This window comes from Hemitrygon akajei, chromosome 4, assembly GCF_048418815.1.
Source record: "Hemitrygon akajei chromosome 4, sHemAka1.3, whole genome shotgun sequence".
Lineage (NCBI taxonomy): Eukaryota > Metazoa > Chordata > Chondrichthyes > Myliobatiformes > Dasyatidae > Hemitrygon > Hemitrygon akajei.
This window is the reverse complement of record NC_133127.1, coordinates 103,513,656-103,631,797: the sequence shown is the minus strand read 5'-3', so window position 1 is coordinate 103,631,797 and position 118,142 is coordinate 103,513,656. Positions and strand designations below refer to the sequence as shown.

The following is a 118,142-nucleotide window of genomic DNA, read 5'->3' as shown; positions in this document are numbered from 1 at the left end:
TCTATCCAAGTCTCTCTGCAGACTCTGTTTCCTCAGCACTACCGGCCCCTCCACCTATCTTTGTATCATCAACAAACTTAGCCACAAAGCCATCTATTCCAAAATCCAAATCATTGATATACGACGTAAAAAGAAGCGGCCCCAACACGGACCCCTGCAGAACACCATTGGTAACCAGCAGCCAACCAGAATGGGATCCCTTTATTCCCACTCTCTGTTTCCTGCCGATCAACCAATGCTCTACCACGTATGTAACTTTCCTGTAATTCCATGGGCTCTTATCTTGTTTAGCAGCCTCATGTGCGGCACCTTGTCCAAGGCCTTCTGAAAATCCAAATACACAACATCCACTGCATCTCCCTTGTCTACCCTACTTGTAATTCCCTCAAACAAATTGCACTAGGTTTGTCAGGCAGGATTTTCCTTTAAGAAAACTATGCTGAGTTCTGCCTATCTTGTCATATGCCTCCAGGTACTCCGTAACCTCATCCTTGACAATCGACTCCAACAACTTCCCAACCATTGATGTCAAGCTAACAGGTCTATAATTTCCTATTTGCTTCCTTGCCCCCTTCTTAAATAGCGGAGTGACATTTGCAATCTTCCAGTCCTCCGGAACCAGGCCAAAATCTATTGACTTTTGAAAGATCATTGCTAATGCCTCCACAATCTCCACAGCTACTTCCTTCAGAACATGAGGGTGCATTCCATCTGGTCCAGGAGATTTATCTACCCTTAGACTATTCAGCTTCCTGAGTACTTTCTCTGTCATAATTGTGACTGCACATATTTCTCTTCCCTGACACCCTTGAATGTCTGGTATATTGCTGTAGTCTTCCTCAGTGAAGACTGATGCAAAATACTTGTTCAGTACCTCCCCCATCTCCTTATCTCCCATTACAATTTCTTCAGCATCATTTTCTATCGGTCGTATATCTACTCTCACCTGTCTTTTACTCTTTATATACTTGAAAAAGCTTTTAGTATCTTTGATATTATTTGCTAGCTTCCTTTCATAGTTCATCTTTTCCCTCTTAATGACCTTCTTAGTTTCCTTTTGTAAGCTTTTAAAAACTTCCCAATCCTCTGTCTTCCCACTAAGTTTTCCTTCCTTGTATGCCCTCTGCTTTGCTTTTACTTTGGCTTTGTCTTCTCTTGTCAGCCACAGTTGCATCCTTTTTCCATTTGAAAATTTCTTCTTCTTTGGAATATATCTGTCTTGCCCCTTCCTCACTTCTCACATAAACTCCAGCCACTGCTGCTTTGCTGTCCTTCCCGCTAGTGTCCCTTTCCAGTCAACCTTGGCCAGTTCCTCTCTCCTGCCTCTGTAATTTCCTTTACTCCACTGAAATACTGACACATCGGATTTTGGCTTCTCTTTCTCAAATTTCACAGTGAACTCAATCATGTTGTGATCACTGCCTCCTAAAGTTTTGTTCACTTCCATCTCTCTAATCACCTCTGGTTCATTACACAATACCCAATCCAATACAGCCGATCCCCTAGTGGGCTCAACAACAAGCTGTTCTAAAAAGCCATCTTGTAGACATTCTACGAATTCTCTCTCTTGAGATCCAATGCTGACCAGATTTTTCCAATCCACTCGCATGCCTTTGACAAGGTTCCACACGGAAGGTTAGTTAGGAAGGTTCAATCGTTAGGTATTAATATTGAAGTAGTAAAATGGATTCAACAGTGGCTAGATGGGAGATGCCAGAGAGTAGTGGTGGATCACTGTTTGTCAGTTTGGAGGCTGGTGACTAGTGGTGTGCCTCAGGGACCTGTACTGGGTTCAATGTTGTTTGTCATATACATTAATGATCTGGATGATGGGGTGGTAAATTGGATTAGTAAGTATGCAGATGATACTAAGGTAGGTGGCGTTGTGGATAATGAGGTAGGTTTTCAAAGCTTGCAGAGAGATTTAGGCCAGTAGAAGAGTGGGCTGAATGATGGCAGATGGAGTTTAATGCTGATAAGTGTGAGGTGCTACATTTTGGTAGGAATAATCCAAATAGGACATACATGGTAAATGGTAGGGCATTGAAGAATGCAGTAGAACAGAATGATCTAGGAATAATGGTGCATAGTTCCCTGAAGGTGGAATCTCATGTGGATAGGGTGGTGAAGAAAGCATTTAGTATGCTAGCCTTTATAAATCAGAGCATTGAGTATAGGAGTTGGGATGTAATGTTAAAATTGTACAAGGCATTGGTAAGGCCAAATTTGGAGTATTGTGTACAGTTCTGGTCACGGAATTATAGGAAAGATATCAACAAAATAGAGAGAGTGCAGAGAAGATTTACTAGAATGTCACCTGGGTTTCAGCACCTAAGTTACAGGGAAAGGTTGAACAAGTTAGGTCTTTATTCTTTGGAGCGTAGAAGGTTGAGGGGGGACTTGATAGAGGTAACTAAAATAATGAGGGGGATAGATCGAGTTGACGTGGATAGGCTTTTTCCATTGAGATTCAAACAAGAGGACATGATTTGAAAGTTAGGGGGCAAAAGTTTAAGGGTAACACAAGGGGGAACTTCTTTACTCAGAGAGTGGTAGCTGTGTGTAATGAGCTTCCAGTAGAAGTGGTAGAGGCAGGTTCAGTATTATCATTTAAAGTAAAATTGGATAGGTATATGGATAGGAAAGGAATGGAGGGTTATGGGCTGAGTGCAGGCCAGTGGGACTAGGTGAGAGTAAGTGGACTAGAAGGGCCGGGATGGCCTGTTTCCATGCTGTAATTGTTATATGGTTATATGTTAAAATCCCCTACAATTATCATAACACTGCCCTTCTGGCAAGCCTTTTCTATTTCCTGTTGTAATTTGTAGTCCACATCACTGCAGCTATTTGGAGACCTGTAGATAACTGCCATCAGGGTCCTTTTACCCCTGCAATTTCTTAGCTCAACCCATAAAGATTCTGTACCTTCCGATCCTATGTCAACTCTTTCTAATGATTTAATATCATTTCTTATCATTAAAGCCATGCCACCCCCTCTACCTGACTGCTTATCCTTCCGATACATCATGTATCCTTGGACGTTCAGCTCCCAGACACATGCATTCTTTAGCCACGTCTCAGTGATGGCCACAATATCATACCTGCCAATCTGTAACTGGACAAGATCTTCCACCTTATTCCTTATTTAAGCATTTAAGTATAACACCTTAAGTCCAGTATTTGGTACGTTTTGCATTGGTAGCACTACAACTTTATTGCACTGCAACTCATCCCAATGGCCGCAAATTTGCTTCATCACTTGCCTGTCCTTCCTGACATCCTTACTGCTCACTACCTTAGATCTATTTCTGTTTTCCCTCTCCTCCACTCCATCATTCCGGTTCCCATCCCCCTGCCAAATTAGTTTATTTGGGCTCTCCTTTCTTAGCAAGTCAGATTAAAGACATCAACAGCAAGAAGATAAATAAGGAGAGAGTAGGACCAGTCAAGGATAAATGAGGGGTCATGTGCTTGGAGGCAGAGAATGTGGGTAGATTCTAAATTTGTGTCAATATTTACAAAGGGGAAGGATAGTGAGACCAGTGTGGAGTGTGCTAATTTGCTATCGCATTTCAAGATAAAGAACAGGATAGTGTGGAGCCTCTTAACAAAAAATAAAGTAGATATGTTCCAGGGTCAAATGGGATATATCAGACCAGTGACTCTCACGTCAGTGGTAGGGAGGTGATTGCTGAGGGTTCTTAGGGATAATATTCGTGAGCTATTGGGAAATGGGAAATTGCTAATTATGGACAGCATCGTTTTGTGCAGTACAAATCTCGTTTTACGAATTTGATTCAGTTTTGTTGAACAGGTGACAAAGATGTATTATGAAGGTAAAGCTGACAATGTTATCTTCAGGGATTTTAACAAGGTCTCTTGTGGGCAGTTCATCAAGAAGATTGAGATATATGAAATCTGCAGTAGATTGACTGGTTTCAGAAACAGCTTGTCTGATGAGATAGTGGTCAATGGGACTAAATCTGGCTGGAGGCTATAACTAGTCATCCTCTGCAAAGATCCATACTGAGTGCGGTAGAAAAATAGTAAGACATTGTGACGAATGTTAAGGGGTTAATGATCTTCTTCTAGTATGTGAATTCAAAGTTTCTAATCACTTATCTGCCACTAATGTACACTGTGTGACTGAAATGTGCTTTGTAGATGGGATGGGAAAATAACTATGTCTGTACTTCCTTGTTCTAAGAATCGTGTCTGCCCTTGGGAAAGCCTGATATACTGTCCTGAGAAATAACACTTAAAAAAATGTGTAACCACTCAAGGACATATAGTGCAACTTCGCTATTCTAATGAGTTGTAGTTGAAGTTCCCTCCTTTTTCAGCTTTAAGTGCTTCTTGTCACGTACACCTGGGGTATAAATAAGAGTGTAACCCATTGTTGAGCAGAGTCTCAGAACTCCACTTTCGGTGTCTGGGCTCTCCATGATATCACGTAATAAAACCCTTTAGTCTGAAACAGTTCTCTGAGTCGGCCTGATCTATTCTGTCTGCTGCTCCTGAGATTTTTTTCCCACAACAGTTTGGCAACGAGGATGGGATCCTCAATCTGGTCTCCCAGCTGAAAGGGGGAGGCTAGAAGAGCAGGATAAAAAAAGAGCCCTGGACTGAAAAGGAGAAGCAAGACAGAAATGTGCCTTCCAAGTTTGGAAGGAGAATCAGTCTCCTAACTGAAGGGGGGAGACAGGTGTCCTTTGACCTCGCTGAAAGGGGGACAGCAGGGGGTGCTCGTGGGAGTACCAAGATAGCTACCGATTTATTCTGTGACTGAACTCAGAGACTCGTGGAGAGAGAGAGGAAACACACCAGTGAGCGCTCATTGTGTACATAGTGCGAATAAAGAAACTGTGCTGTCTTAACTGAAATTGAAATCCTAAACAGGAAAAACGGGAAGTGCGAGCAGTCAGTCGGCTAGTGCTGATCCTGCTAATAAACCGACGGGTTCCGGAGGTAAGACGAAGGCTTTGAACACTCTACTACAAGTAGGGAAAAAAAGACCGCAAAAAAAGATTAAAGGGATAAAACGGCACAACCAACAAATAGGAGACCTCTTAGTCCCGCCTAGATCCCCGGCGGGTTTGGTAATCAGAGGGACCGGAGATGATCGTTATGTGGTAACATTCAGTAATGATTTGCATGCGTGGTCACATGGAGATTGGCCGTGTGGGGGAAGTTTTAATTTGAGACTAATCCAGTACTGGGAGGACGCCACCTGAAATGGGGACGGCGACCCAAACTGGGATGCTGATTACATGTAAAGGCGTTTTAAACGATGTAGGAGGTGGCTAAAAGACACCAACCTCCAAAGAAAAAGGAGATTAAGCAGCCTGAAACAGAGAAGGCTGGGGTTGAAACAAAAGCTTCCACGGGTCTTTATCCACAACTCCCCGTACCGGCTGGTGCCCCATTGGCACCCAATAGTGAAATAGATGATTTAATAATGACGACGACTGCCTTGGGACGACCCGTATCACTCCTTACAAACACCCATGCCAGAAGTTCAGGCACCTGACACCCCCAGGGGAGCAGACATCACTGTGACAAGAGAAGGGTCTCAGGAAAGAGGAATTGAAGCTGACGGAGCTGAAGGAAGTGTTAGCAGTACTAGAGATGATTAAGAAAAAATACGCCCGAAAAGGCAGAAAAAAGAGGTGGGAAAAGAGAAAAACAGAATGGAGGATAAGCTTTTAACAGACTCCTTCATTATATCTAAAGCAGCCCCACTTCCCCTGCTGGGTCCGCAGACCCTTTGTAAATTAGGGGCAACACTGCACTGTGCAGCTGAAAGTATATACATGGAGTTTCCTCAAATTAGGGTCCTTCAAATGCTGAAATTAATGAATGGGCGAGAAAAGGACAGTTCAGAACCCATACTAAACTGTTGGCAGCTGGATAGCAATCTCTGTGCTTGGCAGGTTCAGAGACTGTATGACACATGGACAGGACGGGCCAACCTCTACATGCAAAATCTGCAAGACTTGATGAATAGCAGCCGAGAAAAGAAGCAGCTCCACTGCCCGGTCTACTACACTTTACAAACTGACCCGCACCATGATCAGGCTGCCCACCCTTATTTACATGGTATCACTGAAGGCAACACCGTATGTTTATTTTGGTCCTGAGGGATGAGGGCTCCTGGTGGACTTAGCGGAAGATCAAAAAAAAGATTTTGACCTCAATGCCTCATTTGACAGTGGCCATAAAACCACCAGCGAAGCCTAAAGATATTGGGACGATGATAAAACGATTGGCGAAAGAAACCAAGCCTGGCTATACTACAACTCTGCCGGTACTGGGACAAGAAGCCCGAATAGAATTCTTTAATGAAAAGGAGGGTAGAAATATGTTAAGTCCGAGATCTGGGAAACAGCCTTTGAAAAGCAACAACCACCAGCAGAAGACCCTCTACTTCCCCCTAGAGCCTTAGAGAGGGTATAGGGAACCTATGGGCCCAACATCAAAATCATGTGGGAAAGGCCCAATTAGCTCCGGAGCATAAAGTTACTCTTAAAAAAAAAGTGCCACTGCCCTGTATAAAACAGTACCATATTCCTACGGAAGCTGAAGAGGGTATTGCTCCAGTAATTGACTCATTGCAGCAAGGGGTGCTCCTGAAGACACAAAGCCTGTGTAACACCCTATACTACCTATCCCAAAAACGGGCCGGGGAAATGAGTGGCATTTTGTGCAGGACCTTAAAGCCATTAATAAGATAGTCACCCCTATTGCTCCGCTGGTGCTGGACACCAACATTATGCTTACCTCTATACCTGTGGGAGCTAGCATCTTTACTGTAGTCGATCGGTGCTCAGCATTTTTCTCCATACCTTTGCACGAGGATAGCCAGTATTTATTTGCCTTTACTTATAAGAATGAGCAATATACGTGGACATGTCTGCCCTGGGGATATACTGAAAGCCCCACAGTTTATGCTGCAGCAGTTTAAAATGATTTGGCCGAATGCCAGCTGCCTGAATATTCCACCCTGATTCAGTAAGCAGACGACATCCCGATAGCTTCTGCTACAGGGCCACAATGTCTGACAGATTCTTTAACACTCCTTGAACTTTTGCTGAGAAGAGGGCACAGGGTGCCTGTGGAGAAAATGCAGTTTTGCCAAGAGACTGTCCAGTAGCTTGGATTCCAGCTCAATAAAGGTTGGTGACGTTTGGGAAGGGATCAAATAAAAGCAATAAGGAAGATCCCAGTCCCCAAAACAGAAAAATTACATTCTTTCTTTCCTGGACTTGGTAGGGCACTGTCGACAGTGGATTCCGGAATATCGGGAGAGGGATGCAGTAATGAGTTCTGCTACATTGAAAACGGAGCCCCTCATCGTGGAATAGACACCCGAAAGGGAGAAAGCCTTCCATGACCTAAATGTAATGATAGAAAAATCTATTCCTATGGTATTGGATCACCCGTGTACTGTGATAGTATCCCATGCCGTAATGCTACTGTTGAATTCATCTGCTACTCAGCATTTTACCAGGGCTAGAAGGACAGGTTATGAGGTGATTCTTCCCTCTTGATCCAACTGTACATACAAAAGATCTCCGGCTATTAATCCAGCTACTTTTGTTCCCTTACCTTCTGCACAGCAGGATGGGGATGACCACGACTCTCTGTTCACAGTGGAAGCCACTACTACTCCCCGACCAGATCTGAGAAGCGAACCGATTGATAACTCTGATTTAATTCTTTTCATAGATGGCTCTTTGCACCGCCCAAGAGATGATCTGTTGCTGGCAGAGTTTGCTATAGTAACTCCCCACGAGGTAGTAGGAGCTTACGCCTTGACAGTAGGAACATCAGCGCAGGCGGCAGAACTCTATGCTGTTACCCGAGTTTGCTTGCATTTTGGCCTAAGGAAAAGCTGCCAATGTTTATTCCGACTGACGTTAAGCGTTTGGGAAGCACGTGACTTTGGGCAATTGTGGAAAAACGGAGGATTTATCACCTCCTCGGGGAAAGCGATTAAACACACCTCCTTCGTACTGAAACTTTTAGAAGCTATACAGTTGCCACAGACTTTAGTAATATTTAAGTGCGAGGCACAAACCTCAGCCGAGAATGAGGTCTCCAAGAGAAATCGGTTTGCAGATAAGGTAGCAAACAGGTGGCCCTTCAGTGACAACCTGGTGCCATAGAATCCTCGGGTTGAATCGGGAAGGAAGGAGCCCCCTGTGTGTATTGACGTCCAGCAGATGCAGGAAGCCCAAAATCTTGCCTCACAGCAAGATAAATGTGCCTGGAGCAAATCTACATGTTACCAGAGTACCGGGCTATGGCATCACCCAGACAGCTGAGTATGGTGCCTGCATCGTTTATTTTTGCCCCTGGCTCGGCTGGCACATGGCCAGGCTCACATGGGCAAAGGAGGGATGCAGCATGCCATCACTCAGCAATGGTACACCCCTGCAAATTGACTTTGTACATATGCCTGCTGAAAGGATGTTTGAGTATATATCGGTAATAGGAGACATGTTTTTCAGATGGGCGGAGGCCTATCCAACTAGGAGGAATGATGTAAGAAATGTGGTGAACATATTCATGAAAGGAATTATACCCAGGTTTGAAATTCCTCTATGGATAAGTAGCGACAGGGGAACCCACTTTACAAATAAATTAGTGCAGGAACTGAAGGAAGCCTTGGGGTTCCAGTAGAAATTGCAAATCCCCTGCCAGCCTCAGTCCTCAGGTATGGTGGAAAGAGCAAACGGGGAAATAAAAGCAGCGCTGACAAAAGTTTGTCAGCAAGACGGTCTCAGATGGCCAGAGGCCGTGCCCTTAGTAATGTACACTCTGCAAAATCAGAAGAATAGAAATACAGGACTTACCCCTCATGAAATTTTGATGGGGCGGCCTATGACAACAGCAACTAAGCCTCCCATGACCCCAGAAAAGGTAGCGCTAATATGGAATGATGAGAAGACCCTGAAACATGCACAAGCATTGTGTCAGGAGGCAGGGAAATTGTACGAGAGGGTTCGGCAAGCCCAGCCACCTTTAACTGAAGGTACGTGCATCAGTTTAGGCTGGGAAATGGAATATATGTGAGATCAATGATCAATTCTTTCCCAGGCCTGTACAGCCGTTAAGGTGAAGGAGAAACCTGATTGGATCAATGCCAGCAGGTGCAAGTTGCACTACGATGAGGACGAAATAAAACACTGAACAAGTGACATCTTCCCTGGGAGAGAGAGAGAGGAACGGTGCTGAGAACCAAGAACCAAGTGTTATTGAGAGATTGGAACATAAATCTATTTAACCTGCACCTCATGTTATATACATAGAGACTGATTATTAACAAAATATATACTCAATAGAGGATTAACATGAAGGAAGTAGTGGTAATAATCATATTGGGGGTGGAACTGATTGATTACCTAACAGCATTGGAGGGCAAATACAAAGAAACAGGAAAGTGGAGAAGTATGAGCCTGAGAAGGATGGGTCTGTACGTTAGTAGGGAAAGAATGTTGCACCTACATACCTGATGCTTCAGAAAATATGACCCATGTATTAGAACATATGACCCAGGTGCGAGATGGAATGCACAGACTGAAGTCTCAAGCCCCTCCAGAAGGCTGGGATTTCTTTAAGTGGGTTAAATTAGTGTTAGGAGAGGGTATATTTTCCTGGCTACATCCCCTCTTTTACAGCCTCATTGCCCTGGTCTGCTTAGCGGTGGTAGTTCATTGTGTCAGGGGAGATGGTAGCATTACTCTATGTGCAATCACACATCACGGGAGATGGGAAAAAAGAGGATAGTTACGATGAAGAGGAATGTTGTATTTATATTCCCGATGCCACAGAAAACATAACTGACTTAGGCCAGCACATTATGGAGAAGGTTAAGGAGATTAGGAAGGTTGGAGAACAGCTCGAAAACTTTAACAGTGGAGGATCTTCGTGGGGAGGAATATGGGGATGGTTTCCTGGCTGGGGAAGCTGGATAACGCATGGAATAATTGTAGTGGTAACGATGTGTGTTTTAGTGTGCTGTGCATGTGGAGCACTGAGTTTGTGCTGTTATCAGCTGATAGAGGACTTTGTCCGGTCCCGAGGGTGGCCTGATGATATCCCAGATGGTAAAAGATAAAGCTAGCAAGGAGCACTGGTGGGGTGAAGAGATGTACCCGGGGAAGGAAAGACCCTTCCCCTATGGATATGAGCCCCCTTATGAGGAAGAAGAGGAAATACCACAGTAAGAAATGTTAATCTAGAAGATTAACAAGAAGGGAGCTGTGGAAGAAAAATAGTAAGACATTGTGATGAACGTTAAGGGGTTAATGATCTTCTTCTAGTATGTGAATTCAAAGTTTCTAATCACTTATCTGCCACTAATGTACACTGTGTGACTGAAATGTGCTTTGTAGATGGGATGGGAAAATAACTATGTCTGTACTTCCTTGTTCTAAGAATCACGTCTGCCCTTGGGAAAGCCTGATATACTGTCCTGAGAAATAACACTTAAAAAAATGTGTAACCACTCAAGGACATATAGTGCAACTTCGCTATTCTAATGAGTTGTAGTTGAAGTTCCCTCCTTTTTCAGCTTTAAGTGCTTCTTGTCACGTACACCTGGGGTATAAATAAGAGTGTAACCCATTGTTGAGCAGAGTCTCAGAACTCCACTTTCGGTGTCTGGGCTCTCCATGATATCACGTAATAAAACCCTTTAGTCTGAAACAGTTCTCTGAGTCGGCCTGATCTATTCTGTCTGCTGCTCCTGACATTTTTTCCCACAACACTGAGACCTATACTGTTTGTGATTTTTAAAAATTAATTAGATGAGAATAGATGGGTATGTTAGTAAGTTTGCAGATGATACAACGATTATCATCAACGATGTTGTGGATAGCGAAGAAGACTGGCAAAGTCTAGAGCAGGATATTTTGCAGATATATGCAGAAAGAATTTAACCCAACCAAACTGAAACCTTGCATGTTGAGATATCAAATGTTAGGATCTTGGAGTCTGAGTTCCTGTCTCAGTGGGTTTCAATCATTGCAAGCACTCACTTGTGGGAGAGGCACTGTAAAAAGAGCTCAGGACCTTTCAGGGTTTTTTTGCTGGGCTTCAGTCATCGCAAGCACTCAGGAACAATTGATTGTGGGAGAGCAACACGTACAACATGCTGGAGGAACTCAGCGGTTCGGGCAGCATCTGTGAAAAGGAACAGACAACGTTTTGGTCCGAGATCCTTCGTCAGGACTGAAGAGGAAGGGGGCAGGGGCCCTATAAAGAAGGTGGGGGGAGGGGGAAGGAGAAGGCTGGTAGGTGCCTGGTGAAAAACCAATAAGGGGAAAGATCAAGGGGTGGGGGAGGGGAAACAGGGAGGGGGTAGGCAGGATAGGTGAAGAAGGAATGTAAGGGGAAAGCACTGTGTTGTAGAAGAAGGCAGAATCATGAGATAGGCAGCTGGAAGAGGAGGCAGAGTGAAACTGGGATGGGGGAAGGTAGATGGAGGGAATTACCGGAAGTTGGAGAATTCGATGTTCATGCCAAGGGGCTGGAGGCTACCCAGACGGTATATGAGGTGTTGCTCCTCCAACCTGAGTTTGGCCTCATCATGGCAGTAGAGGAGGCCATGTATGGACATATCCGAATGGGAATGTGAAGCAGAGTTGAAGTGGGTGGCAACCGGGAGATCCTGTCTATTGTGGAGGTGCTCGACGAAGCGGTCCCCCAATCTGCATCCGGTCTTGCCGATGTAGAGGAGGCCGCACCAGGAGCATCGGCTGTAACAGATTACCCCAACAGACTCACAAGTGAAGTGTTGCCTCACCTGGAAGGACTGTTTGGGGCCCTGAATGGTGGTAAGAGATGAGGTGTAGGGACAGGTGTAGCACTTACTCTTGCAGGGATAAGTACCAGGTGGGAGATCTGTGGGGAGGGACGTGTGGACCAGGCAGTCACGGAGGGAATGATCCCTGTGAAAAGCAGAGAGGGGTAGAGAGGGAAAGATGTGCTTAGTGGTTGGGTCCTGTTGAAGGTGGCGGAAGTTGCGGAGGATAATATGCTGGATCCGGAGGCTGGTGGGGTGGTAGGTGAGGACAAGGGGAACTCAGTCCCTGTTGTGGTGACGGGAGGATGGGGTGAGGGCCAAAGTGGGGGAAATGGAGGAGATGCGGGTGAGGGCATCATTGATGACGGTAGAAGGGAAACAACAATCCTTAAAGAAAGAGGACATTTGAGATGTCCTGGAATGGAAAGCCCCATCCTGGGAGCAGATGCGGCGGAGATGGAGGAACTGAGAACAGGGAATAGCATTTTTGCATTTGGCAGAGTGGGAAGAGGTCAACCTCATGCTGCTTGTGGGAGAGGCAACATGAGGTTTGAAAAGAGGTCAGGAACTTTCAGGGCTTTCCAGAGGGCATCAGACAAAACAACTTATCAGGCATTTGCCAAAGATCAAAAAAAGAGAAGCAAGATGTAAGTGGAATCGCCATTGTGAGACTGGGGCACTGTAAGAGTGGTCAGGCTTTGGCGAGAAGAGGTGTAGGAAAGTTGATTGCAGAACACTTTAGGTTTCATAAGATGAATTCAAAAGAGGGGGAGTCCATTTCAGTGTACACAAACAAATTGAAGAGATTCTGTAATGTGCTTAAACATATTCTAAGCAATTATTCAGTTTGTGGAACAGCCTAAGTGCTTGACTCTGTCGCCCATGGAGACGGTGCATTCCAGATCCCAATTCCTCCGCTGTTCAGTACGAAACTCATTACCCTATACACTAAACCCTATATAATAGACCTCTGTTAAATACTACATGCACTATCCTATACACTAAACCTCTGTTCAATGCTAAACTTGTTACCTGATACACTAAACTTCTATTCAGTTCTAAACTCACGTTACCCTATGTACTAAACCTCTGTTCAATACTAAACTCATTACCCTATACACTAAATCTATGTTCAATACGAAACTCGTTACCCTATACATTAAACCCTATATAATAGACCTCTGTTCAATACTACATGCACTATCCTATACACTAAACCTCTGTTCAACGCTAAACTTGTTACCTGATACACTAAACTTCTATTCAGTTCTAAACTCACGTTACCCTATGTACTAAACTCATTACCCTATACATTAAATCTATGTTCAATACGAAACTCGTTACCCTATACACAAAATCTACGTTCAATACGAAACTCGTTACCCTATACACTAAATCTGTGTTCAATACGAAACTCGTTACCTATACACTAAATCTATGTTCAATACGAAACTCGTTACCCTATACACTAAATCTATGTTCAATACGAAACTCATTACCCTATACACTAAATCTATGTTCAATACGAAACTTGTTACCCTATACACTAAACCCTATATAATAGACCTCTGTTCAGTACTAAACTCGATACCCTATACACTAAATCTCTGTTTAGTACTAAACTTGTTACCTGATATGCTAAGCAACTGTTCAGTACAAAACTCATTATTAGAAACATAGAAAACCTACAGCACAGTACAGGCCCTTCAGCCCACAAAGTTGTGCCGAACATGTCCCTACCTTAGAAATTACTAGGCTTACCTATAGCCCTCTATTCTACTAAGCTCCATGTCTATATACTACTAAAACTCTCATGCTCTGTCAGTCTGTTTGTGACCTCCAATTAGCGCAAACGGTGCATTACAGCAGCACTTTTTTTTGGCTAATTCAACTAAAAATGCTCGAACTTACAGAATGCAGACAAAGTTCAGGGTTATATATTCATATAAAATTGCTTATTCACCAAAATCAACAGGCTCCCTTTCACCCGAGAGCCAATCCACCAGTATGGCCAGCCTCAGCAGCAACACCAACCGGAGCAAAAGGGCAGGGCAGCTGTGGTAAACTATGTGTACCTGTCTGGACACGCCCCTCTGCTGACTGCTCCTGTGGCTCCTCCCACAGACCCCTGGATAAAGGCAATTGGAGGCACTGCTCTCCCCTCAGTCTCCGAGATGCGTGCTCCATTTTGCTGCTAATAAAAGCCTATTGTTCGCCTCCCATCTCCGAGAGTTATTGATGGTGCATCAGCAGCTCTATTTCGAGCGGTCACATATCACCATCGGCATGTGCAGGATTGGGACAGATCTAACTGCCACCCATCAATAAGAGATCATTAAATCTTATTGTAATGACGTACTTCTCATCAATATTTTTATTAGTTTCTGCATAAAGGAATATAGAGTACAAGAAGATATATAAGTAAAAAAAAAAGTACCAAATGCATTGTAGTAAAAATACAGTTACAATCACAAAACAACACACACAAAATGCTGGTGTGTGGCCAGCAGGCCAGGCAGCATCTATAGGAAGAAGCACTGTCGACGTTTCGGGCCAAGACCTATAGATGCTGCCTGGCCTGCTGTGTTCTACCAGCATTTTGTGTGTGTTGCTTGAACTTTCAGCATCTGCAGATTTCCTCGTGTTTATAATTACAAAACCCTGTATACATAAAAATCAAATTAAATCGTAATATTGAAATATAAAAAACTTGGTATACAGAAGAAAAATCTAAACCCACTACCAAAGTCAGAGCTGTTACGAAAAGCAAGAAAAAAGGGGGAAAAACCCTTATCATATAATAAAATATGTTATTATCCACCATCTGTACTTCTACAACAAATCAAAGGTTTTGAAAATAACTCAAAAATGGTCCATATAATGTATAAAAGTCTTGACTAGATTCAAAAACTGAACATCGGATCTTCTCTAAATTTAAGCATGACATAACATCCTGTAACCTGTAATGACGTACTTCGAGACACCAATAAAACCCTTTGCTGCAGACAAAGAACAGTGGTGACTATATCACGTCCATTTAGGAGAGCGGCAATCACATCATCAAGAATTATCAGCTTCTTTGGTATTACTGCTTTGTATCTTCTATCCAGCATTAGGGTAAAAAAAAATGGTCAGCCTAATTATGCCGCATGGAAAGAGAAGGGGGACGCCAAACGTCGTTGGAAAGCAGCAAGGAGAGGGAGAGAACAAGAATCAGATGAGGCCAGGTGTGGCCAACTCCAAGATCAAAGAGTCAGGACAAAAAAGATGAAAGAAGAAGAGACAGGGGAGGAGAGGCATGCACATCTCCCGAATGACAACAACAGGAGGAGTGAGGAAGAAGCAAAGGAGCCGAGAAATGCACGTCTTCAAGATCAGAGACAAAGAACAAACAGTAGAAGAGATGAAGAGACCACATGAAAGGACTGCATGTCTCCAAAATGACAACGAGAGGCACAAGGGTGGCAGATCAACCAGAAATGTTGCCATCAGAAGTGTCCTTCGTTAAACGAGGAGGAGCTATATTTGCCTTGCTACGCATCTTCTTTAATAAACTGGGTTTTATTCTTCAATTTCCAAAGCAAAGCAATACCAATAACATTCAGGAAAATTTAATGTTCATTCTGGTCACATCAGACTGCACTACCTTTCTCTCAAAGGGTGACCCAATAGTCACCCTGTTGTCTATTACCTATCTAAAAGTCTCTTAAAAGACCCTAGCATATCTGCCTCCACCACCGTTGCCGGCAGCCCATTCCACGCACTCACCACTCTCTAAGTAAAAAAACTTACCCTGACATCTCCTCTATGCCTACTCCCCAGCACCTTAAACCTGGTCCTCTTGTGGCAACCATTTCAGCCCTGGAAAAAAGCCTCTGACTATCCACAATATCAATGCCTCTCATCATCTTATACACCTCTATCAGGTCACCTCTCATCCTCCTTCGCTCCAAGGAGAAAAGGTCAAGTTCCCTCAACCTATTCTCATAAGGCATGCTCCCCAATCCAGGCAACATCCTTGTAAATTTCCTTTGCACCCTTTCTATGGCTTCCACATCCTTCCTATAGTGAGGTAACAAGAACTGAGACAGTACTCCAAGTGAGGTCTGACCAGGGTCCTATATAGCTGCAACATTACCTCTTGGCTCCTAAATTCAATTCCATGATTGATGAAGGCCAATACACTGTACACCTTTTTAACCACAGAGTCAACCTTTGAGAGTCCTATGGACTCAGACCCCAAGATCCCTCTGATCCTGCACACAGCCAAGAGTCTTACCATTAATACTATATTCTGCCATCATATTTGACCAAATAAAATGAAAAACTTCGCACTGATCTGGGTTGAACTCCATCTGCACTTCTCAGCCCAGTTTTACATCCGATCAATGTCCCATTGTAACCTCTGACAGCCCTCCACACTATCCACAACACCTCCAACCTTTCTGTCATCAGCAAACTTACTAACCCAACCCTCTACTTCCTCATCCAGGTCATTGATAAAAATCACAAAGAGGAAGGGTCCCAGAACAGATCCCTGAGGCACTCCACTGGTGACCGACCTCCATGCAGAATATGACCCATCTACAACCACTCTTTTGCCTTCTGTGGGTAAGCCAGTTCTGGATCCACAAAGCAACTTTCCCTTGGATCCCATGTCTCCTTACTTTCTCAATAAGCCTTGCATGGGGTACCTTATCAAATGCCTTGCTGAATTCCATATACACTAGATCTACAGCTCTTCTTTCATCAATGTGTTTAGTCACACCCTCAAAAAATTCAATCAGGCTCGTGAGGCACAACCTGCCCTTGACAAAGCCATGTTGACTACTCCTAATCATATTATACCTGTCCAAATGTTCATAAATCCTGCCTCTCAGGATTTTCTCCATCAAATTAGCAACCACTGAGATAAGACTCACTGGTCTATAATTTCCTGGGCTATCTCTACTCCCTTTCTTGAATAAAGGAACAACAGGCTCTAAAAGTAATCTGGGAAATTATAGGCTGGTAAGTTTGACATCAGTAATAGGTAAAGTATTGGAAAGAGTACTAAGAGAAATGATCTACAAGTATTTGGATAGACAGGGACTTATTAGGGAGAGTCATCATGGCTTTGTGTGTGGTAGATCATGTTTAACAAATGTATTTGAGTTTTTCAAGGAGGTTACCAGGAAAGTGGATGAAGGGAAGGCAGTGGATGTTGTCTACATGGACTTCAGTAAAACCTTTGACAAGGTCCCACATGGGAGGTTAGTTAGGAAGATTCAGTCACTAGGTATACATGGTGAGGTAGTACATTGGATTAGACATTGGCTCAATGGAAGAAGCCAGAGAGTGGTAGTGGAGGATTGCTTCTCTGAGTGGAGGCCTGTGACTAGTGGTGTGCCACAGGGATCAGTGCTAGGTCCATTGTTATTTGTCATCTATATCAATGATCTGGATGATAAATTGGATCAGCAAATTTGCTGATGATACAAAGATTGGAGGTGTAGTGGACAGTGAGGAAAGTTTTCAAAGCTTGCAGAGGGATTTGGACCTGCTGGAAAAATGGGCTGAAAAATAGCAGGTGGAGTTTAATGTGTGAGGTGTTGCACTTTGGAAGGAAAAACCAAGGTAGAACATACAAGGTAAATGGTAGGGCACTGAGGAGTGCAGTAGAGCAAGTGATCTGGGAATACAGATACAAAATTCCCTAAAAGTAGACAGGGTTGTAAAGAGAGCTTTTGGTACATTGGCCTTTATTAAATCAAAGTATTGAGTATAAGAGTTGGAATGTTATGGTGAGGTTGTATAAAGCATTGGTGAGGCTGAATTTGGAGTATTGTGTGCAGTTTTGGTCACCGAATTACAGGAAGGATATTAATAAGGTTGAAAGAGTGCCGAGAAGATTTAAAAGGATGTTGCTGGTTTTGAGAAACTGAGTTACAGAGAAAGGTTGAATAGGTTAGGACTTTATTCCCTGGAGTGTAGAAGAAAGAGGGGAGATTTGATAGAGGTATATAAAATTATGACGGGTATAGGTAGAGTGAATGCAAGCAGGCCTTTTCCACTGAGGCTAGGGGAGAAAAAAAACAGGACGGGAGTGTGGTGAACTAGATATACCTGTCTGACTGCTCCTGTGGCTCCTCCCACAGACCCCTGTATAAAGGCGACTGTGGGCTGCTGCTCTCCCTCATTTTCCCCAGGATGTAGTGCTGTTTATTCTTCCAGTCAATAAAAGCCGATATCTCACTTCCTAAGTCTCAGCGTGAGTTATTGATGGTGCATCAGGGAGTTAAGGGTGAAAAGGGAAAAGTTTAAAGGGAACAATGGGGGGGGGGGCTTCTTCACACAGAGAGTGGTGGGAATGTGGAATGGGCTGCCAGATGAAGTGGTGAATGCGGGCTCACTTTTAATATCTAAGAAAAACTTGGACAGGTACATGGATGAGAGGTCTATTGAGGGATATGATCCAGGTACAGGCCAGTGGGACTAGACAGGAAAATGGTTTGGCGTAGCCAAGAAGGGCCAAATGGCCTGTTTCTGTGCTGTAATGTTCTATGGTTCTATCCACCACCCTCCAATCCTCCGGAACCTAAGGAAGAATGAGGCAGTCATAGATGAGAGCTACAGGGAGGTAGTCACACCTAGGCTGCTGGAAGCAGGTCATTGGGTGACAGTCCGAAGGGGGAAAGCGAAGGAAAATAGACAGGTAGTGCAGAGCACCCCTGTAGCCATTCCCCTGAATAACAAGTTTACCGTCCTGGATGCTGTTGGCGAGGACGACCGACCAGGTGTGAGCCACGGTGGCAGGGCCTCTGGTACTGAGTCTGACCCTGTGGTGCAGAAGGATGGGATGGAGAAGAGGAGAGCTGTCGTCTTTGAAGATTCTATAGTCAGGGGAGCAGACAGGAGATTTTGTGGACGTGAGAAAGAAACCCACATGGTTTGTTGCCTCCCAGGTGCCAGGGTCCGGGATGTCTCTGACCGGGTGCATGACATCCTGGTATGAGAGGGAAAGCAACCAGAAGTCATGATACGTGTTGGGACCAACGATATAGGCAGGAAGAGGGATGAGGTCCTGAAGTGTGAGTTTCGGGAACTAGGCAGAAGGCTGAAGAACAGGACCTCAAGGGTGGCGTTCTCAGGATTGCTGCCAGTACTACGTGATAGTGATGGTAAGAATTGGAGGAGATGGCAGTTGAATGCGTGGCTGAGGAGTTGGTGCAGGGGGCAGGATTTTAGATTTTTGGACCATTGGGATCTCTTCTGGGGAAGGTGGAACCTGTACAGATTGGATGGGTTGCACCTGAACTCGATGGGGAGCAATATCCTTGCTGGTAGGTTTGCTAGCATGGTTCGGGAGGGTTTAAACTAATTTGCAAAGGGGATGGGACCTGGAGCGATAGAGCAGTGAAAGAAGTGCATGGAGTAAAGCCAGATCTAACATATAGAGAGGCTTTGAGGGAAGAGAAGCAGAATAAAGGGTGTAAAGGTAGTAAGGTAGAAGGGCTAAAGTGTGTGTACTTCAATGCAAGAAGCATCAGGAACAAAGGTGATGAACTGAGAGCTTGGATACATACATGGAATTATGATGGAATTTGGGCCTTTACAGAGACTTGGCTAGCACCAGGGCAGGAATGGATTCTCAATATTCCTGGATTTCAGTGCTTTAAAAGGGGTAGAGAGGAGGGAAAAGGGGAGGAGGGGTGGCATTACTGGTCAGGGATACTATTACAGCTGCAGAAAGGGTGGGTAATGTAGCAGGATCTTCTTTTGAGTCAGTATGGGTGGAAGTCAGGAACAGGAAGGGAGCAATTACTCTACTGGGGGTATTCAATAGGCCCCTTGGTAGTAGCAGAGATACCGAGGAGCAGATTGGGAGGCAGATTTTGGAAAGGTGCAAAAATAACTTCCCTAATATTGATTGGCACTTGATTAGTTCCAAAGGTTTAGATGGGGCAGAGTTTGTTAAGTGTGTTCAGGATGGATTCCTGTCACAGTATGTTGACAGGCCGACTAGGGGGAATGCCATACTAGATCTAGTGTTAGGTAACGAACCAGGTCAGGTCACAGATCTGTCAGTGGGTGAGCATCTGGGGGACAGTGATCACCGCTCCCTGACCTTTAGCATTATCATGGAAAAGGATAGAATCAGAGAGGACAGGAAAATTTTTAATTGGGGAAGGGCAAATTATGAGGCTATAAGGCTAGAACTTGCGTGTGTGAATTGGGATGATGTTTTTGCAGGGAAATGTAATATGGACATGTGGTCAATGTTTAAGGATCTCTTGCAGGATAAATGTTAGGGATAAATTTGTCCTGGTGAGGAAGATAAAGAATGGTAGGGTGAGGGAACCATGGCTGACAAGTGAAGTGGAAAATCTAGTCAGGTGGAAGAAGGCAGCATACATGAGGTTTAGGAAGCAAGGATCAGATGAATCTATTGAGGAATATAGGGTAGCAAGAAAGGAGCTTAAGAAGGGGCTGAGAAGAGCAAGAAGGGGGCATGAGAAGGCCTTGGCGAGTAGGGTAAAGGAAAACCCCAAGGCATTCTTCAATTATGTGAAGTACAAAAGGATGACAGGAGTGAAGGTAGGACCGATTAGAGATAAAAGTGGGAAGTTGTGCCTGGAGGCTGAGGAAGTGAGCGAGGTCCTCAATGAATACTTCTCTTCGGTATTCACCACTGAGAGGGAACTTGATGATGGTGAGGACAATATGAATGAGGTTGATATTCTGGAGCATGTTGATATTAAGGGAGAGGAGGTGTTGGAGTTGTTAAAATACATTAGGACGGATAAGTCCCCGGGACCTGACGGAATATTCCCCAGGCTGCTCCACAAGGCAAGGGAAGAGATTGCTGAACCTCTGGCTAGAATCTTTATGTCCTCATTGTCCACAGGAATGGTACCGGAGGATTGGAGGGAGGCGAATGTTTTCCCCTTGTTCAAAAAGGGTAGTAGGGAGAGTCCAGCTAATTATAGACCAGTGAGCCTTACATCTGTGGTGGGAAAGCTGTTGGAAAAGATTTTTAGGGATAGGATATATGGGCATTTAGAGAATCATGGTCTGATCAGGGACAGTCAGCATGGCTTTGTGAAGGGCAGATTGTGCCTAAAAAGCCTGATAGAGTTCTTTGAGGAGGTGACCAGGCATATAGATGAGGGTAGTGCAGTGGATTTGATCTACATGGATTTTAGTAAGGCATTTGACAAGGTTCCACACGGTAGGCTTATTTAGAAAGTCAGAAGGCATGGGATCCAGGGAAGTTTGGCCAGGTGGATTCAGAATTGGCTTGCCTGCAGAAGGCAGGGGTCGTGGTGGAGGGAGTACATTCAGATTGGAGGGTTGTGACTAGTGGTGTCCCACAAGGATCTGTTCTGGGACCTCTACTTTTTGTGATTTTTATTAACGACCTGGATGTGGGAGTAGAAGGGTGGGTTGGCAAGTTTGCAGACAACACAAAGGTTGATGGTGTTGTAGATAGTATAGAGGATTGTCGAAGGTTGCAGAGAGACATTGATAGGATGCAGAAGTGGGCTGAGAAGTGGCAGATGGAGTTCAACCCGGTGAAGTGTGAGGTGGTACACTTTGGAAGGACAAACTCCAAGGCAGAGTACAAAGTAAATGGCAGGATACTTGGTAGTGTGGAGGAGCAGAGGGATCTGGGGGTACATGTCCACAGATCCCTGAAAGTTGCCTCACAGGTAGATAGGGTAGTTAAGAAAGCTTATGGGGTGTTAGCTATCATAAGTTGAGGGACAGAGTTTAAGAGTCGCGATGTAATGATGCAGCTCTATAAAACTCTGGTTAGGCCACACTTGGAGTACTGTGTCCAGTTCTGGTCACCTCACTATAGGAAGGATGTGGAAGCATTGGAAAGGGTACAGAGGAGATTTACCAGGATGCTGCCTGGTTTAGAGAGTATGGATTATGATCAGAAATTAAGGGAGCTAGGGCTTTACTCTTTGGAGAGAAGGAGGATGAGAGGAGACATGATAGAGGTGTACAAGATATTAAGAGGAATAGACAGAGTGGACAGCCAGTGCCTCTTCCCCGGGGCACCACTGCTCAGTTCAAGAGAACATGGCTTTAAGGTAAGGGGAGGGAAGTTCAAGGGGGATATTAGAGGAAGGTTTTTCACTCAGAGAGTGGTTGGTGTGTGGAATGCACTGCCTGAGTCAGTGGTGTTTACCACCAGTCATGGAATGTTAATTTTCGCACAATGTGGGAAATTTAAAAACAGTTCAGGTCAGTCGATTCCACCAAATGATGAAAAATTGGACGGCCAAAGGACAGTGATCAGGATGAGGCAATCGAAAAGGTTTGCACATTCCTGGAGGAAAATGATGGAGAACAGCTAACGTTATTGGACCTTGTCACTAAAATGGGAGAATACTTGTGTGATAGCAAATTAGCAGCGTATGGAAATCAGTACCTTAAGGAAAAGCTTCTAAAATGATATGGAGACTCTATATTCGTGGCTGAAGGCAAGGGTGTCAAAAACGTTGTGACCTTTAGGGAAAAAACCTGTCAGATTCTTCATGATTACTACAATTCACCTCAGGAAGACGATGAGGAAGCACAGAAATGATTAGTTCTACAAACCGCAGCAAAACTTATCAAAAGTGACATAAAAACAACAGTTGTGCCACTGGGGGATACATATCTAACTCCAGCAGAACTACAACTTGTGGCTGCATTGGATTATGTCCCAGCAGGTTTGCGATTCTTGCTGCAGCATCTGTTTATTGGGAAGGATACGTCCAGAAAGGTTGCTGGTATTGGGTAAGCAGTTTTTCAAGCAGTGTGTCCAAGGGCTGTAATTGTGCCATTACAGCTTGGTCTGGCAGTGCAAATGCAAATATAGGTCATGGCTCTTGATTGATAGTCTTTGATCCATGGGGTTTTCTTCATCTTACCCAGAAGTGCAAAGGTTCGAAATGAATGCAACTTTTTCACTTGCTCCAGATGTGTTGGATAGTGACATGGACATTCTTGATATATCCCTGTTATTTGCTAGAGACAATGTGGACCATAACATTATAACCTTGGATGAAAGGGTACCTTTCATAGGATGGGCATGATAGCCACCATCACTCCAGGGAAGCAAGTTAGTCGTACCAGAGCATGTGGGCATTGCCAAGATGGCAATTGTGACAATATGACAAATGAGCCACTGATAGAAGAGGATGATGAACAAGACTGCATCTGAGAAGCCATAAGGTAGCATTTTATGTGTCATGACGTCAGTACCAGAGTCGTCCCTTGATTACGTCATTCATGACGTCAGTACAAATGCAACTTTAATTCCAGGAACTACTGTTATTTGAAAAAACATTGGTGAAAAGAGCATTCATTAAAACATCAGGTTTAAAAAACTTGCAATTTAATGGTTATCAGTCAGATTTTTGACATTTTTCTGCTGGTGGCCATCTTGTTTTTTGGTGTAATTTTTGGAGATGTGTCAAATGTGTAATGGTCAAAATTGTCCAACTTTTGATACGTTGTTCTCCACATCAAATAGTAAAATAAATGATCATAAACTTTTTTTTGCAGTTTTTTTGGGGTTAGGTGGTATATTGACCCGCCTATGGGCTGAGAAATGGCAGATGGAGTTTAACCCTGATAAATGTGAGGTTGTGCACTTTGATAGGGCAAGTGCAAGGAGACAGTACACTGTTAAGGGCAAGGTTTTGGGATCCAAGTTCAGAGCTCCTTGAAAGTGGCTACGCAGGTCAATAGGGTGGGTAAGAAAGTTTTCGGAATGCTTGCTTTTATTAGCAGAAGCATTGAGTTCAAAAATCAGAGGTTATGTTATAACTATAAAACTCTGGTTAAGCCATTTCTGGGCAGTATGGTAATATAGTGGTTAGCACAATGCCTTACAATACAAATAACCTGGGTTCAATTTTCACTTCTGCCTTTAAGGAATTTGTATGTTCACCCTATAACCATGTGGGTTTTCTACAAGTACTCCAGCTTCCTCTCACAGTCCAAAGACATACCGGTTGGTAGGTTAATTGGTCATTAGGTAGGTAAATTGTTCTGTGACTAGGCTAGGATTAAATCAGAGCTTTGCTGGGGGGATGGCTTGAAGTGCCAGAACAGCCTATTTTGCACTGTATCTCGATAAATAAATAAATAGGCCACATCTGGAGTATTGCGTACAGTTCTGGTCACCCCACTACAGGAAGCAAGTTGAGGCTTTGGAGAGGGTACAGAAGAGGTTTACCAGGATGCTGCCTGGTTTAGAGAGCATGTCCTATCATGAGAGGCTGGATAAATTTGGGTTGTTTTCTCTGGAGCGGTGGCGGCGGAGGAGAGATCCAATAGAGGTTTATAAAATTATGAGATGAATCGATAGAGTAGACAGAGCATATCTGTTTCCCAGGGTTGAAATGTCTAATACCAGAGGGCATGCATTGAAGGTGAGAGGGGGCAGGTTGAAGGGTGATGTAAGTGGTATGTTTTTAATTCAGAAATGCCTGGATTGCGCTGCCTGCTATGGTGGGAGAGGAAAATCCATTACGGGCTTTAAGAGACACTTAGACAGGCACGTGGGTGTGAGGGAGATGGGATACGGATATGGTGTAGTTAGGAGAGACTAGTGTTTGGGTGTTTTTAATTTGCTTTTTAGTACAACATTATTGGGTGAATAGCCTATTCCTGTGCTGTACTCTTCTATGCTCGAAGATTACTAATAAATAACATCATCACACTCTTATGAAACCTGTTCTATGTTTATTTGCACACTCATTCCACATAGAATCATGAAGTTACACAGCATGGAAACAAGAATCTTCATCGATGAAGCAAAGATCTAATCTAGACCTATTTATATGTTTGGTCCACATACCTCTAAACTCTTCCTTCCTATTCTCAGCCTTTAAATACATTACCTTTACCGTTTCCTTTGGTAGTAGTGAGTAGCACGGTAGCTTAACGATAGCGTAATCACCATAAGACCCAAACATATAGGAGTAGAATTAGGCCGTTTGTCCCATCCGAGAATTCTCAGAGGCTTTGTTCTCCACACAGAATTCCATCAACAATTACCTTTATACAGGGGTCTGTGGGAGGAGCCACAGGAGCAGTCAGCAGGGGGCGTGTCTAGACAGGTATATGTAGTTCACCACACACACACACACACACACACACACACACACACACACACACACACACACACACACACACACACACACACACACACACACACACACACACACTCACTCACTCTAATTACAAGACACATAAAAGACAAACAATTACCAACATTTCATTTGAAGTTGCACTGATGATATTGCCTAGCTGGGTAACGAAATGTCTGCAAGCTAACAAGCCAGCTCGGCGAACTACTCAACAACTAAAAACTTTTGGTATCTTTTTCAATGTTATAACTAGTTTACTTTGGTATTCCATCTTTATCTTCGTGAAGACTTTTTTTAGTTGCCTTCTGTAGGTTTCCCAACCCTTTAACTTCCCATTCATTTTTCTCTATTACACTCTCTCTCGTTTTGGTTTTTACATTGGCTTTGACTTCTCAGCACTAGCGACACACCTCAATTCTGTTGTAGCCTGTAAGGATATTATACCTTCTTAGTGCAAAGGTTTCCTCTGGGTTCTCTACTTTCCTCCCACATTCCAAAGATGTACAGGTTAGTTGGTTATTTGGTCACATGAATGTAATTCAGTCCTACTGGTTAATTGCACCAGTAGTGCCTGTAACTGTTCTGTTAAAATAAAATAAGTAAGCTCATTCTATATAGCCATTGCATCCTGTGTGAAAAAACCTGCCTTTCAGACTTCACAGAACATAGACGTAGAAATCTACAGCACATTACAGACCCTTCAGCCCACAATGTTGTGTCGACCATGTAACCAACTCTAGAAACTGCCTATAATTTCCCTACCACATTGTCCTCTATTTTTCTAAGCTCAACATCAGGTGCAGCAGGGATCTTCACAGCTGTAGTTGTGTTCTCCCTTTCAAAGTGGGCATAGAAGGTGTAGTGAAGTATCGCTGCCATTCATGCTATTGGGCTTTGCTTTGCAATGTCTTGCAAACCTGGCAGAGTTGCTGTGCATCCGATGTCACTTCCGACCTCATTAGAAATTGTCTCTTTGCCCATGAAATAGCCCTCTGCAAATCATACCTGGTTTTCTGGTACAGGCCTGGGTCACCAGACTAGAGTGCCACAGACCTAGCCTTCAGCAGACAATGTCTTAGGTTTATGTCCCTATCTAAGAGTCTCTAAAAAGACTCCGTTGTATCTGCCTCTAAATCTTTCTCTCTCACTTAAACCTTTGTCCTCTCATTTTCTCTTTTTATAAATCTTTATAGATTTTTATACCTCCCCGTATCATTCTGAATTTCCTCATGATTATAATACCATGCATGATTTTCTTGGGAAATTGAATTTTCCAAAATTATCATCAGAAGAACTTTTAATATTAGAAACTCCTATTACAGATACAGAAATTAAAGGTGTTATTTCCTCTGTGAATTCTGGGAAAGTACCAGGTCCAGATGGGTATACAGTGGAATTTTTAAAGTGTTTTTCCTCTACTCTTTCTCCTTGGTTATGCAAGGTTTTTGAAGAAGCAATTAGACTAGGTAAATTGCCACAATCTTTTTATAGAGCTTCCATTTCTTTAATATTGAAAAAAGATAAAGACCCTACTGACTGTGCATCCTATAGACCAATATTCTTATTGAATGTAGATTCCAAGATCTTTTCCAAGTTACTGGCGACCAGGCTAGAGAAGGTATTACCTCAAATTATCTCGAAGGATCAAACTGGTTTTATTAAAAATCGCTATTCTTTTTTCAATACTAGGAGATTATTGAATATTGTTTATACTCCTTCACGCAGCACCTCAGAATGTGTCATTTCATTAGATGCGGAGAAAGCATTTGATAGAGTTGAATGGCCATATTTATTTACTGTGCTTGAGAAGTTTAATTTTAGTCCGACATTTATATCCTGGATTAAATTGATATATCATACTCCAGAAGCCTCGGTTTTTACTAACAATCAAAGATCTCCCTTTTTTCGTTTATTTCGGGGTACCAGGCAAGGCTGTCCTCTTAGCCCATTATTATTTGATATTGCTTTAGAACCTTTGGCAATTGCTATTAGAGAATCACCTAACATTTTTGGCATTACTCGCGGGATGGATATACATAAGTTATCATTATACGCAGATGACTTGTTATTATATATTTCTGATCCTGAGAAATCCATTCCTGCAGTTATATCATTTTTGGCTCAGTTTAGTAATTTTTCCGGGTATAAATTGAATCTTAATAAGAGTGAATTGCTCCCCTTAAATAGACAGGTTCCAATTTATGGAAATTTACCTTTTAAATTAGTTAATGACTTTTTTATATACTTAGGGATTAAAATTACAAAAAATCATAATCAAGGTTAATTTTTTACTCTTAATCGATCAGATTAAATGTTTGTTCACTAAATGGTCATCATTGTCTTTATCTCTGATAGGTTGGATTAATGCTATTAAGTTGATTATTTTACCCAAGTTCTTATATATATTTCAAGCGGTACCAATTTTTATTCCAAAATCCTTTTTGACAATGTTGATTCAAAAATTTCCTCATATATATGGCAGAACAAAATTCCTAGATTAGGTAAAAGATATTTACAGAAGGCAAGGAAGGAAGGTGGATTGGCATTGCCTAATTTTAGATTTTATTATTGGGCAATTAATATTCAATATTTGAAATGTTGGTTAAGGGATTGGGATTTATCTCCTAGCCCTCATTGGGTAAATCTGGAAACTAAATCTGTACAAGGATTTTCATTGGGTTCTATTTTAGGGACTTCTCTTCCCTTTGCTCTTTCTAAATTGCATAAACGAATTGACAATCCGATAGTCAAACACACTTTACATATATGGTTTCAATTTCGGAAATTTTTTGGGTTGAATCAATTTGTTTTAACTATTCCTATTGTATCCAATTTCTTTTTTCATCCTTCTATTATGGACCAAGCTTATTCAGCTTGGAAGACTAAAGGAATACTATGATTTTCTGATTTATTTTTGGATAATTGTTTTATGTCCTTTGAACAATTATCTAATAAATATAATTTGCCCAGATCTCATTTTTTTAGATATTTACAGATTAGGAATTTCTTAAACACTGTACTTCCTACCTTTCCAAATCTTGATTCTTCGGGTATTTTGGAGAAATTGTTAGAACTAAATCCTTTTCAGAAAGGTGTAATATCAAATGTTTACAATATAATTATGAGAATATGTTCAGAGGCCTTTTATAAGATTAAAAATGATTGGGAAAGAGAACTTAACTTTACTATCCCTATTGAGAATTGGGATAAAATTCTTCAATTAGTTAATTTATCCTCTATATGTGCTAAACATTCATTGATACAGTTTAAAGTTGTGCACAGGGCTCATATGTCCAAGGATAAATTGGCTCATTTTTATTCCTATATAAATCCTATATGTGACAGATGTCATTCTGAGATAGCTTCTTTAACTCATATGTTTTGGTCATGTCCGCTTTTGAAAAAATATTGGAAAGACGTTTTTGATATTATTTCCACAGTATTGAACATTGATTTACAACCACATCCTATTACTGCAATCTTTGGTTTACCAATGATGGAGTCAATCCATTATCTTCTTCTGCTTGTCGGATGATTGCATTTCTTACATTAATGGCTAGAAGATCTATTTTGTTGAATTGGAAAGAAATTAATCGCCCTACCATATTTCATTGGTTTTCTCAAACTATGTTATGTCTAAATTTGGAGAAAATTAGAAATGTCGTATATGACCCTTCTATTAAATTTGAAAAGATTTGGAGGCCATTGATTCAATATTTTCACATGATGTAATTTGACCCTGTTCCAATCCTATTTGTTTTTCCGGTTTTGATTATATGTATGTTGAGAAGATCGGAGTTGGGGACACTGATGATTTTGTAATTTTTTTTATAGATACTATAAAAAGCCCATTTTTTTCTTCTTTCTTTTTTTTCTTTAATAGTTAGTGGTTAGTTTGTTAGTTTAGTTTTTCTTAGGGTATTAAATTTTTTTTTTCTTTTTCTCTTTTCTGGTTTTTTTCCCCAACATGATTTACCTAGTTTTTTTTTGGTTCATTTATATGACATTTGTATCTTTCATGATTTGGGAAGACTTAACTATATTGTACTTATTGCTTGTGTATCCTTTTATGTTCATTTTAATTTTGTAAGTTTGTAATCCCATTATCTATGTACTAATCTTATCATGTTGATATTAATAAAAAGATAGAAAAAGAAATCTTTATAAGATTTCTCCCCAGCCCCTTTTGATCCAAGGAAGACATTCCCACTGTAATTTGCCTATCACCACAATAGGTCTACACTGGACACAATCTCAATGGCTCTCCACACAGCCTTGCATCATCTGGACAATACAAATACTGATGTCAGGATGCAGTTTATTGACCATAGCTTGGTGTTTAACACCATCATTCCTACAGTCCTGATCATAAAGTTACAGAACCTGGATCTCTGTATCTCCCTCTGGACCCCATCTCAGCCTGGTTTGCTCATCACACATGCCAAATCTCTTCAAACTCCTAATGAAGTACAGCCGCTGTCTTGCTTACATTAATGTGTTGGGACCAGGTTAGATCCTCAGAGATCTTGACACCCAGGAACTTGAAACTGCTCACTCTCTCCACTTCTGACCACTCTATGAAGATTGGTATCTGTTCCTTCATCTTACCCTTCTTGAAGTCCACAATCAGCTCTTTTGTCTTACTGTTGTTGAGTGCCAGGTTATTGCTGCGGCACCACACCACTAGTTGGCATACCTCACTCCTGTACGCCCTCTCGTCACTACCTGAGATCCTACCAACAATATTTGAGCTATGCTTAGCCACACAGTCATAGGTATATAGAGAGTAGAGCAATGGGCTAAGCACACACCCCTGAGGTGCACCAGTGTGATCGTTATCACCAATCTGCACAAATTGTGGTCTTTCGGTTAGGAAGTCAAGGATCCAATTGCTGAGGGAGGTACAGAGGCCTAAGTTCTGCAACTTCTCAATAGGATTGTGGGAATGCTGAGCTATAGTCGATGAACAGCATCCTGACATGTGTTTGTATTGTCTAGGTGATCTAAAGCCATGTGAAGAGCCATTGAGATTGTGTCTGCCTTTGACCTATTGTGGGGATAGGCGATTTGCAATGGGTCCAGGTCCTTGCTGAGGCAGGAGTTCAGTCTAGTCATGACCAACCTCTCAAAGCATTTCATCACTGTAGATGTAGGTGCTACCAGGCGATGGTCATTAAGGCAGCTCACATTCTTCTTCTTAGGTACTTGTATAATTTTTGCCTTTTTGAAGCAAGTGGGAACTTCTGCCTGTAGCAGTGAGAGGTTGAAAATGTTCTTTAATACTCCCGGTAGCTGGTTGGCACAGGTTTTCAGAGCCTTACCGGGTACTCCATCAGGACCTTCTGCATTGCAAGGGTTCACTCTCTTTAAAGACAGCCTACATTGGCCTCTGAAACAGAGATCACAGGGTCATCAGGTGCAGCAGGGATCTTCACAGCTGTAGTTGTGTTCTCCCTTTCAAAGCGGGCATAGAAGGTGTAGTGAAGTATCGCTGCCATTCATGCTATTGGGCTTTGCTTTGTAGGAAGTAATGTCTTGCAAACCTGGCAGAGTTGCTGTGCATCCGATGTCACTTCCGACCTCATTAGAAATTGTCTCTTTGCCCTTGAAATAGCCCTCTGCAAATTATACCTGGCTTTCTGGTACAGGCCTGGGTTGCCAGACTAGAGTGCCACAGATCTAGCCTTCAGCAGACAACGTATCTCCTGGTTCATCCACGGTTGAGTACAGTTGCTATTACAAGGGAGAAGGTGCTTAAAAAGCTGAAAGACCTAAGGGTATATAAATTACCTAGACAGATGAACTGCACCCTAGGGTTCTGAAAGTGGTAGCAGTAGAGATTGTGGAGGCATTAGTATTGATTTTACAAGAATCATTGGACTCTGGCATGTTTCTGGAGGACTAGAAAATTGCAAATGTTACTCTACTCTTTAAGAAAGGAAGGAGGCAGCAGAAAGGAAATTGTGGACCTGTTAGCCCAACTTCAGTGGTTGGGAAGGTGTTGGAGTCAATTGTTAAGGATGAGGTTATGGAGTACTTGGTGACTCAGGATAAGATAGGACAAAGTCAGCATGGTTTCCTTCAGGGAAAATCCTGCCTGATGAACTGGTTGGAATTGTTTGAGAAGATTACAAGTAGGAAAGATAAAGGGGATGCAGTGGATGTTGTATATTTGGATTTTCAGAAGGCCTTTGACAAGGTGCCACACATGAGGCTGCTAACCATGTTAGGAGCCCATGATATTACAGGAAAGTTTAAAGTATTTTAAAGTATTGGCTGATTGGTAGGAGGCAGTGAGTGGGAATAAAAAGATCCTTTTCTGGTTGGCTGCCAGCGACTAGTGGTGTTCCGCAGGTGTCGGCGTTGGGACCACTTCTTTTTATGCTGTATATAAATGATTTAGATGATGCAATAGATGACCTTGTTGCCAAGTTTGCAGATGATATGAAGATTGGTGGAGAGGTAGGTGGTGTTGAGGAAACAGGTAGGTTGCAGAACGACTTTGACAGATTAGAGAATGGGCAAGAAAGTAGGAAATGAAATACAAATGTAACACTTACCCAACAGGCTGGTATATGGAAAAGGAGATGCAGCCACACACCAACCCCACCTCCCGTACACGCAGGTGCTGTGAGAATCAAGTTTATGCCACGTGCACACACACCATATCAAACTCACACCAGATACCATTACGGAATACACTTTAAAGATTTTACTAAAACTAAAAGAGTACTATGCAATACAATATATATGAAAGAAAAGAAAATAAAGTAAAAGGCGCCAACTTCAGTCAGTTTAGTGCACATCGTTGGAGCTCAACCATCGAACCATTCGACCCCTCGTTACTTTCCTCCGACCTCCACGTCCTCGCACCTGGGACCACCCCGGTGGTCGACCGAGCAGTGCAGCGCACGTCCACCTTCTTCAGCTTCTCCTTCCTGACTCCCCTGAAAAGACCGCGAAAACCCCAAGCTCCCAGCCTCACAAGACAAAATAACATTCCCCATTGGTCAACAAATGAAGACAATCCCCATATCAGCAAGTCTAAAGCTAAACAACTGCGAGAGAAAACACTTATCATACTACTCTTCTACTCTTTCCTACTCTTAATAGAACAAAGAAGCCATTTTGATTAACATACACAGGACATTGTACATTCTCTCCCCACCAGCAAATGTCATGCCCTCATGGCATTACCAGAGTTCCCCAACGCTTCTTGCAACACACAAAACCCAACCCAGGTGCAGAAAGCAGTGACATAACTACCCAGAGCAGTAGAAATCACACTCGGTTCTCCTGGCACCACATATGTCAACTGCTCCGGGGGGGCGCCTACTCCTCTGAGATCTCCATACCCCTTCTGCCGACCCTTCCGCCTCACTGGGTTCCCTCTTCACCTGCGAACTCTCTGCCTCGGACACCCCAGGTCTACCTGTCAGATCCTCACTCCCTCCCTCACGGGGTTCCCCCCTCACCTGAGAACCCTCTGGCTCATGTTCGGGTTCCACCCTCTCTCCCCCCAACGCTGGCTGTCTCTCCATCTGACCATCAACACCTTTTTCCCTCCTCTCGCCCAACTCAGTAGGGGAAGGGCCAGGAGCCTCCTCTTCTGGTACTGAAACGCCAGCGAATGGGAGCAGGGGCCACTCATCTGAGTCGTCATCTTCCGAATCGGTATCCATTCCCGGGTTAAGGACCCGTCTCCGCTCTTCAGCAGCGGGATCTTCCCTCGCTCCGTGCCCTCACAGAGTCCTTGTACTAGGCACAGCCTTCCACTCTGGCTCCTTGTCCACCCACACCGCTTGACCCAGGGGCAGCAGGTGATTCCGATGGAGTACCTTGACAGGCCCATCCCCATCCTCAGGTTTCACCCGGTAAACTGGTAGATTCGGCATCTGGCTTTCTATTACATAGGGGGCGGCCGCCCATCGATCTGCCAACTTGTGCTTACCAGGGAGTCCCAATTTCCGTAAAAGGACCCGGTCGCCCGGCAATAATTGAGCAAACCACCTTTTGATCATATCTCCTCTTATTCCTCTGATTTTGTTTGGTAGCTGCCGCCTCGGTCAACTCATACGCCCTCTGCAACTCCCTCCTCATATCAGACACATACTTTAGATAGGGCTTCCCGGGTAATTCACCCACTTCAGCCCCAAAACACAAGTCAATGGACAACCTCGCTTCCCGCCCGAACATCAGATAATGTACCCTGTAGCATCATTTCGAGTACAATTGTAACAATGAACCAATTGTCCAATATGACGACTCCACTTATTTTTCTGCCCAATCTCCAGCGTCCCGAGCAGATCCAACAGGGTCCTGTTGAACCTCTCAGGCTGAGGATCATCTCCCTGTGGGTGATAAGGGGTAGCCCTGGATTTCTCAACCCCAAACATAGTCAGTAATTCATGGATAAGCTGGCTCTCAAAGTCCCGCCCCGATCACTATGGATCTGTCTGGGAAGGCCATAATGAACAAAATACTTCTCCCATAACACCTTCGCCACTGTCGTCGCCTTCTGATCCTTAGTGGGAAATGCCTGAGCATAGCAAGTGTAGTGATCGGTGATGACTAAGACATTCGCGGTGTTGCTGGTGTCAGGTTCAATCGACAGGAAATTCATACATACCAAGTCCAGAGGTCCCGCACTCTGCAAGTGTGACAGAGGAGCCGCCGACACAGGCAGGGTCTTCCTCCTGATGCAACAACTGCACTTCTTACAATATTCTTCAACCTCCCCCCTCATCCGGGGGCAGTAGAACCGGTCTTTGAGTAATCCATAGGTCTTTTCCACCCCCAAGTGCCCGGAATTATCATGCAAGGCCTGGAGTACAGTCTGCCGATACTTCTCCGGCAGGACCAGTTGCCAACGGCGGGGTTGGTCCGGAGGCGCCGTTACCCGGTACAAGATTTGGTTCTTTAACTTTAACCGAGACCACTCCTTCAATAACAGAGGCACGGACCGGTGTTTCGCCTTCTCAGCCAACACCACATCCCCCTTCTCTACCGCTCTCCACACAGTGCCAAGACCCGGGTCATTTTGCTGAGCAGCTGCCATTTCCCCCGGACTCAGTTCCGGCAACTGTTTAGTCCGCAGTGCGGTCAGGTCAGGTCACAGTAAGCTAGGGGTATGGCGTCGTCAAAAACCCCCAAATGGTCCACGGCTCGCTCCAGCCTTCCTCTTCCCTCGGCCTTCATGGTGATAGCAAACTGACACATAGCCTTCACTCCAGGGGCAGGGACACTCTCCCACTCCTCGTCCTTCTCCTGTTCCCCCGGCTCCCGACGTGACAAAGCATCCGCATCGATATTCCTGCTTCCTGGGCGGTACCTCAGGCTGAAATCATATACCGACAAGGCCGCCAGCCACCGATGTCCTGTGGCATCCAGTTTAGCTGAAGTTAGAATATAAGTGAGAGGGTTGTTATCTGTTCTCACCTCAAACTTGGCTCCATACAGGTAATCGCTCAACTTTTCCACCACCGCCCACTTCAGCGCCAGGAACTCCAACTTGTGAGTGGGATAGTTTCTCTCAGATGGCGACAAGCTTCGGCTGACAAACGCCACTGGTCTCAATGTGTTGCCCCGTTCCTGGTACAGAACAGCCCCTAGACCCTCTCGGCTGGCATCCATGTGCAGCACATACGGCTTCTGGGGATCGGCAAAAGCCAACACCGGGGCCTGGGTCAGTGCCCTCTTCAGGGATTGGAACGCCTCTTCACATCGATCATCCCATCTCGAGCCAAAAGGTTCCGCCGGGTTCCAGTATCCTCCAGCGTCCTGCCTCTGGTTCCCCGTCCGTTTCTTTCCCACTGGGGGATAGCCACACAACAGCTGAGTCAACGGGTCACACATTCTGGCGTATCCTTTCACGAATCGGTGGTAATACCCACAGAACCCCAAAAATGAGCGCAGAGCGTTCACGTTCTGGGGTCTCGACCAGGTGGTCACGGCCTCTATTTTGGTTGGATCAGTAGCCACTCCCTCTCGCAAAATGATATGGACAACGTAGCTGACCGACGACTTGCAGAACTGGCATTTGTCCAGGGAAAGCTTCAGCCCTTCCTCCTTAAGCCCTTCCTTCCTTCCTCCTTCCTCCTTCTTACCTTTAACAGCCTCTCTTCATGTTCCTCCAAAGTCGATCCAAACACTATCAAATCGTCCAGGTACACCAGCACCTCCAACAGATTCATATCCCCCACAGTTCTCTCCATGAGCCTCTGGAAGGTGGCTGGGGCCCCCGATATGCCTTGGGGCATTCGTTCAAACTGAAAGAACCCCAGCGGGCAGATAAAGGCCGTCTTCTCTTTATCGCCCTCACTCATCGGGATCTGGTAATACCCACTTCTTAAGTCCAGCACACTGAACCACTTCGCTCCACTCAGGCAGGCCAACACGTCCTCGACCCTCGGGACGGTATATTGATCAGGGACAGTTCGCCGATTCAATGTCCTGTAGTCAACGCACATGTGCACCCCCCCCCCCCTTCTTCTTCCGTGCCACTACTATTGGGGACACATAGGGGCTTCGGGACTCAGTTATGATCCCAGCTCCCTTCAACTTGCACAAGTGCTGCTGCACCTCTTCAACATCTGCAGGGGCCAGTCGCCGTGACCTCTCTCGGAACGGGGTGTCCTCCGTCACCCGGATGGTGTGGCGAGTGCTTTTGGAGCAGCCAACATCAAACTCGCCCCGAGAAAAAACAGCTTCCATCTTCAGCATCTTCTCCACTAGCCTGCGTTTCCACTCCGGCGACACAGGAGAATCCCCGAAGTTAAAGACTTCAGCGGTCAGCTCCCTTCGATGCTCCAACCCCTCCCCTTTAGCGGGCCTCACTGGTGCGCTAGACATTACCGTCACCGGGAACAGATGCGCCAGCGGCATTCCCCTCTTAAAGGTGATTTCTCTTGCCGTGGTGTTCCTGACACTCACGGCTCATGTACCACCCCTGGTCTCTGCACTTCAGGCCTCACCAGTGCCCCCGCCGGAAATCGTGTCTCCCCCTCAAGATCGTCCGGGGCGTCTACTAACAGGGCTTCACCCGTCGGCACTCCTGGGAATCTGGGGGTCCCCGTCACGAGTGCTACCTCCCCGGGTCGGATCACCTTGGGCCTCGCCTGCGTACACCACACCATCCCTCATTTATACTCCGGGTCCAGCCCTTGGGGGGCAACCCCTCCTTCGAATACCGCTCGAAACACTGGATGCACGGAGAGAGTCTCCAGAAAGTGTTCCCCCCTTTCTTCTTACAAGCTCCCAGGAGCCATCGCACAACGGGAGAGTTAGTCCCCACCAGGAGGGCAGCACCACCGGTTTCCACCGGGTCCGGACACACCAACACCAACGTCTCAGTGGCTTCGGACACTCCCACATCGCCCTCCGAGAACTCCAATCTCACCGATAGGTACCCATCGTACGGGTAATCACCCTCACTCACACCCCAAATCTGCAGGGCGTCAAATGGGCTTACGGGCAAATGCTTTAGATATTGGTTGTAGAACGACCGGTACAATAAGGTCACCTGCGATCCCGTATCAAGAACGGCTTTTGCGTAAACTCCCTCTACCCGTAGGCACACACTGGCACGGGGTCCTACCAGCCCATCCGGAATAAAGGTGTGGGCACCCGGTGGTCCCCTGGCTGATCTCTGGGAACGTGTTCCTCCAGAGGCTTCAGTCCGTTCCCTCACTGAGCCTCTCCTAAGTTTCCCGACACCTCCCCCTTCTTAGTCGCAGGGGGGCTTCCCTCCGCGGGACTCCTTGTCTCTCACAATCCCACCGAAAGTGTCCCTCCTCTCCACAGCTATAGCACACCCTTGGCCACCCACAGTCCCGCCTGAAATGCCCCTCTTTACCACAGTTAAAGCACACGCTGCCTGCCGCCCCTCCTCTCCCAGGACGGCTCCCGCTCCCAACCCACTGCACGGGCCGCCCCCGGGAGTGGGTACCTCCCCTGTCCCTCCCCTCCAGAGGGGGGTCCCTACTCCCCTGGGGGTTTTCAGTCCTCCACCCAGCCACCACTTCCTGTATCGCTGAGGATCGCTCCCGGTGGCCCGCGCCCCTTTTCCGCCCAAACGCTCTCTCTTCCTCCCGCACCTCTCTAATCAGTTGCCCGAACGATGGAGGGGGGCCTTTCCTATAAGCCTGCCTAATAGTCCACGCCACCTTGTCCTCCTCCAGAGAGCCACTGAATAACTGACTCATCCTCACGCTAGCCACGTCTGGTGCCTTCACTACCCCCCGGCACCGCAGCCCCGAGAGCATCCCCTCCATCCTAAATATGTACTTGGAGAGCTTTTCCCCTCTCCGTTGTTCCAGGCGTTGGAACTCTGCTAAAAGCAGCCAGGGTTCCCCTGACAACCCAAACGCTCCCTCCAAAACTTCTATACATTCCTCCACTGAGGCCCCAGACTTTTCAGCTTTCAACTCCCGAACTGTTTTGGCTGCTAAATCCCTCAAACTTCACACCAATTGCTGCCTCTTCTCCTCCTCCGAGCCTGGCCACTCCTTTAACATCAGAAACGTATGCTCGATCCAGGTCTCATAGTCCACCTCCCCGTCCGGAGTAGGCTTGGCTCCGGAGAACACCCCCAGCTTCAGCCGTGGCCTCTCGGCCACTCCCTCCAGGGAGTTAAGTGCAGCTGCCAGCTCAGAGGCCTCCACCCTACCTGGGGAGCGGAGCCTAGTCATGACTCCCTCCTCCCTCCTCCCTTTACTAGTGCTGGGCACCTCTCTGGGGTCCACCTCTAGCTCTAGCTCCTCCTCCGGTGTCTCCTCATCCTCACCCTCGGAGAGAGTGTGGATGTGTGGATGTGTGGAGCCCCCACGGCCCCGCCTCCGGCAGTTCGCCGTCGCCGGCAGTTCCAACGTCCTGACGTCAGCACTCGTACGAACCAACACCCAACTAGACTTCACCTCTTTACCACACCGTCTAGCTACCAATTCTACCTGCCCAATAACTTTTACCAAACTTAAGCCCCGCACTAACGCGTCTCCCGAAACTCGAAAATCCACTCCGCTCACTACACAGGCATTACTGCACCGGTACATCTTCCAACTTGCACCAGTTAACAATCTTATCTCTGTCCATCTCCGCTCTGCTGCCTGCGTGATTCCACAACCCCTGACAATCCAATCCGGGACGAGCACCCCACAAATGTAACACTTACCCAACAGGCTGGTATATGTCTAGGGGAAAAGGAGATCCAGCCACTCACCACCCCACCTCCCGTACACGCAGGTGCTGTGAGAATCAAGTCTATGCCACGCGCACACACACCATATCAAACTCACACCAGATACTGTTATGGAAAACACTTTAAAGATCTTACTAAAACTAAAAGAGTATTATGCAATACAATATATATCTGAAGGAAAAGAAAATAAAGTAAAAGGCGCCAACTTATCAAAGTTCAGTCAGTTTAGTGCACATTGTTGGAGCTCAACCATCGAACCATTCGACCCCTCGTCACTTTCCTCCGACCTCCACGTCCTCGCACCTGGGACCATCTGGGTGGTCGACCGAGCAGTGCAGCGCACGTCCACCTTCCTCGACGTCTCCTTCCCGCCTCCCCTCAAAAGACCGCAAAACCCCCAAGCTCCCAACCTCACAAGACAAAATAACATTCCCCATTGGTCAACCAATGAATACAATCCCGATATCAGCAAGTCTAAAGCTAAGCAACTGCGAGGGAAAGCACTTATCATACAAAGAAGCATTCCTACTCTTAACAGAACAAAGAAGCCATTTTGATTAACATACACAGTACATTGTACACAATGTTGGAAAATGCATGGTCATGAACTTTGGTAGTAGAAATAAATGTGTGGACTAGTTTCTAAATGAGGGGAGAAAATCAAAAAAGCTGAGGTGAAAAGGAATTTGAGAGTCCATGTGCAGAATACCCTAAAGGTTAACTTGCAGTTTGAGTCAGTGGTGAGATTGGCAAATGCAGTGTTAGCATTCATTTCAAGAGGTCTAGAATATAAGAGCGGGGATGTGATGCTGAGATTCTATAAAGCACTGGTGAGGCCTCACCTTAAGTCTTGTGAACAGTTTTGGGATCCTTTTCTCAGAAACAATGTGCTAGCTTTGGAGAGGGTCCAGAGGAGGTTCACAGGGATGATTCTGGGAATGAAAGGGGTTACTGTACAAGGAACGTCTGATGCACTCTGGTCCTGTATTTGCTGGAATTTAGAAGGTTGAGGGAGGATCTCATTGAAACCTTTCAAATATTGAAAGGCCTGGACAGAGTAGATGTAGAAAGCATGTTTCCCATGGTGGGGAGTCTCAGACAAGAGAGCACAATCTCAGGATAGAAGGATGTCCATTCAAAAAAAGAGATGTGGTGAAACTTCTTTAGCCAGAGGGTGATGAACTTGTGGAATTTGTTACCACAGGCAGCTGTGGAGGCCAGGTCAGGTCATTGGGTGTACTTAAAGCAGAGATTGATACGTTCTTGATTGGCCATCAAAGGTTACAGGGAGAAGGCTGGGACTGGGGCTGAGGCAGAGAAAAAAAATGGATTAGCTATGATTGAATGGCCGAGTAGACTCAATAGGGTAAATGGCCTAATTCTGCTCCTATGTCTTATGGTCTTAACAAAAACCAATCCTCATAGAGAGGTCAGAAGTGGAGAGAGTGAGCAGTCTGCAGTTCCTGGGTATTAGTGTCTCTGAGGACCCAACCTGGTCTCAATGTATTGATGCAGCTATAAAGGAGTCAAGACTGTGGCTATTTTTCATTAGGAGTTTGAGGAGATTTGGTTTGTCACCCAAAGCACTCAAAAACTCCATAGATGTAGCATGGAGAGCATTCTGTCCATCTGGTATGGGGAATGGGGGATGGGCTACTGCACAGGATCGAAGTAAGGTGCAGGAAGTTGTAAAATTAGTCAACTCCATTATAGATAATAACCTCCATTGCATGCAAGACATCTTCAAGGAGCAGTGTCTCAGAAATGCGGTGTCCATCATCAAGGACCCCCACCACCCAGGACACACCCTCTTCTCATTGTTACCATCAGGTAGGAGGTACAGAAGCCTGAAGGCACACACTCAGTGATTCAAGAACAGCTTCTTCCCCTCTGCCATCCAATTTCTGAATAGGTATTGAACCCATGAGCACTACCTTACCACTTACCTTTTTATTTCTGTTTTTGCAATACTTATTATAATTTGATTAGTTCATATACACGTATATACTTATTGTTATCCAGTTCTTTTTCTCTATTATTACATATTGCATTGTACTGCTGCCACAAAGTTAACATATTACACCACATATGACAATGATACGAAACCTGATTCTAACCAATGCTGTCTCATCTAATAACTCAAGCCCCTTAGTCCTGGCAACATCCATAGAACCATAGAGTATTACAGCACAGAAACAGGCCTTTTGGCCCTTCTTGGTTGTGCTGAACCATTTTTCTGCGTAGTCCTACTGACCTGCACCTGGACCATATCCCTCCATACACCTCTCATTCATGTACCTGTCCAAGTTTTTCTTAAATGTTATAAGTGAGCCCGCACTTACCACTTCAACTGGCAACTCATTCCACACTCCCACCACTCTCTATGTGAAGAAGCCTCCCCTAATGTTCCCTTTAAACTTCTCCCCTTTCACCCTTAACTCCCGTCCTCTGGTTTTTTTCTCCCCTGGCCTCAGTGGAAAAAGCCTGCTTGCATTCATTCTATCTATACCCATCATAATTTTATATACCGCTATCAAATCTCCCCTCATTCTTCTACACTCCAGGGAACAAAGTCCGAAGCTATTCAACCTTTCTCTGTAACTTAGTTTCTCAAGTCCCAGCAACATCCTTGTAAACCTTCTCTGCACTCTTTCAACCTTATTAATATCCTTCCTGTAATTTGGTGACCTAAACTGCACACAATACTCTAAATCGGCCTCACCAATGCCTTATACAATCTCACCTTAACATTCCAACTCTTATACTCAATACTTTGATTTATAAAGGCCAATATACCAAAAGCTCTCTTTACGACCCTGTCTACCTGTGACACCACTTTTAGGGAATTTTGTATCTGTATTCCTAGATCCCTCTGTTCTACTGCACTCCTCAGTGCCCTACCATTTACCTCGTATGTTCTACCTTGGTTGTTTGCCTGTTCTCCATCTCCCTCTGGTGTTCCCCCCCACCACCCTTTCTCCCGAGGCCTCCTGTCCCATGATCCTTTCCCTTCTCCAGCTCTGTATCACTTTCGCCAATCACCTTTCCAGCTCTTAGCTTCATCCCACCCCCTCCGGTCTTCTCCTATCATTTCGCATTTCCCCCTCCCCCCACTACTTTCAAATCTCTTACTATCTTTCCTTTCGGTTAGTCCTGACGAAGGGTCTCGGCCCGAAACGTCGACAGCGCTTCTCCTTATAGATGCTGCCTGGCCTGCTGTGTTCCACCAGCATTTTGTGTGTGTTGTTTGAATTTCCAGCATCTGCAGATTTCCTCGTGTTTGCTCTTATCCTGAATACTTTGATTTATAAAGGCCAATGTACCAAAAGCTCTCTTTACTACCCTATCTATCCGTGACGCCACTTTTAGGGAATTTTGTATCTGTATTCCCAGATCCCTCTTTTCTACTGCACTCCTCAGTGCCCTACCATTTACCTCATATGTTTTACCTTGGTTTGTCCTTCCAAAGTGCAATACCTCACATTTGTCTGTATTAAACTCCATCTGCCATTTTTCCAGCTGGTCCAAATCCCTCCACAAGCTTTGAAAACCTTCCTCACTGTCCACTACACCTCCAATCTTTGTATCATCAGCAAACTTGCTGATCCAATTTACCACATTATCATCCAGATCATTGATATAGATGACAAATAACAATGGACCCAGCATTGATCCCTGTGGCACACCGTTAGTCACAGGCCTCCACTCAGAGTAGCAATCCTCCACTACCACTCTCTGGCTTCTTCCATTGAGCCAATGTCTAATCCAATTTACTACCTCTCCATGTATACCTAGCGAATGAATCTTACTAACTAACCTCCCATGCGGGACCTTGTCAAAGGCCTTACTGAAGTCCATGTAGACAACATCCACTTCCTTCCCTTCATCCACTTTCCCTGCAACCTCCTCAAAAAACTCTAACAGATTTGTTAAACATGACCTTCTACGCACAAAGCCATGTTGACTCTCCCTAATAAATCCCTGTCTATCTAAATACTTGTAGATCCTATCTCTTAGTACTCCTTCCAATAATTTACCTACTACCGACATCAAACTTAACGGCCTATAATTTCCTGGACTGCTTTTTGAGCCTTTCTTAAACAACGGAACAACATGATATCCTCCAATCCTCTGGCACCTCACCCAAAGATACCAACATTTTAAATATATCTGCCAGGGGCCCCTGCAATTTTAAAATGAGACTCCTTCAAGGTCTGAGGGAATATCCTGTCAGGTCCTGGGGATTTATCTACTCTGATTTGCCTCAAGATAGCAAGCACCTCCTCCTCTTCAATCTGTATAGGTTCCATGTCCTCACTACTTGTTTGCCTTATTTCCGTTGAGTCCATGCCAGTTTCCTTAGTAAATACAGATGCAAAAAACCCATTTAAGATCTCCCCCATTTCTTTTGGTTCCATACATAGCCAATCACTCTGATCTTCAAGAGGACCAATTTTATCCCTTACTATCCTTTTGCTCTTAATATACCTGTAGAAGCTCTTTGGATTATCCTTCACCTTGACTGCCAAAGCTACCTCATGTCTTCTTTTAGCCTCCTGATTTCTTTCTTAAGTATTTTTTTGCACTTTTTATACTCCTCAAGTACCTTATTTGCTCCCTGTTTCCTATATGTAATCCATCTCTCTCTTCTTCTTTATCAGAGTTCCATTATCCCTACAGAACCAAGGTTCCTTATTCTTATTCACTTTGCCTTTAATCCTGACAGGAACATACAAACTCTGCACTCTCAAAATTTCTCCTTTGAAGGCCTCCCACTTACCAATGACATCCTTGCCAGAGAACAACCTATCCCAATCCACACTTTTTAGATCCTTTCTCATTTCTTCAAATTTGGCCTTCTTCCAGTTTAGAACTTCAATCCGAGGACCAGATCTATCTTTATCCATGATCAAGTTGAAACTAATGGTGTTATGATCACTGGAACCAAAGTGTTCCCCTACACACAGTTCCGACACCTGTCCTAACTCATTTCCTAATATGAGATCTAATATTGCATCCTCTCTAGTCGGTACCTCTATATATTGATTTAGAAAACTTTCCTGAACATATTTTACAAACTCTAACCCATCTGGACCTTTAATAGTATGGGAGTCCCAATCAATATGCGGAAAATTAAAATCCCCTACTATCACAACTTTATGCTTCCTGCAGTCGTCTGCTATCTCTCTGCAGATTTGCTACTCTAATTCTCACTGACTATAATACAACACTATTAATGTGCTCATACCTTTCCTGTTTCTCAGCTTCACCCATATGGCCTTGGTAGACAAGCCCTCTAATCTGTCCTGCCTGTGCACTGCTGTAACATTTTCCCTGACTAACAATGCCAAGCCCCCACTCCCCCCCCCACTTTTCATCCATCTGCCTCTATCACGTCTGAAACATCGCTGCCAGTCCTGCCCCTCCTGTAGCCAAGTTTCACTAATGGCTACAATGTCATAATTCCACATGTCAATCCAGGCCCTCAGCTTGTCAGCCTTCCCCACAATACTCCTCGCATTGAAATAGACACACCTCAGAAGATTATTACCACCACACACAACCCTTCTATTTGTGACTTCGCATGAACCTTTAACATAATTTATTTTCACCCCCCTCCCACTATTTGCTCTGGCACTCTGGTTCCCAACCCCCTGCAAATCTAGTTTAAATCACACCCCCCCATAGCGCTAACAAACCTCCCTGCAAAGGGGCCTTCTTCACACAGAGAGTGGTGGGAGTGTGGAATGAGCTGCCAGATGAAGTAGTAAATGTGGGCTCACTTTTAACATTTAAGAAAAACTTGGACAACTTGGAAAAACCTGGATGAGAGGGGTATGGAGGGATATGGGCTGGGTGCAGGTCAGTGGGACTAGGCAGAAAATGGTTCGGCACAGCCAAGAAGGGCCAAAAGGCCTGTTTCTGTGCTGTAATGTTCTATGGTTCTATGGTTCTATATTGGTCCCCCTGCAGTTCAGGTGTAAAGCGTCTCTCTTGAACAGGTCCCACCTGCCCCAGAAGAGGTCCCAATGATCCTGAAATCTGAAACCCTGCCCCCTACACCAGTTCCTCAGCCACGTGTTCATCCTTCAGAGCATCCTATTCTTACCCTCACTGGCACGTGGCAGAGGAAGCAATCCTGAGATTACCACCCCGAAGTCCTGCTTTTTAACTTCCTACCAAGCTCCCTGTACTCGCTCTTCAGGACCTCCTCACTCTTTCTTCCTACATCATCATGTACCATGACATCTGGCTGCTCACCCTCCCATTTCAGAATGCTGTGCACGTGATCAGAGACATCCCTGACCCTGGCACCCGGGAGGCAACAAACCATCCGGGAGTCTCTATTACAACCATAGAACCTCCTGTCTGTACCTCTAACTATCGAGTCCTCTATCACTACCGCTCTCCTCTTCTTCCCCCCTCCCTTCTGCACTGCAGAACCAGACTCAGTGCCAGAGATCCGGCTGCCACAGCTTGTCCCAGGTAAGTCATCCCCCCCCCAACAGTATCCAAATCGGTATACCTGTTGTTGAGGGGAATGGCCACAGGGGATCCCTGCTCTGCCTGCCCTTTCCCCTTCGCTCACCTGACGGTAACCCAATTACCTGGGTGCTGCTCCTTTGGCGTAACTACCTCCCTGAAACTACTATCTATAAACTTCTCATTCTCCCGAATGATCCGGAGGTCATCCAGCTCCTGCACCAGTTCCCTAACGCGGTTTGTTAGGAGCTGCAGGTGGATGCATTTCTTGCAGGTATCGTTGTCAGGGACACCAGAGGTCTCCCTGACTTCCCACATCCTGCAAAAGGAGCATTCCAATATCCTGCCTGGCATTCTCTCTACTCTAAACGAACAAAACAAATCTTACCAGAACCTACGCTCGTGTCTGCCTGTTCACACCGAAGCCTGTTGAGCCAAAGCCGTCCCACTCTGACTCAGTCCACTCCGATCTTGTCCGCTGTATATGGCGGTCTTTTTTCAAACCTTTGGCACGCTATGTCAAGCACCTGCGCAGTCTAGCCTCTTTTCCCCGATCAGTAAACAAAAATGGTTTCTCTCCGAGATGTCTTTAGTCCTTCACTCTTAGCCTCTTGCTTCGACCCTTGTGAATCTTTTCTGCAACTTCTCTAATGTTAATCTCATCCTTCCAGAGCTACACTCAATACTCCAAGTACAACTTGTAGAGCTGTAACATGATGCTGCAACTTCAGTACCCAGTTCCACAACTCATAAAGGCCCGTACATGCCTTCTTCTCTACCCAGACTACTTGTGTCACCATTTTTAGGGAACTACAGCAGGTAGGTTCTGTACAGCTAGACCCCCAGATTATCAACAGTGCTCAGAGTTCTGCCGTTCACTGTCTTTGTCCTGGGTACTGGGTGAAGTCGGCTGGTAGCTGTCAACGGAAAAAAGGTAGCATTTCTCTTAAAAAAAAATCAAGATTGATGGTTATGTTTCCATAGATGAATCAACTAAGCACATATAGGGAGCATGGATTAAATCGGAGGTTTTGTCAGCCTTTCGTACATAATACAAAATAGTACATGCAGAATGCCTACTATCCCTTTTAGTTACATATTCTTGACTATATTTGAATAAAAATTGAATCTATGAGCAAGTTTTTTGTTCCTGGTTTATTATTAACTGAAATATTATAATCACCTATTTGTTCATCGCTTTGGAAATCTTATGTTCAAGTGTTGAGGCATTACAAAAGGAATTTATCCACAGAGGTAGATTTTTGCTGAAGTCAGGACAAACATACTGTTTTTGTGATAACATTTAACCCACAAGGACAGAAGCTCCCTGTCTAAACTGAAGTATTTGGTCGAATTTTCATCTTCACCACTTTAAGAGAATAGTCAATACCCTTAAAAGGGGCCCAGACTACTCCATTCTCTATCTCATAGGGCACGTTATCACGAGGATCATATGGTCCTCCATGGTAATAGATCCCATTTAGATTGGCTGCCTGACAATTATTATACCACCAACCTCCTCCATAAAACTGGGCACAATTCTCCTCCCATTTATCATTATCTCGGTCAAAAGTACTGAATTTCATGTTTACATGGGAAATATATGCCCCATCCACTGCTAACCCTGTTATTAATGCATCCCCAGCATCCCCAGTATAACTGGTTATATTCAACATGTAGTTTTCTGATTCAGAGCTTATATTTGCAATATACTCGGCATACTTCTTATTTCCAGACCAGTCCTCCAGCTCGATACGAAGGAAAGTTTCCTTTTGTGTGAGGATGTGAAGGATGTCATTCCCTAGCCAGATATTGCCTTCACCTTGATCATCAAGGCTACCAAATCCCCTTCTGTACTCATCCCAGGACCGGTTGAAATTTTCTGATTCATCCATTCGCTGCTGAACCAACATCCAACCACCAACACCAGTGCTCTGATCACAGTAAACTGTCAGAATGTCAGGGCATCCAGTGGGTTTTATCTTAAACAAGCCATCTTCATGGCCCTTTGCATGTTTTTGCATGATATCATCACAATCTGGAAAAAGAGTAACAAGAAGAGATATGTTTTAAAATAGAGAATCTGATGAGCATATTTTGGATATCAACAATAATATGTGCATTACTATTCTAACACCACCCCCAGAAGGCCTTTAGAATCTATCATCCGCCCATAGTGCACTTGCTGGCCTATGAAAAGTATCTACTTTATTTATTTGATATTATTTATATGTTTTCTATCAAGATATATCCATCAAAACAGAAACATCAGCCCAACTAATCATGTCAGGTTTTCTGCATCTGCAATATTACATTCTGGGTCGGATACTGTACATACCTATGGACTCCCAGATGAATAAAATGATCACAGCCTGGAAGGGGATTATTTGACCTATTAAGCCTGTACTTCCTTAATGAAAAGTACAACTGGTAACATTTCTCCACTTCTTTACCTTTAGATATTTATGCTTTGACTGCTACCTGTGGTTGTACATTCAAGACTCTAGCCACTCAAGGTTCTGCTCAACCCTTATTCTCTGTCCCTTTGTTCCTGATAGCTTGACCTATGGAATGATTATATTGCTGCTCTTTGTTATCTTAAATACTTTAATTAGATTGTTTTGTCTCACAACCTTCTCTGTTCCGTGGAAAACAGCCTGAACTTCTCTAGTCCATACGTATAATGAAAAAAATCTTATCCCAGTTTCCTTTTAGTAAAGTTCATCTGAAATCTCTCTAAAGCATTTTCATTCCTGAAGTGTGTCAGCTGGAATTGGGCACAATACTCCAGTTGTGGCCAAACCATTATTTTATTAAAAAATGACATTGATTCCATTCCTCTACTCTTTGTCTCACTTTATAAAGCCCAGTATCTTGTATGGTTTTTATAAATACTTCAAAGTGGCCCTTCCACTTTTAATGAACAATGCACACATACTCCTGGTGCTCACAGTTTACTACCTTATTTTAGAATTAGAATTATATTCTAATTTAATATATTTTAGAGTTATATTTAGAATTATGTATATTGCTCCATTCAGAATTCTGCCCTCCACCCTACCTGAGACGTGGGTAGGACTGGCAGCGTATAGAAGTTTCAGGCATGATGGGATGAGAATGCAAAAGTGGAGGAGCCATTGTATTGATGACCAAGGAGGCCATTGCAGTGGTAATAAGGTAGGATGTTTTAAAATATACTTCAAACAGGGCCAATCTAATATAGATCTTAGAAATAAAGAAGAGATTGTTAACTTTGACTTTTTACAACTCCTGGCCTTTTGACAGTCAGGAAGAGATAGAAGAGCAGATATATAGACAAATGACAGAGAGGAAAGGAATTGTGGTAGTAAAAGATTTCAACCTCCCCAATGTTAACTAGGATCACCTTAGTATGAAACAACAAAAATAGGGTGGAACTTTAAAAGTGCATCAGGAAGAGCTTCTATGCCAACACATGGCCCAGCAATGAGCGAGGGTGTCAGCAGGTGAGCCCTTTGGAGGGAGTGACCATAACTCCATAAGTTTCAAAGTAATTACAGAAATGGATATGAATTAAGTGCGTGACTTTGGGGAAGATCAAACAGGAGCTGCCAAGTATGAACTTCCACTTCCAATGACCATTCAGAATCAGGTTTAATATCACCTGGATGTGTAGTCAAATTTGTTAACTTATCAGCAGCGGTACAATGCAATACATGACAATATAGGAAAAAAGTAAATCAATTACAGTAAGCATACATATGCATATTAAATAGTTAAATTAAAAATAGTGCAAAAACAGAAATAATAAAGAAGTGAGGGAGTCGTCATGGGTTCAATGTCTGTTTAGGAATCGGATGGCAGAGGGGAAGAAGCTGTTCCTGAATCACTGATTATGTGCCTTCAGGCTTCTGTATCTCCTTCCCGACATTAACAATGAGAAGAGGGCATGCCCTGGCTGATGAAGGTCCTCAGTAATGGACACCACCTTTCTGAGGCAGTACTTCTTGAAGATGTCTTCCCTTCCTGTAGTTGCTTGGATATGTTGGGTCCTCAGAGATAATGACATTCAGGAACTTGAAATTTCTCACTCTTTCCACTTCTGATCCCTCTCTGAGGATTGGTTCGCACCCTCAGTTCTCACCATTTCCTGGAGTCACAGAGTAACAGAGCAATACAGTTTGGATACAGGCCCTTTGGCCCCAGCGGTCCATGCTGTCCTCCTGCTAGTCCTAATCTTCTCAGTTTGGCCCATGTTGTTTTAAGCTCCATCCTTCTATGTACTTATCCAAGTGCTTCTTAAAGCACAAATGACTACTTACTGGTAAATTTATACCTGAAGTTAGAGTCATTTAAAAGTGAAGTAGTGAGAGTTCAGGATCAGTGTGAAGGATAAGGATGGGATATTCAAGAAACTGTGCATGTCAAGGAAAATCAAGGTTTTGATGAAGAATGAAAAGGATGTTTGCAGTGAGTGAGTACATAGTACTGAACGCAGATGTATAGGAAGTGTAGAGGGGTGTTTAATAAAGGGATCTGGATGGGATAGAGGTTGAAGTAAATATCTTAGGTAGGAAATACTATGGAACATCACAAGCTGTTTTATAAGTGTGTGTGTGTGTGTGTGTGTGTGTGTGTGTGTGTGTGTGTGTGTGTGTGTGTGTGTGTGTGTGTGTGTGTGTGTGTGTGTGTGTGTGTGTGTGTGTGTGTGTGTGTGTGTGTGTGTGTGTGCGCGCGCCGCGCGCCCTTAACTCCTGGGCGCTGTCATAACAAGCTTTTTGGTAATTGTTCATCGTATGGCATGTCTTGGACAGCTGAAACCTGGTGGAGCCCATCCCTCTTCAGGTTTTTTTTACGAGGTCGAGTTGCTAGCTCGACACTCAACCCAGGCATGGATGGAGAGCGTGCAACTTCAGACTTCTCGTTCTGAAGTCCAGCACTGATGCCACTATGCCACCAGCTGGCTTTGTTTTATAAGTACAATTTATTAAGAATAAGAGGGTAACCAGGTGGAAGAGTGGGGTCATTAGATATCTAAGGAACATTTTTACATAAAGAATGTAGGCATGCTTTTAAATTGATGGTTTTCATGATCAGTTTCAACTGTAAAAATCTGATTGGCTGAATTGCCACATACTATGCCAATAATAAATAAGTAGGGTTGTAGGTTTTTGCCAATAAAATGAGGTGAGGCGTTTTATGTTTAATGAACCGGTAACACATTTTATTGAATTCCAAAACCTACACATAAGAACATAAGAAATAGGAGCAGGAGTTGGCCATGCGGCCCGTCGAGCCTGCTCCACCATTCAATAAGATCATGGCTGATCTGGCTATGGACTCATCTCCACCTACCTGCCATTTTCCCAGAACCCTTAAATCCCCTACTATCCCCTACACAACAAAAACATATTAAAAACCTTTTAGGTAATAATGTCATCATGTCAGATCAGCCTTTTAAAGCAAAACCCTAACTCAATGTTGGTGGTTGTGAATTATGTACATTTCTCCCAGTTACGTTACTCGACGTGGTCAAGTTGAACAGCTGTTTTGGATAGTTATTGTGAGAGTGGGCTAAAGTACGATTGAGAGCAGATGCTTTCACTAGAGAGGCTCAAGTAAAAATCAGCAAGGTTTCTGGTTTCTTGTTAATCGATGCCCTTTGACAAAGTAGATAAAATGGTAAACAGGGGACTTCCGGTAAGATGGCGACTGTTTAGCTGCTTCGAACTTTTGCTCCGTCAATTCACCTATCTTTGCACTATATGTCTCCATTCTTAAACCTTAGTTAGGTATTTTATTGGGTTTCTTTTACTTGCCTGCGAACACATCTACCTTATAATGTCTAACAAAAGTGCTAAAACCGGGAAAAAGGAAACTTCTACGAACTTGCCGGTTGATATTCTCGCAGCGTTGGAACAACATCGACAAGATATTTTAAAGGAAATTAGAACCCATTTCAACCAGCTGGATTCCAAATTGGATCGGATCAATGCTAGAGTGGACGAACATGTTGAACATCTATCTCGCATCGACTCAACCTCTGAAGATTTAAAACGCCGTGTTCTCTATCTCGAGACTTTGTGTGCCAGCCTAGAGGAAAAGAATTGTAAACTTTTTTCCAAAATGGCGGATCTTGAAAACCGTAGCAGACGTTGCAATCTACGAATTCTTGGTTTGCCAGAGGCCACCAAACAGGGCTCTCCCGTGAAATTTTTTTCTGATTTTCTCTGTGAGATTTTTGGGAAGGAATTTCTCCCGACTCCACCTGAGCTTGAAAGAGCTCACAGGATCTACGTTCCCCGTGCAATTCTGGGTTCCCGCCCACGGCCGGTAATTTTGTGCTTTCATCAATACCAGGTGAAAAACCGTTTGATTATGGAGGCATGCCGTAGAGGTACTTTTGCTTTTCAAAATACAGTCATTCGTTTTGTGGAGGATTTTGCCCCCCAGGTTCTGAAGATGCGTGCTGAGTTTAAAGGGGTAATGAAAGTGCTTTTTGATCGTGGTTTTAGACCCTCTCTTCGGAATCCAGCTGATCTATGAATTACGCTTACTACTGGAGAATATAAGTGGTTTAAATCTGTGAAGGATGCCGAGGCATTTGTTGGAAGTCTTCCGGCCAGCACGTCTCCTTAGGATCCTGGTCTGACCTTCTAAAATGGTGGATAAGTACCTCTCGTAGTAAAGCTATTTTTTCCGGACTCAGACCTTTCTTGAATAACTCAGACATTATTTATTGAAATTCTAAGGGCTGTAGACAATCTCTCCCTGGACTTGGTGCGTTTTTTCTAAATAGATAATCCGAGTTTAATGTTTCCCTGCGGACGTTTAGATTGTACTTGGGTAATCCATTTTATTCTTGTATAACTTTTTTAACTTGTTTTGGAGGTTTGGAGTTTTTATTGAAGGCCCTCCCTGTTGGTTGATTCATAGTTTAAGTTTTGCTCCCCTTTTTTTTCCTGTAAATGGTTGATAAGTACTCTCTTCGAATCTACAATTTCCCCCTTTTCTCTCTCCCCTTTTTTTTTCTCTTTTAATCTTCTATAACTTTTCGCGGGTAGGTTAGTTTTGGTTTTCTTTTGATTTTCTTTGTATTAAGTCTTATACTTCTGTTGAAGTTGTTCCTATTTGTAATGATGTTTTCTAGTGCATAAACTAGTTATCATTTGCTATAGTATTTAGATGGAACTGTTGTTAATGACACAGAACTGGAAGTCATATTTGGGTTAATTTTTTTGGTAGAGCTAGCTGCTTTTTTTGGTAGCCGTCTAGTTCTGGGTTGCAAGGGTGGGGCGGATTCTCCAGTTCCAACACTACTCACTGTTTCCTTTGCTTTCCTTTGTTATTCAGGACATGTTTCTGTTTTGATTCTACGAATCTATGTTTACATTTTTGCTCCCAGACTGTTATTGTACTGCTTGACTTTTTATATGCCTGCTGCCTTCTACGTACTAACAATTGATAATGGTTAACACACTTAAATTTGTGAGCTGGAATGTAAAGGGATTGAATCACCCTGTTAAAAGAAGGAAGGTCTCACATATTAAACAACTCAAAACTAACATTGCTTTCCTTCAAGAAACTCATATTCGTTGTTTTGATAACTCCCGGCTTCTGTCAAAGTGGGCGGGTCAGCATTTTCATTCATCCTTTGCCGCCAAAGCTAAGGGGGTCTCCATCCTTATTAACTCAAATATTCCTTTTGAACTCCATCATAAGATATCTGATACAAATGGCCATTTTATTATTGTTTCTGGTAAATTATATAATACTAAAGTTGTACTAGCAAACCTGTATGCCCCCAATTTTGATGATGTTAATTTTTTTGAATGTTTTTTCTCCTCACTACCAGACTTAAACTCATACTCTCTTATACTGGGTGATGATTTCAATTGTTGGTTAGATCCTAATTTGGATCGATCGACCTCTGTTACTAGACCACCTACTAAATCTGCCTTAGCTATTCAATCGTTTCTCTCTAATTATGGTATCTCTGATATATGACGTTTCCTTCATCCTACTGAGAGAGATTATTCCTTTTTTTCACATGTCCACCATACCTTTACTAGAATTGACTACTTCTTACTCGATAATCAACTCATTCCATTTGTCTATTCTTGTGACTATCAGAGTATACTGATTTCTGACCATGCCCCAATTACTCTGTCTTTAAATTTTCCTGGTCTCCCTCAGAGGAATAAACACTGGCGGTTTGACTCGACTTTATTATCGGATGATGATTTTCTAAAATTTATTAAGGATCAGATAACCTTTTATTTTAACACCAATACATCACCTGAAGTGAAAGGAGGGAGGGAGAAAACAGAGAACTATCGACCTGTCAGCCTGACATCGGTGGTGGGGAAGATGCTAGAGTCCATTATTAAGGATGAAATAGTGGCATATCTAGATAGCAGTGATAGGATTGGGCCGAGCCAGCATGGATTTACCAAGGGTAAATCATGCTTGACTAATCTGTTGGAGTTTTTCGAGGATGTAACCAGGAAGTTAGACGGGGGAGATCCAGTGGATGTAGTGTACCTCGATTTTCAGAAGGCATTTGATAAGGTCCCACATAGAAGATTGGTGGGTAAAATCAAAGCTCAGGGCATCGGGGGGAAGGCATTGACATGGATAGAAAACTGGTTGGCAGATAGAAAGCAAAGGGTAGCGGTGAATGGGTGTTTCTCAGAATGGCAGGTGGTGACTAGTGGGGTGCCACAGGGCTCGGTATTGGGACCACAGCTGTTTACCATTTACGTTAACGATTTGGATGAAGGCATAGAAAATAACATCAGCAAATTTGCTGATGATACTAAGCTGGGTGGCAGTGTGACATGTGATGAGGATGTTAGGAGAATTCAGGGTGACTTGGATAGGCTAGGTGAGTGGGCAGATACTTGGCAGATGACGTTTAATGTGAATAAGTATGAGGTTATCCACTTTGGGAGTAAGAACAGGAAGGCAGATTATTATCTGAACGGTATAGAGTTGGGTAAGGGAGTAATACAAAGAGATCTCGGAGTCCTTGTTCATCAGTCACTGAAGGTGAATGAGCAAGTGCAGCAGGCAGTGAAGAAGGCTAATGGAATGTTGGCCTTTATTACAAAGGGAATTGAGTACAAGAGCAAGGAAATCCTCTTGCATTTGTACAGAGCCCTGGTGAGACCACACCTGGAGTATTGTGTACAGTTTTGGTCTCCAGGGTTAAGGAAGGACATCCTGGCTGTAGAGGAAGTGCAGCGTAGATTCACGAGGTTAATTCCTGGGATGTCTGGACTGTCTTACGCAGAGAGGTTAGAGAGACTGGGCTTGTACACGCTGGAATTAAGGAGATTGAGAGGGGATCTGATTGAAACATATAAGATTATTAAGGGATTGGACAAGATAGAGGCAGGAAATATGTTCCAGATGCTGGGAGAGTCCAGTACCAGAGGGCATGGTTTGAGAATAAGGGGTAGGTCATTTAGGACAGAGTTAAGGAAAAACTTCTTCTCCCAGAGAGTTGTGGGGGTCTGGAATGCACTGTCTCGGAAGGTAGTGGAGGCCAATTCTCTGGATGCTTTCAAGAAGGAGCTAGATAGGTATCTTATGGATAGGGGAATCAAGGGATATGGGGACAAGGCAGGAACTGGGTATTGATAGGAATTGATCAGCCATGATCTCAAAATGGCGGTGCAGGCTCGAAGGGCCGAATGGTCTACTTCTGCACCTATTGTCTATTGTCTATTGTCTGGGATGCCATGAAAGCATATTTGAGGGGCCAAATAATCTCCTATACAGCAAATCTTAATAGAAAGTCCTGTGCAGATCGATTAGACCTCATTAATCAGATTAAAGATTTGGATCAACTGTATGCTCAAACTAAGAACCCTGAACTATACAAGAAGCGTGTAGAACTTCAAGCTAAATTTAACCTCCTGTCTACTCAACCTGTCGAACGCCAACTTCTTGAAAGTAATAGTCGCTTTTATATCCATGGCAACAAATCTGGTAAATTTCTAGCCAATCAGTTGAGGCGTTCCAAAGCTAAACAACATATTACAAAGATCCGGAAGGAGAATGGAGACTTTACATCGGATCACCTAGAGATCAATGACGCATTTAAAGATTTCTACTCTCGACTTTATTCCTCTGAATCTTTGAATGACAATATCTCTGTTGATCATTTTTTAAATAATCTGAATATTCCTTTGCTTTCATCTGATTTTAAAGCCAAACTTAATGCGCCTATATCAACAGAAGAAATATCTTTTGCAATTTCTGCATTGTCCTCAGGGAAATCTCCTGGACCTGATGGGTTCCCCGTAGAATTTTATAAATCATTCTCTTCACTTCTCTCTCCTCAGTTACTCTCAGTACTATCTGACTCATTTAAATATGGCCAATTGCCACCCTCCTTTAACGAGGCATCTATTATTCTTTTATTAAAAAAGGGTAAAGACCCAACAGAGTGTTCCTCGTATAGGCCGATTTCTTTGCTTAATGTTGATGTTAAAATCTTGGCCAAAGTTTTGGCTTATAGATTAGAAACTGTTATCCCCTCTATTATTTCTGATGATCAAACTGGTTTTATTAAAAACCGTCTCCCTTTTTTTAACATGCGACGCTTATTTAACATTTTATATTCACCTCCAGCTGGGATTCCTGAATGTGTTATTTCCCTCGATGCGGAGAAAGCATTTGATCGTATAGAGTGGAACTACCTTTTTGCAGTTTTAGAAAAATTTGACTTCGGTCAAAGTTTTATCTCTTGGATCAAATTGCTGTATTTGTGTCCTACTGCCTCTGTTTTAACTAATTTTCAGAAATCCCAGTTATTTAACCTCAAACGTGGCACCCGTCAGGGATGCCCTTTAAGTCCCTTTCTCTTTGATTTGGCTATAGAACCCTTGGCGATAGCATTTCGAAATTGTCCTGAACTGACCGGGATTTGGAGAGGGGGTGTTGAGCATAAAGTTTCTCTTTATGCCGATGACTTGTTACTCTTTCTTTCAAATCCGTCTACATCCTTACCTCCAATGTTTTCACTTCTTGACCAGTTTAGCCAGCTCTCTGGATATAAACTTAATTTACATAAGAGCGAACTTTTCCCAATTAATAAAGAAGCACAAGAATTAACATTTCGTGATCTCCCTTTTAAAGTAGTTCATAATCAATTTACTTATCTTGGGATTACAGTCACAAGGAAGTTTAAAGATCTCTTTCGTGAAAATTTTGCCAATCTTTCATATACTATTAAACAGAGTCTGTTACAATGGTCACCTCTTTCTGTCTTTGGTAGGTTGTATTAATGTTGTTAAAATGTATGTTCTCCCTAAACTTTTATATTTATTTCAATCAATCCCAATTTTTATTCCTAAATCTTTTTTTGATTCCTTAGACTCTATTATTTTGTCATATCTGTGGAAGAATAAGCGCTCTAGAATTAATAAAGGTTATCTCCAAAAATCTAAAAAAGAGGGGGGCATGGCTTTACCTAACTTCCGTTTATATTATTGGGCAGCCAATATACATTGTGCTACCGTTTGGTCTTTCTTTCATGGTCAACCCGAGTGCCCTAATTGGGTGGCAATGGAGTTGAGCTCCACTAAAGAATTATCTATCTCGGCACTTCTTGGCTCTGTACTCCCTAGTAGTCTGTCCAGATTAATAGTTAATCCTCTTGTTAGACACACTCTGCGTATATGGGCTCAGTTTAGGAAATGCTATGGTTTCCATGGTTTTTCCTTTTCTAGCCCTATCTTACATAATCACCTCTTTTTACCTACTACGTATGACTCAGCATTCCATGATTGGTATAGGAAGGGCATTAGACATTTTGAAGATCTTTTTATTGATAATCGCTTCGCTTCTTTTCAACAGCTCTCTGCTAAGTTCAATCTGCCTAATGCTCATTTTTTTAGATATCTCCAAATTAGACACTTTATTACTCCTTTAATTCCTAACTTCCCTGAAATGCCTGAGAAAAATGTTATGGACTTATTTCTTTCTATTAATCCACTAGGTAAAGGTTTAATATCATTTATTCGTGATAAATTAGCAGCCTTACAACGGGCCCCTGTGGATAAAATTAAAATGGCCTGGGAGCAGGATTGAAATATCTCCTTATCCGATGAGAGCTGGGACTCAATTCTCAAATTGGTTAACTCAACCTCTCTTTGTGCTCGCCATTGCCTTTTACAGTTTAAGATTGTTCATAGAGCCCATATGTCTAAATCTAAATTATCTCGATTCTACCCTAACATTAGTCCGCTTTGTGATAAATGCAAAAGGGGCGAGGCCTCTCTCATTCATATGTACTGGCTTTGTCCTAGCTTGGAGAAATTTTGGAAAGATGTCTTCATAACGTTATCGCATATTCTGAATCACCACCTAGAACCTAACCCTTTAATTGCTTTGTTCGGTTTCTGGAGTGAGACAGATTTACGTCTGAGTTCGACTAAGTGTCGAATATTATCTTTTGCCTCTCTCCTGGCTAGACGTTTAATCCTCCTTAGATGGAGAGATGTTGCCCCGCCCACGCATGCTCAATGGCTTAACGATATTATGGCCTGCTTAGACCTTGAAAAAATTCATTATTCAGTTCTCAATTCGGATTTAAAGTTCCATAAGGTCTGGGGACCTTTTATCGAGTACTTTCATAACCTTCCTCTTAACTAGGGTTTTTTTTTCGGTCCCTTGCTTTCAGCTCCTCTTTTTTTGGTAGTAGGCATTAACATCTTCTGTTGCTAAGTGTATGTACAGTTTTGGGGGTTTGATTGTCCTGATTTATATTCTCTATATTGTGTTGCGGTTGGTCTGGAGTTTTTTTTGTTGCGGGGCTTGGGGAGGATACTAATTTTACATGTCTTCAATTTGGGTGCTTTCTCAATAATTTTTTTTGTATCATATTATTATTGTATGTTTATTTTTGCACTGTATTAATGTTCTTCATTTTGATTTGGGTTTTTTATCTGTAGCTATGTAGAAAATGTATTAAAAAACTAATTTAAAAAAATGGTAAACAGGGTAGTGGAATGGTCCGTCAAAGAACGTTGTAGCCTTTCTGACGACTACATCTGTGAGAGTGCACCCAGCAGCAACTCCTGACAGACTGGGTGAAGGAACTGCAGGTGAGTTGCATGTACTCAGCATCTGAGTATTTTGAGGCATTAAGGGAATTTAAGATGCCCCTAGACAGGCACATGGATCATAGGAAAACAGAAGGATATGTTGGCGGGTCGGGTCAGAGACAAGAAGCAGAAGTTGGGTCAGTGCCCTCCTCTGTAGGGGGAACTCTAGATGGCACCAATAAGTGGTTACTTTCTAATGGGAATCATCAAATATTCCCCTTTAGGACAACTACAGCTGAAACCCATAGTTGCAGCCGTGGATACTTCACTAAGCAACATTGTTTTGAGATGTCTAAAACATCTATTGATCCTAAAAACTGATGGACCCCAGATGGCAGACTCAGGTTATAAATGCAGTTCCCCTTTAAGAAAACAGAAGTGGAGAGGTGCACTGAGCTACAGGTACGATTGAAATGCAGAGGCCTTAGACCACTACCCCCCCCACTCCTGACTATCCTGATGGTGAATGCACAGTCTCTTGAAAATACCATGGAGGAGCTCAGAGCAAGGTTGCAATACCAGAAGGACATCAGCAACTGCTGTGTACTTTGCTTCATGGAAACATGTCTAACCCATTACAGCCCCATGGCTTCACCGTTCACTGCAAAGACAGATCAGTTGAGTCTCTTGAAAGTAGGGGAGGGAGAGTATGCTTCATGATATCTACTGCAGGAAATTTCAGCAATCATTTTGCTAGCTATGTACATTCCACCTCAGGCCAATGTCAAACAGCTTCCAGATGAATGTGCAATGTGATTAACAGGCATGAAACAACACACTTTGATGCCTTCTCCATCACTTTGTGGAATTTTAACCAGGCCAGTCTGAAAATGTCTAACTATTTATTACCAACAAATCTCTTGTAGCACCAGAGGAACCAACACACTGGACAACTGTCACAGCACCATCAAGAGTGCCTACCACGTCAACACTCGGAGGAATCTGGTCACCTGGCTGTACTTCTATTTCCTGAGCAGAGACTGAAGACTGCAGCACCAGTAGTGAGAATCAAGAAGGTCTGGACCAGGGAGGAACAGAAGCAATTACAGGACTACTTTGAATGGATGGACTGGACTGCATTCAGGGATTAATCTTTGAGTCTGAATGAATACACCATAGCTGACACTGACTTCATTAAAACCTGTGTGGATGAATATGTGCTGATGAGATCTTACCCAAATCAAAAAGCGTGGATGAATCAGGTGGTTCTGAGTGTAAGTCTGGCAACCCAGATCTGTACAAGAAAACCAGGTACGACTTGCAGAAGGATATTTCAAGAGCTGAAAAACAATTCTGAGTAAGGTTGGAGGTGATGTTGCATGCACGTCAACTCCAGCAGGGTTTGCAGGCCATTACTTCTGACAGAGCAAAACCGAACATCATGAATGGTAGTGATGTTTCACTCCTAGACAAGCTCATCGCTGCCAGAGGTTACAGCGGAACATTAATAGGATGAAAAACTGGGCCGAGAAGTGGCAGATGGAGTTCAACCAAGATAAGTGTGAGGTGGTAGGTCAAATATGATGGCAGAATATAGTATTAATGGTAAGACTCTTGGCAGTGTGAGGATCAGAGGGATCTTGGGGTCTGAGTCCATAGGACACTCAAAGCAGCTGCGCAATTTGACACTGTGATTAAGAAGGCAAGTAGTGCATTGGCCTTCATCAATCATGGGATTGAGTTTAGGAGCCGAGAGGTAATGTTGCAGCTATATAGGACTCTGGTCAGACCCCACTTGGAGTATTGTGCTCAGTTCTGGTCGCCTCACTACGGGAAGGATGTGGAAACCATAGAAAGGGTGCAGAGTAGATTTATACGGATGTTGCCTGGATTGGGGAACATGCCTTCTGAGAATAGGTTCAGTGAACTTGGCCTTGGAGCGAAGGAGGATGAGAGGTAACCTAATAGAGGTGTATAAGATGATAAGAGACATTGATCGTATGGATAGTCAGAGGCTTTTTCCCAGGGCTGAAATGGCTAACACGAGAGGGTACAGTTTTAAGGTGCTTGGAAGTAGGTACAGAAGAGATGTCAGGCGTAAGGACTTTGGACTGTACTCTTTGGAGTTTAGAAGAATGAGGGGGGACCTCATAGAAACATTTCGAATGTTGAAAGGCATGCACAGAGTGGATGTGGTAAAGTTGTTTCCCATGGTGGGGGAGTCTAGTATAAGAGGACATGACTTGAGGATTGCAGGGTGCCATTCAGAACAGAGATGCGAAAAATTTTTTTGGCCAGAGGGTGGTGAATCTATGGAATTTGTTGCCACGGGCGGCAGTGGAGTACTTAAGTGGACCCAGTGGAGTCATTGGGTGTATTTAAGGCAGAGATTGATAGGTATCTGAGTCATCAGGGCATCAAAGGTTATGGTGAGAAGGTGGAGGAATGGGACTAAAGGGGAGATTGGATCAGCTTATGATGAAATGGCAGAGCAAACTCTATGGGCTGAATGGCCGACTTCTGCTCCTTTGTCTTATGGTCTTATGGTAAGTTTTTACGCAGAGAGTGGTGAGTGAGTGGAATGTGCTGCTGGTGATGGTGGTGGAGGCGGATACAATAGGGTCTTTTAAGAGACTCCTGGACAGGTACGTGGAGCTCAGAAAAATAGAGGGCTGTGGGTAACCCTAGGGTAATTTCTAAGGTAGGGACATGTTCGGCACAGCTTTGTGGGCTGAAGAGTTTGTATTGTACTGTACGTTTTCTATGTTTATAAGATGATGTAAGAAATCAAAGATAGCATGCAGTCAGACTGTGAAGGACAGGCAGATAATCAGTCATAATTGCAGCCAGCAGGGTGACTATCAGTGCATTAGGAATGCAGAACCAAAAAAGGTAGCAAATATAGTCCTCGAAGTGTTATATCTCAGTGAACAGAGTATAAGAAATAAGATGGATGATCTTAGACAATAGACAATAGACAATAGGTGCAGAAGTAGACCATTCGACCCTTTGAGCCTGCACCGCCATTCTGAGATCATGGCTGATTATCTACTATCAATACCCAGTTCCTGCCTTGTCCCCATATCCCTTGATTCCCCTATCCATAAGATACCTATCTAGCTCCTTCTTGAAAGCATCCAGAGAATTGGCCTCCACTGCCTTCCGAGGCAGTGCATTCCAGACCCCCACAACTCTCTGGGAGAAGAAGTTTTTCCTTAACTCTGTCCTAAATGACCTACCCCTTATTCTCAAACCATGCCCTCTGGTACTGGACTCTCCCAGCATCTGGAACATATTTCCTGCCTCTATCTTGTCCAATCCCTTAATAATCTTATATGTTGCAATCAGATCCCCTCTCAATCTCCTTAATTCCAGCATGTACCAGCCCAGTCTCTCTAACCTCTCTGCGTAAGACAGTCCGGACATCCCAGGAATTAACCTCGTGAATCTACGCTGTACTTCCTCTACAGCCAGGATGTCCTTCCTTAACCCTGGAGACCAAAACTGTACACAATACTTCAGGTGTGGTCTCACCAGGGCCCTGTACAAATGCAAAAGAATATCCTTGCTCTTGTACTCAATTCCCTTTGTAATGAAGGCCAACATTCCATTAGCCTTCTTCACTGCCTGCTGCACTTGCTCATTCACCTTCAGTGACTGATGAACAAGTACTCCTAGATCTCTTTGTATTTCTCCCTTACCTAACTCTACACCGTTCAGATAATAATCTGCCTTCCTGTTCTTACTCCCAAAGTGGATAACCTCACACTTATTCACATTAAACGTCATCTGCCAAGTATCTGCCCATTCTCTCAGCCTATCCAAGTCACCCTGAATTCTCCTAACATCCTCATCAGATGTCACACTGCCACCCAGCTTAGTATCATCAGCAAACTTGCTGATGTTATTCTCAATGCCTTCAGCTAAATCGTTTATGTAAATCGTAAACAGCTGTGGTCCCAATACCGAACCCTGTGGCACCCCACTAGTCACCACCTGCCATTCCGAGAAACACCCATTCACCGTTACCCTTTGCTTTCTATCTGCCAACCAGTTTTCTATCCATGTTAATATCTTCCCCCCAATGCCATGAGCTCTGATTTTACCCACCAATCTCCTATGTGGGACCTTATCAAATGCCTTCTGAAAATTAAGGTACACTACATCCACTGGATCTCCCTTGTCTAACTTCCTGGTTACATCCTCGAAAAACTCCAATAGATTAGTCAAGCATGATTTGCCCTTGGTAAATCCATGCTGGCTCAGCCCAATCCTATCACTGCTATCTAGATATGCCACTATTTCATCTTTAATAATGGACTCTAGCATCTTCCCCACTACTGATGTTAGGCTGACAGGACAATAGTTCTCTGTTTTCTCCCTCCCTCCTTTCTTAAAAAGTGGTATAACATTAGCCATTCTCCAATCCTCAGGAACTGATCCTGAATCTAAGGAACATTGGAAAATGATTACCAATGCATCCGCAATTTACAGAGCCACCTCCTTTAGTACCCTAGGATGCAGACCATCTGGACCTGGGGATTTGTCAGCCTTCAGTCCCATCAGTTTACTCATCACCGTTTCCTTCCTAATGTCAATCTGTTTCATTTCCTCTGTTACCCTATGTCCTTGGCCCATCCATACATCTGGGAGATTGCTTGTGTCTTCCCTAGTGAAGACAGATCTGAAGTACTTATTAAATTCTTCTGCCATTTCTCTGTTTCCCATAACAATTTCACCCAATTCATTCTTCAAGGGCCCAACATTGTTCTTGACTATTTTCTTTCTCTTCACATACCTAAAAAAGCTTTTGCTATCTTCCTTTATATTCCTGGCTAGCTTGCGTTTGTACCTCATTTTCTCTCCCCGTATTGCCTTTTTAGTTAAGTTCTGTTGTTCCTTAAAAATTTCCCAATCATCTGTCCTCCCACTCACCTTAGCTCTGTCATACTTCCTTTTTTTTAATGCTATGCAATCTCTGATTTCCTTTGTCAACCACTGTGGCCCCTTTCCCCCCTTTGAATCCTTCCTTCTCCGGGGGATGAACTGATTTTGCACCTTGTGCATTATTCCCAAGAATACCTGCCATTGCTGTTCCACTGTCTTTTCTGCTAGGATATCCGTCCAGTTAACTTTGGCCAGCTCCTCCCTCATGGCTCCATAGTCTCCCCTGTTCAACTGCAACACTGACACCTCCGATCTGCCCCTATCCTTCTCAAATTGCAGATAAAAAACTTATCATATTATGGTCACTACCTCCTAATGGCTCCTTTACTTCAAGATCGCTTATCAAATCCTGTTCATTACACAAGACTAAATCCAGAATAGCCTTGTCCCTGGTCGGCTCCCGTACAAGCTGTTCCAAGAATGCATCCCGTAGGCACTCTACAAACTCCCTATCCTGGGGTCCAGCACCAACCTGATTCTCCCAGTTCACCTGCATGTTGAAATCCCCCATAACTACTGCGACATTACCTTTGCCACATGCCAATGTTAACTCCCTATTCAACTTGCACCCAATATCCATGCTACTGTTTGGGGGCCTGTAGACAACACCCATTAGGGTTTTTTTGCCCTTACTGTTCCTCAGTTCTATCCACACAGACTCTACTTCTCCTGATCCTATGTCCCCCCTTGCAAAGGACTGAATCTCATTCCTCACCAACAGGGCCACCCCACCCCCTCTGCCCACATTTCTGTCCCTACGATAGCACGTATACCCTTGTACATTCATTTCCCAGGTCTGATCTCCCTGCAGCCATGTCTTCGTTATCCCAACAACATCATAGTTACCCATTCGCACCTGAGCTTCAAGCTCATCCGCCTTATTTCTGACACTTCGTGCATTCAGATATAGAATTTTTAGCCCATTGCTCCTCTCTCTGTTTAAATCGCTGCCTATTGTGCTTAACCCAGCTCCCCGAACTCCCATCGGGCTATACGCCCCTTGAATTTTGTTGTCCTTCCTAAATTTACTTATTCTTTCTGCACATTTAACTCCATGTTCCGTCAGACCATCCCTCTGTACATGTGTCCTCCTTATCGCTTGTTCCGCCTCATCTTTCTCTACTACACACTTAATATTCCGGAACCGTGTAGTCCCCACCTGTCCTTTATTCTTCATCTCGCTATCCTCTCTCGCATTCTGGATCCCTGCCCCCTGCAAATTTAGTTTAAACCCCCCTGAGAAGCACTAGCGAACTTTCCTGCAAGAATGTTAGTACCGCTCCAGTTCCGGTGTAAACTGTCCCGTCGGAACAGATCCCACCTTCCCAATTATCTAAAAACCTGAAGCCCTCCCTCCTGCACCATCCTCTCAGCCACGTATTAAGCTGTATAATCCTTCTGTTCCTTGCCTCACTCGCACGTGGCACAGGTAGCAATCCTGAGATTGTTACCCTGGAGGTCCTGCCCTTCAGCTTTGCACCTAACTCCCTGAACTCACTACGCAGGACCCCCTCACTCATCCTACCCATGTCGTTGGTCCCTACATGGACCACAACATCTGGGTTCTTGCCCTCCCTCTCGAGAATAACCTGCACCCGATCTGAGATGTCCCGATCTTGTTGCACTATTACAGATGGTCAGGTATGGTGTTGTGACCATCATTGAATCGTGGCTGAAGGATGGTTGTAGTTGGGAGCTGAATGTCCAAAGTTACACATTGTATCGGAGGGATAGGAAGGTAGGCAGAGGGGGAGGCATGGCACAGCTGGTAAAGAATGGCATCAAATCATTAAAAAGACATGACATAGGATTGGAAGATGGCAAATCATTGTAGGTTGAGTTAAAAAACTGCAAGGTTAAAAGAACCCTAATGGCAGTTATATTCAGTAGCTGGGATGTGGATCATGGAAAAGGGAAACAGAAACGGGAAATAGAAAAAGCGTTTCAAAAAAGCAATGTCATGGTAATCTGGGAGATTTTAACATGCAGGTAGATTGGGAAATCAGGTTGGTATGGATCTCAAGACAGTGAGTTTGTTGAATGCCCATGAGATGACTTTTTATGGCAGTTTGTCGTTGAACCTACTAGGGGATTATCTATACTGGATTGGGTGTTATGTAATTAACTGGAAGTGATTAAAGGAGCTTAAGATCGGAATATAGTTGAGATCAACTTGAAATTTGATAGGGAGAAAATGAAGTCTGATGTAGCAGTATTTCAGTGGAGTAATGGAAATTACAATGGTATGAGAGAGGAGTTGGCCAGAGTAAATTGGAAAGAGATGTTGGCAGGGATGACAGCAGAGCAGCAATGGCGAGAGTTTTTGGGAAAAATGAGGAAGGTGCAGGATAGATTTATTCCAAAAATGAAGAAATACTCAAATGACAAAATAATACAACTGTGGCTGACAAGGGAAGGCAAAGCTAATGTAAAAGCAAAAGCGAGGGTATATAACAAAGCAAAACTTAGCAGGAAGATAAAGGATTGGGAAGCTTTTAAAAACCTACAGAGAGCAACTAAAAGAATCATTAGGAGGGGGAAAGATGAAATATGAAAGCAAGCTTGGTGGATATCAAGCTATCAAGGTAGATAGAAAAAGCTTTTTTCAAAATATATTAAAAAAAAAAGAGATGAGAGTGGATATAGGACTGCTAGTAAATGAGGCCGGAGAAACAATAGAATTTAGAATTTATTTTAAATTACATCCTGCCTGCAATGTGAGGGAGTAAAATTCCTTGCGTTACCACTCTGCTCTAATGTACAGACATACAAATTTACAAGTCTAATGGCTTGTAGAAAGAAGCTGTCCTGTAGCCTGTTGGTCCTCATGCAGAACATCCGAAGTGCTAACTCATTGGTGAGGAAAGCAAGTTCATCAGATGGTGGTGAATTTGTGGAATTTGTTACCACAGGCAGCTGTGGAGACCAAAGCATTTGCTGTATTTAAGGTGGTGATTGATAGGTTCTTGATTGGCCACAGCATCATAGGTTACGGGGAGAAGGCTAGGGAGTGGGGCTGAGGAGGGAAAAAAGAGGAGTAGCCATGATTGAATGACAAAGCAGTCAATGGGCCAAGAGGCTTAATTCTGCTCCTATGGCTTGTGGTCTTCAGTCTTAAATGTCATCTATAGATTTATTGATGATACAACTATTGTTTGCCAAAACTCAGACATCAGTAACAACCCTACACTCAGCGTCAGTAAGATCAAAGAGCTGATTGTGGATTTCAGGAAGGGTAAGATGAGGGAACACCAACCAATCCTCACAGAGGGCTCAGAAGTGGAGAGAGTGAGCAATTTTAAGTTCCTGGATTAATATCTCTGAGGACCTAACCTGGCCCCAACATATCGATGCAGTTATAAAGAAGGCAGGACAGTGGCTATATTTCATTAGGAGTTTGAAGAGATTTGGTATGTCACCTAAAACATCCACAAATTTCTGCAATTGTACCTTGGAGAGCATTCTAACTGGCTGCATCAGTGTCTTTGATGGGGGGGGGTATGGGGGGAAGGGCTACTGCACAGGATCAAAGTGAGCTCTAGAGTGTTGTAAAATTAGTCAGCTCCATCATGGGCAGTAGCCTGCATAGAATCCAAGACATCTTCTAGGAGCAGTGCTTCAAAAAGGTAGCATTCATCATTAAGGACCCTCTCCACCCAGGACATGCCTCTTCTCATTGTTGCCATCAGGAAGGAGGTACAGGAGCCTGAAGACACACACTCAATGATTCAGGAACAGCTTCTTCCCCTCTGCCATCTGACTTCTGAATGGACATTGAACCAAATCACTACCTCACTGCTTATTTAATTTAACTATTTAAAAATATATTCTTACTGTAATTCAGTTATGTTTTAGATATTATCATGTATTACATTGTGCTGCTGTCACAAAGCTAACTAATTTCACGCCATATGCTGGTGATATTAAACCTGATTCTGACTGAATACCAGGCCATGGTGCACAGGCATGACTGTTCTGTTTCAGTTTTGCCCACCCGACCTTGGCAGATACGTTTTATCTGCCGAGGGAGTTTTCTGCCATCATCCTGGTAGCACTATACATTCCACCTCACTGTACCTTGATCGGCAGTCACAAAACAGCAATTTTCAAGTCTTCTGGAACTATTTCAGAATCTAGATCTTCAAAGATCATTGCTAATACCTCCATGATCTCTTCATCCACCACTTTCAGAACTCTGGGGTGTACACCATCTGGTCCAGGTGACTTATTTACCTTCAGACCTTTCAGTTTCACAAGAAACTTCTCTCTAGTTATGGTAACTTCACATACTTCATCACCCCTGACATCTGGAACTTCAACTGTCTTCCACAGTGAAGGCTGGTGCAAAATACTCATTCAGTTTGTCCGCTATTTCATTGTCCCTCATTACTACCTCTTCAGGATCATTTTCCTGTGGTTTAATATCCCAGTCTTCCCTCTCTTTTACACTTCATGTATCTGAAGAAAAATTTGGTATCCTCTTTAATATTATTGGCTAGCTTACTTTTATATTCCATCTTTACCTTCTTAGTGACTTTTTAGTTGCCTTCTGTTGGTTTTAAAATCCTCTAACTTCCCATTAATCTTTGTTCTATTATATGCCCCTCTCTGTCTTTTCTGTTGGCTTTGACTTCTCTTGTTAGCCACGGTTTTGTTGTCTTTCCTTCAGAATACTTTTTCCTCTTTGGGATCCTGTGCCTTCTAATATCTTCCAGAAATTCCAGCCATCGCTGCTGTCGTGACATCCCTGCCAGAGTTCTTTTCCAATCAATTCTGGCCAACTCCTGTCATGCCTCTGTAATTCCCTTTACTCTGCTGTAATACTGATGCATCTCTTTAGCTTCTCCTTCTCAAATTTCAGGGTGAATTTGATCATATTATGATCACTTGCCGCTAAGGCTTCTTTTACCATAAGCTCTCTAATCAATTCCGGTTCATTGCACAACACCCAAACCAAAATAGCTGATCCCCTAGTGGGCTTAACAATGAGATGCTCTAAAAAGCCATCTCATAGGCATTTTAGAAATTTCTCCCTCTTTGAATCCAGCACCAACCTGATTCTCCCAATCTACTGCATATTGAAATCCCCCATGACTATTGTAACATTGTCCTTTTGACATGCATTTTTTATCTCCCATTGTAATTAGTAGGCAACATCCTTACTACTGTTTGGGGGTCTGTATACAACTCCCATCAGGGTCCTTTTACCCTTGCAGTTCCTTAGCTTTATCCACAATGATTCAACACCTTCCAACTCTATGCTACTTCTTTGCAAGCAGGAAGATTGAGAAAATAAGGTTGGTGCTGGATCTCAAGAGGTGGAGTTTAGAGAATGCCTATGAGGTGGCTTTCTAAAGCAGCTTGTGGTTGATCCCATTGGAGGAAAGGTAATTCTGGATTGGGTGTTTGTAATGAACCAAATTTGATTGAGGAGCTTAAGGTAAATGAACCATTAGGAGACAGTGGTCATAATATGATAGAATTCACCCTACAGTTTGAGAGGATGATGCTAAAGTTGGATGTATTGAAACTACATTGGAGTAAAGAGAACTACAGAGGCATGAGAGAGAAACTGACCAAAGTTGATTGGAAGGGGACAGTAGCAGGGATGAAGGCAGAAAAGCAATGGCTGAAGTTTCTGAAAGCAATTTGTAAGGCACTGGATATATATATCCCAAAGAAGAAGAAATATCCTAAAGGGAGACTATTTCTTGGCTGACAAGGGAAGCCAAAACCAAGATAAAAACAAAATAGAGGACATATAATAGAGCAAAATTAGTGGAATGTTCAAGGATTGGGAAGCTATTAAACTAGAAGACAAGTAAAAACAGAAAGAAAAGATGAAATATGAAGGTAAGCTAGTCAATAATATAAAAGAAGATACCAATAATATTTTCAGATATATAAAGAGTAAAAGAGGTGAGATTGGAAAATGACACTGGAGAGGTAGAAATAGGGACAAAGTAATAGCAGATAGACTTAATAAGTATTTTATGTCAAATTGTGGAATACATAGGCAGTATGTCAGAAATCCTAGTTTCAGCGGGCAGAGGTTGCTATACAAGGAGAAGGTGCTTGGGAAGCTGAATTGCCAAAGCATGCTAGGCTGTGGACCATTACCAAGTGCTGGTAAAAGGGATTAATGTAGATGGACAATCATTAGTATAGACATAGTGTATGGAAGACAGTGCCTTATCGAAAAAAAATATTTTTACCTTAAGTGATGCTTATTCCTACCTTTCCCAATGTAATTCATAATCTTGTGCATTGTTTCCACATTAAGGTTGTGCACATGTTCATCAGGAACATATTCTGCGACTCCTTCATCAAAGAACAGGCTTCGGTTCACAGAAGGATGCATGGTATTTGAATCCTCCATGTAAGTGAATTGGTAGTTGCTGTTACAGGTTTCTATACAGGGTGCATTGTCTTTGAACTCTGTCACCTCTTTGGTTGAGAAGATGGCATTTTCCCTGGATTCAATTAATTTAGAACTGTCAGCATCCTCGGAATCTGAATAATCATTAAAATCACTAGTCTTTACGTATGTTGAATTACCAGGAACATGCTTACTCTCCTGTGGCAACATTGTTTTCTCAAGGCCAATTTGTTCTAAACTTCGGAATGACAGATTAGAAAAATTCACTGAGTTAGTGATTTTGCTGATATTCTGTTGCAAAACAGATTGAGAACCACTTATGGAGTGGAATAGTTCTGTGAAATTGGAACTTCCTGAAAAATTTCCTTTGACAGAGCTTTTTGTCAAATATTGTTTCTCTGAGCTGACAGCTGCATGAACATGAGTTAAGGATGCATTAGAATTTCTTGTACTGTTTATCCCATGGTTTAAGAGTGTATTTTCCCTTCTTGTGCTGTTGATTCCACTAAGAGTACCAGATACATTACCATTTGCTATGATATCTGTGTCAACGTCCAGATCTTTACTTGCAGATCCAGTACTTATATCAAAAGAAGTAGAAGGACTTTTGTGCAAAGTATCATCACTTAAGCTAAATAAACCCACGTGCACTTCTTCCCAGAATTTGGGATATTTCAGATTGAAATCAGATTTGAAGCCAGTCACTGCATTAAATTTCTTCACTAAACTGAGCTTGTGCATTGGTTTATTATATACGATGCTATCAAGCCTCATGCTATTCAATGAGTTGAGAGATTTCTCCATTTGGGCATTATGTTCACTGTTGATATTGTAAATAAATGGCATGTTGCAAGATCCTTTGCAAGATCGCATCTTGAGATCAATGTCAACCTAACAAGAAGAGAATAACATTATGATCATTATCATCATTAGGATTTTAAATATTGGTCATTTTCCACTTGAATACTGAAGCCCTTTTGATAAATGAAGACAAAACTAGAACATCTTCCCATTTTACACAAAAGTGATAATAACATTCACAAGAAAAACTTGCTTTGTTAACCTTTAGGATGAAGATTTCAGCAAGAGTTTATTTTCCAAAAATAAATATATTTATTTAAATTGTAGTATTTTGCACATTTTTGAATATCTTCAAGATAAAAGGTTCTTAATGATACTGTTCAACGTAACTAAAAGCGTATGTTGTCGAATATACAAAAGGGCCGTAATATTTGCATCTTCTTTTGGAATAGTACCATATAAAATCTTTAAAGGAGAAGTCTTCAAAGCATTTGTAGAGTAGAGGAAAAAGGTCAGATCTAACAATGGAAGCTCAGTTTATATTGAAATTTTAAGAGGCATATTTTCCCGAGGAAATTATGGTTACAATTTTTGTTTTTCAGGAGGAAAAGGGATAGAAGTTAAATCAACCAAAATTACAAAGTTATGTTTCTATTGACTGTAGTTTCAGTTCTGGTGAGAGGCAGTCTTTGGGCTCTGGTGAAACTGTTGGGATTTGCTGCCATTTGAATGAAGTGTAACATATGACCCTTCTATTAAATTTGAAAAGACTTGGAGGCCATTTATTCAATATTTTCACATGATGTAATTTGACCCTGTTCCAATCCTATTTGTTTTTCCGGTTTTGATTGAGAGGATCGGAGTTGGGGACACTGATGATTCTTTGTCTTTTTATAGATACTATAAACAGCCCATTTTATTCCCTTCCTTTTTTTCCTTTTTTTCTTTTTATTAGTTAGTGGTTAGTTTTTTAGATTAGTTTTTCTTCGGGCAATAATTTTTTTTTCTCTTTTTCTCTTTTCTGTTTTTTCAACATGATATACCTAGTTTTTTTGTTGTTTCGTTTATATGATAGTTGTATCATTCATGATTTGGGAAGACTTAACTATATTGTTTTTATTGCCTGTCCTTTCATGTTCATTTTAATTTTGTAATCCCAATAACTATGTATTAATCTTATCATGTTGATATTAATAAAAAGATTGAAAAAGAAAGAAGTGTAACACCATGCCAGTGACCACTAGTGACAAAGGACAATAAGAAATGATTGGGACTGGTGCAGCTCTGGCAGGAAGAAAGTACTTTGTAAAATGTATTTTATTCAACACTTTCTCATTTTCTGTGTTAGTATAACAGTTATTCCTGCTTCAGGATTCCCTCTTTCTTTGTGATATTTGTGCTGTTCTGCTAATTAGCAGTTCTGTGATTGGACAGGGTAGAATTTCTGTATTTAAGAAGGTTGGTGCAGCAGGCATCACACACAAAATTGATCTGATTTCTGATATTTGCATACCATGAGAGAAAAAATAACAGGACTTTTGGGAGAAACTTTTAAAGTTGTTGTAAACTGGGTAATTTGCTAAAGGAGTTGCTCACACAAACACAACTATTCCAAAAACAGAATTTACTTATCTGTTTATACACAGAACTTCTGAGATACGACTACCCACTGAATTTATAAATGAAAGTTCAGGTTGTTTTGAAAAGGTGTCACATGATTGGCTCATTCAGTAAATTCGAACACATTGAGACACATGGTGAGGCAGCCAATTGGGTAGAATATTGGCTAAGTGATAGGAATCCAACAGGGCATCACAAATTCTGTTTCTTTTCCTTGTCATCCATATTAACATTTTGGATGAGAATTTGGTAGGATTATTAGTCAGTTTGCATATGATGCTAGAATTGATGGATTTGTGAAGGAGGTTGTCTGAGATTATAGTAGGCTTAAGATCAGCTAAAAACAGCCAAGTAATGGCAGGTGGAATTTAACTCTGAAAAGCATTTTGGGAAGATCTATACAGTCATGGGCTCTTGGAAAAGTACAGCACAGGAAGAGGCCCTTAGGCATCTAGTCCATGCTGAACCATTTAAACTGCCTATTCCCAATGAGCTGCACTGGGACCATAGCCCTCCATACCACGCCCAAACATGTACCTATCCAAACTTCTCTTAAATATTGAAATCGATCTTGCATGCACCACTTGCACTGGCAGCTTGTTCCACACTCTCCCAATGAGTGAAGAATTCTACCCTTGTTCCCCTTAAGCTGTTCACCTTTCACCCTTAACCCATGACCCCTAGTTGTAGTCCAACTCAACCTCAGTGGGAAAAAGCCTGCTTGCATTTACCCTATCTATACCCCTCATAAATTTGTATACTTCTATCAAATCTCTCCTCAGTCTTCCATGTTCTAAGGAATAAAGTTAACATATTCAATCTCTCTCTGTAACTCAGGTTCTCCAGTCACGGCAACATAATTGTAAATTTTCAATGCACTCTTTCAATCTTGTTACATCTTTCCTGTAGGCAGGTGACAAAAACTGCAAACAATACTCCAAATTAGGCCTCACCAGCATCTTATACAACTTCAACATAACATCCCATCTCCTGTATTCAATACTTTGATTTATGAAGGCCAATGTACAAAAGTTTTCTTTACGACACTATCTAACTGTGCCACCACTTTCATTGGACCTATTTTTCCCAGATCTCTTTGTTCTCATTCACTCCTACTGTTCACTGTGTAAGGCCTACCCTGGTTGCTCCTCCCAAAGTGCAACACCTCGCACTTGTCTGTATTAAATTCTATCTGCCATTTTTCACCTGGTCCAGTTCCTGCTGCAAGCTCTGCTAGTCTTCCTCATTGTCCATTGCACCCTCAATCTCAGTGTCACCCGCAGCCTTCGTTTCCAGTTAACCACATTAGCATTCGGATCATTGACAAACAACAAAGGACCCTGCGCCGATCCCTGCGGCACTCCATTAGTCACAGGCTCCAGTCAGAGAGGCAACCCTCTACTACGACCACTCTCTGGTTTTCCCAGAAGCCAATGTCTGATCCAACTTACTACCCCATCTTGAATGCCAAGCGATTGAATCTTATTGACCAACCTCCCATGTGGGATCTTGTCAAACGCCTCACTAAAGTTCATGTAGACAACATTTACTGCCTTTCCTTCATCAACTTTCCTGATAACTTCCTTGAAAAACTTGGTTAGACAGGACTTACCATGCACAAAGCCATGCTGACTATCCCTAATCAGTTCTGTCTATCCAAATACTCATATATTCGGTCCCTTAGAATAACTTCCAGTAGCTTCCCTACTACTGATGTCAGGCTCACCAACCTATAATTACCTGGCTTATTTTTATAGCATTTCTTAAACAACAGAACAACATTGGCTATCCTCCAATCCTCTGGTACTTCACCTGTCATTCAGGATGGTTTCTCAGGACGGGCTCTCACGACCTGAGAGCCCGTCCTGAGGTCTCTGTGTAACTGCAACAGTTTCTTCCCCCAAGCCATCAGACTCCTCAATACTCAGAGTCTAGACTGACATCTACATCATTTATTATTATATTATATTGTAATTTGTGCTCTACTGTGTCTATTGTCTTATTAATTATTGTACTGTACTGCTCTGCACTGTTTTGTGCATTTTATGTATTCCTGTGCAAGTCTGTAGTCTAGTGCAGTTTTTATGTTGTTTTATGTAGTCTAGTGTAGCCTTGTGCTGTCTCACTGATGCATCATCAATAACTCACTCTGAGACGTAAAAGCGAGGTATCGGCTTTTATTGACTGGAAGAAGGACTGAGCAGTGAGTGACCACCATACTACATCCTGGAGACTGAGAGGCCGGGCTCAGACCTCCATCACCTTTATACAGGGGTCTGTGGGAGGAGCCACAGGAGCAGTCATCAGGGGGCGTGTCCAGACAGGTATATGTAGTTCACCACACTCACATAGTCTAGTGTAGTTTTTTGTGTTGTTTCATGTAGCACCATGGTCCTGGAGGAATGTTGTTTTGTTTTTGCTGCGTACTGTATCAGCAGTTTATGGTCGAAATGACAATAAACTTGACTTTAAGTATCTCTGCTAGGACCCCTGCAATTTCTGCACTTGCCCGCCGCAGGGTCCAAGGACACACCTTGTCAAGCCCTGGGGATTTATGCACCCAAATTTGCCTCAAGACAGCAAACACAACCTCCTCTATACAGGGTCCTCTGTAATTTGTATAGGGTCCATAACTTCACTGCCATTTTGCTTCACTTTTATAGACTCTGTGTCTGACTTCTGAGTATTTACAGCTGCAAAAATCCATTTAAGATCTCCCTCATCTCTTTGAGCTCCACACATGGATTACCATTCTGATTTTCCAGAGGACCAATTTTGTCCCATGCAATCCTTTTGTTCTTAACACATTGCTAGAATCCCTTAGGATTCTCCTTCATCTTGTCTCCAAGGACAACCTCATGCCTTCTTCTAGCCCTCCTGATATCTTTCTTAAGTGTTCTCTTACATTTCTTATACTCCATAAGCACATCATTTGTTCCAACCTGCCTGTACCTGCTATGCACCTCCTTTATTTTGTAACCAGTACATAGAAATCTACAGCACATTACGGGTCCTTCAGCCCACAATGTTGGGCTGACCATGTAACCTACTCTAGAAATTGCCTAGAATTTCCCTACTGCATCACCCTCTATTTTTCTAAGATCCATGTATCTCTTAAAATACCCGATTGTATCCATCTCCATCGCTGTTGCCTGCAGTGCATTCCACGTATCCACCACTCTCTGTGTGAAAAATTTACCTCTGACATCCACCCCCACCCCCGTATCTACTTCCATTCACCTTAAAACTATGTATCCTCATATTAGCCATTTCAGCCCTGGAAAATAGCCTCTGACTTTCCATACAATCAGTGCCTCTCATCATCTTATACACCTCTATCAGGTCACCTCTTATCCTTTGTCATTCCAAGGAGAAAAAGCCGAGTTCACTCAACCTATTCTCATAAGGCATGCTCCCCAATCCAGGCAACATCCTTGTAAATCTCTTCTTCACTCTCAGTAACTCAGCATCTCTTGAAAACCTGATATCTTTATCTTTGATTCTGAAATGCTCATACAAGCTTTGTACTCTCAAAACTTCACTTTTGAAGTACACTTACCAAGTACACCATTACCAGAAAACAACCTGTCCCAATCCACACTTGCCAGAACCTTTCAGATGCCATCAAAATTGGCCTTTCTCCAACTTAGAATCTCAACCCATAGACCAGACCTTTTTCCATATTTAGTCTCAAATGCGGATAGAATTTGCATAGAGAAGACACGATAAAATGGTGCCTACTGCAGCCCTCAATATTGTGCTGCCTTTTACCTTCTCTGAGATCAATCTAATCCTTCCCTTCTACATCATCCTCCATTTTTCTATCATCTATGTGCCTATCTAGAGTTTCTCAAATGCCTCTAATGTATCTGTCTCTATCGCCACCCCTAGCAATGCCTACAACACAACCACCACTCTCTGTGTAGAAATATTTACCTTGAATATCTCCCCAATACTTTCCTCCAACCAGCTGAAAGATATGTCCCTTTGTTTTAGCCATTTCTGTCTTGGGAAAAAGTTGGCTTTCTACTTGATCTATGCTTCTTGTCATCTTTTACTCCTCTGTCAAGTCACCTCTCATCCTCCTTCACTCAAAAGAGAAAAGCCCTGGCTCACTCAGCCTATCTTTATAAGACATACTCTTTAATCCAGGAAATATCCTAGTAAATCTCCCTTGCACCTTCTCTAAAGCTTCCATTTCCTTCCTATAGTGAGGCAACCAGAACTGAACCCAATATTCCAGTTGTGGTCTAACCATGGTTTTATAGAGTTGCAACATTATCTTGCACCTATTGAACTCAATCCCCTCACACTATATACCTTCTCAGCCACTCTTGCAGGGCAACTTTAAGGGATATATAGATGTTGACCTCAAAATTATTCTTCCCTTCATACTGATAAAAATTCTGCCATTAACCCTGTATTCCGCCTTCAAATTTGACTTCCCAAAATGAATTATTTCACACTTCTCTGGGTTGCACTCCATCTGCAACTTCTCACCCATCTCTGCATCCTGTCAATGTCCCATTATGTATTATCCACAGCTCCACCAACCTTCATGTCATCTGAAAACTTACTAACCCACCTTTCCCACTTCCTCATCCAAAAATGTTTTTATGAGTCACAAAGAGCAGGTGTTCCAGAACAGATCACTGCAGAATAGCACTAGTCACTGATCTCCAGGCAGAATATGTTTCATCTACAACCACCCTTTGCCCTCTTTGGATAAGCCATTTCTAAATTCACACAGTCAAGTTATCCTGGATCCCATGGAGACTGCAGATGCAGGAATCTGGGGCAACGCAAAGAGCTGGAGTAAGTCGGTGGGTCAGGCAGCATCTGCAGATGAAATGAAGAGTTGGTGTATCAGCTTGAGACTGAAAGTAAGAGGGAAGACAGCCAGTAAAGAAAGTGGAGGGAAGGTTTGAGCAAGAATTTACATCTTCCCTCACCCTCCAGGTTTCAGCTATCACCTGCTGGTAATCTCTCCCCTCCCCTGACCTTTTAAATCTACTCCTCGGCTTTTTTTTTCTCCAGCCCTGCCGGAGGGTTTCAGACCGAAACACCGACAGTACTCTTTTCCATAGATGCTGCCTGGCCTGCTGAGTTTCTCCGCCATTTTGTGTGTGTTTCCCAGAGGAAGTGGTAGAAGGATGAACAATTACAATGTTTCAAAGACATTTGTACATGTGTATGGATAAAAAAGGACCAAATACAGGCAAATGGGACTAACTTAGAAAGATATTTTAGTTTACCCGGACAGGTTGCTGTATAACTTCAAAGACAGAAGGATTTACAAATGTTGAAATCTGGAGGAAGTCTAGAGCAACATCTCTAGAATAACTCACCAAATCAGTCCTGATGCAGGAACTTAATCTAAAATGGTAATGATCTCTTTTCCTCCAGAAATGTATATTTTTGTTCTACAACTGACTCTGATTCTTCCCCGTCAGAACAATGTGATCAAAACTGACTCAGGACAAACTTGTTGATATATATAACATATATATGATACCATCAAGGGGGAAAAGCTTGCTTCATCAAAGTTCAAGGTACATTTTACTAACATGCATGTCACCATCTAACCCTGAGATTCATTTCTTGTGGGCACACTCAACAAATCTATAGAATAGTAACTATAACAAGATGAATGAAAGCTCAACCAGGATGCAAAAGACAACAAACTGTGCAAATGCAAGTATAAATAAATAATGAGAACAGGAGATGAAGAGTCCTTGAAAGTAAGTTCATTGGTTGTGGGAACATTTCAATGATGTGGCAAGTGAACTTGAGTGTAATTATCCCCTTTTGTTCAAGAGTCTGATGGTTGAGGGGTAGTAACTGTTCCTGAACCTGGTGGTGTGAGCAATGCTAATGAGTCTGATTGTTGTATAATCAAAGCTGACAATTGATGGCTATCATGGCTGAAGAGCCTGTGTCTATGCTTTAATACAATGATGTTATTCTGAATGAAGCTCCGTGCTGCCAGAGACATATAGAAACAAGCAGAGAGAGTAGCAGGTTCTCTAGATCACTGAATCCATGCCAATCATCAAGTACCCATTGTTATTTGAATTTTACCCTAACCCATTTCTTGAGAAAATGCCAAGATCATACATCATCTCACAAATATTTGTCAAATATATTCAAATCCAAACAATAGTTAATTAACATATTAATCATTCAGAATTTTATTTTTATATAAAAATTATTAAGTACATAAATGATAGGAGGCATGGTGCATGAAGTTAGACAAAGTTTTATTCTCAGGATGGACATGTCAAATAGGACATGGGTTTAAGGTGAGAAGGGAAATGCTTAAAGGAGATATGCAAGGTATCTTTTTACAGTGTTAGGTGCCAGGATTGCATTACCAATTGTCAGAAGCATAGAAATGTAGACAAGCACATATATAGGCAGGGAATGGAGGGATATGGACAACGTGCAAGCAAAAGAGTTTTAGACAAATTTTTATCATGTTTCGCACAGTCATGGTGGATCAGTGGGCCTGTTCTATTTTCTATGCTTTATGACATAAATGTCTTTAATGATTAGGATGAAATATAACCTGTAATTTCAAAGTAATAGCTGCGTTACCTCAAGTCCTGTGATACTTCTAAATTGTTCTAGTACCCTCTTCTTCAGGAGCCTCAATTTGACACTTTGATTATTGATTTTGTTCTGCAAGCTGATCAATTTGCTATTCATATCATCCACTAACTGATAGTAAGTGTCTCCAAACTCTAAAAAAGTAAACAAGAAATAAAAATTGGAGTAACTCAAAAAGGTTTTAAATAAAATCCTACCTGTATGTTAAAAATCTAAATCCAGCTGAACGTAAGACAATGTACTGTTTAGTTAAATATGCTATAAAATCATCAAAAATCAATATCTTAATATCTTTAGTGAGATAGTAAGACAATTTTCAGATGAAAATCTGTACAGACCAAATGTCTTGCTGACTTATGTGAATATAAAATGTTGTTGAGTAACCATAAACACAGCAGGCACTGACCTCCCAGTCCATCCAGAGACTGTCTGATTCTATTGACAACTTTGGTCACAGTAATGTGAGTACTCCCAAACATTTTGGAATAGTTCTTCAGCATGTGTTGTATCTCTTGTATCCGCTCATCATTTTGTTGATTCTTAACATCTATTAACCTTTGCATTCGGCATCCAGATGGGCACTTAGAGCCCTATTGTAATAATGCACAATTATATTATTTTACTTCCTGAAAATAAAATAAATCTTCACTAAAGATAAGCCAATGACTGTACCACCTACCCAATCATCATCAGTGCAGATTAGCCACTTCTCTGTGCATTCAGATTGTACATCAACCATCTCCCCAGGCTGTGCTCCGCCAGCTGTGAGGCTGGCCTCTGACTGAATCTTCAGTTGTATGTTTGTTGTAAGAAGCCAAAAGGAGCAATCATTTTACAAATGGAGGGTAGAATCACAAGCAGGATTCAATTAAGTAAGCAAAGAGCAATGTATTTATGTATCAATAAAAATATATAATATTCTACACAGTTTTACAGTTGTGAAACAAAAACAAGCAAATTTTAATAAAAATTTGCATTATTCCATTACTTCAAACTGAGTATACCACTATCTGTGTGAAAAATAAATATTCTGAAATATTAACATTTGTGTAAAAGGGGTAGACGCTCATCTTCATCTCCTAGGAAGTAATTTGATGGAGCAGATGTCTGCATATTATAGAACCACTGATTTCAAGTATATAGAAAGATATGGAGTACTGGAGTGTGTCCTGAATTCAGATAATTAGAGAAGTGAAATTGATAGTTAGACTGCCAATTACATCATAGGAAGTGAAAAAGGAGCACTGTATCAGTGTTCAATATCCTGAATTGTAATACAGAGGTAGGAAGTGGCGCAGGAAGGACTCAGTTTACAGTTCTGGCTTCGTACCAGGATGCAGATGTATGGTGCTTGGTCAGCAGCCCAACTGTTGAAAATCTACTTTTGAGAAACTAACATGAGTACCAGCTTGAACCTGATTTTCATCTTGTCAATTGTCAATTTCACATGACAATTCATCCCACCTTTTCAGTGTTTGTGTGGAAGTTTCTATAAGAGCTGACTAGACTAATTATTACTTTGATTTCCGGTTTACATCACTAGAGATCATGACAATTGTTGTTCTACATGGTGTTGTTTGACAATTCAAACTCCAAGAATTATTATTTCTTCAAAGATTTACTCAATCCTCCAAATTCATATCATTCAGTATTTCCCAAACATAATGGACCAGAAGGTCCAATCTGCAAAGGAATACGGGACAGCTCTTTAAATAGGATGATTTTACCTGTTATCTGAATAGTTGTTCACATACTATAGAAATAAAAGTAAATCTGAAGAAGAAAGGGAGCAGATTTATATTCTACAGCTGTCGTTGTTCGCCACATATTTTGAACTTTATTACTCGGGAGAATGTCAAAATCACAGCCCACGGGCTCTCTGCATTGTATCTCTATGTATAGGAGTTATTCAGAAGGACAACTTACCCAGTCAAATAAAATGAAGCATACAAACAAACCAAAGACCTGTGCAGCTCTCATCTTTCACCAAAGGCTTTCTCTCCCTTTCATTTCATCCCTACAGAATTACTAACTGTCAGTGTTACTGGGAAACCTGTTTACCCATACTTCAAAGACACTGTTGATCATTTGCCATTCAGGTCTTGTCGAGATCCTTGAAATTCTATGATGCTTTGTTGAATTCTAAAGGTCAACAGTTTCCAAAGTCAATAAACCACTTTGAGTAAATAAAACATGGAATTTGGTTGGGCACCCAACTAGTATGTTTTTTGCTCAGATGTCCACCATAAAGCTGAGTAAATGATTGAAAATAACTGCATAAATTATAATCTGGCCATCTTTTTCATCATCAGTAGGACAGAGATTTTTCAGAACCGTAATAATTAGTTCACTCCCCGAATCAAATATTTAGTGTTTATCTTTCTGAAGAGGGTGTTGACAAGAATAAGGCACTACTTGAAATAGTAGTCAAGCTGATATTGTATTTTAGCCAAAACAAATGACCCGATCATTACATCAGGTTTATTTGATTAGTTCTTTTTACAGGATCTACGTAACACTTAACGTCCATTCTTCATTACTCGACAACTTAATAATGAAGTGCCTTCTTGAACCACTGTGACCTTTCTGGCGAAGTTACTCCCACAGCCTTGCCATCGTTCAGTGAGCAACAGCAATGCAGTTTTAAGATGGTGCTCCCTCAGCCTATGGCTGACAGTGGTGGAGGTAACGGCTTCTTTGTCCCAGATAGTGTCAAGATTCTTGAGCGTTCTTGGAATTGCACTTATCTGGAGAAGTGGAGGATATTCTGCTGTTTTCCTTGAGGATGGTAAAAAAAAGTTTTGGGTGTAGGAGAGGAATCCCTCATTACAGGATGCCTATCCCTAGACCAGCTCTTGTAGCTACAATATTTGTATGGCTATTCCCTATCTCCAGGATGTTGCTGACAGGAAACTTGGCAATGATAAAACCATTAATTATCTATGGAAGTGTGAGACTCTTGGGTTGGAAAGGGCCATTGCCTGGCACTCTGGAGGCAGGAATATTACTTGTGACCATAATGAATATATAAGTAGCATAGTGGCTGGCACCATTACAGTGCCAGTGTCCTGGCTGTGATTCCTGCTCCTGTCTGCCATGCAGTTTGTACGTTCTCCCCACGTCTACATGGGTTTCCTCTGTTTGCTCCAATTTCCTCCCACATTCCAAAGACTTATTGGTTACTGGGCTACACTGGTGTCGTTGAGAGGTGTGGACTTGTGGTGCTGGAAGCGGCTGGTACTGTGCTGTGTCTCTGGATAAAAATCAATTGGCACTTACTGTCTGGGGCTGAAATGTCATATGCAGACATGAGCTATTGCATTTCCTAAGTCGCAAAATGTAAAAAACAGTGAACAATTGTCAGATCATCAGCATAAAACTTACTTTCCAACTTGTGATAAAATTACGATCATTTGCGAACTAATAGTTGTGCTTATGAAGCTCTTCAAAATGTCCTGTGACTGGGTGATTTAATCCCCAATGATGACCAAGCACCTTCCTTTATGTAAATTATGATGCCAACACCTGAAAGCTTTCTTCTTGGTGGGAGAGTCTACATCCAGAGCACATGGCTTCAGAATAGAGGGGCGTCCTTTTAGAATGGAGATGAGGAGGGATTTCTTTAGCCAGAGAGTGGCGAATCTGTGGAATTCATTGCCACAGGCAGTTGTAGAAGCCAAGTCTTTATGTATACTTAAGGCAGAGGTTAATAGATTCTAGACTGGTCAGGGCATGAAGGATTACAGGGAGAAGGCAGGAGAGTGGGGCTGAGAGGAAAATTCGATCAGCCATGATGAATTGGGAGAACAGACTCAATGGGCCAAATGGCCCAATTATGCTCCTATATCTTGTGGTCTAATGGTGTCTTAATGCCCATTAACTAATGTTGCTTATTGCCACACTTGGTCAAATGTTGCCTTGTGCTCAGGAACTGTCACTCTCATCTCAGTCCATGTGTAAGGGCATTTGGTGAAGTCTGCATGCCCCAGATGACTACGAGCCAACAGACAGAGTTACAGGGGGTTGGGAACCAGAGTGCCAGAGCAGACAGTGGAGTGTTTGTGGGAAAGATGTTGCTAAGTATGCATACAAAGACAGGAATTGAAAGGCTGAGCATGCTGAGAAGAATGTTCTGAATTGTTACTATGGTCGGTCCTCCTGATCCGCAGGTTCCGCATGTGCGGATTCAACCAACTGTGGATTGGGAAAACCGGAAGTTCTCTCTCCAGCACTTGTTGTTTGAGCATTGTTCGCCTCGTGTCTCGTGTACAGACTTTTTCTCTTGTCATTATTCCCTAAACAATACAGTATAACAGCTATTTACATAACATTTACATTGTATTAGGTATTATAAGTAATCTAGAGATGATTTAAAGTATACGGGAGGATGTGCGTGGGTTATATGCAAATACTACACCATTTTATATAAGGGACGAGCATCCGCATTTTTTGGTATCCTGGATTGGAGCAGAAGGGACGGCTGGCAGCACAGCTTAAATGCTCCTCTTGTGGGATATGGAAAGTAAGGAGATCCCCAGTGTCCCTGATGACCTACACCTGCGAGAAGTGCATCCGACTGCAGCTTCCAACAATCCATATGCAGATACCAAGGGCTGACTGTATTTCAATTCAGGGAGTATTGCAGGAAAGGGAGATGTTCTTAGAGTTGGATGATCATATGGATTAATGTTATTGTAGCCATTAGTGAGCCTTGGTCGCAGCAGAGGCAGGACTGGCAGCTCCACGTTCCAGGGTTCCACTGTTTTAGATGTGATACAGTGGGAGGGATTAAAGAGTGAGAGGTGCCAATACTTATCAGGGAAATAGGTTAATCACTTACTGAGGCTACATGGGCAAAGCCGAGGGAAAAGAAATGGGTGACCACATTAATGGGACTATAATATAGTCAGCGGGATTTAAAGGTGCAAATTTCTAGAGGGATTACAGTCCATTGCAAGAAACATAAGCTTGTGATTGTAGGTGATTTTAATTTACCACATATTGACTGGGACTCCCATACTGGTGTTTGATTAGCAGCCAATCAGAGATTGGGAGCGAGAGAAAGGTGATTCACACAGTTTAGCCAGTGCACCTTAAAAAGCAGCACTTTGGAAGTTTCAGCATTTGAGTACTAGCCAGTCAGATATTGGGATTCATTAGCAAGGGCAAGTAAAAATAAGGCTCGGGCAAGCAGAGCAGCCATTTTTGGAGTGGGCAGTGTTAGAGTGGGGATGTGGGACTTTGTGCTCTCAGTAAGGCTTGACTGAGAGAAGGTGAAAGCTGTAGGTTAAAAACACAGAATGCTGGCAGAACTCAGCAGGCCAGACAGCATCTATGGGAGGAGGTAGAGACGATGTTTCGGGCTGTCTGGTCTGCTGAGCTATGCCAGCATTTTGTGCTTTTATTTATTTCCAGCATCTGCAGATTCACTCGTGAAAGCTGTAGGTTGATTTTTTTTAAAGTTATTTATTGTTTCCTTCTTTATAATTGCATACTTGGAGCAGAAGGGACGGCTGGCAGCACAGCTGAATGCTCCTCTTGTGGGATATGGAAAGTAAGGAGATCCCCAGTGTCCCTGATGACCTACACCTGCGAGAAGTGCATCCGACTGCAGCTTCCAACAATCCACATTAAGGAGTTGTAGCTGGAACTTGATGATCTCTGGATCTTTTGGGAGGCTGAGGGGATGATAGGACATATAGAGAGGTAATTACACCCAAGGTGCAGGGCACAGGAAACTGGGTGACAGTCAGGAAGGGAAAGGGGTTAAGAAACCAGTACAGAGTACTCCTGTGGCCATCTTCCTCAATAGCAGGTATACACTTTGGATACTCTTGGGGGGGGGGGGGGGGCGGCGGTAATGACCTGGCAGAGGAAAGTCACAGTGATCATTTCTCTGGTACTGAGTCTGGCTCTGTGGCTCAAAAGGGAATGGGGGTGAAGATGAACTGTGGTGATAGGGGATTCATTAGTTAGGGGAACAGAAAGGAGGTTCTGTAGCCAGAATGAGATTCCCAGATGGTATGTACCAATGGGTGCCAGGAAATGTCGGTTATAAATTATACCTGTACCTGGCTGGAAGCCTGAGAAGAGTTTATTGAGTTCAAGGCATTAGGTACTAATTTAAGGAACAGGACCTCCAGGGTTGTAATGTCAGGACTGCTACCCATGCCATGTGCTAGTGAGGCCAGAACCAGGAAAATTACACAGTTCAACATGTGGCGAAGGAGGGAGGATATAAGATTTTTGGATCATTGGACTCTCTTCCAGGGAAGGTGGGACCTGTACAGGAGAAATGGTTTGCACCTGAGCTAGAGAGGGACTAATACCCTGTGGAAAGGTTTATTTAGGTTACATAGTGGGGTTTAAACTAGAGTTGCAGGGGAAGGTGAACCAGAGTGACAGACTGTTAGTGGAGAGGTTCTGGAGACAGATGTTGTTAAGACTTCAAAGTCAGGAATCGAAAGGTTGAGCATGGTGCGACTAATGTTCTGAGCTGTGCATATTTCAAAGCAAGAAGTTTCATAGGAATGACAGATGAGCTCAGGGAAAGGATCAACACACAGAAGTATGATATTGTAGCCATTAGTGAGACTTGATTGCAGGAGGGACAGGACTGGCAGATCAATATCCCAGTATTCCATTTTTCAGATCTGTCAGAGAAGGAGAAATTTAAGGGGGGTGGATGGCATTACTAGTCAGGGAAAATGTCATGGCAGTGCTCAGTCAGGATAGACTGGAGAACTCGTTCAGTGAGGCATTATGGGTGGAACTGAGGAATGACCACGTTAATGGGGTGTTGTTACAGACCATTAAGAGTGTGCAGGATTTAGAAATTCAACTTCGTAGAGATCAGGGACGGTTGCAAGGAATATAAGGTGGTGGAAGGTGATTTTAACTTTCCACGTATTGACTAGGATTCCCATATTGTAAAAGGACTAGGTGGTAGAGAGTTTCTTTAATGTGTTCAGGAAAGTTTCCTTAATCAGTGCACTGAAGTGCCAACGAGAGAGTGTGTGATATTTGATCTGCTATTAGGGAATGAGACAGGGCAGGTGACTGAAGTGTGTGTAGGGGAACACTTTGCATCTTGTGATCATAATGCCATCAGTTTCAAAGTAAATGTACAAAAAGATAGGTCTGGCATGCAGGTTGAAATTCTAAATTGGAGAAAGGGCAGTTTTAATGATATCAAAAAGGATCTGACAAGAGTGGATTGGAACAGGTTGTTTTCTGGCAGAGGGGTATATGGCAAATGGGAGGCCGGTGGTATAATATAGAGATTGGTGATAGAACCCTTCTTGTAAAATTTTGTGAGTTCAAAATTTGTATGTACTAGTCAGAATAAAGTCAAGGATAACAAGTATAGGAACCATAGTTTTTGAGAGATATTGAGTTCCTGATTAAGAATGAAAGAAGGTGCATAGTAGGAACAAATGAGGTGTTTATGGAGTATAAGAAATGCAAGGGAACACGTAAGGAGGAGGAGCTTAGGAGAATGATGGCACCTAGTGGCGACTCCTTTGCTTGCATCTTCGGAAGCAACTCTATTTTTATCTTTAATATCTTTATTTTTCCCCTTCAGGGTTCTTTTGAAGACCCTGACCTGGAGTTACATGCAGACTTCAGTTCTTTGTGGGAATGGGATCCGCTCTTGGGGTCTCAGGACTGGCCATTATCCAACGTGCCAAGGACGCAGCCTAGAAGATTAGCTGCCTTCGGAGTTTCGGGATTTTGTAACTCTGGAGGTGGGCAGACTGGAGGTCGATGCCACTGCAGAAAACTAGTGTGTCGTGGGAAATGGAGCTCACAGACTCGAAGCCAGGTATCACTGTAGCCAGAACTGCAGTTCGGCATATAGCTGAGTAAACATCGCAGAGCAGTGAGCAACACTGGCCCTTGCTTTCCCTACTGGCTTGACAGACACGCTGACTCTTTCAATCTGGTGGTGTACCGTAGAGACTGGTGCTGGGTCCACAGTTGTTTGCATCCATATCAGCAATCTGGCTGATAATGTGTTAACTGGATCTACACATTTGCAGAAAACACCAACTCTGTGGTGTAGTGGACAGTGAGAAAGACTATCAAAGCTTGCTGGAGGATCTGGACCAGCTGGAAAAATGAACTGAGAAATGGAGAATGGAATTGAATACAGACAAATGAGAGGCATTGCACTTCAGTAGGACCAACCAACGAGTGATTGGGCACTGAGGAGTGCTGTGGATCAAAGGGCACTGGGAATACAGATCCATCATTCATTGAAAATAGTGTCACGGGTAGAGAGGGTCATAAAGAAAGCTTTTGGCACATTGTCCTTCATAGATCAAAGTACTGAGTACAGGAGTTGGGATCTTATGTTGAAGTTGTATAAGACGTGGGAAATGCCTAATTTGGAGTATTGTGTGCATTTCCTACCTACAAGAAAGGTTGAAAGGGTATAATGAAATTTTACATGGATGTTGCCTGGACTGGAGGACCTGAGCTGTAAGATAGAATGATTAGAACTTTATTCCCTAGAATGTAAAAGATTGAGGGGAGATTTGTAGAGGAATACAAAATTATGAGGGGTAAAGATAGGGTAAGTGCAAAAAGGCTTTATTCGCTGAGGGTGGGTGAGACTAGATGTCATGGGTTAAGGGTGAAAGGTGAAGTGAGGTGTTTAAGAGAACCTGAGGGGAAAGGTCTTCAGTCAGAGGGTGAGAGTGTGGAATGAGCTGCCAGTGTAAGTGGTGGATGTGATCCTGATTTCAAAAAGAGGTATGGTTTGGCATGGATTGGTCATGGCCCAGTCTGTGAAGTCCGCGTTCCGGTTCACGGTCTGGTCCGTGGACTCCGGAATCTGGGTCTTCTGGCTGTCTGTTTTTTCAGTTGGGCTTAATCACAGGCACTTGATTCTCATATTAGGGCTGGAATATAAGTGGCCCTGGGTTCAAGTGTGGTTGCTGGTTTGTCTTGTTGGTATCCTGTCCTCGCCTCTGTGGGGTAATTCAGGCTGTTCTTGCCACTGCCCTACGGTGGGATCTGTCCCTTCCTGTCCTTGCCTCTGTTGGGAAGATCAGGACGTCTTTGCCGTTACCCTGAGGCCCTTCCTTTCCTCTGAAGTCTGGCCTGAAGCCCTGCTGGCAACTTTGCCTATGTCCTCGCCTGTTTTACCATCAAGTTCAGCCGCCAGAGTGAGACTGGAGCCTTGCCACGCCAACAGAAGGAACTATCTATCGTTGCGCTTGGAACTGTCTCTTTGTGTCCCTGTGTTTAGTGTCTGTGTATGAGTCCCGGCCCTATGTCCTGTCCCCAAGGAGGGGTCCTGACTCTGTGTAAAGCCCCGGCCCTATGTCCTGTCCCCAAGGAGGGGTCCTGACTCTGTGTTCTGTGTTCCTGTGCTCAAGTCCAAGGTTCCGTGGAGGTTCCATTCCGTGTCCAAGGCTCCGAGGAGGTTCCATTCCGTGTCCAAGGCTCCGTGGAGGTTCCATTCCATGTCCAAGGCTCCGAGGAGGTTCCATTCCGTGTTCAAGGCTCTGAGGAGTTTCCATTCTGTGTTCAAGGCTCCGAGGAGGTTCCATTCCGTGTTCAAGGCTCCGAGGAGTTTCCATTCTGTGTCCAAGGCTCTGAGGAGTTTCCATTCTGTGTTCAAGGCTCTGAGGAGTTTCCATTCCGTGTCCAAGGCTCCGAGGAGGTTCCATTCCGTGTTCAAGGCTCCGAGGAGTTTCCATTCTGTGTTCAAGGCTCCGAGGAGTTTCCATTCGGTGTTCAAGGCTCCGAGGAGTTTCCAGTCCATGTCCAAGGCTCCGAGGAGTTTCCATTCTGTGTTCAAGGCTCTGAGGAGTTTCCATTCCGTGTCCAAGGCTCTGAGGAGTTTCCATTCCGTGTTCAAGGCTCTGAGGAGTTTCCATTCCGTGTCCAAGGCTCTGAGGAGTTTCCATTCCGTGTTCAAGGCTCTGAGGAGTTTCCAGTCCATGTCCAAGGCTCCGAGGAGTTTCCATTCTGTGTTCAAGGCTCTGAGGAGTTTCCATTCCGTGTCCAAGGCTCTGAGGAGTTTCCATTCCGTGTCCAAGGCTCTGAGGAGTTTCCAGTCCGTGTCCAAGGCTCTGAGGAGTTTCCATTCTGTGTCCAAGGCTCTGAGGAGTTTCCAGTCCGTGTCCTTGTCCAAGTCTGAGCTTCATGTCCTCGTCCAGCCCTGGAGTCCCGCATCCTGCCCTCACGTCCAGTCCTCGTCTGGATCCGGAGTCCAAGCCCGAGTCAAGACCAGGTTCCAGGTCCCTGTCCAGTCTCTGGCTCGGAGTCCTTGTCCAAGTTCCTAGTTCCTGGTTCCCAGTTCCTTGTTCCTCATCCAGGTCCCACTTTCCAACTCTAGTCCTAGCCCATGCCCTGTCTCCTAGTCTTGTCCTGGGCCTGCGTCTTGTCCAGTGTTGTTTCTTCCCCACTTCCCTTGCTTCCTTGATACACCTATCCCTCTCCCTAGTACTTCAGTGTCTGTGTCTTGCATTTGGGTCCGTTCCCAACGCACACCTTATGACAGGTTTAGATGGACTGAAGGGCCTCTCTCTGTGTTGGAGTTTTCTGTTACTCTGTGACTCTACTGTAAAAGGGCAGGATGGGAAACATGTTCAATAAAGTTTCTTTAATCAATACATTGAAGTTCCAACTAGAAAGAGTGCAGTGTTAGATCTTCAGCAGTGTAACAGGCAGCACCTATGAGGGAATAAGACAAGGCAGGTGACAGAGGTGTGTGTTAGGGAACATTTTGGATCTGGTGATCGTCATGTCTTTACTTTCAGGATAATTATGGAAGAGAGGTCTGCTCCTTAAGATGTAATTCTAAATTGGAGGAAAACCAATTTTGATGGTATCAGAAAGGACCTGGCAAGTGTGGATTGAGACAGGCTGTTTTCTGGCAAAGGTGTAAAATTAGTGGTCACCAACCTTTTGAAGCCCAAGATCCCCTACCTCAGCCTCAGTGAAAGGCAAGATCGACTCCAAATTGATTAGTTACACGCATGCGCACCAGGGCAGAAAAGACTGGAAGTAAAACCCCGCAACCCAGAAGTAGAAATAATGTATGAACACCAGGGGTCACCACCCTTTTTTGCACCACGGACCGGTTTAATATTGACAATATTCTTGCGGACCAGCCGATGGGGGAGGGGGAGGGGGGTGTTAAACACGACCGGAAAACAGCGATACTCGAAGCAGGTTCTTTATGTCCAGTCTGTTCCGCAATTTAGTTTTCACGGCTATCAGCACTTAGCTTCTGTCCCGCTTGCTCACATTTTTTTCACTTAAAAAACTCAACGGATTTGTCTTTAAATGCAGGGTGCTTGGACTCAGGGTACCGAAGCAGTTTTGAGGGCTTCATTTCCTCATTAGACAGCCTCCGGACCCGAACGCCAGATGCCTTGGCCAGGTGCAGCTGTTCCCATATCGGGGCCGCGGCGGTCGCAGTCCGGAGAGAGCGACCAACCAAGCGAGGAGTGTGACAGGACGTGTGCCTGCTCCCCTTGTAGGATCTACCGGCTGACAAAAGTTTGCTTTAGTAGATCGCAGCGAGGTAGCTGCTCTGCTGCTTATGAAACCCTGAGCCCGAATTAGGTCACCTGTGAATATTTTAGCACCGGGTTCCCCACGAACATTCGGTGTGCTAAACAGGTTTAGAGGCAGCGCCCATCGGTCTGCGCTCCAGGTCAGTAGCAACGGCACTTCTCGCCGGCCGGTTACCCGAGGCCAACCAGTGACCCCTGGCATGCCTAGCTAATGACCTCGCGTGTATTCAAGTTCAACAGTGGGCGTGACAGGGAATGAGGAAAGGTGCAGCTGACTCACAACGTTTCCTCGCGATGGGGACCACTGAAGTGCGTGGCAGGGGAGATACACACTTGCGCACCGGGCAGAAAGAATGAAACTAGAACCCCACAACCCGGAAACAATCTCTCAACAGTATTTGTGTATTTATTTTTCCTGTTTTTGGGATCTACTGGAAAAGTCTCAAAGATCGACTAGTCGATCGCGATCCATGGGTTGACGACCAATAGTGTGCTGTACATAGTAAGTGTGAGGTCTTCAAAAGTGAAATTTTGAGAGTTTAGAGCTTGCATGATCCTGTCAGAATAAAAGGCAAGGATAACAGGTAAAAGAAACCTTGGTTTACGATAGATATTGAGGCCATAGTGGAGAAGGAGAAGGAGGTGCATAGCAGGTTTCAGCAGCAAGGAAGTATTTGAGGGATATAAGAAATGAAAGGGAATACTTCAGAATAAAATGAGGAGGGCTAAAAGAAGGCATGAGGTTGCTCCAGCAGATAAGGTGAAGGAGAATCCTAAGGGAAGGGGATGAGAGTGATGAGGCTGAGGATGGAGCAGTTGGTATACCAGTAAGTAGAGTTTCTAGTGAGGCTGTGAGGAAGGATAGACAGAGGATTGTGCAAATTGCAGTCAGTGCACGAGTTGAAGTGTAATGTGGAGACAAAATTGAATAGGGTGATGAATACAGGACTGAACGTTTTATATTTGAATGCACGCGGTATTCAGAATAAGGTAGATGATCTTGTAGCACAGTTAATGATTGGCAAGTGTGGCATTGTGAGCTGAAAGAAGATCATAGTTGGGAGGACAACATCTAAGGACATACATTGTATTGCAAGGACAGACAACTAGGCTGAGGGGGTGGGTGATTCTGTTGGTAAAAAATAAAATAAAATCTTAGAAAGAGATGACATAGAATCAGAAGATGGAGATTCCTTGTGGCTAGTGTTAAGAAACCGTATGTGTAACAAGACCCTGATGGGAGTTATAGTCACTACCAAATACAACAGGAGATAGAAAAAGCATGTCAAAAGGGCAATGTCACAATAGTTATGGGGATTTCAATATGTAGGTTAATCAGTAAAATGAGGTTGGTGGAGATGGAATTTGTAGAATACTTACAAAATAGCTTTTTAGAGCAGCTTGTGGTTGAGCCAACTCAGGGGAAAGGCAATTCTGGATTAGGTGTTGCATAATGAACCAGATTTGATTAGGAAGCTAAAGACTAGGAAACACTTAGGAGACAGTGATCACAATAGAATTGACTTCACCCTGCAGTTTGAAGGGAAAAGCTAAAGGCAGATGTATCAGTAGTTCAGTGGGGTAATGGGAATTATAGAGGCATGAGACAGGAGATGGCCCAAGTAGAGTCAATGGATATTGTTTACTTGGGTTTTCAGAAGGCCTTTGACAGGGTGCCTCACATCAGGTTGCTTCACAAAATAAGAGCCCATGTTATTACAGCGAAGATACTAGCATGGAGAGATGATTGACTGACTAGTAGGAGGCAAACAATGGGAATAAAGGGGGTTTATTGTGGTTCACCACTGATGACTAGTGGGGTCGGTGCTGGGCCTTCTCTTAATCTAAATGCATGCTGTATAGTATAAAGCATTTCCATAAGACATAGGAGCAGAAATAAAAAATAATCTTAAGAAAGAAATTAGAAAAGCTAAAAGAAGATACGAGGTTGCTTTGGCAAGTAAGGTGAAAATAAATCCAAAGGGTTTCTACAGTTATATTAATAGCAAAAGGATAGTGAGGGATAAAATTGGTCCCTTAGAGAATCGGAGTGGACAGCTATGTGTGGAGCCAAAAAAGATGGGGGAGATTTTGAACAATTTCTTTTCTTTGGTATTCACTCAGGAGAAGGATATTGAATTGTGTAAGATAAGGGAAACGAGTAGGGAAGCTATGGAAACTATTATGATTAAAGAAGAGGAAGTCCTGGCGCTTTTAAGGAATATAAAAGTGGATAAGTCTCTGGCTCCTGACAGGATGTTCCCTAGGGCCTTGAAGGAAGTTAGTGTAGAAATAGCAGGGGCTCTGACAGAAATATTTCAAATGTCATTAGAAACAGGGATGGTGCTGGAGGATTGGAGTATTGCTCATGTGGTTCCATTGTTTAAAAAGGGTTCTAAAAGTAAACCTAGCAATTATAGGCCTGTAAGTTTGATGTCAGTGGTGGGTAAATTAATGGAAAGTATTCTTAGAGATGGTATATATAATTATCTGGATAGACAGGGTCTGATTAGGAACAGTCAACATGGATTTGTGCGTGGAAGGTCATATTCGACAAATCTTATTGAATTTTTTGAAGAGGTTACTAGGAAGGTTGATGAAGGTAAAGCAGTTGATGTTGTCTATATGGACTTCAGTGAGGCCTTTGACAAAGTTCCACATGGAAGGTTAGTTAGGAAGGTTCAATTGTTAGGTATTAATATTGAAGTAGTAAAATGGATTCAACAGTGGCTGGATGGGAGATGCCAGAGAGTAGTGGGAGATAACTGTTTGTCAGGTTGAAGGCTGGTGACTAGTGGTGTGCCTCAGGGATCTGTGCTGGGTCCAATGTTGTTTGTCATATACATTAATGATCTGGATGATCGGGTGGTAAATTGGATTAGTAAGTATGCAGATGATACTAAGATAGGTGGCGTTGTGGATAATGAAGTAGGTTTTCAAAGCTTGCAGGGGGATTTAGGCCAGTTAGAAGAGTGGGCTGAAAGATGACAGATGGAGTTTAATGCTGATGTGTGAGGTGCTATATTTTGGTAGGACTAATCTAAATAGAACATACATGGTAAATGGAAGGACATTGAAGAATACAGTAGAACAGAGTGATCTAGGAATAATGGTGCATAGTTCCCTATAGGTGGAATCTCATGTGGATAGGGTGGTGAAGAAAGCTTTTGGTATGCTGGCCTTTATAAATCAGAGCATTGAGTATAGGAGTTGGGATGTAATGTTAAAATTGTACAAGGCATTGGTAAGGTCAAATTTGGAGTTCTGGTCACCGAATTATAGGAAAGATGTCAACAAAATAGAGAGTACAGAGAATATTTACTAGAATGTTACCTGGGTTTCAGCACCTAAGTTACTGGGAAAGGTTGAACAAGTTAGGTCTTTATTCTTTGGAACGTAGAAGGTTGAGGGGGACTTGATAGAGGTATTTAAAATTATGAGGGGGATAGATAGAGTTGACGTGGATCGGCTTTTTCCATTGAGAGTAGGGGAAATTCAAACAAGAGGACATGAGTTGAGAGTTGGGGGCAAAAGTTTAGGTGTAACACGAGGGGGAGTTTCTTTACTCAGAGAGTGGCAGCTGTGTGGAACAAGCTTCCAGTAGAAGTGGTAGAGGCAGGTTCAATATTGTCATTTAAAGTAAAATTGGATAGGTATATGGACAGGAAAGGAATGGAGGGTTATGGGCTGAGTGCAGGTCAGTGGGACTAGCTGAGAGTAAGCGTTCAGCACGAACTAGAAGGGCCAAGATGGCCTGTTTCCGTGCTGTAATTTTATATGGTTATATGGGTAATTAGGTCATTTGGCCCATCAGTTCCGCTCCACCATTCAATTGTGGCTGATCTTTTTTATTGCCTTCCTCAGCCCCACTCCCCGGACTTCTCTCTGTAACCTTTGATGCTGCGGCCCATCAAGAACCTATCAATATCTGCCTTAAATACACCCAACGATCTGGCCTCTACAGCTGTCCATGTTAACAAATTCTACAAATTCACCACCATCTGGCTAAAGGAATTTATCTGCATCCTTGTTTTAAATGGACGACCCTCTATTGAAGGCTGTGCCTTCTTGTCCTAGAGTTCCCCACCATGGGAAACATCCTTTCCATATCTCAGACTTTAAACATTTGAAATGTTTCAATGACATCCCCCCCCCCCCCCCACCCCCATCCTTTTAAATTCCAGCAAGTAAAGGCCCGGAGACATCAAACGTTCATTCCTAGAATTATCCTTGTGAACCTCCTCTGAACCCTCTCAAATGCCAGCACATCTTTTCTTAGATGAGGAGCCTGAAACAGTTCCCAATACTCAGGGTGAGGCTTCACTAGTGCCTTATAAAGCCTCAGCATCACATCCCTGCTCTTGTATTCTAGACCTCTTGAAATGAATGCTAATATGGCATTTGCCTTCCTCATCACTGACTCAACCTGCAAGTTAACCTTTAGGGTGTTCTGCACAAGGACTTCTAAGTCCCTTTGCCGCTCAGATATTTGCATTTTCTCCCCATTCAGAAAACAATCTGCATATTTATTTCTACGACCAAAGAGCATGACCATGCATCTTCCAACATTGTACTTCATTTCTGCCATTTTCTTGTCCATTCTCTTAATCTGTCCAAGTCCTTCTGCAGCCTTCCTGTTTCCTCAACACTACCTACCCCTCCACCAATCTTCATATCATCTGCAAACTTGGCAATATAACCATCTATTCCATCATCCCAATCATTGATATATGGCATAAAAAGAAATGGTCCCAACACTGACCCCTGCGGAACACCACTCGTCACTGGCAGCCAACCAGAAAAAGATCCTTTTATTCCCACTTGCTGCCTCCTACCAATCAGCCAATGCTCTAACCAAGTTAGTAACTTTCCTGTATTACCATGAGCTCTTAACTTGGCAAGATTGGCACCTTGTCAAAGGCCTTCTGAAAATCCAAATATACAACATCCACTGCATTCCCCTTATCTATCTTACTTGTAATCTCCTCAAAGAATTCCAACAGGTTCATTAGGCAAGATTTTCTATTAAGGAGACTTCTCTTCCCTCACACCCTTCAACATCTAGCACTTTGCACAATACCTAATTGAGAATAGTTGACCTGCCAGTGGGCTCAACCACAAGTTGCTCTTAAAAGGCATCTTGCAGGCATTATAGAAATAGCCTCTCTTGGGATTCAGACCCAACCTGATTTTGCCAATCTACCTGCATATTGAAGTTCCGTATGAGTTTTGAAATATTGCCCTTTTGACATGCATTTTCTTCCACAGTGAAGACTGATGCAAAATACCTATTTAGTTCATTTGCCATCACCTTGTCCACAGTTATTATTTCTCCTGCCTCATTTTCTAACAGCCCTATTTCAACCCTGGGACAAAGATGCTGGCTGTCTGTTTCCCTCTTAATCTTATAAAATCTTCCCTTAATCTCCATTTAGAAAATAGTCAACCCTTTTATTGCTTCTACCAAAACTTGACCCAAAATTTGCTGACACTGTATTCCACCAGCCATTCTTTTGCCCATTCTCCTCATCTGTTTAGGTCCTTCTGTAGCCTCTCTAATTCCCAAAACCTGCTTGCCCCTCCACCTATCTTCATATCATCTGCAAACTTAGCCACAAAGCCATCAATTCTGCCATCTAAGTCAATGACATATAACATAAAAAGAAGTGGTCTCAACACAAACCCCTGTGGAACACTACTAGTCACCAGCAGTCAACCAGAAAAGGCTTCCTTCATTCCCTCTCTTTGCCTCCTGCCAATCAGCCACCGCTTTATCCATTCTACTATTTTTCTTCTAATAATATGAGCTCTTAACTTGTTAAGCAGCCTCATGTGTGGTACCTTGTCAAAGGCCTTCTGAAAATCCAAGTACACAACATTCATTGATTTCCTTCGTCTATGATGCTTGTTATTTCTTCAAAGAATTCCAAATGATTTGTCAGTTAAGATTTTGTCTTGAAGAAGTTATGCTGACTATGGCAATATTTTATTATGTGCCTCATCCTGAACAATCACTGAGGTCAGACTAACTGGTCGATAGTTTCCTTTCTTCTGCGTCTTTCCCTTCTTGAAGAGTGGAGTGACATTTGTAATTTTCCAGTCCTTTGGAAAACTCCAGAATCTAGTGATTCTTAAAAGATCATTACTAATGCCTCCTCAATCTCTTTCAGAACCCTGGGGTGTACACCATCTGGTCCAGGTGATTTATCTACCTTCAGACCTTTCAGTTTCCCAAGCACCTTCTCCCCAGTAATGGCAGCTTTACACACATCTGCCCCCTTGCACATCCGGCATACTGCAAGAGTCTTCTACAGTGAGGACTGATGCAAAATACTTATTCAGTTCATCCACCATTTCCTTGTCCTCCATTACTACCTCTCCAGCTTCATTTTTCAGTGGTCCAACTATTCTCACCTCTCTTTTATGCTTTATGTATCTGAAGACACTTTAGGTATCCTCTTTAATATTATTGGCCAGCTTACATTTGTATTCCATTTTTACCTTAATGGCTTTTTAGTTGCTTTCTGTTAGTTTTTAAAAGCTTCCCAATCCTCTAATTTCCCATAAATTCTTGCTCTGTAATGTGCCCTCTCTTTGGCTTTTGCTTCTCTTGTTGTGTCCTCTTGCCTTTAGAATGCTTCTTCCTCTTTGGGATGTGTATAACTTGTGCCTTATGAATTGCTCCCAGATATTCCAACAATTTTTGCCCTGTCATCATCCCTGCCAGTGTTCCTTTGGAACCAGTTTTGGACAGTTCCTCACTCATGCCTCTGTAATTTCCATTACTCCACTGTAATAGTGATCTTCTTAATAATAGACATCAACTTCTCCTTCTCAAATTGCAGGGTGCATTCAATCATATTATGATCACTACCCCTAAGGATTCCTTTACCTTGAGCTCTCAAATCAATTTTGGTTCAGTGCACAATACCTAATTGAGAATAGTTGACCTGCCAGTGGGCTCAACCACAAGTTGCTCTTAAAAGGCATCTTGCAGGCATTATAGAAATAGCCTCTCTTGGGATTCAGACCCAACCTGATTTTGCCAATCTACCTGCATATTGAAGTTCCGTATGAGTTTTGAAATATTGCCCTTTTGACATGCATTTTCTTTTTCCATTATAATTTGTAGACCTCATCTTTACTACTGCTTGGGCGTCTTTTTACCCTTGCAGTTCCTCAGCTCAATCCTCAGTGATTCAACACCTTCCGACTCTATGTTATCTCTTTCTCATCTGAACACACTGCCCTCCACTCTCTACTAATCCTAACCTCACCATCAAACCTGCAGATAAGGGAGGTGCTGCAGTAGTCTGGCAGACTGACCTCCACCTTGCTGAGGCCCAGCGACTCTCAGACACCTCCTCTCACTTACCCTTTGAACAGGATCCCACTAAAGAGCACTAGGCCATTGTCTCCCACATCATCACTGACCTTATTGACTCTGGGGATCTCCCATCCACTGTCACCAACCTCATAGTTCCCTCACCTCGCACCTCCCATTCCTGCCTTCTATCCAAGATCCACAAACCTGCTTCTCCAGGCAGACCTATTGTTACAGCTTTTTCCTACTCCACTGGACTCATATCTGCATACCTTGGCTCTGTTTTATTCCCCTAGTTCAGTCCCTTCCTGCCTATATCCATGACATTTCACAAGCTCTTGATCTTTTCAATAATTTCACGTTCCCTGGCCCTAAGCATCTTATTTTCACTATGGATGTCCAGTCCCTATACACCTTCATCCCCCAACAGGAAGGCCTCAAAGCTCTCTGTTTCTCTCTGGACCCCAGGCCCAACCACCTCCCCTCCACCACTACTCTCCTCCATCTGACAGAACTTGTTCTCACTCTCAATAATTTTTCCTTTGGCTCCTCCCAATTCCTTCAAATAAATGCCATGGGCACTCACATGGGTCCCAGCTATGCCTGCATTTTTGTTGTCTACGTGGAAGTCTATCTTCCAAGCCTACTCTGGTATCATTCCCAACTTTTCCTAGGCTACATCAATGGCTGAATTGGTGCTTTTTCCTGAACCCATGCAGAGTTCATCAACTTCATCAACTTTGCCTCCAACGTCCACCTTGCCCTCAAGTTTACCTGGTCCATTTCCAACACCTCTGTCCCCTTTCTCAATCTCACTGTCTCTATCTCTGGAGACAGTTTATCTGCTCATGTCTATTATAAACCCACAGATTATCACAGCTACCTGGACTATAGCTCTTCCCATCCAGTTACTTTTAAAATGCCATCCCCTTCTCTCAATTCCTCCACCTCCACCACATCTGCTCTCAGGACGAGGCCTTTCATTCCAGATTGAAGGAAATGCCTTTCTTCTTCAAAGAAAGGGGCTTCCCTTCCTCCATCAACAATGCTACCCTTAACCACATCTCTTCCATTTCACGCACGTCTGCTCTCACCTCATCCTCCTGCCACCCTTCCAGGCATAGGGTTCTTGTCCTCACCTACCACTCCAACAGGCTCTATGTCCAGCTCATAATTCTCCAAAACTTCCACCATCTCCAGTGTGATCCCACCACCAAGCACATCTTTCCTTCTCCAACCCCTGCTCTCCATTTTCTGCTTTCCGTAGACTCACTTGTCCATTCATCCCTTCCCACTGATCTCCCTCCTGGCACTTATCCTTGCAAGTGGAACAAGTGCTACACCTACCTCTACACCTCCACCCTCACTACCATTCATGGCCCTAAATGGTCCTTCCAGGTGAGGCGACATTTCACCTATGAGTTTGTTGGGGTCATCTACTGCATCCAGTGCTCCTGGTGTGGCCTCCTGTATCAGTGAGGCTCGATGTGGATTGGGAGATCGCTTCGCTGAGCACCTATACTCTGTCCGCCAGAAAAAGTGGGATTTCCCAGTGGCCATCCCTATTCTGACATGTTAATCCATGTCCTTCTCTACTGTTGTGATGAGGCTACAGTCAGGTTGGAAGAACAACCAGAGCAGGAAGGATTGCAAGTACTGCTCCATGGGGTTTAAACCAGAGTGCAGGAGGATAGGAACCAGAGTGCCAGAGCAGCTAATGTAGATGATAAACCTACATAGAGACAGGAAAAAAAAGTTGAGTATGATGGGACTAATGTCTATTTCAATGCAAGAAGTATTGTAGGAAAAGCAGATGAGATTAGACCATGGAGAGGGATCCATAATCAGCCATGACTGAATGGCAGAGCAGACTTGATGGGCTGAAAGGCCTACTTCTGCTCCTATATCTTATGGTTTTATATATCAAGATGTGGAACTATGATATTGTTGCTATTAGTAAAAATTGGTTACAGGAAGGCAGGATGGGCAGCTCAAAGTTCCAGGGTTACTTTGTTTTAGGCATGATAGAGTAGGAGATATTAAAGGGGAGGAGTGGTCCATGCCCAGGCAGGACAGACTTGAAAGGCTTGTTTACTGAAGCTACATGAGTGGAACTAAGGAGTAAGAAAGGGATGGCCACATTATATATAACCATATAACAATCACAGCACGGAAACAGGCCATCTCGGCCCTCCTAGTCCGTGCCGAACTCTTAATCTCACCTAGTCCCACCTACCCGCACTCAGCCCATAACCCTCCACTCCTTTCCTGTCCATATACCTATCCAATTTTACCTTAAATGACACAACTGAACTGGCCTCTACTACTTCTACAGGAAGCTCATTCCACACAGCTATCACTCTCTGAGTAAAGAAATACCCCCTTGTGTTTCCCTTAAACTTTTGCCCCCTAACTCTCAAATCATGTCCTCTTGTTTGAATCTCCCCTACTCTCAATGGAAACAGCCTATTCCCGTCAACTCTATCTATCCCTCTCAAAATTTTAAATACCTCGATCAAATCCCCCCTCAACCTTCTATGCTCCAATGAATAGAGACCTAACTTGTTCAACCTTTCTCTGTAACTTAAGTGCTGAAACCCAGGTAACATCCTAGTAAATCGTCTCTGCACTCTCTCTAATTTATTGATATCTTTCCTATAATTCGGTGACCAGAACTGTACACAATATTCCAAATTTGGCCTTACCAATGTCTTGTACAATTTTAACATTACATCCCAACTTCTGTACTCAATGCTCTGATTTATAAAGGCCAGCATTCCAAAAGCCTTCTTCACCACCCTATCTACATGAGACTCCACCTTCAGGGAACTATGCACTGTTATTCCTAGATCTCTCTGTTCCACTGCATTCCTCAATGCCCTACCATTTACCTTGTATGTTCTATTTGGATTATTCCTGCCAAAATGTAGAACCTCACACTTCTCAGCATTAAACTCCATCTGCCAACGTTCAGCCCATTCTTCTAACCGGCATAAATCTCCCTGCAAGCTTTGAAAACCCACCTCATTATCCACAACACCTCCTACCTTAGTATCATCGGCATACTTACTAATCCAATTTACCACCCCATCATCCAGATCATTTATGTATATTACAAACAACATTGGGCCCAAAACAGATCCCTGAGGCACCCCGCTAGTCACCGGCCTCCATCCCGATAAACAATTATCCACCACTACTCTCTGGCATCTCCCATCTAGCCACTGTTGAATCCATTTTATTACTCCAGCATTAATACCTAATGACTGAACCTTCTTAACTAACCTTCCATGTGGAACTTTGTCAAAGGCCTTGCTGAAGTCCATATAGACTACATCCACTGCCTTACCCTCATCAACGTTCCTCATAACTTCTTCAAAAAATTCAATAAGATTTGTCAAACATGACCTTCCACACACAAATCCATGCTGGCTACTCCTAATCAGATCCTGTCTATCCAGATAATTATAAATACTATCTCTAAGAATACTTTCCATTAATTTACCCACCACTGATGTCAAACTGACAGGTCTATAAATGCTAGGCTTACTTCTAGAACCCTTTTTAAACAATGGAACCACATGAGCAATACGCCAATCCTCCGGCACAATCCCCGTTTCTAATGACATCTGAAAGATCTCCGTCAGAGCTCCTGCTATCTCTACACAAACTTCCCTCAAGGTCCTGGGGAATATCCTGTCAGGAGCCGGAGATTTATCCACTTTTAAATTTCTTAAAAGCGCCAGTACTTCCACCTCTTTAATTGTCATAGGTTCCATAACTTCCTTACTTGTTTCCCACACCTTACACAATTCAATATCCTTCTCCTTAGTGAATACCGAAGAGAAGAAATCGTTCAAAATCTCTCCCATCTCCCTCGGCTCCACACATAGCTGACCACCCTGATTCTCTAAGGGACCAATTTTATCCCTCACTATCCTCTTGCTTTTAATATAACTGTAGAAACCTTTCGGATTTACTTCCACCTTATTTGCCAAACCAAACTCGTATCTTCTTTTAGCTTTTCTAATCTCTTTCTTAAGATTCCTTTTACATTCTTTATATTCCTCAAGCAATTCCTTTACTCCATGCTGCCTATATCTATTGTAGACATCCCTCCTTTTCCGAACCAAGTTTCTAATATCCCTTGAAAACCATGGCGCTTTCCAACCTTTAACCTTTCCTTTCAACCTAACAGGAACATAAAGATTCTGTACCCTCATAATTTCACCCTTAAATGACCTCCATTTCTCTATTACATCCTTCCCATAATGGGATTATATTATAGTCAGTGGGATTTAGAAGATCAAATTTATAGAGAGATTGAAGAACAGTTGCAAGAAAAAAAAGGTTGTGCTACTAAGTGTCTGGGACTCCCATCCTGTGAATGGACTGGATGGGACTGATTTTGACAAATGTGCTCTGGAAAGTTTCCTTAATCAATATATAGAGGTCCCAACTAGAGAGAGCACAATACTGGATCTCCTATTAGGAAATGAAACAGGGCAGGTGACAGAAGTGTGTGTAGGGAACACTCTGCATTTAGTGATCATAATTCCGTTAATTCAATATAATTATGGAGAAGGATGGAAACAGACCTTTAGTTGACATTTAAAATTGGAGAAAGGCCAATTTTGATGGCAGTTGAAAGGATCTGACAAGTGTGGATTGGGATATGTTGTTTTCTGGTACAGGAACTGTTGGTAAGCAGGAGGCTTTCAAAAATGAAATACTGAGTGTATGTCCCTGTTAGAATGAAGGGTAAGGCTAACAGGTTTACAGAGCCTCTGTTTTCAAGGGTTATTGAGGCTATAATTAGGAAGAAGAAGAGGGAGCAAGGGACAAATAAAGTACTCAAGGAGTATAAGAAATACAAGAGACCACTGAAGAGGGAAATCAGGAGGATTTAAAAAGGCATGAGATTGCTCTGACAGACAAGGTGAAGGAAAATCCCAGGAGCTTTTACAGATAATTTAAGAGCAAATGGATAGAAGGGTCCACTTGAAGATTAGGTTTGTTACCTATGAATGGAGCTGAAAGAGGTGGGGGAGATCTAAATGGACGTTTTGTTTTGCATCTGTATTTACTCAGGAGTTGAACACGGGGTCTATAGAGCTGAGGAAAAAGAGTAGTGATGTCATAAACTGTTTCCAGACTACAGAAGAGGAAGTACTGGTTTTTCCGGTGACGTCATCGCCGAGAATGGCAGCTTAAGTCACTAGCTCCTCCAGAAAAACGCATATTAAGCCCCGTTAACCCATCAAATATAGTACTTTTCAAAAAATATTTGAACTGAAAAGAGGGGCAAGAATGGGGAGAAGAAATGGAAATAAGAAAGCAATACTACGAAGCCTGTGTCCAAGAGAAGTGCAACGAGCGGCTCTCCTACCTGACCGCGTGCTAGCCAGGCGGCTGCTGGGCCTCGTTCAGTCGAAGCGGAGAATATCTTCGAAATCCTGAAAGAAATAATGGAGGTCCAGAAAGATATGAAGCAGCAGCTCCGTGATATTAAGGCAGAGCTCGCCAGCGTTAATCAAAAAATAGCGGTGGCAGAGACTCGAATTGAGAAGGTGGAAGATCGCGTTCAAAACGTGGAACGGATACTGAGCAAGACAATAAAAATAATACATCACCAAGAAGGTAAACTGCTTGACCTGGAGGGAAGATCACGGCAGAAAAATATCGGAATCTACAACGTTCCTGAAGCAGCGGAGGGCTCGTCTATGACGGAGTTTGTCGGAAAGTTACTGCGGGACGCGCTAGAGCTTCCCCCGGCTGTGGAGATGGAAATCGAAAGAGCCCACCGCACGTTAGTCCCAAAATCTACCCAGGATAGAAAGCCACGCTCAATAATACATAAATTCCTTTGGTACAGCACCAAGGCGGAGATTCTATGAAAGGCCTGGGGTAAAAAGAGAGAGTTTTTAGAGGATAAATTAATATATTTCAACCAAGATTACCCCCCCCCCACGGTCCTCCAGAAACGCAAAGAATACTCCGAAGTAAAGCGAGTATTAAAGCAAAATAAGATTAGATTTCAAACTCCATACCCTGCTAAACTTCGAGTGTTTTTTGACAACGGGACACGGTTGTACCAGACAGTGGAAGAGGCGACTACAGACATGAAGGCCAGAGGGTTGTCCATCAGCATGACCAAACCGAAGGAAAGCCTGGCTGAGGAATTGTCCCAACTGGCTTGGGAAATAGTGCGAGAAACGAGAAGGCAGGAGACGGGAGGAGGCTGAGAGAAACATATCAGGAGGAGACCAGGAGTTTCCCAAAGACAGTCCTCACCCCCTCCAGAAGAGCCATAAGGTTTGGCTAACTTTAAAAATGTTGAGAAGCTAAACAGAAGCAAAAGTACACGGTGATATACCTATCTCGAGAAATACTTATTATAATGTGGAATTTATATTACTTAGTTGTTATTCTTTATTCGCTCACTTACTCCTTTTTCCCCACCAAAATGAGAATATATATATATATATAGGAGTACACAGGGAAATCTTTTCTGTGTAATGGATTTGTTCACTGACTTTTATGAATACTGCAATGGGGACCCTCATCTCACAAGTAGGAGGGGTTATCCCCCACAGCTAGACATTTCCTCTAGCTCAACGCAGGGTCATCTACCAGAGACCTCAGCCTTGGAATCACATGTTCGTTGCCATTTTTGTTATTATTTAAGTTTCTTGGTTCTTATTTGTTCAGGGAGTAGATCGATTAAGTTTTATTCTAATTTCAATGATACATTGACAGATAAATACAGATGGCTAAGGACAAGGTAAAATTCATTTCTTTTAATGTAAATGGGCTATTAAATCCAATCAAACTTAAGAGAATTTTATCCAAAATGAAAAAAAGAACAAACCCATGTAGTATGTTTACAGGAAACTCATTTAAGTGATACTGAGCATAAAAAACTAAAGAGAATGGGCTTCACTAATCTGTTTTTCTCCTGATATAAATCAGGACATAGGAGAGGAGTTGCTATTCTTATCTCAAGTAAGCTAAATTTTGTAAAAATATTCAAAATGGGAGATAAAGAAGGCAGATATATTCTGGTAAGGGGGAATATAGACGGCAATTCAGTTACTCTATTGAATATATACACACCCCTGGGAAATGATATTGGTTTCTTTCAGAAAATTACTGATATTATGGTAACAGAAACAGAAGGTCTCCTGATATGTGGGGGAGACTTAAATTTACAATTACAACCAAACTTAGACTCTTCCAATAGAAAAATCTATGAAACAAAATCTTTCCATAAGAAAGTTAATACACTTTTTGAGGATGTTGGTCTAATTGATATATGGAGGGGCCTTTTCCCTGACAGAAGGGATTACACTCATTATTCTGCTCCACATTCTGTATATACAAGAAAAGACTATTTCATAACATTTGGAAAAGACAAAGACAAAATAAACACCTGTGGAATTGGGACAATAGATGTAAGTAACCATGCACCTATATATTTATCTGTTGATTTTGACCTACAACCAAAGAATACTATTTGGAAACTAAATTCAAGTCTACTCAATGATCCGTACTTTAAGGAACAAATTAAAAAAGAAATTGGTCTCTACTTAGAATTTAATGATAATGGGGATGTTTCACCTCCCATTTTATGGGATACTCGGAAGGCGGTCTTAAGAGGGAAAATTATAGTGATATCTTCATATAAGAAAAAAATAAGGAATAAAACATTAGAGGAATTACAAAATAGGCTGAAGGAACTAGAGAAAACACACAAATTGAATTGGCACAGAATACATTAGGGGAAATTAAAAGAATTAGGAATGAAATAAATAATTTGGCTATGCAAGAAATCAGGAAAAACTTAATGTTTCTGAAACAGAGATATTATTAAAGTGGATCGAAATCTATGAAAATACTGGCATGGAAACTGAAAAAAAAATAGCAGAAAATACAATTCATAGAATTAGGGACCCAAGAATGAAAATAATAAAAAATAAGCTAAGTGAAATTCAAGAAGCTTTTGTAGTGTTTTACAAAACTCTATATTGCAATGTTCCAGGGGAAAGCATAATCCAAATTGACACCTTCTTGAATTCTCTAGAGTTACCCACTTTAAGCGAAGAACAAAATAGAATGATGTCTGCTGACATAACTGAAGTTGAATTAAAAGCTGCAATTAAGTAGGCTTAAATTATGCAAGTCACCAGGATCAGATGGGTATACAGCAGAGTAGTACAAAGAATTTAAAAATGAGTTAATTCCCGTTTTACTCCCCACACTGAACTGGGCTCTGAAAAAGGCACAAATGCCACCCAGTTGGAAGGAAGCGATAATCTCAGCTATACTGAAAGAAGGCAAGGATAAAATGGAATGCGGGTCATTTAGACCAATATCCATTCTTAATGTAGATTATAGGTTATTTACCTCCATCATGGCCAAACGATTAGAGGAGTTTCTACCCATACTGATACGTAATGATCAGACAGGTTTTATATGACAACACCAGACTCAAGACAATATATGAAGGACACTTCACATTATGGATCATATACAAAAAAATAAAATCGAAGCAATAGTGATAAGTGTGGACGCTGAAAAAGCATTTGATTCGGTTAATTGGAATTTTCTTTAAAGAGTTTTACATAGATTTGGTTTCCAAGACACAATTATTAAAACTATACAGACGCTATATGACAATCCTACTGCTAGGATTAAAATCAATGGATATTTATCAAATAGTCTTACCCTAGAAAGGGGCACGAGACAGGGTTGTGCATGGTCACCACCACTCTTCGCATTATATCTGGAACCATTAGCCTAATACATCAGACAAAATGATGATATCAGGGTAATTACTATTAAAGGGACAGAGCATAAATTGGCTTGTTATGTGGATGACATTTTGATCTATCTAGGGCAACCAACATACTCTTTATCTAAGTTGATGCAATCCTTTGAACAATATGGTCAATTATCAGGATACAAGATCAACATAGATAAAACCCAATTACTTTCATATTACTATAGCCCACCAAGAGAAATTGAAAGTCGATACCCCTGGGCATGGCACGCAGAGTCTTTCAAATATTTGGGCATCATTATGCCAAAAGATTTGGCAAAATTATCAGAATGTAATTATCAGCCTTTATATAAAAAAATTAAGGAAGATGTGGCAAGATGGAGCCTGATTCCTTTTTTCAGTCTCAGTTCAAGGACTGAGTCTATTAAAATGAATATATTGCCCAGACTGTTATATCTCTTTCAGACCCTACCAATGGAGATTAATCAAAATAAATTCAATGAATGGAACAAGATGTTATCAAGGTATATTTGGCAGGGTAAAAGGCCTAGAGTTCATCTCAAAACTTTGCAATTAGCAAAGGAAAAGGGGGGATGGGGCTTGCCTTCTCTTAGAGATTATTATTTTGCCGCACAGTTGAGAGCTGTGATACGTTGGTGCAACCCATCATATGGCGCTCAATGGAAAAACATTGAGGAGCAGGTACTTCCCATCCCCATACAAGCAATTTTGGCTGATAACAACCTGCAAAGGTACATAAATACTATTGATAACCCATGGGTGAAATTGACTCTTAAAATATGGAGAACTACTATAAAAGAATATAATCTAGAGTGAGATATTGCAATTCTTAAATGGTGTGCATATGACTGGGATTTTACGCCAAATAAATTGGATGCTAGATTTAAGGACTGGACAGCTAAAGGAATAACAGTTCTTTGCAACATAATGAAAGAAGGAACACTGTTCAGTTTTGAAATGCTTAAAGAGAAACACATTAAAAAAACAAGATTTTTTATCAGTATTTACTGATGCGACAATATGTTAATAAGACTCTTAAAAATGTAACCAAGGCAAATACATGCTTGATAGAGCTCTTTAGAAAAGCATATAATTCAGATAATGGTAGTAGAATCATTTCAAGCATGTAGAAGGGGTTGTCAAATCTTAAAACACATTCGACTTCATACATTAAAACAAACTGGAAGAAGGAAGGAGGGATAATTATATCTGAGGAAAAATGGACAACAATATGGAGATATCAATGGAAGTGTACCAGTTCGCAGAAATGGAGGGAGTTTGGATGGAAAAACTTGATAAAATACTTTATTATACCCTCTCAGAAATCCCATTATGATAGTAACCTCCCTGTTTGCTGGAGAAATTGTGGAAATCAAAATACAAATCATTATCATATTTTTTGGGACTGCCCTGTTATCAAAAACTATTGGAGGGGGATACACAATGCCCTACAAGACATCTTTAAATGTGAAATACCCTTGGAGAGTAAGACCATATATTTTGGATATATACCTCAAGAATGGTTGAAAAGAGATAAATATTTAATGAATATACTGTTGGTGGCTGGTAAAAAGACTCTTACTAGGAAATGGTTATCACAGGAGAGCCCAACTTTAAATACATGGATGGAAATTACAATGGACATTTACAAAATGGAAAAGATAACAGCATCTGTTAATCATAAGCTGGAACAATTTGATTCATACTGGGAAAAATGGTTTAACTACACAATGCCTCATAGGCCTGATTTTATTCTCACAAATCAATGAATCTGTTGTAAAAAAAAAGATCACTCCCTAGTACATAGTTCTTTCCTTTTGCTTGTTTTTTCTTTCCACTCTTTTCTATAAATGTATATCCCAGATAAATACTTTGTGGAGATTTTGTGATATATATGATTAGATAATATATACGTACAATGTCTGAAATACATCTTATTTCAGGTTTGTTTGATGAACTTCAATAAAAAAAATAAATTACAAAAAAAAAGAAGAGGAAGTGCTTACTGCCTTGAGGCAAATTAAGGTGGATAGGTCTCCAGGGTCTAATAAGGTGTCTCCTCAGATCTTGCGGGAGGTTAGTATAAGGATTTCTGGGGCCCTGGCAGAGGTATTTAAAACATCTTTAACTGTGAGTGAAGTGCTGGAGGGCTGCAGGATAGCTAATGGAGTCATAAAAATAGCAGAGCGCAGAAACAGGCCCTTCAGCCCATCTAATCCATGCCAAACCTTTTAAACTGACTAGTCCCATCAACCTGCTCCTGGACTATAACCCTCCATGCCCCTGCCATCTACGTACCTACCTAAACTTCTCTTAATCACTGAAATCATGCTTGCATGCACCACTGATGTTGACAGTTCATTCCAAACTCTCACAAACCTCTGAAGGAAGTAAGTTCCCCTCATGTTCCCCTTAAACTTTTCTCCATTCTCCCTTAACCCATGGCTTCTAGTTGTGGAAAAAGCCTGCCTGCATTTATCCTATCTATACCTCTAAAAATTTGCATACTGCTATCAAATCTCCTCTCAATCTTCTACATTCCAGGGAATAAAGTTCTAATCTATTCAATCTTTCCTTACAACCTAGATCCTCAAGTCCTGGTGACACCCTCGTAAATTTTCTCTCTACTCTTTCAACCTTATTTACATCTTTCCTGCAGGTAGGTGACCAAAACCAAAATCTTGTCTATGTACTATGTTTTATGTTCAACATAACATCCCAACTCTTGTACTCAGTACTTTGACTTATTAAGGTCAATGTGCCAGCAGCTTTTAGAACACTTCTCCTGCAATGTCAATGTCCTATCCAATTTACTACCTCATCTTGAATGCTGAGAAGTGGAGCTTTCTTGACCCCCTCCATGTGGGACCTTGCTGAAGTCTATGTAGACAACATCCACTGCCTTGCCTTCATCAACTTTCTGAAAGTTTCTTGAAAAGCTCTATAAGATTGGTGAGACACAATATACCAGGAACAAAGCCATGCTAACATTCCCTAATCTGTACATTTCTATCCAAAAAGGTAGTAAATTGGCTTTATGTGTGAAGCCAGAGAGTGATAATAGATGGCTGCCTCTCTGACTGGAGGCCTGTGACTTCTGGAGAGCTGCAGTGATCAGTCTTGTTGTTTGTCACCTGGGTATATCAATGACCTGGATGATAATGTGATTAACTGGATCAGCAGGTCCAAATATTGGGAGCATAGTGGACAGTGAGGAAAACTACCAAAGCTTGCAGCGGGATCTGGACTGGCTGGGAAAACGGCAAATGGAATTTAATGCAAATAAGCGCCAAGTGTTGCACTTGAGTAGGACCAAACAGAATCGGTCTTACACAGTGAATGATAAGGCAGTAGAACAAAAGGATCTGGGAAAGCAGGTCCATAATTCATTGAAAGTGGTGTCACAGGGTCATAAAGAAAGGTTTTGGCAGATTGGCCTTCATAAATCAAAGTATTGAGTACAGGAGATGGGATGTTATGTTGAAGTTGTACACGACATTGGCGAGGCTTAATATGGAGTACTGTGTGCAGTTTTGGTCATCTACCTACAAGAAAAATGTAAATAAGTTTGAAAGAGTACAGAGAAGATATACAAAGATGTTGTCATGTCTGGATAGTCTGAATTATTAGAAAAGATTGAATAGTTTAGGACTTTATTCCTCGGAACATAGAGAATTGAAAGGAGACTTGATAGAGGTATACATATTTATGAGGGGTATAGATAGGGTAAATGCAAGCAGGCTTTTACCACTGAGAGTGGGACTACAACTGGAGGTCATGGGTTAAGGGTAAAAGGTGAAAAGTTTAAAGGGAACATGAAGGGAAACTTCTTCAGTCAGAGGGTTGTGAGAGTGTGGAATGAGCTGCCAGTGCAAGTGGTGCATGAGAGCTTGTTTTCAACGTTTTAGACAACTTTGGATAGGTACGTGGATGGTAGGGGTATGGAGGGCTATGGTCCTGGTGCAGGTTATTGGAGTGGGCAGTTTAAATGGCTTGGCATGGACTGGATGGGCTGAAGGGCCTGTTTTTGTGATGTACTTCTCTCCGACTCTAAATACTCATACATCCATTCCTTTAGAATAATTTCCCCACTACTGATATCAGGCTAACTGGCTATAGTTCCATAGTTTAGATTTAGAGCCTTTCTTAAACTGTGGAGTGTAACAAAATTAGCTATCTTCCAATTCCCCGGTACTTTCAGTAATGCTGCTCCATCGTTCAGGAAATGCTCTACAAAAGATCCAGGAAATTATAAGCCAGTGGGCCTGATATTAGAAATGGGTGTTCTTAGAAGGGACAGTTATGTAAATATTTGAATAGTCAGTGTCTGATTAAGGAGAGTCAGCATGGCTTTGTGTATGGTATGTCATGTCTACCAATCCTACTAATTTTTTCAAGTTGATAAAGAGTCCATTGTTGCTTGTCACCATATCAACAATCTGCATAATAATGTTATAAACTGCATTAACAAATTTGCAGATGACTCCATGATTGGGAATGTAGTGGACAGCGAAGAAGGCTTTCAAAGGCTATCAAAGCTTGCAGCAGGATCTGGACCAGCTGGAAAACTGTATTAAAAAATGGCAGATGGAATTTAATGTAGACAAGAGTGAGGTGTTGCACTTTGGGAGGACAAACCAGGGGAGAATTTACACAATGAACAGTAGAACACTGAGGAGTGTGGAAAAGCAAAATGATCTGGGAATACAGACCCACAGAGGAGGTGGTGTAGCTCTGTGTATAAGAAATAATATTAAATCATTAGAACATAGGATTGGAAAGTGTAGAGTCTTTATGGGTTGAGTTAAGAAGTGGCAAGGGTAAAATGACACCATAGAACCATAGAACACTACATCACAGTACAGGCCCTTCAGCCCTCCATGTTATGCCAACCCATATAATCCTTAAAAAAAAGTACTAAACCCACACTACCCCATAACCCCCTATTTTTCTTTCATCCATGTGCCTGTCCAAGAGGCTCTTAAATACCCCTAATGTTTTAGCCTCCACCACCATCCCTGGCAAGTCACTCCAGGCACTCACAACCCTCTGTGTAAAAAACTTACTCCTGATGTCTCCCCTAAACTTCCCTCCCTTAATTTTGTACATATGCCCTCTGGTGTTTGCTATTGGTGTCCTGGGAAACAGGTACTGACTATCCACCCTACCTATGCCTCTCGAAATCTTGTAGACCTCTATCAAGTCCCCTCTCATTCTTCTACGCTCCAAAGAGAGAAGTCCTAGCTCTGCTAACCTTGCTTCATATGACTTGTTCTCCAAACCAGGCAACATCCTGGTAAATCTCCTCTGCACCCTCTCCATAGCTTCCACATCCTTCCTAGCATTGGAGCATTGGCTGATTGGCAGAGAACAGAGAGTGGGAATAAAGGGATCCTACTCTGGCTGGCTGCCGGTTACCAGTGCAGTTCCACAGGGGTCAGTGCTGGCAGTGATGCTTTTTACGATATTTGTCAATGATTTGTGGCTAAATTTGCCAATGATACAAAGATAGGTGGAGGAGTGGGTAGTGTTGAGGAAACGGAGAGCCTGCAGAGAGACTTAGATAGTTTAGGGGAATGAGCAAAGAAGTGGCAAATGAAATACAATGTTGGAAAGTGTATGGTCATGCACTTTGGTGGAAGAAATAAATGGACAAACTATTATTTAGATGGGAAGAGAATTCAAAATGCAGAGATGCAAAGGGACTTGAGAGTCCTTGTGCAGGATACCCTAAAGGTTAACTTCCAGGTTGAGTTGATTGTGAAGAAGGTGAATGCATTGATTCATTTCTAGAGGTATAGAATATAAGGGCAGGGATGTAATGTTGATGCTCAATAAGGCACTTGTGAGACCACACTTGGGAGTATTGTGTGCAATTTTGGGCTCCTTATTTTACAAAGGATATACTGGTATTGGAGAAGGTTCAGAGAAGATTCACAAGAATGATTTCAGGAATGAAAGGGTTACCATATGAGGAATGTCTGGCAGCTCTTGGGCTGTATTCCCTGGAGTTCAGGAGAATGAGGGGGGATCTCATAGAAACATTCCAAATGTTAAAAGGCCTGAACCGATTAGCTATGGTAAAGTTATTTCCCATGGTAGGGGAGTCAGGACAAGCAGGCACATTTCAGGATTGAATGACGTCCTTTTAGAACAGAGATGCAAAGGAATTACTTTAGTCAGAGGGTGGTAAATCTGTGGAATTTGTTGCCATGAGCGGCTGTGGAGGCCAAGTCATTGGGTGCATTTAAGGCAGAGATAGATAGGCTCTTGATTAGCCAGGGCATCAAAGGGCATGGGGAGAAGGCAGGGAGTGGGGATGACTGGAAGAATTGGATCAGCCCATGATTGAATGGTGGAGCAGAATTGATGGGCTGAATGGCCTACTTCTGCTCCTATATCTTATGGTCTTATAATATGATTGAAAGGAAGTTTTAATAAAAGTTAAAGTCTGTCCAGAGCCTTATAGGCTCATCAGGCTGGTGCTTATGCCCGTTTCCGTGGCGTGAAGCAACTGAGACTACAAGACTCCCTTCTGGATAGGAAGTCAGTCTATCTCAAGGTTAACCCCCAGCACTTTGCCAGTACCCATTTTCAGCTGGGTGCAATATGTGCTTAAGTGCCTTACTCAAGGACAGAACACGCTGCCTCAGCTGGGGCTCAAACTTACGACCTTCAGATCGCTAGTCCAACACCTTAACCATTTGGCCACGCACCACACATGATTGAAAAATTTACAAGAATGTTGTCAGAAGTTGAGGACCGGAATTACAGGGAAAGGATAAGATGGTTAGGTCCCTATATACAGGAACATAGAAGGATGAGGGGAGATTTAATAGAAGCTTATAGAATTATGAGGGGTATAGATGAGATAAATAACAAGCAAGCTTTTTCCTCTAAGGTTAGGTGAGAGTAGAACTAGCTGAGAGTCATAAAAACATAGAAAACCTACAGCATAATACAGGCCCTTTGGCCCACAAAGATGTGCCGAACATGTCCCTACCTTAGAAATTACTAGGCTTACCTATAGCCCTCTATTTTATGAAGTTCCATGTAAAAGCCTCTTAAAAGACCCTATCATATCCTCCTCCACCACCGTTGCTGGCAGCCCATTCAATGCACTCACCACTGTCTGAGTAAAAAACTTACTCCTGAAATCTCCTCTGTACCTACTCCTCAGAACCTTAAACCTGTGTCCTTTTGTGGCAACCATTTCAGCCCTGGAAAACACCTCTGACTATTCAAATAATCAATACCCCACATCATCTTATACACCTCTATCAGGTCACCGCTCATCCTCCTTCGGGAAAAAAGGCCGAGTTTACTCAATCTATTCTCATAAGGCATGCTCCCCAATCCAGGCAACATCCTTGTAAATCTCCTCTGCACCTTTTCTATGGCTTCCACATCCTTCCTTTAGTGAGACGACCAGAACTGAGCACAGTACTCCAAGTGGGGTCTGACCAGGGTCCTATGTAGCTGCAACATTACCTCTCGGCTCCTAAATTCAGTTCCACGACTGATGAAGACCAGTACACCGTACGCCATCTTAACCACAGAGTCAACATGCGCAGTTGCTTTGAATGTCCTATGGACTCAGACCCCAAGACCCCTCTGATCCTCCACACTGCCAAGAGTCTTACCATCAATATTATATCCTGCCATCACATTTGACCTACCAAAATGAATCACTTCACACTTATGTGGGATGAACTCCATCTGCCACTTCTCAGCCCAGTTCATCATATCAATGTCCCGCTGTAACCTCTGACAGCCCTCCACACTATCCACAACACTTCCAACCTTTCTGTCATCAGCCAACTTACTAACCCATCCCTCCACTTCCTCATCCAGGTCATTTATAAAAATCACGAAGTGTAAGGGTCCCAGAACAGATCCCTGAGGCACACCACTGGTGACCAACCTCCATGCAGAATATGACCCATCTACAACCACTCTTTGCCTTCTGTGGGCAAGCCAGTTCTGGATCCACAAAGCAATGTCTCCTTGGATCCCATGACTCCTTACTTTCTCAATAAGCCTTGCATGGGGTACCTTATCAAATGCCTTGCTAAATCCATATACACTGCATCTACTGCTCTTCCTTCCTCAATGTGTTTAGTCACATCCTCAAAATATTCAATCAGGCTCATAAGGCACAACCTGCCCTTTACAAAGCCATGCTAACTAACTCCTAATTTTATTATACCTCTCCTAATGTTCATAAATCCTGCCTCTCAGGATCTTCTCCATCAACTTACCAACCACTAAGGTAAGACTCAGTGGTCTATAATTTCCTGTGCTTTCTCTACTCCCTTTCTTGAATAAAGGAACAACATCCACTACCCTCTAATCCTCTGGAACCTCCCCCATCCCCATTGATTATTGCCAGAGGCTCAACAATCTCGTCCCTCGCCTCCCACAGTAGCCTGGGGTACATTTCGTCTGGTCCCGGCGACTTATCCAACTTGATGCTTTCCAAAAGCTCCAGCACATCCTCTTTCTTGATGCTCAAGCTTATCAGTCTGCTGTGAGTCATCACTACAATCACTAAGATCCTTTTCCATTCCTCCGGTTCCATACACACTTTCCCACTGTCACACTTGATAGGTCCTATTCTTTCATGTCTCTTGCTCTTCACATACATGTAGAATGCCTTGGGGTTTTCCTTAATCCTGCCCACCAAGGCCTTCTCATGGCCCCTTCTGGCTCTTCCAATTTCCTTCTTAAGCTCCTTCCTAGTAGCCTTATAATCTTCTAGATCTCTAACATTACCTAGCTCTCTGAACCTTTTGTAAGCTTTTCTTTTCTTCTTGACTAGATTTATTACACTCTTTGTACACACATTCCTATACCCTACCATAACCTCCCTGTCTCATTGGAATGTACCTATACAGAGCTCTACCCAAATATCTCCTTAATATTTGCCACATTTCTTCCGTACTTTTTCCTGAGAACATCTGTTTCCAATTTAAGCCTTCAATTTCCTACCTGATAGTCTCTCCTCTTCAGGGTTTATCTACACAGTGTCAAGAAAACTTCCTGAACACACCTAACAAACTCCACCCCATTTAAACTCCTCACTCTAGGGAGATGCCAATCGATATCTGGGAAATTAATATCTCCCATCATGACAACTCTGTTATTATTACATCTTTCCAGGATCTGTTTCACTATCTGCTCCTTGATATTCCTGTTACTATTCGGCGGCCTATAAAAAACACCCAGTAAAGTTATTGACCCCTTCCTGTTCCTAACTTTGACCCACAAAAACTCCACAGACAATCCCTCCATGGCGTCCACCTTTTCTGCAGCCGTGACACTATTTCTGATCAGCAGTGCCATGCCTCCACCTCTTTTACATTCCTCCCTGTCATATAACCATATAACAATCACAGAATGGAAACAGGCCATCTTGGCCCTTCTAGTCCATGCTGAACACTTACTCTCACCTAGTCCCACCGACCTGCACTCAGCCCATAACCCTCCATTCCTTTTTTACTTTAATTTTACTTTAAATGACAATATTGAACCTGCCTCTACCACTTCTACTGGAAGCTCATTCCACACACCTACCACTTTCTGAGTAAAGCAATTCCCCCTCATTTTACCCCTAAACTTTTGCCCCTTAACTCTCAACTCATGTCCTCTTGTTTGAATCTCCCCTACTTTCAATGGAAAAAGCCAATCCATGCCAACTCTATCTATCCCCCTCATAATTTTAAATACCTCTATCAAGTCCCCCCTCAACCTTCTACACTCCAAAGAATAAAGACCTAACTTGTTTAACCTTTCTCTGTAACTTAGGTGCTGAAACCCAGGTAACTTTCTAGTAAATCTTCTCTGTACTCTCTTTATTTTGTTGACACCTTTCCTATAATTTGGTGACCAGAACTGTACACAATACTCCAAATTCGGCCTTACCAATGCCTTGTACAATTTTAACATTACATCTCAACTCCTATACTCAATGCTCTGATTTATAAAGGCCAGCATACCAAAAGCTTTCTTCACCACCCTATCCACATGAGATTCCACCTTCAGGGAACTATGAACCATTATTCCTAGATCACTCTGTTCTACTGCATTCTTCAATGCCCTACCATTTACCACGTATGTCCTATTTTGATTATTCCTACCAAAATGTAGCACCTCACACTTATCAGCATTAAACTCTATCTGCCATCGTTCAGCCCACTCTTCTAACTGGCCTAAATCTCTCTGCAAGCTTTGAAAACCTACTTCATTATCCACTAACTTAGTATCATCTGCATACTTACTAATCCAATTTACCACCCCATCATCTGGATCATTAATGTATATGACAAACATCATTGGACCCAGTACAGATCCCTGAGGTACAGATGTCCTTTCTGAAACATCTAAAACCCGGCACCTGAAGTAACCATTCCTGTCCCTGAGCCATCCAAGTCTCTATAATGGCCACCACATCATATCTCCAAGTACTGATCCATGCTCTAAGCTCATCCGCTTTGTTCACAACACTCCTTGCATTAAAATAGACACATCTCAAGCTTTCGGTCTGAGCGCATCCCTTCTCTATCACCTGCCTATCCTCCCTTTCGCACTGTCTGCAAGCTTTCTCTATTTGTGAGCCAACCTCCTCTTCCCCAGTCTCTTCAGTTCGGTTCCCATCCCCCAACAATTCTAGTTTAAACTCTCCCCAGTAGCCGTATCAAACCTCCCTGCCAGGATATTGGTCCCCCTGGGATTCAAGTGCAACCCATCCTGTTTGTACAGGTCACACTTGCCCCAAAAGAGGTCCCAATTATCCAGAAATCTGTTTCAATCCCTCAGCCATGCATTTATCCATCTCATTCTATTCCTATTCTCACTGTTGCGTGGCACAGGCAGTAATCCTGAGATTACTACCTTTGTGGTCCTGCTTCTCAACTTCCTTCCTAACTCCCTGTAGTCTTCTTTCAGGACCTCTTTCCTTTCCCTACCTATGTCATTGGTACCAATATGTACCACGACCTCTGGCTGTTCTCCCTCCCACCACAGGATATCTTGGGCACGATCCAAAACATCCAGGACCCTGGCACCTGGGAGGCAAACTACCATCTGAGTTTCTTTCCTGCGTCCACAGAATCGCCTGTCTGACCCCCTAACATTTAAGCTAAGTGAATAAGTAAATGGATGGGGGTGGTATGGAGGGCTACGGTCTTGGTGTGGGTCAATGGATCTAGGCAGAGTAACAGTTTGACATGGACTCAATGGGCAGAAGCACTGTATGATTCCATGTCTGTATGTGCTGACAGGATGTCGTGAAGCAGAAACAATAAGCACATTTCGACAGACACGCAACAAGGCAGGGAATAGGCTGTAAGACTGTGCGGAGCGATGAGATCAGTATAATTTGACAGCATGGTCACCACAGACATGTTGGGCCAAGGGTAGTGCCCATATTCCAATAGAATTCAGTGTGATCATTACTATTGGTCCATAAGCGATGTCTTCAATTTAATTAAGGGTTTAAGAGAAAGCACTCGGTAACCACACTACACACACACACACACACACACACACACACACACACACACACACACACACACACACACACACACACACACACACACACACACACACACACACACACACACACACACACACACACACACACACACCCCCTTGTTGCACTGAGTGTGCGCCCTTCTATATCTTCCCCAGTATATTCTCATGATGATGGATGGTTCTTCACTTGCAAAGATCAGGAGGGAAGAAGAGCCCTCAGGAGTGACAGCACGATCTTTGGAGACCATAGAGGCCAACTCTGGATCTGCAGTCTCTGGAGCAGTAGGGACACGGGAATATCTGGGATGCGGGCACTTGGGTAGTATGATCCTTCCTGCACATCCTCTCCTCTTCAGCAGTCGCTCTTCTGGATTCCTCAAAATTCTTGGCTGCTCCATGGATCGGTGTTCTCCAGAGGTCTCTGTCACAAGCCAGATGCTGACTCTCACTGACCTCGATACTTAACTGGGAGAGCTACTGTGTAAGCTGGTCTTATTCTCATAATAAGTCCTAAACTGAGCCAATGTACTCGGGTTGCCTTTCCCACCATACATTGTGGAATATTCAATTACTTTAGTAATTGGATGTATAAATGTGTACATGTTGTTGGTATACTGTACTTCAAGTCGATACTTCTGTTTATTTTGCAAAATGATTTTAACTACATTGTGAGGTGCATCATATTCTAATTAAGTTAATTTTGTAGGTAAAGTTAAAGATGGTATGTCATTGTGCCTAATAACTGGGCTTCATTGCTCTCAGTAGGAGAGAGAGAGATTGGCGCTGCCAGGAGTTCATACTGGCCAAGTGTAAGCACAGAACTATTGTGAGTTTTCTGGCAGATACCTTTTTGTAAATATTGGCAGCTTACTTTTCACTGTTTTCACTAAGTTTTGTAAGTTTGCGCTAAAGTGGTAAGTGACT

At 42.8% G+C, this 118,142-nt stretch overlaps 1 protein-coding gene across 2 annotated transcripts; it reads right to left on the bottom strand.

The window, feature by feature from the left end:
* Nucleotides 1-24,571: 24,571 nt before the first annotated feature.
* Nucleotides 24,572-80,060, bottom strand: LOC140726577 (fibrinogen alpha chain-like). 2 transcript variants are annotated; one of them, XM_073043143.1, is made up of 7 exons: nucleotides 79,946-80,060; nucleotides 78,699-78,806; nucleotides 78,426-78,609; nucleotides 78,008-78,153; nucleotides 68,848-69,880; nucleotides 46,349-46,664; nucleotides 24,572-24,870 (listed from the first exon to the last, which is right to left on the bottom strand). In XM_073043143.1, the coding sequence occupies exons 1-7, from the start codon at nucleotides 79,997-79,999 to the stop codon at nucleotides 24,846-24,848; spliced, it is 1,866 nt and encodes a 621-aa protein (XP_072899244.1). In that variant the 5' UTR covers nucleotides 80,000-80,060; the 3' UTR covers nucleotides 24,572-24,845. The 2 variants fall into 2 exon arrangements, with proteins under 2 accessions (XP_072899244.1, XP_072899243.1); XM_073043142.1 differs by lacking the exon at nucleotides 24,572-24,870 and having other exon boundaries at nucleotides 45,783-46,664.
* Nucleotides 80,061-118,142: the final 38,082 nt, after the last annotated feature.

What these genes read in the sequence shown, in the direction of transcription:
- LOC140726577 (XM_073043142.1), bottom strand. Translation starts at nt 79,999, where the DNA reads ATGAGAGCTGCACAGGTCTTTGGTTTGTTTGTATGCTTCATTTTATTT. An exon ending in TCTGCACTGATGATGATTGG is followed by an intron (nt 78,610 to 78,698) that starts GTAGGTGGTACA and finishes TTATTACAATAG; the next exon opens with GGCTCTAAGTGCCCATCTGG. An exon ending in TATGAATTACATTGGGAAAG is followed by an intron (nt 46,665 to 68,847) that starts GTAGGAATAAGC and finishes CTCTTTTTCCAG; the next exon opens with ATTGTGATGATATCATGCAA.